General features: G+C 32.5%; 10 protein-coding genes and 2 long non-coding RNA genes across 19 annotated transcripts; 5 read left to right on the top strand and 7 right to left on the bottom strand.

The window, feature by feature from the left end:
- Positions 1-8,948: 8,948 nt before the first annotated feature.
- On the bottom strand, positions 8,949-9,425 carry LOC25491472 (cysteine proteinase inhibitor 5). The gene has a single exon (XM_013599412.3). It carries the CDS (start codon positions 9,375-9,377, stop codon positions 9,027-9,029), a length of 351 nt encoding a protein of 116 aa, XP_013454866.1. The 5' UTR covers positions 9,378-9,425; the 3' UTR covers positions 8,949-9,026.
- Positions 9,426-14,607: 5,182 nt separating this feature from the next.
- On the bottom strand, positions 14,608-17,468 carry LOC112421189 (uncharacterized). The gene is made up of 3 exons (XR_003011336.2): positions 17,320-17,468; positions 17,201-17,221; positions 14,608-14,979 (listed from the first exon to the last, which is right to left on the bottom strand). It is a non-coding gene; the product is annotated as an uncharacterized lncRNA (long non-coding RNA).
- A 2,201-nt stretch (positions 17,469-19,669) lies between these two features.
- Positions 19,670-21,719, bottom strand: LOC25491471 (uncharacterized). The gene is made up of 3 exons (XM_013599411.3): positions 21,054-21,719; positions 19,817-20,518; positions 19,670-19,732 (listed from the first exon to the last, which is right to left on the bottom strand). Exons 1-3 carry the CDS (start codon positions 21,717-21,719, stop codon positions 19,670-19,672), a joined length of 1,431 nt encoding a protein of 476 aa, XP_013454865.1.
- Positions 21,720-26,700: 4,981 nt separating this feature from the next.
- Positions 26,701-30,054, bottom strand: LOC11416389 (receptor-like protein 7). The gene has a single exon (XM_003604721.2). It carries the CDS (start codon positions 30,052-30,054, stop codon positions 26,701-26,703), a length of 3,354 nt encoding a protein of 1,117 aa, XP_003604769.2.
- A 10,231-nt stretch (positions 30,055-40,285) lies between these two features.
- LOC11418185 (uncharacterized) lies at positions 40,286-48,281 on the bottom strand. Its single transcript, XM_024780373.1, has 4 exons — positions 48,058-48,281; positions 42,303-42,561; positions 40,443-41,204; positions 40,286-40,366 (listed from the first exon to the last, which is right to left on the bottom strand). The coding sequence occupies exons 1-4, from the start codon at positions 48,279-48,281 to the stop codon at positions 40,286-40,288; spliced, it is 1,326 nt and encodes a 441-aa protein (XP_024636141.1).
- Positions 47,752-53,046, bottom strand: LOC11422483 (uncharacterized). Of its 5 annotated transcripts, XR_003011500.2 has the most exons (10): positions 52,805-53,045; positions 52,275-52,339; positions 51,746-51,840; positions 51,261-51,350; positions 50,304-51,071; positions 49,495-49,685; positions 49,223-49,260; positions 48,987-49,147; positions 48,829-48,880; positions 48,425-48,514 (listed from the first exon to the last, which is right to left on the bottom strand). XR_003011500.2 is itself a non-coding variant. In XM_039833442.1 (9 exons), exons 4-8 carry the CDS (start codon positions 49,544-49,546, stop codon positions 48,410-48,412), a joined length of 408 nt encoding a protein of 135 aa, XP_039689376.1. In that variant the 5' UTR covers positions 49,547-49,685; positions 50,304-51,071; positions 51,261-51,350; positions 52,805-53,039; the 3' UTR covers positions 47,752-48,274; positions 48,394-48,409. The 5 variants fall into 5 exon arrangements, 2 of the variants coding, with proteins under 2 accessions (XP_039689376.1, XP_024638024.1); XM_039833442.1 differs by lacking the exons at positions 51,746-51,840; positions 52,275-52,339 and adding an exon at positions 47,752-48,274 and having other exon boundaries at positions 48,394-48,514; positions 52,805-53,039; XM_024782256.1 differs by lacking the exons at positions 52,275-52,339; positions 52,805-53,045 and adding an exon at positions 47,752-48,274 and having other exon boundaries at positions 48,394-48,514; positions 51,746-51,823.
- A 7,436-nt stretch (positions 53,047-60,482) lies between these two features.
- Positions 60,483-62,783, top strand: LOC11414563 (receptor-like protein 35). The gene has a single exon (XM_024780372.1). It carries the CDS (start codon positions 60,483-60,485, stop codon positions 62,781-62,783), a length of 2,301 nt encoding a protein of 766 aa, XP_024636140.1.
- A 1,935-nt stretch (positions 62,784-64,718) lies between these two features.
- Positions 64,719-68,390, top strand: LOC112421013 (protein ALP1-like). 3 transcript variants are annotated; one of them, XM_039833962.1, is made up of 5 exons: positions 64,982-65,568; positions 65,663-67,428; positions 67,512-67,584; positions 67,657-67,743; positions 67,822-68,390. In XM_039833962.1, the coding sequence occupies exons 2-5, from the start codon at positions 66,904-66,906 to the stop codon at positions 68,289-68,291; spliced, it is 1,155 nt and encodes a 384-aa protein (XP_039689896.1). In that variant the 5' UTR covers positions 64,982-65,568; positions 65,663-66,903; the 3' UTR covers positions 68,292-68,390. The 3 variants fall into 3 exon arrangements, with proteins under 3 accessions (XP_024636687.1, XP_039689896.1, XP_039689895.1); XM_024780919.2 differs by lacking the exon at positions 64,982-65,568 and adding an exon at positions 64,719-64,805 and having other exon boundaries at positions 66,880-67,428; positions 67,512-67,743; XM_039833961.1 differs by having other exon boundaries at positions 64,985-65,568; positions 67,512-67,743.
- Positions 68,391-70,894: 2,504 nt separating this feature from the next.
- Positions 70,895-73,952, bottom strand: LOC120580041 (uncharacterized). Its single transcript, XR_005645677.1, has 2 exons — positions 73,271-73,952; positions 70,895-72,237 (listed from the first exon to the last, which is right to left on the bottom strand). It is a non-coding gene; the product is annotated as an uncharacterized lncRNA (long non-coding RNA).
- A 312-nt stretch (positions 73,953-74,264) lies between these two features.
- LOC11422751 (uncharacterized) lies at positions 74,265-84,251 on the top strand. 2 transcript variants are annotated; one of them, XM_024781017.2, is made up of 7 exons: positions 74,310-74,385; positions 74,484-74,504; positions 79,795-79,974; positions 80,092-80,257; positions 82,061-82,772; positions 83,086-83,847; positions 83,931-84,251. In XM_024781017.2, exons 5-7 carry the CDS (start codon positions 82,098-82,100, stop codon positions 84,018-84,020), a joined length of 1,527 nt encoding a protein of 508 aa, XP_024636785.1. In that variant the 5' UTR covers positions 74,310-74,385; positions 74,484-74,504; positions 79,795-79,974; positions 80,092-80,257; positions 82,061-82,097; the 3' UTR covers positions 84,021-84,251. The 2 variants fall into 2 exon arrangements, with proteins under 2 accessions (XP_003604756.1, XP_024636785.1); XM_003604708.3 differs by lacking the exons at positions 79,795-79,974; positions 80,092-80,257 and having other exon boundaries at positions 74,265-74,385.
- Positions 84,252-92,345: 8,094 nt separating this feature from the next.
- LOC11413069 (uncharacterized) lies at positions 92,346-101,896 on the top strand. Its single transcript, XM_024780371.1, has 5 exons — positions 92,346-93,017; positions 93,707-94,003; positions 94,097-94,486; positions 94,568-94,701; positions 101,641-101,896. The coding sequence occupies exons 1-5, from the start codon at positions 92,346-92,348 to the stop codon at positions 101,894-101,896; spliced, it is 1,749 nt and encodes a 582-aa protein (XP_024636139.1).
- Positions 101,897-103,723: 1,827 nt separating this feature from the next.
- LOC11418183 (receptor-like protein 7) lies at positions 103,724-107,077 on the top strand. The gene has a single exon (XM_003604703.1). It carries the CDS (start codon positions 103,724-103,726, stop codon positions 107,075-107,077), a length of 3,354 nt encoding a protein of 1,117 aa, XP_003604751.1.
- The last annotated feature ends 2,786 nt before the right edge of the window (positions 107,078-109,863 follow it).

Raw genomic sequence — 109,863 nt, 5'->3', positions numbered from 1 at the left:
CATTGCATTTACTCATAATCAAGTGAACAATATTTTTTTTTTTTTTGTTTTAACAAGTCGGTTCTTAAGAGAAAACGACTTTTATAATATAGAGTTTAGTTGTAAATTAGGTGAAGTCTGATCAAGAATTGTCTCATCTAAAAATTAAATTTATGTTCTTCTTGTTATTTGGTGGAGCTCATTAACCACTTGAATCTAATTATTTAGTTAACAATATATTTTAATATATGAATATAAATTGTGGAGTTAGCTAAGGATGTGGCTACCCTTTGTTAAAGCATGAGGGACCGCATTGACTTGTTTTCAATAAAACTCAATCAATGTTTTTCAAAGTAAGAAATAGGGTTGTGTTTACATTCGTAAACATGGCCTAGGCTCCCCGAGAGTGCCTTTTCTGCACTCTCATGCGTCTCGAGCATTGGATAGGCGCCCCATTTGCGGGCCAAAACTGCTTTTTGCTACTTTTAAATGGGACAAGTCCGATTTTTTGGCCCAACTTCAGGTGGAAACTCTCCCTATAAATACCAAGCATTTCATTCATAATTTCTCATTCATAACGAAACGGTTCAGGAGGAAGGCAAGCACTAGGAGCTTCCAAGGAGGAGTTTCTCTCTCCACACTCCAAGTTTCTCTAGGGTATGTTTTATTTCTTTTTTAATTTGTCTTTAGTTACCATGAGTAACTAAATCTTTTTAGGTTAGGGTTCTAAGATGAAACTCTATTTTTTTTGTTGGATAATTTTTTAATTTGAAGTCTTTTATTCAGTAAGTAATTAATTGGTAACCAGTGAAACAAACCGAAAGCGATGGTACCCTGAAAGTAAGTTCTTAAGGAGATGACATACCTAATATTGATGCATATATGCTGAGATTAGGAAGTAACTAGTTAGCAATTAAGTAAACAGGCGACTTCATGACTTAAATCAATCCAGTAATTCCATTCTTCTTTCACCTTGGTAAGGTAAACGCTAATAGGGCTACCCGTTTGTTGAACTAGCGAGAGGGATAGTGCCAATAGTTTATGTTAAACTTATGTTATGTATCATGACATTTATTATTAAATATAATATGACATTTTTTATTATAATTGTTGTAAGATTAATAAAATCCCTAGAATAGATAGTGCATGTGATGGAATATTCAGTGCGACTTAATCACGAGATTACATTAACACAAAGAACTATATTCTTAAAAGTGTTCATAGTCAAGCTTTAAATTAAATCATGATAATAATAAAGCGTATAGACTATTATGTTTGTAGAATTATGACCACATCTCACGGGTCATGAATACGAGATATTATGTATATACATAGGTATAAATATTAGGAGTGATATTTATATTGTATTAACCCAACGTGAGAATACCACGTAGTATATTATGAAAATGCCATAAGATATTCTCATAATGATAATGGTGTATAACACTCTTATACCTGAAACTGCTATGATCCCTAGATGTGGACTCAAGTGCTTTATTTCCATTCAAACGTTATCTGTAACAGGATAACCATAATGTTGGTTAATGGGCATTTGATGAATCATGTTGAGGGACATGAGAGTTCTAGATGAGATTTGCCCCTCCTTCATAACAGGAGATATATCTTTAGGTTTCTTGGTGAAATATGACTGTAAAACTACATGACCATGCCGAATTAAGTCAATATGAGATAGTGAGCTTATTTGTTATTCAATAGTAGTGGAAATACGGGCACTATCGTGCCCATCTGTCCGCTCTTTCTACTGTGCTAACGCATGTGATTATTTTATTATGTTTGTTTGTATAGTTTTGATTAAAAAAATTAAATTTTTAAATATTATGAAAATTATTGATATATTGATTTATAAACAAAATATTGTCAAGGCATATAACAAAATTATTTTTGAACTCAACATATTTTAGTTTGCCTGCATATAAAATTAAGGTAAAATAATGATCATTTATTGTTTATTCTAATAGTAGTTAGTAACATCATAACATAAGTGTATTGTGTAAAAGAAACATCATAAATAAATGTATAAATGACATGTTATGTAAAAGAAACATTGTTATGATTGCGATAAAAGAATATCTTTAAAAAATACATTTTTCGTAAAGTCTCCATCTTCCCCTTCTATTTTCCCTTCTTTAATGAGAACTTTTGTTGAATTTTGAGAAACTCCTCATGAAAAGGCTACATATAATTGACCATGGCTGAAAAAGATGCCGTGGAAAATAGATTCCGACATTAAAAATGGTCTGCCCTTGTGACTTATTTATGGTAATAGAAAAACTTAGTTTAACAGGAAACTGTTTTCTACTAAGCACAAAGGGAAGTCATGAACTCACATTTGTTTTTCATTTAATTTTGGGCAAAAATGCTCTTTTTTCAGCATTGCTTCCTGTTAGGATTTCCACATTCAACATATTCTTAAATAAACCACGACATAACAATCATGTTTAATTACACATGCCATATCTAGGGTCTATGTTTCGCAACAACATCAAAGGTGCACCTTTTTTTACCTTTAAAATATGTGATGGGATTCTTCCTTGAGCAGTTGAGTTTAAAAATTCATGTTGATATAAGTTATGAGTATTCCCTTCAACATCGTTAAATGACAACAAATTATGTTATTCTCATGAAAACTAATTGATAATTATGTCATTCCATTTTTGAACATCATCATTTGTAGGTGTAATTATGGCTCTTTCAACCATATATTAATTATGATATTACTCCTCACCTATGATCACATGCATTCCTCATATTAGATGTGTATGAACACGTGTTGCATCCATATCCACTAATATAATTACCCTAAATTATGTGATTCTCTCAAATTATCAACGTTATTGGCGTGTCAGTATCTGTGTTGTAACTAAAAACAAAAGATGGTGGTTTGAAGCTTTCTAGTGTTTCTGTTTTTAGTTGCTGGTAACATGAGTGTGATTATCGTTTAACAATTTTGAACTGTTTAAATGATTTTAATACTTTGATTTCACTATATTTTGTTGGATATTGGACTGGGGGCATTGGAGCAGTTTATCAATTGTATACATGCAGAACGTTTGGAATCACAAAGAAAAAAACAATGCTTTTATTCCTTTAAACGACAATGGAAGGAGCTTAACGGCAAGTGATGTTATTACTTATTTTCCCTTTATTTAATAATTAAAAAAAAACCCACAGTTCTCTTTATATATAAAAAAAAAAAGTCACGCTATCATAGTTTTTATAAGCAATTATAAACCAGCAAAGTCAAATAATTCTTAAAATTAATCGTAAACAATTTGAATCATAATCGCTTATAAACCAGCAAAGTCAATTATATAATCCATAAAATTAATCGACTTTGATTAGTTGTAACACGAAAGAAAATGAAAAAAAAAAAAAAAACTAAACAGGTTAATTCTGAATTCTGATGCAGAGGGGTTGAGAAAAACTAAACAATATAGGAACGGACTAATAACTGTGAGAACCCTACTTATTAATATTTATTATTTTTACATTATTTTTTGCTCACGTTTGTTACTAATATTTTTTTAGAGGATTTAAAATCTAATCTCTAACATTATATTTTGTTCACGTTTGTTACTAATTTTTTAATCAGAAGATTTAAAGTCCAATGTTTAACATTATTTTTTGCTCACGTTTGTTACTAATCTTTTTTTAGAGGATTTAAAGTCTGATTTTTAACATTATATTTTGTTCACGTTTGTTACTAATTTTTTTTTTTAGAGGATTTAAAGTCCAATCTTTAACAATATTTTTTGCTCACGTTTGTTACTAATATTTTTTTAGAGGATTTAAAGTAGGCTAAAGTGCACTTTTCCCCTCTAACTTTCAAAAACTTGCAATTTTGGCCCCCTAAGTAACAAAACCACAATTTAGCCCCCCTAAGATTTAGCCCCATTGCAATTTTGGTCCTTTTGACCAATTTTGACCTAGTCAACGCTGATATGGCATGCCACATGTGTATTTTTTTTTTTTTTAAAAGCCACATAATCATTTATTAAATTAAAAAAAAGAAATTGAAAAATTAAAAAAAAATCAGAAATTGAAGAATTTTTTTTTTAATTTTCTTTTCTACTTTTTTTTAATTTCTGATTTTTTAAAAGCCACATAATCATTTATTAAATTAAAAAAATGAAAAAAGAAATTGAAAAATTAAAAAAAAAAATCAGAAATTGAAGAATCTTTTTTAATTTTCTTTTCTATTTTTTTAATTTCTGATAATTAGATAAATGAAAAATTAAAAAAAAATAGAAAAGAAAATTAAAAAAATTCTTCAATTTCTGATTTTTTTTTTATTTTTCAATTTCTTTTTTCATTTTTCTAATTTAATAAATGATTGTGTCGCTTTAAAAAAAAGAAAATTAAAAAATCAGAAATTTAAAAAAATAGAAAAGAAAATTAAAAAAAATTCTTCAATTTCTGATTTTTTTTTATTTTTCAATTTTTTTAATTTAATAAATGATTATGTGGCTTTTAAAAAAAAAAAGAAAATTAAAAAATACACATGTGGCATGCCAAATCAGCGTTGACTTGGTCAAAATTGGTCAAAAGGACCAAAGTTGCAATGGGGCTAAATCTTAGGGGGGCTAAATTGTGGTTTTGGTACTTAGGGGGTCAAAATTGCAAGTTTTTGAAAGTTAGGGGGGAAAAATGTACTTTAGCCTTTAAAGTATAATCTTCAACATTATTTTTTGCTCACGTTTGTTACAATTGATCAAAGGCTAAGGAAGAGTAACTTATATTAATAAAATAATAAAATAATATGGAAATACTGTTTTGTGGAAGGGATATGAAAATACTTGGCAATCTTTGTGGGTTGTATTGAGGCGAACAACAACACAGATGTACAACATAAAATCGGCTGATAAAAAAGTAACATGAGTTTTTGTTTTGTGCTAGTTTTTTGTGAGTTTGATTTGTGGTTAACGGAGGTAAAAGAGAGTTAACGGGGACGAAGTGACATGGATTAGTAATCTACTTGTTATTTTATAATTGGGTTAACAGTAAGAACAGCTCATAAGGAATTGTGTGTAAGTTTTCTCCTTAAATTAAATTTATTCTTATATATTTGTTACATGTGTTATTTGTATTTAAAATTAAAATAAAAAATTAAGGGTATTTTTGGAAAGAAAAGTACAACCCAAAAGTGTGCTGAAAGGGGTAGTTTTCTTTATATATAATATAGATATTTAGGGATAGAAATATAAATATAGCTATACAAGGGTGGCACCATTTATGCATTGTGTTCAATATAGATATGAGGACAAATGAGTAATTATACACATGAACATTGTCATGGAAAAGGTTTCGTCAGATCACTTGAAATTCCTGTCACTTGGATAAGAGTGATGTGTTACTAGATACCGCTCACTATTTATAATATTAAATACAAGATTTAATATTATTGCCAACATTACAAGAACCTATAAGGACACACACAATAGAACTGTCAAAAGGGGGTCAAGATCCTCTCCATTTATAAATTTTTCCATTTGTTGCAATTTGGAGAGAGATAGACATAAAAAATAAGTGGTGGGTCCTATCAGTAAGTGGGTCCCACCATCATTAATTATTTTTTACTTTTTATGTGTCTTTATCTCTCTAAATGGAACAAATGGAAAAATTTATAAATGGAGAGGATATTGACCCGTCAAAAGGAGAAATATAAGTAAGACTTATAAGATGGGCTGCATTTAGCAAATGTTGCTAATTAGTTAGCGAAACCTGATGGGTTAATGGGATTACAAAAGCCCAGTAATGATTACTTGACTTGCAGCAGAGCGCACAAGTAGTTCTATAAATAGAACTTTTGTGTTGAAGTCAGAGTTACACATTTTGAGAAACCCTAAAGGCGAAAATCAAACCCTATAGTTTTCTCTTAACCACTGATTGTTTGGCTAGCCTAGGAACCAAAGGAGAACCTTTCGTGTGGACGAGTAGAGACTTTACTATGTTGCTTTGCTGTGATCAAAATTCTTTTCTGTACTTCAAGAGGTAACAATTCTATCACTGATCATGTCAAATTCGTAATGATCCAAGAAAAGGAAATCGAAAATTTTAATTTGCGCGGCCTATAATGATATCGGTTTCCTTCATGATTAGTCTTTTTAACTTTCTTTATGTTAAGAAAACACCCAATATAAACATAACCAATTCTATCGCATAAATAAAATTACCTTTTTAATTTGGAAAATCCTACTCAGATCTTCTGAGTATGTTCAAATTTAGTAACTACTGTTTTTCTCATCTGAGTTCTTTTTCTAAGAAACCAAATATTTTCAATATGTCCATATTTGTTGCAATATGTTTATTTTGATTTGTCATTGACTTTTCTTACTTTCTGGTACAAAAAAGTTTTCATACAACTTTGGCTTTTTAGATAAGTTAAAACCAGTAACAGTTTTACCAATCATTCCTTATTGAGATAACAATATTTTGAAAAGTGATTGTTGACTCAACAAAACTTTTAAGGTCAATTTTTAGATTATTAACTTCATTTTTTTAAATAGTATTATCTCTTTGGTAATGAGAGGTTTTTGAATGTTTCATTTTGGGTTAAATTTTATAAAGTTCTTTTTGATTTTCAGTTAGGTTGAGCAAGGAATCTTGCAAACATTGAACAAATTTCTTGGAAATGTCATGAAAAGAAGGAAGTCTTTCTATTTCTTTATTTAAATCATCATTCTCCTTTTGCAAAGATAAACACTTGTTGGTTAAGAATCACTCATCATTTATGAGATTTTCAAAATCATTTTCAAGTTGTTCATAAAGTAGGCACAATTTAGCTTATTTACATCTAAAGCTTTCTCATAATCTGATTAAGCATTAAGGCACCCGTTTGCTTATAATTCTTGATCTTATTTTGGTTCCTCTGGATCATCACATGTAGCTAGCATTAACTTCTTCTTGAAGACATACTTCTTCTGCTTATTCAGAAGGTATTCATTCTTGTAATGCCCTAGCTTATTTCATATATAACACATCACTTGAGTCTTATCAATCTCAGCTCTAGATCCATATTTTCTGAAGGGAAGTTTCTTCTTGAGTTGATATTTCATTTTCTACGTTCTTTGAATTTTCCTATAAGTGTTAGCTCATCTCTAGCTTATTCTTCGCAAAGTTATTGATCTTTCGGATTCTCCACGAGTTCAAAATTATCGACCACATCAAGGTGACTCTCAAAAGCTTTAAAGGAAATCATTTTTCCTTTCCTAATTGGTTTGTCTTCACTGAGTAGAACTTCATGAGTTGTAATCCTATGAACATTTTCTATTACAAGGTTTCAATTTTTAGCATGGTGATTGAAATCATACCTTTCTCCATCATTGGTTTCTCCTGAGTTTCACTGAGTACTTTTAATGGAAGATCTTCATCTTTCTCCGGTTGTTTCTTTCTATGATCTTCATCTTTCTCAATCTTTGAAAGGGGGCTTGTAGGCCATGGTGCTTTGCCATTTTTTGGAACGGGCTCGCTTGCCATATGACTGAAATGAAACAAAAACAACATAGAAGTAAAGAATAGTAGATATAATTTTAATTTAAAATAAATATGATTATAACTTTAAATAAATTATTCTTTCAAACAAAAAAAACTTTAAATAAATTATTTTATCTATACGTGGACTTGTGCCAAATGGATCACATGCGAAAACCTTATTTATGTGATCGGTCATGTGTGGAAACCATTTTTTTATCGGATAGTTTAGTGGTTAAATTCAACACATTATATGTGGAGAAGTGGAGAACTCATGATTCAAACCCCAGCTCCTACACGTAATGTCTTTGGTTACCAAGTTGAGCTACACTTACATGACATGGAATATAATTTAATGCTTATTAAAAAGGAGAAATGCCAAGTGCACTTTAGAAATCTTACAAGTCTTTTGTTTATTATAAAGATAAAGATGGATTTTTTTTAAGGTTTTTGAGAGGTGTTGTTATTTAATTTAGTATTACTAGCATTGAGATAGGTACTTCGTGTGATGCTCTTTTTATTATGCTAATGCGTATAAATTATAAATAATAGATTTAATGTATTTAATTTAAATTTAAATTATTTTGATTTTAATTAAAATTGTAAATGTAGGTATTTTATACATTAATATTGCAACAATTAAGTTAATTTTTTTTTTTTCAATAACATCAACAATATAATATAGCAAATATAATATCCTTCAATAAGAAAATTGACCTATCCTTTCTTAAAAAAAATAAAGCTATCCATTTTATGACGACGAACGCAATTGACTGGTGCATTAACACATTGTAAATTTAAATCTGTTCTTTGACAAAACAAAACACAAGTCTATGGTTCAGCCAATAAAAAACATTGTGAATCTAGATCTTTTATTTCTCGTTCTATTAAATAAAATTTTTCCAATTTCCAAAACATTAATAATTTTTTTTTCCGGTTACAAAACATTAATAATTTGTGTTAAATAAGTTTTTCGTCCCTATAAATATAGCGAATTTTGATTTTAGTCCTTAAAAAATAAAATATACAGAATGTTTTCATCCTCACAAATTTTTTATATTTTGTTTTTGATCCTTAATGGTTAATTTATGTTCATATAAATGCCAAGATTATAACTCTTTTATGGTCAAGATGTATCCATGTTATATCTATTTATTATGTTCAACATTTATATATTTATATTATGTTATAAAAATGTCATAAAAAGTTCAATTATATCCATTAGAGACAAAAAATAAAACAAAAAAAAAAAAATCTGAGGATGAAAACATCTCATTTGATTTTTTAGAGACTTAAATCAAAATTCGCTACATTTATATAAATGAAAAACTATTTAACCATAATAATTTTCCCTTTCAAAGGCTAAAACTAAGGTAAAAAAAACCATTTGAATTTTCCAAAAAATCATAACAAGGAAGTACGCTCATAGTTAAATAGACGATCATATCATATAATTCGATCCATAATCAATTATGATATACACAATATAAAATTTTATTGGTATGATAATAAGACATACATGAGAATGAGAATGATGCTATAAAATCATAAAATATTTAAGCATTAACAGGTATAAAGGAAATGAGTTTCTTGAGATGCTCTGATGATGGCTTCTCATACACAATGGCTTCATAAGAGTTAGACTTAGAATCAGATCCATGGATGGCAGAAATAGTGAGACGGTAGTTAGTCCCTGCAACAACTTGTGATTCACCCTTGACGACCTTCTCGAACTTCAGGTCTGTCCCTTTTTGCTTGTCGTACTCGGTCACAGCAAACTTGGCGATTTCAATCACGTGTGGATCATTGAGGTCCTTGATGGGGCTATAACCACCTGGTAAAGCTTGATTCATGGCCGCAGAGGCCAACAAAACAACGAGGATAACAATAAGGGATTGAAATCTCATGTTGTTTGTTGTTATCTTTTCAAACTTCAGAAATCGCAATGGTGTGAGTTTGCGTTAATCTGTTGGCTGCTTGGTTATATATATTACATAAAAGTTATGCTAAGGGGGTAATATATCTTTTTACTAATGAAAATAAATCATATTAATAAAAAAGTTTAAACTTGGTCAAAAAAATATTAAAACTTTAATTCTATTTTTTTATTTTATGAAAATAGGTCAATTCACTTTTATTATCAAATACATTTTTTTGAAAGATTTTATTACCAAATACATTGAATCTCTTTATAGTATTTAACATTTAATATTTATATCCTCTTAAAAAATATTTAATATTTATTTATACCTCCTCTAAATAATGGATATACACCCAATCCACAATATTATACACGTAAAAACAAATGTTATCTATGGAAAATATTGTATTTTGATGTAATTTTATATTTGGGGTGGTGCACGGGTTTCGAACCTTGCATATATTATGCATTGTCCTTGCAACTGAGTTAAACTCACGAGAACTAATATTTTTTCTTCTAATATTACTGTTCATGTAATCAACTTTTATCATTTTATCGTTCCTTATCAATAAAAATGGAATGACAAAAGATGGGCACTAACGTACTCGTTTTGACGCTGGTATTGCATAAAAGTTATGTCTAGTTAGGAATATATTTTTTTACTAGTGAAAATAAATCAAATTAAGTCAAAACTTTAAAATTGATCAAGAGAAAGTCAAAGGTTTAATTCTATTTTATTTTATGCAAATAAATCAAATCACTTTTTATGATATATATCGTGTAATATTTAATATATACACATTCAATATTTAATAACCTTTTAAAAAAATTCAATATTTAATAAAGGGTTAAATATGTTTTTGGTCCCTATAAATATGTCAACTTTTCGTTTTAGTCCCTCTAAAATTTTCCTTCGACTTTTAGTCCCTATAAAATTTTCAATCACTACTTTTGGTCCCTATTTTTAATTTAATTTTTGTATTTTTTAATAAAATTGTGCAGAAATGTGTCAAATATTCTAAAAACAATTCCTAAAAAAAAATAGATTTTTTTAACAAAACACAAATTAAATATGAATTTTTAACCATAAACAATATAAAAATTCATATTAAATTCATATTTTGTTAAAAAAATTCTGAATTTTTTTTGGAGTGATTCTTATAATATTTTGAATTTTTTTGGAAAATTTTATTAAATAATATGAATTCTACATATGAGTTTACTTTAAAAGAGGGACCAAAAGTGAAGATTGAAAACTTTATAGGGACTAAAAGTTGAAGGAAAATTTTAGAGGGACTAAAACGAAAAGTTGACATATTTATAGGGACCAAAAACATATTTAACCCTTTAATAAATATAGCAATTAATAGTCTAGTAAAAAAAAAGCAATTAATAGTCATGGGTATTACATTGAATATAATATGAGAAATGCTAACACGTGCCCCAATCAATTAGAAAAGAAGAATATAGGCACTAAGAGGACTTGTAGGACAGCAGCCGAAGACTTTGTTTAAGAAGCAGACATGTACCTAACATATTCCTACCGGAGTACTAAGGTGAATGTTATTGTACCGCCTTCTACGTTCATTGTTAAGTATACTAAAAAGGAAAATTATAAACTAGTTGTTGTATTAAAAATTGTGTAATTAATCCACAAAAAGTCAAAAATATTTTCTTTTATGGTAATAATTTTCTTTTTGGCATCCTTAACCTGTGCCCCGGGGGCACTGGTTAGCATGACCCATATATTATTAAGGTAAACACAAATATTTCAAAAAAGAAAAAAAATATATTAAAGTAAATGTTCTAGACCGGTCACAAGACCACTCAAACGGTTACACGTGTACAATAATACGCCGCCTTAAGGCTACACACTCAAGGGAGCACGACAATTTGCATGCGCTACACGTGTCCTTCCCTGCTCCTAATCATACGCCTTATAACCCGGAGACGGTTATGCCCAACACGCGCCTATATAAGGGTGAACTTGCTTCACCCTCAAGGTACGCATCACTTTCCACAACACTTCTTACACATTCTCTCTCAGTTCAATTACTGACTTGAGCGTTGAAGTGCTAACGTGTCTGCACTCACCTTTCGTTCCATTGCGAAGACTTATCGCCATTGCACCGAAAGCTGTTACTGATTCACCGAAAGATTCTCTACCACCGCTGCGACTCAACCGTTCTTACCAGATAAATAGTAAAAATTGTGTATCCTTTCTATGCAATTGTATACATTAATTCCTAGAGCTAAATATGAGATGAGTACAATGGATGAAAAACTCATCTTCGAGAGTTTTAACAATTATTGCATATCATCCGATAAGTCTGGAATGATATATATCATGTTCTCGGTTAGATGGTTAATGTTGAGTAACTTGTTAGTTAATAGGATCCAATACCTTTCTTTATAAGTGGTTCTTTGCTAAACACCTTGGCCACAATTGTTCTCTTTATGGGTGGGTGGTATTACTAATTCTATGTAGGTGTCGATGGTGTTTATTGTTTTTGGTAGGGATGGATCTGATATGTGTTTGAGGGTTTTGGTTCTTTCATAGCCTTATGAGTTTATCCTACTAGTTGGGTGGGGTGGGTGGTGGAGGGGTTTATAGCTCTATTGTCCTCTTATTAGTACCACCAACCCAGAGAGGACAAGTTTGTCAAAAGCATGAGGAGGGAAGTCGTGAACGGTAATTACGACAATCTCTCTCCCTCCTTCCCTCTCTCTTTGGGTTTATTGTTTTGTTAGTCTAAGCCATTTATTTATATTTAAAAAATGTCCATTAAAAACTCCTTTTTAAACAATTTTTGATAGACTATTATTTTTCACATCGTATATGTTTCTCGCACGTCCTGTTTTTTTTTTTCAAAAATACCCATGTCGTTTTAACTCTGTTCCAAAATATGTGACAATCACATAACTTTTCAAAAATTAATCAAACATCAATTGAGCTGAGTGGTTCGCCAATTAATCGGTAACACCCTAGCTTATTAGCATTATATTCAATTGAGAGGCTGAGTTACACGTATTGTTGCTCTATGTTCAAACGAGAGCTTAGTTTTTAACCTTGTTATCAGGGGCGGTTTCACCGCCCGGCGACCCCGGGCGGTCGCCTGGGCTCGATCGATAATTAATGGTGGATCTTCCTTAGAACCCATGGTACCACAATGTTTCTATATATATTATATTAGGCATTTTATTTACATATTTTCCAGCTAGCGCAGTGGAAAAGCAGTTGCTATTTTTCTCAGACATCGCCGCGGGTTTGATTCTTCCTTCTTCTCCCTTTTTTATATTTCTGTATATATTTACTTTTTTGTCAAAAAAGTTCCATGGAGGGAATCGAACACACACCTCTGGGCCATACTCATGCAAATTAAACCACTACAGTAGTTAACATTTTTTATTTATCTTTCAAACAGCTTAATATATATTTCATAGAATTTTGGTACCCCCGAGAAAATAACTCAAGATCCGCCAGTGCCGATAAATCCTTCAAACCACTTAATATGACGATCCTTTTTTATTTTTATATATGACTATTTATCTATATATATATATATATATATATATATATATATATATTTTATTTTTTTTTGAAGGAAGGAATTTATATATATATATTATGTCACATGTGAATTTGCGATAAATTTTTCGCCCAGGCTCTATGTAGTTCCTGGCTCCGCCACTGCTTGTTATAAATGTCATTCTTCTAGCAGGTCCTATATATGGTGTTTAGGGTCCAATTTAGTTCTATGGGATTGATAATGTGATTTGTTGAAATTGATTTAAAATTTGATGAATGGAGAATATTGTTGCTAAAAATATAAATGAATTGTTTCAAATATATTTTATGTTTTTGGAAGATCGTTGCTAAAAATATATTTATAGATAATAAATATATTTTTTTATCGTATGAAGGAATATGCAAATATATTTTTAAAAGGGAATATTTGATGCAAATATATTTTTTGCTGAAGGAGGACAAAAAGGAAACGTATCTTCAGCGTGATATCTTTTCTAAATTTACGATTTATATTTCTCTATGAATAAAGATCATGTATCATATAGATAAGATGAGAGAGTAGAGAAAAAACAAAGCTTAGAATCCAACAACAAAAATAGGGTTTGTAGAGATTTCTTTTGGCAACAAACACTAGGGTTGGGATTGAATCATCATTGATTCATCTTGGAGAAACACCATTAGGTTTGGGTCTCTTGCTCACGGGAAGAGATTCGAGACTTTGCGTAGAATTAAGTTTGAAGACTAACTCTTGTAACTCTTTTTTTTATACATCTCTTTGTAAAGTTACCCATCATTATTGTGGAACAGAGAACTGCTCTCTCTCCCTAGACTAGATCAGTATTGGACCGAACTGGGAAATAAACAAATTTGCTTGTGTTCTTTCTCTTCGCTCTCGTTGTTTTAACTTTTGCTTCTGTTTATAACTGTCACCAACGTTGTTTTAGTTGCTTGATTAATTTACTCCACACATCAAGTATTTTATTGGTGTGATTTTTAACGGATTCACAATATGATTTATGGTTGAGAAGTGGAGCAATGACTCTATTGATAAGAAAAACTGCATGAAGAACAACATAAGACCAAAAAAGACTTGGCAATTTAGATTGAAACAAAACAGTCCTCCCTAGCTACATTCAAAATGTGTCAATACTTTCCTCTCAACTCTTCCATTTTCTTGAGGTGTTTCAACATTGACCTTTGGTAAGTGAATTTTGTACGTAGATTCAGGATCATTATCTGGTTTGACAATCTTAGGGGGTGACATTATGCTGATTCAATCATGTGATACATTTTTTTGACATGAAGATAAACTTCAGACAAATCCAAGTTTAACATAAACAGGCGAGTCCATGACATTGAATGAAAGAATGATCTTTATTTGATTAAACATGAGTGTTTAGTACATACTTATAGTAGTGAAGCACCACATCGATAACTTGTTATGCAAGTTTTTTTTTTTGAAGGAAACTTGTTATGCAAGTTATCTCTGTACACTAAACTATAAGTACATTTTCCTCATGATGCAATATTAATAGACACTTAACTTCCATTTTTAGACTAAAAAAATGTTCACAAAAATTTGCTTTTAATAATTTTAATTTTCCTCTTCTCATTGTTTCTTTAAAAACTGATTAATGTTTATATAGATCAACAATGTTATGCTAAATTTAGAAGTAGAAAAAATAAATACACAAACATATTGCTTTTATTTATTGAAATACATCATTGTTATTATAAAGGGACATTGTTATTTTTTATATCATCTACGATGAATGAAGCACTACTACAACATTCTGAATGAAACTGAGTGCAACATTATGATAAGATACATGAATTATATATGGTAAAAGTACATGCAATATAGAACAATACACTTTTGGCTAGCTTCGAGAAAAATAAATCAAAGTGTGAAGGAAAATATAAGAGCAGAACCATTTTGATGTCTAAATAAAATGTTATGCTTACACGCAATTACAATATTGTTCAATGCACCTCGGTTTTCGAGGAGGCCAACACGTATTTTCTGGACAGTCAGATGTATACTTGCAAGGTATAAAAGCTGGTATATACCAAATAACAACAAAAGAAATCTTATTAAAATAATAAAGTATTGGGTATAAAATAAAATAGTCCTTTTGTCTTAAATAAATAGTTAATCCAAATGAAATATGAAGACTAAATGCAAAATTGTGGTAAACCCCTTAAATATTCAGGTCTTGTTGATCAAGATTAAAGGTATGGTGCTGAAAGATTTTTTTTAATGCAAGACTAGTGGGAAATTATGAGCCTTGTAATCATTGGGTAATACACGAATTCAATGCTGCCTAGGCCATAAATAGCAATAGTTTGCCTTGGTTTTGTACCACTCTTCACAATAAAAACTCTTGTAATTTTTCATTGGGTTGATAGTGTTTTACTTTCTGTAATTTTTTTTTTTGGATTTCGTCTTTGTAATTTGAAGATTTTTGGTTTTGGACCTTTATGAATTTTGACTGCACAAAATCGAAGAAATGGCAGGGGGGTAAACCGAAATTTTCTCAAATTAACAGGGGATAAACAAAAATTTGCTCAAATTACAAGGGGATAAACCTAAATTTGCTCAAATTACAAGGGGTGAAATTTTCCATGAAGGTCCAAAACCAAAAAATCTTCAAATTAAAAGGATGAAATTCAAAAAAAATATTTTACAGGGGAAAAACCGAAAATGACCTATATTATAGGGAGTAAAATACTATTAACCCTTTTTCTTTTCATTCAATAATGTTTCTTTTTAATATAATTTTATTTATTTATGAGAATTCAAAGCCTAATATATCCTTAATGTGAAGGTAGTTGGAGGAAATATGAGGCTATATAAAAAGTTTAATCATGAGAATGACATAGTTTTTTTTTTTTTTTTTGGATGAAATGGGTGATAAGGCTTAATTGATCGAGCCAACATAGAAATGATGAATCATTAATTAGTGTTTTTTATATATTATTTGAGTCTGTTTTATTTAGATTTTATGTGATTTTTTATTTTTTATTTTAGAACTATTTTACTTTAATTGCAACTTATTTAATTTCAGGAACAAATATTTGAAAGATTGAGTCTTGGAGCAAAAGAAATGAGATTTAGAGCTGATTCGGGCCAAAAATAAGAAAATTTGATGCAAAAATATGAAGCCAACCAACCAGAAGGCTTGGCACGGCCCGTGTCTCCACGGGCCGTGCCACCACCACAGACTTTCTTTTGCTGCTTTTGCTTCTTCGACAAGCTGTCTGTTTAGTTTATTTCTGACCTAAAGCCCATGGTTTCTTATGGAACATTCTATTGATGTAATTCTTGGGGCTTAAGTAGTTTTAGACTATAAATAAAGCAGCTAGAAAACATATTCAATCATCTTTTGTTCTTGTAAATTAATAAGTGACAATTGTTTCTTTGAATAAAAGTTCTCATTTTTTTATTTATTCTCTTTAATGTTCTTCTTCTTCTTATCTTCTATGTTTACAATTAACATGTGTGAGTAGACTTCTTTGTCTTGGGATTGTTATATGAGTCTAATGAGCTAATCCCTATCAAACCAAGTCTCGAACCCTAATTTTATGTAAATATATTTTCTGATCTATTTCATCGTTTTTATAATGAATCAACAAGTATTAATCGACAAAAAACAGGTGCATTTTTGAAAGTGTAAGTTTTTGGTGTCGCTGTTGGGAAAAATGTGGGGACATATGTCATGGATTTTGATATGAACTCTGCCAAGAGCAACAAAAAATTTGGGAAATTAAAGGATAGGAAGAATATCAAAAAGAAGAGATATCCTCCCCTTAAAACTCCTCCTTAAAACCTAGGGAGGCAACCCACACCTTTTATTGACCTTAAACAAGGGCTTTCGTGGGAGACAACCCACACCTTTTATCGACGTATAAAACCCACATATTTTAATTAAAGTATAATCACCGATCTTTCGAAAACCCAAAATATTTTTAGTTGTGTTTTAGGAGAAATAGATAGCTTTGAGATTCACAGATATATGTGGATACAATATTGAATATTCTCTTTCTTACGACGACAAACTCATGCACTTGCAGGAGTATTAATAAACAAATTTGGAATTTGAGCAATATTTGTCCTTCTTTGCATGTAACAATTAAACAATTGTTTGATCAATATCAAACTAAATTTTCATGCTTTGTTTACTTTAGTTATAGCACGAAAAAAATGTTATTAAAATTTGATGTAAAATTATGTATACGATAAAAAAATAGAATTTAAAATGGTGTGAAAAATCGCTTACTTGGCACAGGTTCATTCATTCCTGGGATGTGAACAAAGAACAAAAGAAATGTTATTAATTAAGAGGCCTTATGTATAAGATAAAGAAAAAAAAATTAAATGGTGCAAATAATTACTTACTTGTTATTCCTCTAGCTGCAACAATAAATAGGGACAGTAATATGAACAAGGTGTAAAAACAGTTGGAAATTTGAGTCATATTTTTCCTCTTTTACATGTAACAAATAAAAAACTTGTTTGATCGTTTTCAAACTAAAAGTTTCATGTGGTTTTAACTTTATTTATATAGCTTTCAGCACATTAGAGTTGCATGACGCCATTCATAGAAAATAAAATTATTGTTAAATGTCTTTTTTTCAAAAAAAAAAATTATTGTTAAATGTCTTAAAAGTATGTCAATGTGTCGTGTCTATCTCTTTGACTAATTCTATTTGTTTTTAAACTTGCAATATATTTCTGTATTTTTTTTTGTCCTTTCATAATAGACAAGGATAGCCAATCCAATCCCTAAATAAAAATAATATTCTTTTTGTTTGTTCGACCTTTAATACTATTTTTATTTTTATTTTATCCTTTCATGATAGCCAAGAGAAAAAGTACCTAAACAGAAATCATAATAATAATAATAGGGTTAAATATGTTTTTGGTCCCTATAAATATGTCAACTTTTCTTTTTAGTCCCTCTAAAATTTTCCTTCAACTTTTAGTCCCTATAAAGTTTTCAATCTTCATTTTTGGTCCCTCTTTTAAAGTAAACTCATATTTAGAATTCATATTTTTTAATAAAATTTTCCAGAAAAATTCAAAATATTATAAGAATCACTCCAAAAAAAAAATTGAATTTTTTAACAATACATGAATTTAATATGAATTTTTATATTTTTTACGGTTAAAAATTCATATTTAATTTGTGTTTTGTTAAAAAAATCTAATTTTTTTTAGGAATTATTTTTAGAATATTTTACACATTTCTGCACAATTTCATTAAAAAATACAAAAATTAAATTAAAAATAGGGACCAAAAGTAGTGATTGAAAATTTTATAGGGACTAAAAGTTGAAGGAAAATTTTAGAGGGACTAAAACGAAAAGTTGACATATTTACAGGGACCAAAAACATATTTAACCCATAATAATAATAATAACAATAATAATAATAATAATAATAATAATAATCTATTCTACAAGCAGGCAAACCTTCTGGAACAAATATCGAAAAATAATTCTCATAAGCAGTTTTATTCCGCTTGACTCACTTCGCAAGCGCACAAAGAAAATCCTTCGTCAAAACAACCAAAGCACATGTCCATTTCCAGTCACAACCCTATCAGGCTGAACAATACAAGTTTTTCTTTCTTCAAAAGTGAGTATCCAACAGAACTGTAATCATTGAAAGTTGGTCCAGCAAATAAGCAAGCGTCCACAAATTCGACGATCTTGGCGCAGAAAGCATAGCTCGCTGCACACCAAAATGTTTCAATGATTGTTTAGTGATTCTAAGTAGCTAGTCCTTTAGAAGATGGCGTGACTGGACATTGATAAGCACTTTTATCAGCTAAATCAATAAAAGCTTCACATGCTTTTGCCACTCTTCTACTGGTTTTACTGCTTTATTTTGAAACTCTTCTACTACTGATATATGGTCGTTATCTTCTTTCTTTTAAATAAATTGCAGGCATATAAATGGTATACCAAATACTAAAATCAAATCAAAGAACTACAAATGACACATAATGGTTCAGAAAGAGACAATAAACTTGATTGATGCAGTTAATATTATTAGTTTATCACTGCCTTTTCTATTTGCATAACTACTTCCTGGTTATGCTTCAATTAATCCTTCAACAAAACAACCTCGAGAAGTCGTATGAAACTGATAATGCAAGTCTTCCTAACAAAAAAAAAAAAATCAGTTTCTGGCAAATATATATTATCTATAACAACAAATAAATTGCATTTGAACCAAATTGTGTAAAATGCTAGATTCATTTCCTCTTTTTTCTTTTATTTTCTAGGGTATAGGAATAAAAGGCGATGTGTAATTGAAATAAAGTAAAAGAGTAGGTGCTTGACTAAACCTAGTTTGTGTTTGAGAAGTAGAAGTGAAAATTGTTACTCCAAGCCTACTAAGAAATGGATATCTATCTATGTAGTAGGGGAAGATTAAGTTGGCAGTAAATAATATAGAGCAAGATACAATTTCATTACTAGACTATAAAGTAAATGAACAAAAATTCATGGAACAGAAAAACTAAATAGAAAAACCAGAATCCAATTAAGTAACAGAAAGGAAAACCACAATTTAGTGATATTACAAACCAAGGTCCAGGATTTCTAGATATTATTCAAAACACAAGCCGAAACTACAACTGCTTGGTAATTCTGGCTCATTTGAAAGATCATTAAATCAACCAACTAGTTTGTTTTTGCTTTGATGTCAAAACCAGTAAAAAGGGTCTGATAAAAAACGTCTAATTAAGTACACTAGTCAGGGTAAATTTTGATGTGAATAATGCTTGAAGGAAGCTCTTAGCCTACACCACAAGTAAAGGGAATACAAGAGGTTAAAAAAACAGAAAAAAGTAATAAATTCAGTAATTAAATAATAGCCACCTTACCTCTTCTTCACCAACGGTAATCACGGCCACTTCAAGGTCATCAAGAGGAAGGCTTAATTCTTTCAGATATGAAAGAAAAGAATTAGCAGCAAGTGGTTTTACTTCTAGATCATCTCCTAACACATAAAATGCTGCTCTCTTCACAAATCCTACAGCACCTTCTCTTGGGTCAAGTTCAGTCACGCTTCTTCGATTAACAATTGATACATGTGAATTAGAAATCACTTCCTCTATTGTATTATAATCATCATCATCATCATTGTGATGAATACCATAATAATAATGATCAGGGAATTTTAAAGGAAAAATGTTGAGGGGTTGGTTTGGACAACCATAGTGTGGTGCAATACAAGGATGGAGCAACTCAGACATGGGATTCAAGTTCTTCACACTCTTGTACAAATTACCAACACATCTAGGAAAATTGTTGGGTATTAAAATCTTTAAAATGGACCCTAATGGAATGGTAAGGAAGCCAAGAATGAAGTCAATAAAATCTCCATCAGCTTCTGCACTGACGAGCTTTTTCTTAGATCTGCTTTGCAATACTTTAATATCCATTTTATTTCTCTTATAATTGCTCGTTACTATTCCATTAACATATTGGTTACGTGGTTCATCATTGTTCTTTGAGCTACTTTGCAAAATTGTATTAGTGAGAGGCTCATGAGAGGTTAAGGTATACTTCAGGAGGTTCAATATCTGTATAAAATGTTAAAACACAAATGGTAAGAATGAAGGTTCGAGTCTAGAAATTATACCTGAGAGTCCTGAATAAAGAGAAATGGAACTTTGGTAGGGTGGAACAATGGAACACAACAAGAGTAAACTGTATGTTTACTAGTCTCCTCTAACTAGTTACATTTCCTAATGACACCTCTAATTCTAACATTTTGATTTTGATATTGAATAATTAGGTTTTCTATCACTAACAGATAACATTATACTATGTCAAATCCCAGTACTAACTATATATCCTAACAAATATCGTAATTGCAGCCACAATGTAATGGTTTTAGATATCTCGACAACGACATTAATGGCAACTGCAAATACAGCCGCATTTTACAGTAATATAGATTCACAACAAAACTGCACCTAAATCATAGGTGAAGGATCTTGTTTCTACAATGGCCTAAGGTCATATGCAAGTGAAAAAAAAAATCAATGTAATAGGGGGTATAGTGGCCTAAAATGGAAACACAACAAACAAAAACAACACAACACCCTTAATTACCTCCTTCTTGCCAATGTTTTGTGTGACTTCCTCTAGTTGAGTTGAGTCTGAAATCCCTGACTTCAGCAACATCTGCATGGAGTTCAGCAAGGAACTTGGCAAAATCTTCAAATCATCAGACACTAGAAACATTTGTTCACTTTTTGTATCAAAGAATCCATTAGAGGCATGATTCCCCTGACCCTCAGAGTCCAAATTCTTAGGTTGTCTATTAGGAGGTTTTCCACAGGTGCAGTCGAGGTTTCGAAAAGTAGTAAACTTGTTACAAGAATCACACACATAAAACTTACTTGATGGTTCAGAATCATCAATATTCAAGTACAACTTCATGCACAGTGATTCACATGAATTCCTCGGATGCAGCAACATTTGCTTACATAAGGGGTTGTTCCAAACCTCGTCCGAGTTGAGGTTTTGGACGGTTTGGTAAAGGTTTTTGATGTTTTCAAAGAATGGTGATGATTTTGAGAGTTGTTGTCGATCATTCTTGTCGGTGGTTGCTAAAAGGCGGACGATGGTACCAAGTGGCAAAGATAGGAAGCTGAAAAGAGTCTCAACAAAGTCTTTTGTTGCTTCCACAAAAACAACTTTGTTGCTTTGTTTGTCTACCGTGATTTTGAGGGGAAACGTTTTTGACTCTTCTTGTTGTTCTTGTTGAGAAGTCATGGCAGCAAGTTGTAGAACTCTTGTTGTTTTTAGCTCTTCAATGCCACTTAAGTGGAACCCTTGTTCAATGCCCTAAACCCCTAATTGGAATAAAAACAAACAATGGATATAAATATGTATGCATAAGCAAATATTAATTAATATTATTGTTGAAAATTTCTGGGACAAATGTTGAATACAATAAAAATATAATCTACCGTGATTTGGATATTACTTTTTTAACATAATCTATGTTTCGGATATTACTTTTCTTGAAAATATAATCGGTAATTAATTTTGTTTCCATTATTTTGGTGTTATATTTCCACAACACAAGAAAAAGTGTATTTCAAAAGATCCAACAAAAATACATGTTATTGTTAAATGAGTGTCCAGCTATAAAAGAAAAGAAAATGCATTAGGTTACCTGATGAAGCTAAAAAATGGATTTGGTCACCGAAGAAGAACGAAGAAGATTTCGTTAGAGCAGCATTTCCCAAAATCACACTGAGTAAATACGTGTCTTATTTTTTACTTCCTCAGTCCCTTTTTATTGAGGAAAAGTTGTTTTTTTGGGCACATACGGAGGAAAAGTTGTTGAGATATGTATATTTTACCAAAAGGTCCTTTGTATATTCATGAAAGTTGGGTAATAAATCAAATGTCAAGACTACAAATATACATGTTGGAACTCTTCAATCTATATACATTCCAAATTATAAAGACAATATTTAGCTAAATGAATGGCATCTTGGTTGGCTCACGCTTAAGATAAAAAAAAAAATTAAACTATGAAAACATACATTAAAATGAAAACAATCCACAATAATAGATCTGACATCGTTGATGAGCGTTCAACATCAAGACCAATTTAGAAGCATAAGATTCCACAGTTAAAGGTGCTGCAACCTCTAAATATAATAAAAATGAAAGTTGTTTCTATCCTATTACTTTTGATTACTTTTGATTGAGTATAGTATTTTTTGTTTTGAGTGATGCCATTAGTTTTTGTAAAGCACCCTCTCAGTTTAGATCACATACTCAGCACGAGTGTATTGTTAGAAAGGTTGGGATGGTTGGAGTAAGTTTTGTGTTCAATGTGTTCAAAATTTATTTTTAGTTATTTGATTCGATTCATATAATGCATTCAAGCTCTTGGATGTTTGGTTCATAAAAAATTGTTAAACGATTCGAATCGACTCATGTATATGTTGAACGATTCATTGAATGTTTGGCTCATGAATATTGCATTTGAATTGATTCAAATTTGTCTTGGAAAGTTTTGATTAGATTCAGAGTTTTTTTGAATCTATTAATTTGAATCGATTTAAAATATTTTGAATAGATTCAAAGTGGAAGTTTTGATTCAATCCAAAGGTTCTTTGAATCGAATCATCTGGAAATCTTTGAATCGATTCAAAGATTATCCGAATCTATTTAATCTTCATGATTACCCGAATTTCATATTTTTAACATTGATTCAAGACTTTATGATTCGATTCAAACTCAAATTTTCAGTGTTATTTTGGGTCAAACTTACTCCTATCTCACTCACCTATATATAATCTTACACACAGACACACACACACACACACACACACACACTTTTCTACTCGTTGAATTAACTTGCAAATAAACTCTAAATCTTCAAACATTCTCTCTCTCTCTCTCTCTCTCTCTACATTTTTCTTCAGATTAATCACTTTTTCTAAGATCCTTGTAGAGTGTGAGTTTTAGGATGTTAGCATGCTATAGGAGTTGTAAGGTTTGTTTCTTTCAAGGGTTGGACTTAGTTGTGGATCAAGGACCTAAAGAAAAGAACGCATTTTTCACCTCCAAAGAGCTTTTTGGGGGTTGTTTCTTATCTACATAGAGATTCAAGGGGATCGATGCTTCAAACATAGAAAAGACGAATTCTTGTAGAAGATTGTGTATTGTGTGATTGCTTAGCATAGATTAATTATTAGGGAATCGAATGAATCTTTAATCATACTTTGTAAACATTTTTTTATCATAGTGGAAGACCTGGATAGAGACTTTTTCTATCACGAAGAGATGATGTGATGTGAAGCGAGGACGAAAGGGAAACCTCTATAAATCTCAATGTTCTTATCTTCCCTATACTTTTAAGTTCTGCATTATAATCGTGCATATGATTCGATTGTATGAATTGTTCATTATTTGATTGTGAGTTAACTAATTTCAAAAACCTAATCTCAATTTCCTCAATTGATATTTTCTCAATTCAATTTAATCACAATCCAAGTTGAAAGTGAACTTCAAGCAATTGTTTCATATACCTTATGTTTATTAGTTGTTAGTGTGCTTTGTTGTTAATAAGTTTGGTTTGAGATTGTTTAGTTTTGCAATTTGATTGTGTGTATTGATTATTGCATTGCTTCATATGATTCAACATTCAATTCACATTTGAATCTTAGTTTAATTCATTGTCTTACTTTTAATCATCATCATCAAACACGATTCAATGGTCATAAAACCTTTTTTAATTCACGCTTTCGCAAAATCTCTTGAAAATCTTTCGTCTCTTTATTTTATATTTGATGTTATGATTATGCATTTGATTCAAAAATTGCTAAAGTAAGAGTTTAAATTATAAGATTAAATAAGTTTTTGGATCTCTATCAATATAGTCAATTTTGTTTTTAATTAATCCTCATAAAAAAGTAACATGTTTTGGTGCTATAAAAATTTTCAACACATACTTGTAAAATTAAAATTTGTATAATTATGCTTAAACTCTTTAATTTTTAAATGAGTTTTTATATGCTTATTTATAACATTGTACAAAGTTCATCCGCAAAAATTATCTCAAAATTTGATTTTTAGGTGTAGATTTTCATTACTTTAAGTCTTGAAATTTTAATGTTTAGAAAAATTCATATTTACTCATTACACGTTAAAAAATTATAATTTTTTATAAGAATTTCTTATAATGTTCTTAAAATTTCTCTAAAAATCATTCAAATTTTTTTAGTGGTTTAAGTGTAATTAAACAAGCTTTAATTGAAGAGAGGGACTAAAATTGTGTTCTGAAAATTTTTATAAAGACAAAAACATATCACTTATTTTTATGAGGATTAAAATCAAAATTCGTTATATTTATAAAGACCAAAAACTTATTTAACCTAGATTATATAATATTTTTTTCCGTCTCTAGCATTTAGAACCTTCACCTACAACAATTTATCTTCCTACGCAACTAAGGTGTAAATCAATTATTATACTAGGGTTTGAAGCATTGCTGTTTAGCTTTCTACCTTTCAATTTACTAGTCAATGAAGACAGCGTTTGTTTGTTATATTACCATTTGTTCTTGGTTACTTGCACGTTTATGTTGAATATGACTTCACTAAAATAAAGTTTTTGTTGACAAAGAGTTTATGGTGTAGTCCTCTTGTTCGTGCTTTTTTTGTTGGCGAAGAAGTTATAGAAAATGTACAGCATCCATCTAGCCTTGGCATATCACTCTAAAATTTATTTTAAACGTGTTCCCAGCTACGTGTTATGAAATTATTAAGTTATGTAATAGCATCGGTTCTGAATTTATTTCATCATATTTGGATAATGAACTTGATATAAACTCGAGCCAGAGTTCTATTCAATCCAGCGAGTATGATACAGATTAAGATAGCATCTCCATTTTCCGCCACCCTGTCATGCTAGTTTTCCAGTCCCCCACCCTATTGCTGACTTTATGTCAATCAAGCCATTATGTTTGATAATTGTTTTTCTATTCATGCTATTAATTATTACTAATATTTCCACTGTAAATTGGCATCTAGGATTAGTATAAAAAGGCAAATACTTTCATATATTCTCATCATTGGATTATATAAAATTGTGAGTTTCTCATTCGAGAGTTAGAGAGTGGATTCTCGAGCCATCATGTACTCTGTTTAGAAGTTTTTTTAAATCTTGAAAATTCAAAATAAGATGTTACAAACGCAAATAGTAATGTACCTTAATGCAGCAAAGCAAGGAATCAGGAATGTTAATGTAAAAGAAGATTATTACTGTTAATCCACTAATAGAATATAGAGTAACAGAACCTGTTTATAAAAACCCTTGCAATAGTCATTACATGGTATTGCTGAGTGTTTAATGCAACTGTATTTTCTGGATCTTTCAAATGAAAATTTTCGAGCTTTATTGTATTAGAAAAACTATATAGTGCTCAGTATAAAAATATTTTGACCCTTGCGCATCTTAGAGAAACACAGTTTCTTTTCTTGCTGGTTTTTGAAGAATGCATTTAATGTTTGTGCACAATTGCACTCTTCTAGAGTGTATATTCTTCTTATCCGTATGGTTTGTAATTTATTTGGTTGAAGCAAGCAGGTTCTTGTGTTCTTTCGTTTGACTGGTACGTACAAATAAAAAGAGAGAATGGTAGATGCTATTTGTGATATATTTCTGCTTATTGATTATGGATTGTAGATTTGATCAGGGTTGCATAACTCTAATTTGTGTATTCATAATTTTTTTTATTGATATTGTTTTCTGTGTTCATAAGTAAGCAATGGTCTTCAATGAATCTGAATATCTTAGTGATAGTTGTGTTGAAGCCATGCTGAGACAAAACCTATGAAGGACGCTAGTTGGTAGTAGTTATATGTTTTTGTTCTTTTTATGCATCTTGATATTTTTTCATAGATTAGTGACATTTTATTTTTCACATTGTACTGTAGCTAGGGATATTCACTTTAGTATCGTCACAGTTTGCTTTAGTGGCAACCCCCTTGGGCCGGCCCGATGTTTTAAATATCGTCACAGATTGTTTTATCACAATTTGAAAGAAGAATAAAAAACTGCACAACTATATTGAACAATATTTTACTAGAACAAGTTCTCCAGAATTCAAACATTTCTTGATTAAAGAACATAGTCCTTTGCTCTACATTAAAAAGATGAAGTGCAAAACCCAAAAAGTATAAGAGCACAAATTATTGGAGGTATAACATTAAACTTAAGAGTTCAACAATCAGTAACTCCACCTCAAAATTTTGTACCTCTTCCCTTCATGTTGTTCAAACACAAAATCAAGTTGAGGGATGATCCTGTAAAGCATCCCATCTACATGTTTAGAATACCACAGCCTCCATTTCTTCCAGCAAATAAGGGGGAGAATGAAAATTCCAAAACCAAAAATAAAACCCAACTCCACACTTAAGAAATCCCAATCAATTAAACTGTCATTACGAGAATGAGATGATTCAGATGCTGGCGGTGGCAGCCCCTGCCTTCCCTCGTCGCTACAATTGTTGGTCATGGGAGGACCACACAACCCTTCATTTCCTTCAAAAGAATCTGCATCAAAGGTTTGGATTTGAGTGCCTAATGGAATTCGCCCCACTAGGTGGTTGAACGAGAGATTCAGATACCCCATGAAAGATAAACTTGAAAGCTCTTGAGGAATCTCTCCTTTGAAGAAATTGTTTGAAAAGTCCATAGACTCGAGATTCTTCAAATTCCCCACAGATGATGGTATAGGACCCGTAAATGCGTTATGTGATAAGTTCAGAGCATTCAGTGCCTTGAATTCCATTAGCTCATCAGGTATTGGCCCTTCCAAGTAATTGTTTGACATATCCACATAAGTGAAGGCCATTTGGATTTTGACATACTTCATTTGTTGACCTTTGTTGACAATAATAATTGAATCCTGATAACGAGTGATATCTATCTCAACCAAAATATTATCAACTAATTCTTGTTTAAGGTTAGAAGTAGACATGCTTGCAAGTAGTTTAAGCAATGTCATTTTGAGAAATTTGTTAAAACATGATAATAAAGCCTTCAAAGTCAAAGGACGATAGTTAGCATAGATTTTCAAAAACAAATGGCCAAATTCTGGCCCAAGCATGCCTTCATCACGCTTCATTGCCTTCCAACTGTTTAACAATGTTCCTGGTATCATGCCACTAAAGCTATTTGATGCTAGATCGACAATATGAAGCATATCCCAATCACCCGTGTTATGTGGGCACCCAATAGAACCGTGGAGCTTATTAGACCTCAAAACCATGATCCTAATGGTGGAAATGTTTCTCAAGAAACATGGAAATCTGTCAACTAAAGCATTGTTCCCAAGGTTTAGGACTTGTAGTTTCTTGCAATTGACCAAAGATTTTGGTATACTACCATCCAAGAGATTGTCATTTAGATCCAAATATCTTAGTGCACATGAATTTGGGGATATTGTATCAGGGATATGCCCTCGAAGCTTGTTTCCACCAAGATTCAACATCCTGAGACTACTACTCAATGTTGCAAAACACTTGGGAATTGTCCCGTCAAAGTTGTTGTAGGAAAGATCTAGCAATAGAAGACTTGAAGCATTGCAAAAGGATTCATGAATTTCTCCCTTAAAACTATTGTTTGAAAGAAACAATACACGTATGAAAGGGAGATAATTTCCAATATCTGGTGGTAAGATTGAGCTCAACATGTTGCTGGAGTAGTCCAAGTAACTTGCATACTTCGGGATGAATGAAATTGGCCCTTGGAGTTTATTAGAACTAAGATCAACCTGAAAAAGATTAGAACTCAAGTTCCAAACACTTTCTTCGAAGTTAGTTAGAGAGTTCTTGGAAAGATTCAATGTAAGGAGAGATTCAAGTTGCCAAATCCAATTAGGTATTGGTCCTTCAATCTCATTGCTTGATAGGTCAAGAGATAGTAAACTTGACTGATTTCTCAAGAAACTTGGGATTCTCCTTAGGTTGCAGGAAGCCAACTTAAGAGCTTTTATCTCTGGAAAGGGTGACAAATCATGGTCATCTCTAAAGTTGACATCCATTGACAAATTGTTGTGTGAGAGGCCTAGTATAGTTAAATTACTTAGCCTTCGAATGATGTCCAACTGTATTGCGCCGTTAAACTTGTTGGAAGAAAGTTGAATGACACGGAGTGTTCTAAGGTTAAAGATAGACACAGGAATATGTCCTTCTAAGTTATTGTTGCACAAATCGAGCATCTCTAGTACATGAGAAGATGCATTGTCAAACTCACCTAAGAGGCCACTTAGTTTATTATAGGGAAGCTTTAATTCTCGCAAATATGGGAGCTTAAGTAGAGCTGATGGTATGGTCCCATTTAGGGAATTTAACCCTAAATCAATGCTGACAAGATTTTGAAGGCCCTCGAAATGCATGGATGATAAATCTCCATTCAAATGATTGTGAAATAAGGATAGATATGTGAGGTCCTTAGACATATTGAAAGAAGGAAGGGAACCTGTGATGTTATTTGAGGATAAGTCTAGAAAAACAAGTTTAGTGAGTTCTGACATTGAACTGGGAAGTGTTCCATTGAATTGGCAGTAAGAGAGATCAATGGTTGATAACTGCTTCAGATTGGATATAGTATTTGGAAGTGGTCCAGAAAAATTTGTATTGGCAAGATTCAAGTAGTGTAAATATGAAAGTGGTGGAAATTCTGGCAAAGCACCATTAAGTTTTTTATTGTCTGATAAGTCAAGGACCTTTAATGTTTGTATTTGGAAGATATCTCTTTGGAAAGAACCATGCAAGCCACAACTACTGAGTTGTAGGATGGTCAAATTGGAGAAATATGCAAAGGAGTCTGGCACTATGCTCGACAATTTGTTGTGGCTCAATTTTAGAACAAAGAGGGACTGAAGCTTACCTAATGAAGAATCAATGGGTCCAGAGAGATTGCATGATGACATGCTCAGAACACGAAGACCTTCTAACGAAGATAAAGCACGACCCCATTCCTCTCCGCTGGCAGATATTGCTACACCATCTAAATATAATTCTGTGATATCGGTGAAGTTTTGCACAAGCATTGTAATATTTGGCTTCCTAAGTTTTAGGCTGTGATCTGAAGTAATTGAAGAAGACATATCAAGAATAACTAACCTTGTTAGGTGAGAAATTTCTTCTGGGACCTGCCCCTCAAAGCCAGCATCAGACAAGTTCAGATACCTCAAATTCTGCAGTTTATACATCTCATGAGGAATCACAGAATTGAACTTATTCAAAGCCAAATTCAGGCTCTGCAAGTCTTGCAAGCTGAATAGAGCACTTGAATCATTAAGTCCTCCTGAGATAGACTCTTGACTAAGATCAAGGGCTGTCACATGTCCATCTTTGCATGTTACCCCATGCCATTGGCAACAATCATAATTACTTTGGTTCCAATGAACTAACTTTGAGGATTTTGTGGGGTTGAATATTAGGTTGTTTTTCAATTGGAGCAACAAGGAACGTTCATGGCCAAGACAGTAGCCATTCACCACAAAATTGTTAGTGCTTGAATTTATTAAGCAGAATGGTATCAAGAACAGCCAAAATATTATGAATGCTCTCATAGTGAATTATGAGAATGATAAAGTAGTAATAATATATCTATAACGAATATTTATTCTTCTCCTTTTATAGACAGCATGCAACAAGAAGTTTAACTGTTGATTACTTGATTTGATCATTCAACCCAATTTAACACGAACTTAAGTCTTCTTGGGACCACAGCTTTAAAGCCAAATTTTTTTAAAGTCTTGATCTCATAGTGCTATGTATTGTCATTATTCATTGTACTAAGTATATAAGTCTTAAAGTCTTCCAGTTCCCCTATAACATTTTTATAGACGGGCCACTCAAAACTGTAACTCCTGTTGTCTATTCAACCCTATTATCATATTTGTCCCGTAATAATCGAGTCATTTGCAGGAAAACATTATTCCAAAAAAATTGACGAATTTCACTTTTCAATACAATAATAATTACTTTTTTTTCAATTATGACTCTAATTAATATTACTTTCATCACTCCTAATTCAATATATTCTATTTTGCATCTATGATAAGAAGGAATGCATCAATATTTGACACACTCAAAACTATTTTTCTTTCTCTTTCACTTATACACTTTTTCTTAATATGTGTCAAATGAACAAAAGGCTCGGTTAAAATGGGACGGAGGGAGTAATAGTTTGGGTCATATTAACTTGTGCCCTTAGGGCAGATGATTTCATTAATAGCAAATATTTATCATGAAAACTAGCGAAAAGACGGGCACTCATGTGCCCATCTCTCCACTCTTTTTATTGCTCTAACGTTTGAAAATTATGAACGGTGTTTTTTTTATCAAATTTTGATTTTGATTAAAGCTAAAAAAAAAATGGGTTAATGGTACTTTACTCCCCTGTAATATAGGTCATTTTTGTTTTCCCCCCTGTAAAATATTTTTTTTGATTTACCCCCCTGTAATTTTATTTTTTTTGGAATACCCCCTAATATGTCATAAAAAAACGAAAAAATTCTAAAAAAAATAAAAAATAAAGTCGTTTTTTTATGACTTATTAGGGGGGTATTCCAAAAGAAAAAATTACAGGGGGTAAATCAAAAAAAATATTTTACAGGGGGTAAAGCATCATTAACCCAAAAAAATTAAATGTTTGTTGCTTTCAAGTTATAAAAAAATCAAATTAACCATGATTATTTATTTCAACGACACAAACAATAATACAATATAACAAAAAAAATATAATCAAATTTTTTTTTTTAATGACAGCAACAACAATTTTATTATAGAAAAAAATTGTTTAAGGGTATAATTGGGGTAATGAAAAAGTAAGTATAAATATACTTATCTAATTTGTTACACTTTTTAAATGATAAATAAAAAAACGGACATGTATATATTCATATTGTGTTTGTTATATTTTTTTAATATTTAAATTTATTCTTATCTATTTGTTACATGTTTTATTTTCTTTATATATTATATATATTTAATTTCTAACTTTTATAGAAATAAACATACACAATTTTCAATGCATAATTTCTATTACTGATATCCTTAATATATACCCTAATAGCACAAATTAAAATTTTCCAAAATATGAAATGAGTAGTTTTAAAACAAAGAAGGAATCCATAAAAACATGGCCCTCCCAGAAGAGTAAAGCTAATTATCCTTAGCAAGATCCTCTATCTTTTCATTCAAGAGTTTGTATATCCTATGCAATATTGCATTGTTAAAACAAGTATTGTACGATGAAATTGATTATTTGATATTATTATCTCATAATGCAAAAATATAATGAAAATAGGTTACACAACTTTAAAAATTAAATAAAAAAGTTGAGTATTTTTTGAGAACTCATCGTTTATTTAATATTAACAATAAAATAGAAAAATAATTTAGATAAACCACTACCCAATCCAACCAAAACTAAAAATTAATAGATTTGCTTAAACTAACCCAATAGTATAACAAATAGTTATTTTAGCTTACCCTAATCAAAATACATTATATGATGTATGGTTTAGCCAAATCCAACTCAAACCCGACGCGCGTACATTCCTAATTTGGAGTAACTTGTAAAAATGATATTTTCTTCATTCGGGATTGGATCAATCTTACAACCATGATATGTTTATGGGTCTTGTTAACAAGTGTCCCAACGGCTCGTTAAGGATTCAGAAAATGGAAACAGTTGATAACTTTTATGTAGAAAAAGTTACTTTTTGATGTTTCATTGTATTAAATACATAAATTTTAAGATAAAATTTCCATTTTAAATTTGTTATCAAATTTTCTAAAGACATTAGTTAGCGTTTCCTAATATTTATTTATTTAATTTAATTTACCTGTGTGGTAAATGATTCCATTGTCACGCCATGGAATGCATTGCTAACCACCGCACTTGGTCAATAAGTCAATATTGAAAACCTCCCATTAGGACTTGGAAGAGTGAATATGGGTTTGAGTACATGGTGGGAAGTCTTCTCTCGCTTAGAAATTAAGGCAAGACTTTTAGAGGTCAACAAATGTTACTACCATAAAACGTTCTACTATTTGTTATAGAATATAGAAAAGCACTCTTTACTTAGGTCCACCTGGTGGGAGGTCTTTTCCCTCGCCTGGAAAGTAAGGCACGACTTTTAGAGGATAGACCATAAATTCAAATTCCAAATTCCGTGAGTTTAGCTCTGTTCGTGTGGATATTGCATATTATATGTAAGGGATAGGGTGTGAATTCTGGACATCCCACTTTTTCACATTTAATTGTGTGAGCTCTAACCACTAAGTTACTTGACAAAAAAAATAGGACAGACCATGAAACATTCTACTTGTATTATAAACAAAAATTCACTATTTTTATTCATTTAATAAAGGGTTAAATATGTTTTTGATCCCTATAAATATATCAACTTTTCATTTTAGTCCCTTTAAAATTTTCCTGCAACTTATAGTCCCTATAAAGTAGTGATTGAAAATTTTATAGGGACTAAAAGTTGAAGGAAAATTTTAGAAGGACTAAAACAAAAAGTTGACATATTTATAGGGACCAAAAACATATTTAACCCTTTAATAAATCATATACTTCTTCCGTCTTAATATATTAATGTATTTGGTTCAAAATTTGTACCAAATAAATCAACTTATATTGACTCATTTTTGTTTACATTTTCAAAGGAAGGAAGTATATATATAGACCACATATATCATTTTTACTATAATAATTACCAGAGGGCACATAATAAAACTAGAATCACTATCTTCCGAACACTCTCTAATATTCTCTCTTTTATTAATTTAAATAAGTGTGAGTCTACACTTTAGAAATAAAACATGCACAATATGGTGGAATGTACATTGATTTGATTGAGTTTAGGTATGATTCTTTTACATCATGCTCAATATAGTCCATTTAAGGTATTCAATGAAGGGTTAATGGTGTTTTACCCCCTATAATATAAGTTATTTTTGGTTTTTCCCCTGTAAAATATTTTTTTTGATTATCCCTGTAAATATTTTTTTTTTTTTTGGAATACCCCCCTAATAGGTCATAAAAAGACGAAAAAAATCTGAAAAAAAGAATAAAGTAGTTTTATTAGGGATAAAGACATGTAGCAAACTAAACTGAGGTTTAAAACTGAAAAAAGAAAACAAGTATTTTTATTTAATAAATAAATGCAATTTCTCTTCTCTCATTCACCTTGCCTCTACGGCCCGTCCACTACATTTCAATCTTCTTCTTCACCCTCCTCTCATCGCTATTAGGGGTAGCAATATGATCCATGAGATCCATATTCATCCACTACAAAATCCATCCAATTCATCCATCAAACAAAAAAAATTGTTAATGGATTGGATTTGATCCATCCATTAAAAACTATGGATGAATTTGATCCATCCACCTTATTTTAAAAATCAAATGGATCACCTCTTTAAATTAAAAAAAAAAAAGTCCAATGGATATCTTCAAAAAATATTAATCTTTTTTATTTAAATAATTATATTTTTGATTATCATCTTATTTTTTTTAACTAAACTATTTAAATAAAAAAGATAATTTATGCAAAACAGCTTAGTATATCTCATTTTCAAAAACAACTTATTTATGCAAAACAGCTTATTACGATCTCATTTTCAAAACAACTTATTTATGAAAAACAGCTTATTATGATCTCATTTTCAAAAACAGTTTATTCATGCAAAACAGCTTATTTATGCAAAACAGCTTATTATGATCTCATTTTCAAAAACAAATTATTCGAAACAACTTATTTATGCAAAACAGCTTATTAATATCTCATTTTCAAAAACAACTAATTTATGCAAAACAGCTTATTACGATCTCATTTTCAAAAACAGCTTACTCAAAACAACTTAATTATGCAAAACAGCTTATTATGATCTCATATTCAAAAACAGCCTATTCAAAACAACTTATTTATGCAAAACAACTTATTACGATCTCATTTTCAAAAACAGATTATTTATGCAAAACAGCTTATTAATATCTCATTTTCAAAAAACAACTTATTCAAAATAGCTTATTTATGCAAAACAGCTTATTACGATCTCATTATCAAAAACAGCTTATTCAAAACAACTTATTTATGCCAAACAGCTTATTATAATCTCATTTTCAAAAACAGCTTATTCATGCAAACCAGCTTATTTATGTAAAACAGCTTATTATGATCTCATTTTCATAAACAACTTATTTATGCCAAATAGCTTATTACGATCTCATTTTCAAAAACAACTTATTCAAAACAACTTAATTATGCAAAACAACTTATTATGATCTCATTTTCAAAAACAGCTTATTCATGCAAAACAGCTTATTAATATCTCATTTTCAAAACCAGCTTATTCAAAACAGCTTATTTATGCAAAACAGCTTATTACGATCTCATTTTCAAAAACAGCTTATTCGAAACAACTTATTTATGTCAAACAGTTTATTATGATCTCATTTTCAAAAACAACTTATTCATGCAAAACAGCTTATTATGATCTCATTTTCATAAACAGCTTATTCGAAACAGCTTACTTATGCAAAACAGCTTATTAATATCTCATTTTCAAAAACAACTTATTTATGCAAAACAGCTTATTACGAACTCATTTTCAAAACAACTTATTTATGAAAAACAGCTTATTACGATCTCATTTTCAAAAACAGCTTATTCGAACCAGCTTCGTGGACATGTCGACACCCTCTCATTCAATCACAACATTGTCACTTTTCCTTATTCCTCTCATCACCGTCTCACCGCCGCCGTTACAAACAAATCCACCGCTGCTGCTACTGTTATGGGTCAATATATTATTGGTTAATATTTGATTGAGGAAATTTTTGTAAACAGCCAGAAAACAAGAAACAAAAAGGCCCAAAGATGTATCATCCACCAGTAGCAAAGAAATTGCAAGATTAAAAACAAACAAATTTCAAGTTCACAATGTTTCATATATAAAATAGGCACTCTTGTAGCTTCATCGTGCACTTGACAATTACATTGTGATTGTTTAAGAGGTTGGCGACGGCCAGTAGCGGGGGTGATGGTGGGCAGCGATGAAAGCTAAGGGGAGAAGAAGAAGAAATTGTGAATGAGAAATCATCAATGTTATCGAACCGCTAATTGGGAAAAATCCCAGTTTGATGAACTCAAGAGATTAGTAGATAAAGAGTACTTACTACTCTAGATTTTTCTAGTTTGAGACTTGTGTAAATTGCATTAAGGGTAACAAATCTAACAAGTTCAATAAGGGTGCACAAAGCAGCTAAAACCTATTAAAAATTATACATCCAAATTGTTATCATGGTTTTTGGGTGCCAAGCCATTAATTGGACTTGAACCTTTTGACCGTTGATATCTCTCTTTTTTCTTGGGGAAGGGTAAAAGGAGAAAAACCCTTAAAAAGTTCTAGATTCGGGGGTCGTTTTCACTACGGGAAGGTGTTAAGCACCCGGAGCGATTATGGTATTCCATAAGAACCGTTCTCCAAAGTTTATTTCTACGCTTCATTTTTATTGCCTACTTATTGAAAGAAAAGGAGTTTTACTTGAGTGAAGAATGGAGGTGAGAAGAAGTAGAATTTAATTTTATTTCGGCTTGGAGGGGTTAAAGTCCCTTGCCTGCGTACCGTTTTACGGGATCAAAACCGGCGTAGTTCTTGCTAAAAAAAGACTTGTTGTTTTTTTGTTTTAATTGCTTGATTTTAAATTTTGAAAATGATTTTGAAGAAAGGGATTGAGAGGCTTCATGAGCATTAGAGTATGAAAAAGTGAGGGTTTGTTTAGTGATTTTGCAAAAAAGTCTTAATGATTAGGTTTATTTGAGAATTTGATTAAGAAAATAAAAGGGAAAAATTGTTGGAGTTTTGACTCCATTTTTTATGAAAAATATTTGAAGTGAATTTGTTTGCATATTTTTGGAAAAAATTGGATTTTCTCTAAGTGTTTAAACCTAAGCATTCATCTAATCATGCAATCCTAGCCATACATCTACACATGCAATCCTAGGCATACATCTAGGGTGAGTGTGTGCGTGCCGGTGCGCCATAGTGTCCATAGTCCATATTACAAAAATTGCCTAAATACATTCTATGGCCTCTTTGCCAAGCTACAAACCAAGGATAACAAATTACATCACCAAATGAATTAAAATTTGCAAAAATAAATGCTAAGCTAAAGAAAGTGGAGGAGATAGTGAAATGCTTTCCGCTGTGCTTTGCGATTCTGGCTTGTGGTTCTGGCTTGTGGTTCTGGCTTTGCGGTTCTGGTTTCACGGTTCTGGTTTTAGATCCTTCGCGTTCTTCTTCTTCTTTCTTCTCTGTGTTTTGCGATTCGGTTCTGGCTTTGTGGTTCTTCACGTTTTTTCTCTTCTCTGTGATCGGTGCTGGAGTTCCTCACCTCCGGTGAGGAATTCGTACCTTGAATTGCAGGGGAATCAATTCAATGATGAAGATTTCATCAATGAATCTCTGAGAATTGATGAATTTGTTGATGAATCTGGTTCTGGAAACAGTTAGGGTTTTTTGGTTGTTCTTGCTTGTTCTTGGAGAACTTTCTGTTTTGATCTGTAACTGAATGGAGAGAGAAAAAAAATCTGTTTGTGATGATTTCAATGATTGTGTATCTGATCCTGAAAATCTGACACTGTGTTGTTTTTATAGCTGACATGTGTGAGTGATTGGACCATTAGAAAGCTGACATGTGGCATTGGACTGAAAAAGGGGGCGCTGCCCTGTAATTTTGATTTGAAGGACCTGTTTGCAATTTTGAAAAATATATGGACTGGACTGAAAAATGAAAGTAAGGACTGAAATGAAATTAAAAACTGTTTGGACAAAAAATGCAATTTTGGGACCTCAAATGAGGGACCAAAATGCAATTAAAATAAAATTGAATAAAAAACGCAATTTGACCAAACGTAAAGCGAAATAAAAAATAAAATTGACAAAACGGACTAAAACGAACCAATGGCTTAAATGAGGTACTTCAAAGTAACCTCTCTATGCCGAAATTTTGTGTGAAATGACCAAAATGCCCCTAGGGCTAAAGATGACATAAACAGATTCAAATTGACTTGACACTGACTCAGATGCAAGTTTGAAATGAATTTAACAAGGTTTACTGATGAAATGTTAAAAAACAATCTGAAAAGACTCAGAGACAGTCACAAGGATGAAAATGGGTCCCACTGCAGGAAATGACCAAAATACCCTTCCGTACGACCTTTTGCAAATTTTGAAATAAACTGTAGAAAAAAGCAATGTAATGATTCAGAGACACTTTTGAATGACTTACAAGACAAGTAAAGACATTTCGAAAGGTTTTATGCCAGAAAAACATAAGTAAAATTGTGATTGAAAATACTGCGAGGCAGAGACAATTTGAACTGTGCAGTTGAATTTTGATAATTGACAAAGTTTGAAATGAAATTGGACCCAGTATTTTTAGGTCCAAAAACATGGTATAACACAAATATTTGTTGTCCAAACATGGACGCAAGTAGACCGAAATACTTCATCACTTTTATAGACTGTTATTCACGATATATGTGCCTTTAAAGTTTTCAAGACTGAAATAGAGAAAAAATGTGAAAAACAAATCAAAATCGTGATATATATAATATAGGTTGAGAGTACTATGTTAAGTACATAGAGAGTGGACAAGCGAGTGGTCCATATGCAAAGTTTTTTCAAGAGTATGTGATTGCTAACCTATATACTACGCTTTGTTCTCCTGGCTAGAATGGTGAGGTAGAAAGAAGAAACCGAACATTAATGGACATGGTAAGAAGTATGAGGAGTAATGCTAATATTCCTCATTTTTTGTGGATTGAATCACTAAAGACGGTTGCATATATATTTGAACAAGTTCCATTCAACAATGTCGCAAAGACACCTTTGGAGTTATTCAGAGGTTAGAAATCGAGTTTGCAGCATATATGCATTTAGGGTTGCCCGTCTAAAGTGATGATTTATAACCCCCAAGAAAATAAACTAGACCAAAGGATTATTGGCGGGCATTACCTTGAATATGGTGAAAAGTCCAAAGGCTATATAGAAATGCCAAATTTCTTGAGAATGAGTTTCATAGTGGGAGTGATTAGTTCGAAGATATAACTTCCAAGAAATATTACTATGAGGCTGAATCATCTTGATCAAGTAAGAGTCTGATTGTCGTTCACACCCCTCAAATACAAAAAGGTATTAGACAAACAACAAATGAAATTCCACAAGTTGTTGAAAACGATCATTTAGATCAAGTTGTTGATCATGAACATCAAGATAATGTTGAACAACTTGTTTCTTTCTTGAGATAATCTTAAAAAGATCTATTATAGTCAGAGAGTTAGCATTTCCTAGTGAATTTGTAGTGTATCTGCATGAATCATACTACAACATAAGAGCCGAAAATGATCCTGTAGCATTTTCATAAGCCAGGAATTTTAAGGACTCAAATTTGTAGCACAATGTCATGAAAGAAGAGATGATTTCAATGGAATCGAATAAAGTAATGGATCTTGTTAAGTTCCTTAGTGGTGGAAAAGTCATTGGATGCAAATGAGTCTTTAAAACTAAACGAGACTCACAAGGAAACATTGAGAGATATAAAGAGTGATATGAATTAAGCCGATCCCCACCATTAATTTTAATATGAAAGATTATTCATCAAGTGTGGCTCCCATCATGAAGGCTGATGGATTTGAATTAAGTCAATGTCCACCAAATTATTTTGAACGGAAACACATGAAGAACATCCCATATAATCTAGTTGTAGTACGAATAGGACTTGGTTCCACGATGTAATTTTCATGTTATAAACTTTTGTTATTTTGATGAAACACTTCATTTTATTTTTCTCATTATGTGCACATATTTATTTAGGGGAAATTGCACTCAACTCCCTTAAGGTTTCATTGAATATCACGTAAACTCCCTCTAGTTTTAAACTCAACATTTTTTAAAGTGTTTTGAGAAAATTTATTTCATTTAGACATGAAATAAACATGTTGTAATACATGGAATATACTACTCGTTGTTAGATGGAATATGGCCAAGATTTTATGTTTAGTTTCTGGTTATGATTAATTAATCATGGGTTACATGGACCAAGTGGGATAATAGCTTTTCACTATTTTTCCTCTTCCACGTAAGCTATTTTTTTGGTTTACAAGTGGATTTTTCTGGATTGCTATTCTTTAGGAAAGAAACTTACACCTTTGAAAGACCTTGTGATGCGCAAGACTCGATAAATTGAGAGCTTATTCGCTCTGGTAAAAATACACCATCGAGTTTGGGATAGCGTAAAGGTTTGGAATAGCTAAACAGAAATGTTGCAGCAGCAAGAAGGTCAAATATCTGATGTTGCAATGGCTGGCGGATAGTGCTCATTTAACTTGCTTTCGCATGCTGGTTCAAATATGTTGTTTATGATGCATAACATGTTTAAATGGATTAAGAAAATTTAACATGTACTTGTTATGGAATTTGTCTTCTGAAGTGTAAATTTGTGTTTTTATCAGGAATCTTTTATACTAAAAGTATTAAATAGAAAACCACAATTTAAAAGTATTCCAAGTAATTGCAAAATAAATCCAAAATCTAATCATATTACAAACCAAGGTTCAAGATCTTCTATCTTTTTTTCAGTTCAAAGCACAATCCTTCAAACGATCTCCAAATTAACCAACAAGTTTGTTTTACTTTGATGTCAATGTAGATTCTTTTTTAGGAACTTTCAAAAAAGTTGATTCTGGTTTAGGCGCATTCAAAAGAGTTGATTCTTGTTTAGGCACACTCAAAAGGTCTTTTAAGTCCACTAGTCAAGGTAAATCTTGATGTCAAGAATGCTCCAAGGAAGCTCAAAGCCTACACCACAATTAAAGGGAATCAAAGAGGCTAAAATAACAAAAATATATTTAATGATAAATGATAGCCACATTACCTCAGCTTCACCAATGCTCACCTTCACTTCAAGATCATCAAGAGGAAGGCTTAATACTTTCAAATATGAAAGCAAAGAATTAGCAGAAAGTGGTTTTACATTTAGATCATCTCCTATACCATATAATGTTGCTCTCTTCACAAATCCAATAACATCTTCTGATCCGTTGACAGATCTTGGGTACAGTTGATACAAAGATTTTGGTCTATAAATTGATCCCCGTGACTTAGAAATCACTCCTCCCTCTATCATTCCTTCTCTTGTTTCATAATTCCCAAAATGCGTACATGAATACTCTTTATTTGGTATCCCAGTACCATAGTAATATCTAGTGTGTGGTGGTTGTCCTTCAGAAATGTTGAGGGGCTGGTTTAGACAGCCAAACTGGTGTGCTACACCAGGATTGAGTAATACAGAAGTAGGGTCCAAGTTCTCCACACTCTTGTACAAATTACCAACACATCCAGCAAAAGAGTTCGGTCCCAAAAGCTTTACAATGGATCCTAATGGCATGGTAAGAAAGCTAAAGATGAAGTCAACAAAATCTTCATTGGCTTCTGCAATGATTGTCTTTTTCTGTGATTTAGTTTGTAATACTTTAATATCCATTTTACTTCTGTTACTGGGGCAGGGCAATGCTCTAACTGCTGACGCAAATTGGCTAGGTGGGTTGTCTTTTTTATTGGATTTGGAGCTAGTTGCCAAAATTGTATTTGTCAAAGGCTCACGAGAGGTTAAGGCATACTTGAGAAGGTTCAATATCTGTACAAAATGTTAAAACACAAAAGGTAAGAATAACATGAACCTAGGAAAAAAAAAAATTTAAAATTAATTGAAAATTTTATATTGAATGAAAGATTGAAAATGGGAGATATGACTCCAAGGATTTCACCTTTACGGAAGTTTTTAATTTCACACATGAGCTAGTAAAATATGTATGCATGGATTGACAAGTCTTTACACAAATCTAAAAAACATAAAAGGAACCACCGCAGCTAAAACTCCACATCCTAGCATTTGTCTGCATTATACGGCAATTAAGAGTGCGTGAATAGGTTTAGGCGGCCCTAGAACTCGACAAGCTCTGATATCATGTTGAAATTTGAGGCCTAACTCATCCTTACAAAACCGGCTTGTAAGGTGAGGATTGCCTCCTCTTTATAAACTCTTCTCAAGAGTCTTATTTATCCGATGTGGGACTTGGGTTTTTCCCAATAGATACTATGCTGGTAAAAATCTATGTAATGGCGGCATAATGGTCTAAGATGGAAAGAGAGCTTGTTTTATAGCAATTATGATTAATCTATTAAACGATAACGCTACTTCTCGCGACAACTTTACAGTGAAATCATCACGATAGCTTTGGCAGTTTTTATTGTAACATGTTGCACACACTCTTTTTTTATCTAAACATCCATGTTTTCCACCGATTTAGATCCAACGTTTGCAACCATTTCGTGAGTGCTTCGTGAATTTTTACGTCGCTATGAATATCAGTGCTGATTTATTAAATCATCTAGATAATATTTTTTCCATGTAGGTTAATGAATCTATAAAGTAAATTCATGTTTTCATAATCAATTTGATCCCCCGATTGGATCGGGGACAAACTCCTACGAAAAGATTGTTTAGATTTAATAGTAGCTTAGATTTATCCATGGTTTGTTTATTCCTATACCAAAAATCATGTTTCTTAATCCCATCGATCTCATAAGGATTATACCAAATCCCATCAATCGAATTGCATTTTTGAGAAATGAGACATTTAAGTTATGCAAGTAAGTCGATCTATATCTTGATAAGAAAAAGAAAAAACGGGAATAGTGACATCAAACAAAAGACAACACACACAGCAATTACCTCATTCTTGCCAATGTTGTGTGTGACTTCCTCTAGTTGAGTCAAGTCTGGATACCAGGATTCAATCAACATCTGCACGGAGGACAGCAAGGAGTCTGTCACAATCTTCAAATCATCAGACACCAGAAACAATGATCCATTTTCTCTTACAAAGACCCCATTTTGGGCATTATTCCCTTGACCATCAGAGTCCAAATTCTTAGGCTGTTTATTAATGGGTTTTCCACAGGTACAATGAAGGTTTTGGAAAGTAGTAAACCTGTTACAAGAATCACACACAAAAACTTTACTTGATGGCTCAACATTCAAGAACAACTTCGCGCACAATGCTTCACAGGGATTCCTGGGATGCAGCAGCATTTGTTTGCATACATTGTTGTTCCAAACATCGTCTGAGTTTAGGTTTTGGACGGTTTGGTAGAGGTGTTTGATGTTTTCAAGGAACGGTGATGATTCAGATTGTTGTTGTTTCTCATTGCTGTTGGTGGCCAAAAGGCGAACGATGGTGCCGAGTGGAAGAGATAGGAAACTGAAGAGAGTGTCAACAAAATCTTTTGTTGCTTCCACGAAAACAACTTTGTTTCTTTGTTTGTCCACTAACACTTTGAGGTAGGGATGTCAATGGGTACCCATGGACACGGATAGTATGATACCCGTGCCCGCCCCGTTGGATAAACATGATACCCATGCCCGCCCCGTACCCACATGGGTATCCATTATGTGGGTACCCGTGGGTATTGAAGTATCCATGGGTATTCGTGGGTACCTATGGATTTTTGAATTTATTTAGTTTTTGGAATAAAGAATAACTTTTTTTAATTAACAAAAAACTTCAACTACTTTTAAACATCCATACATAATCTATTCAAAATTTCATAAATCATAATCCATAGAAAATTCATAATTCTTACATAATTCATACAAATTCATGAAGTAAAATAAAAACATCAAAATATCCAAATAAACATCTAAATTTTGCATGCATTCCAAACTTCAATAACTTCATTTGACTTCCCAACTTAATAATATAAATTAAAAAAAATTAAAAATAGGTTAATAATAAGATATATAAGGATATTTTAGTAATTAAGTTAATTTATTATTGGGTATGGGTACCCGTGGGTATGGGTACCATCAAATCCGTGTCCGTATTCATATAATAATGGGTAGTCAAATACCCGTTAATTATACCCATGGATACCCGTTTAGCTACCCGTCCGTGCCCGTGATGGATTTTACCCGCGGGTACCCATGGGCATGGATATTTTTGCCACCCCTACTTTGAGGGGAATCGTTTCAGACTCTTGCTGATAGGCCATGGCAGCAAGTTGTAGAGTTGTAGAATATTGAAATGCATTGGAATCTTGGATGAATTTGTGTGATTTATATTTGATTTTTACTCCTATTTCAGAAATCCAAGCATCAACCGTTTTACACCAAAAAATAATATGAAGAGTCGGTCTTTGGTAAATCTCTCAATTTTCGAAGTCTTGCTCCTACATGTCCCTAAGCCATTATGATTAATTACAATTTTTTAACTTCTCAATTCCACATTCCTACTACTTTATTTTAGAGTGAACCATCAATTTCGTCCCTGAATTTTTAGGGGTCGGCCAAATTCATCCCTAAATTTAACGAAATATCAAAATAGTCCCTGAATTTGTTAAATGTCAATCAAGTTAGTCCTTCAGTTCAAACGGAGCGTTAACGGGGCTGACGTGACCGTTAACCTCTCACATGTCAGATGTCACGTAGGCAGGGACTAATTTGGCCGATAATGACCTAAATTTTCAAGGACTAAGTTGATTGAATTTCAGGAAATTGCTCTTCTTCCCCAACGGTTCTCTTCCTTCTCCAACGACTATTTCTTCCCCAAATATATAAAATTGGAACCCTAATTTTACCATGTGTAATCTACACTCCAAAATCTCCAAATTTTCTTCCAATAATTAAGGGTCACGTTCTTCCCCAAATCAAAAAATTACAAACCCTAATTTTTTTTAATTGAATCTGAAAACCAAAATCTGCAAAATTCATTCAAGCAAAAATGTTGAAATTGAATCTAAAATGATGGGAGGCGGTCATATGGGCAAAAAGAGCTATCAAAGTCAAGCTTCGTCTTCATCCTCCATGTTTAATGGTGATGTGAGAGTGCTTGAATGTTGTGTGGGTTGATGAAGCTGATGAACTAGGTTACTTTAAAAACAATGGAATTTGTGCTGCTCATGGAAGAAAGACAAGAATGATGGAGAAGGTTCGGTCCATGCTTAAGGCTAAGGAAAGTGGCAATGACGAGGTTTGGAGGGCAAGGTTGATGGAAAGTGAGCTTAGGGTGATTAAGTTTATGATAGTTATAATCTGCTTGTTTGAGTTTTGCAACATGCTAATGTATATTTCTAAGGTTGTGTAGAGTTGTAATGATTTTACCATGAAAAGAGGTTGAAGATGAATGAAATGTTGCATATCTGTTATAATTTTACCATCAGATTAGTCCCTGAATTATTTGTGTTACTATCAAATCGATCTCTGAATTATTTTAAAAACCATAAAAAAAGTCCCTAAATTATATTAACAGAAATCAAGTTGATCCTTGAGGCATAAATTTGCAGAACAACATAAAAAAGGCAGTAGATACCAATCAAAATAGTAATAAGTCATAACTAAATGATAAAAACATGAAAACGAAAATCATAAAAACGGAAAAAATATGGGCAAAACGAACAGAGAAAAAGGAGAAGAAGATGAACGAAGTTACCTTCAAAACATACGAAATCTTCCTTCAAAAATGCAATCTTGATCGCCGAAGAGGAAGATGATCTTGGAGAAGTGAAAATGGAGGGAAGAAGAACAGACATGGACTTAGTTGATGTGTTCTGTATGAAATATGAGGATGTATGGTAATGGCAAACATAGGGGTAAAAAAGGAATTGCAGAAAAATGAAGTTAAAAACGTGAAAATTGAAATTTTCGTATTTTCCATCAATTTAGTCCCTGTACACGTGGCTTTCTTTTTCCCACGTGTACAAGCCAACACAGCACACTAACGGACCTTTTGGACGGAGGGACGAAATTGATGGACGTCAAACAAATTCAGGGACTATTTTGATATTTCGTTAAATTTGGGGACGAATTTGGCCGACCCCTAAAAATTCATGGACGAAATTGATGGTTCACTCCTTTATTTTATCCTACTAGCAGAGCAGCAAACAAAAAATAATAAGCTAATTATAAGACAATTACAATAAAATAATTTTTTTTTTTGAGAAAATATAAAATATTTTTTTTGAAAGGTTACAATAAAATGTTTGTACCTATATACAGGTCTCATATATTAATTATTCAATAAACCTAAAAAAAAATACTTTTAAATATCATTGGAGAAAGTAGTTGAAAAGCTAGCTCATAACTTATAACTTATAGTTAACAGTTTATGGATATGATTAATAATTGATAAATTAATTAAAGTAATTGATAAAATTAATGGTTCAATTAACCGATGAATATAAAAGGACATTCTCAATTCATAATAAAGTTTATATAAATAGAGAATATAAATAGAGAATTTGAAGTTCAAACCCCAATCTCTTTGTGCCACAATGTCCTTGCAAAAATTGAGTTATGGTCGCAGGGTTGATATCATTTAATATTTTAGTATTTAAATATTATATGACGTTTTGGATATTTCAGACATATTAAGAAGCATAATTAATTTTGTATGGAAAATAGATATTACGAGTTGTTTTACAAAATTGTTGTTAATAAATTCTATAAGAATGTTAAATTAAAGAATTATAATAAGAGAGTAATAAATAGTTAAATGTACGATATCAAGAGTTTGTGCCTTCAGGGCACATGTTAAGGTTTCTACAAAAAGGAAGTATTTATTGAGAAACATTAAATTTCAATCCTATAAAAAATAAACAGTACAATTTACGACGCATAATTTCCATATTTAAAACCTTAATATGTGCCATAGCATTTCCATGATATAAAAGGTACTATTAATGTTTCATTAATTTTACAAAGAAACCAATAATTTAAGACAAAAAAAAAATCCAAAACAATTTATAATATCGGTCGGAGGGAATTTTCCTAAATATTGATTAATTTACTTTATCTTTTACATATTATTATTGAATAACATCTTACTCCCTCGTCTCAAAATGTAAGCAAAAATAATTCATTTTCTTTTGTCTCAAAATGTAAGTAAAAAAGACAAATTTTTATCATATTTATTCTTTTTAAAAAAAAAATCATCTATTCCAAGAAAAACTTTTGTTTATTCTCATGAAATTAAATGCATATTACATTCAATTTTCTCTCTCTTCCATTTTCTCCATAACCAGTAGCCAATGAAAATTGTTTTTACATCTTCCTATTAAACTTATTTTAAAGAAAACACAAAAAATTATACTTCAAATTTTTATGTTTTAGTTTTCTTAACAAGTGTGATTTTTTACCATGACGGAGTATTAGCTAAATTGTTATTTGGACAACTTGGTTACATCATAGGTATTGTTTATTTTGAAGTTCTGCTTTCTCGAGTAACACATCCCTTCCGAAGACGATGGAAGTACCTCTTCGTTATTGTGGCCCAAGTACTTCTCTGGTACAGGCGGAAGTTTAAATTGTTATGTGTCACTAGTTACAAACCCGTGCTTCGCACGGGTTGAATTACGTATTTTTTTAAAAATTTGCTCTAAAGGAAAGATGTTCAAATTACGGAATATTGTCGTTCTTCATAAATTTGAGAACGAAGGTCACATGCTTCGCACGGGTTGAATAATGTATTTTTCAAAAATTTAGTTGTGAAGGAGAAATGTGCAAATTTTAGTAAATTGTTGTCCTTCATAAATACACGTATTGTGAGAATTATGTGACTGTAATCAGCCCAGCAGAAGCACCCAAGTAACACCAGCCCAGCAGAAGCAAAAAAACGCTGCAGGCCTTACTGATGCAGCGCATCAGCCAAAACAAAACACCCAGTAGCAGAAAACAGGTGCTGCAATTACAGACCAGCAGCAGCCCTCAACCAAATGACCCAACCTTTATCTATTTTCAATCTCTTTTCCACTGTTACTGGGTAATGATGTAGTTGTGGATGACAATTTATGTTGGTGTAATACCAAGGAAGTTAAAATTATTCTATAATGAATAAGTATTTTGAAATCAAATGCTTCAAATTTTCCAGAATCATGGCTATGAGTTTGGAATTATTGTTTATAAGATGTGGAGTTTTCATAAGTTAGACAAATATGTGTTTTGGAATACCTGTCCTTGGATCAAATCAAAGTGTATTTAAGTAGGGATGTGATTGGGTTTCTTTGAGAATGAGGGAGAGTATGTGGATCGTCATGTTTGAATCCAATAAGAGTTGATTATGCTGATCATCTCACCATTATAACTCATTTGAGTTCTATAACTTCAAAAAAAAATATAAGTGGGGCAATGAATTTTAAATATGAGCCAAATCCATTTATTAACTTCGTTACAATGGTTCCCATCCTTTAAACAATTTTCTTGCCTGTCATGCAAGGTATCTTTATCTGCTATAGGTACCTATACAGACATAATAAGAGGCTATGATTTTCAAAAAATAAGTCTTGGATATATTCGTTAGATGGTATTATACACGATGTAATAGCAACATGATAGAAAGAATATTAGCTGCCGAGCTTAACTTTATTTCCATTCTCAATCATGTTTTTGTTACTATCTTATTCCTATACTCCTCCCTTTCTTTCTTCTTAAAAACAGCTTCCTCAGAAAATCAAAGGCTCCTTGTTTTCTCGTCGGTACAATTGCTAGATATCCTGTGGCATTGCTCCTATCATTTTGCTTTGAAGTCCTATCTCTTTGCAAAACACTTTCATTTTCAGATTGAAGAAGGGGCGGTTGTTGTGCATCTTCAGCAGTTTTGTTTTCTTCTTTTTCGACAGACTTATGCATCTCTTCTTTAGCACCATCCTCGGCTTGCATGTGGTTCCGTTAAAATTTAATTAGAAATAAGAAACACCATAAAAAATAGATGAGAACAATAAGATGCCTTTGGAACTACAACAAAGTAAGTACAGTTTTCGCTGGGCCTCACCATGAATGTCAAAATTCTAAAGGAAAATTGCTCTTAGTTCATCTAGATCCATCGGTGATACCATTTTTGGCCGCCAGAGAATTCTTTTACTAATGTGCTCATGTTCTTCTTCCATGATGTGCTGAAAAAAATAAAATAAGCTGAGATGGTGGAAACACAGAGCATAGACAGATGAGTGTGTAATGTGAAAATATACAAAAATTGGATATTCTGCACACAACAATAAAAGAATACTATTTTTATGGAACAAAACAATGAATCTTGTGCTTGACTCTAAACAAAAGAACCAACATATTGTAAACAGAATGAGCTGGTAAAATGAAGTTATATAGTATTGTAAAAAAACACCATTAAAATCATTAAAGAGGCACACATAAGATCATCTACAAAGAAACAAAATGCAACGAAATAAACCAAAAAATAATAGAAGCTGACCTGGATATGTAAGTAGCCCTCATAACACAACCCGCTCATATAATCTCGCAGCCTGCAAAAATGATGTAAGGAAATCAGGAAAATGAAGGATGAGATAGCCAAAGCAAGACATTTTACAACCACATTTAAACTCATAAATATCACCTTTGCAGTTTTACCATGGTTTCAACTTCTTCAGGTCATAAGGTAGAGTCCACATCACCAAAGATTCAACACTCTGTACACATGAACAATCAGACCTATCTGACTTGACAGTAATTTCGTGATTATTTTCACTCATAGCCTTTAAATGAGATTTGTTTCCCTTGATTCTTGATCCCTGAAAATTTGCAAGAGATCACTATTATAATAGACATTATAATTATTATATAAAGGATCACCCTTCGATACAAACCTGGGTTTTTTTCTTGGTGTAAGGCACTGCACTGTTACCTGCAAAATACATAACCACTGAATTTCAAACTCTGTTCAATGGCATTTTTCTGCAATAGCATTCCTACCTAAATATATACGTGTATATCTATCTACCTACTGTACACACAATACTATATATTTTTAAGCATGAAGTCTTTTATTTTTCAGATTTTCAGTGTTAAATTTTCCCTCAAATTTGACAGAAAATGCCTTTTATGCACATAATATATAGCTTTCAGCAGCCTAACTCACATTGAAAATTGTCCCATGGTTGCAAGTGGAACAGCTGCATCTGAACTCGCATAGCTGGTCATACTAACTGTGGCCTCTCTTTATAATGCTTTGGTTTCAGTTACTTCTTGCGCTTCAACGACATTGTGAATTTCGCCATAATCAGCTCCAAGGCAATTTCAATATCATAAAAATCACAGTCATGAAAAGTCCTTCAAAATGAAAAAGGTAAAAGTCACATAGATATAAAAAAAAAATGTAACATAGGAAACAAAGTTTTCATAAAATAATAATATGATTATGTAGGAAAAAACACGAGCCATAAAAGAAATTTCAACAAACCATGCATCATCATCATTATTTCCCTGTAATCAATTCATAGGCACCATAATGAATATACATTGAAAAGAATATACAATAAGATGATATGAATTATAGCAATAATCACTTAGTCTTACATTTTTTGGTGTTGTTAGTATCTTCATTTAAAAACCATAAGAAATCTGGAAAAGTTAATTCACAACAGAGCCAAGTCGTTTATAGCTATCAATAAGGGCATGGTTTGAAATCACATACATTATTAATATTCTGCATAAATGTAAAAGCCAAGCTACAGGTACATTTACATTGTGTAGATTGTAATACTGAAGTAAAATTTCGGGTGCAGTTGGTACATTTACATTTTAATATCAAATCTAAATGTATCTTTTTTTTTTCTCATTGAATATTGAAATCAGATGTAACAGAAACATGCAAAAACCCTAAAATCACGAAATTAAAACATCAAAATCACCAACCAACAACAAAAAACGAAAGAGCTATGAACTCACCATGACTTACTCTAAACACTCTCAATAGATTATGCTCCAATTCAAAGCTGTTGCCATTGCTATCCCTTCAGCCCTCTTCTCCTCTCTTGCTCTTAAAACCATAGCTTCAGACATATGCTTCAGTCCTTGTAATTTCAATCCAGGCGGTGAACCGAATATTTTAACATGAACATTCCAACCACATTAGAGCAGATTTTTTATTCAACAACTGAAACTTGTAACTCAGTTTTCTCCATCATAACATAATTGAATTAAGCAATTCCAAAGCCTATTTCAAGTTAATTTCTGTCTTCTTTCTAATGGTATAAGTCACATTTCAAACTGGTGCATGAACAGAGAGATATGACAGAACATTCCAACAACAACAGTTCAGATTTTTACTTCGGCAGTTCAAACTTCTAACTCAATTTTCTCAGTCATAGAATAACAAAATTAAGTTCTTCCAGAGCCTATTTCGTGTTAAATTTTGTCTATTTTCCAATGGTTCAATTTTCACTCAAAAATGATGCCAGCACAAGTATTTATGACCGTTTTTCTGACAGTAGGTCTATACAAATTTTAACCAACATTTCTTAAAATTACACCATAACCAACTAACAAATCCTTCTCTATCTAATCAAATTCAAGTTTAATAGAGAACTTACTATAACCTTCTGAATCAGATTAAGCTTATCTCCAGCTCATAGTTTCTGCCTTCTGCAAAACTTCAATTTCTCTACTCAACTCTCCAAAATATAGCTTTGACCCAAACTTTCAGTAATCCTTTTTCTGCAATAGATGGTAACGTATTCAATGGACACGACAGATTCAATAAACAACATCAATGGACACTTTTTTTCATTAATAATCCTTTCCAAACCTGAAAATGAAATTATGAAATATCATTTGCATAACGGCCTTAAAAGAAGGGGATACCCAACAATTTGAAACTAATTTTGCAATATAAAACACTCCTACCTCAACAACATCAGGTCTTGAGCTAACTTGTTCTAGTTCAGCAATTTTCATTCTTCGTTGTCTAATTTTGCGAATTGGCAGTCTCACAACCTGTAAAAAAAGATGCAAAGAAATCAGGAAAATAATAGATGAGATATCCTAATGCAAACTTCAGAATATGACACTAATGACTACACAACATAATAATTATTTATGATCACAAGGCAAAAACTCAAACACATAATCAAAGGCTTTGTGCGGATAAAAACTTAAACTTGCCATATCAAGTTGCATAAATTAATCTCAAATTGTGATCTGCAGCTATAAACTTAAAAATCAGGAGGGATATCCGCAAGCTTGTTGCTGATAGCAGGCACCTTAATGGATCTATTCACTCTATGCTTCCTGTCAAGAACACGTCAAGTTATAAATATCATATTATAACGGTTTCTTAAACCTTTAAAATAACAGAAAATAACTATTAATGCAGCAACCATAAGAATTACCTCTTCAAATTTCTCCTTCTCATTTTGCACATGATTTGAGGTTCCACTCCCCTCCCTCAAATTCTGAAAAAGAAATACCTACCAAAAAAAGATAACTATAGAAACCATAGTCACAAACCAAGAAATGAAATCCACCAAATCAAAGGACATAATTGAATTCACACAAGGGAGACATAGAAAGGTAATAGCATAGAAAGACTTTCTTTATTGGCCATGTGTTGGAGATAATACTGGGATTTTTTTTTAAGGCGAGCAATTGGTTAAATTTCTGGAAAATATTAGACATTTAAGAACCTCAATTCTGCTATCAATTGCTAATTCTTCAAAAACCGTTTTAAAAAATGATACATCATAAAAGCTAAAATATAGGAAAGAATAAACCAAATATGAAATTAACATATTTGTTGTCAAGCCTATTTTTGTTACGGCAATATGAGTAGTAGACATGTAGATGACAAATATGTTTTCACAGAATGTAGAACCCTATAAATTTTGCTAGTTGCATAATCATAACCTTTATAGAAAATACCTATTTGATGTAGAGCATGAACTTCGGCAACAGACCTGAGGAGTTCCCGTGTAAAGTTTCATATCCTACCATCAAGTTTTTATTTTTACAATTGAATAAAAACTCATTTGTGTAAAATAAATCACAATTTCAACTTAATGAATTTAGTGGCACACATCATATTCATTGCTTTAGGTCTCTAAAACTGCAACATAGTAGCTTAAAAAATCTTAATGTACATCATATTCCAACTTAAGCTTCTGCAAAACAACTTAATTGACAGCTTATTGCTTCTAAAGACTTCAATTTTAGATTCATGAAAAACTAAAGAAATCACCTTGAAAATTCATCATAAGCCAATTATACATTCCCACTATATAGCAAGAATTGATACTGTAGATACAATTGAATGAATAACAAAAAAAAAAACTTCACTATTCTTATTACTCAATTTCATAAAACCTTAAAATTCCCTTTTCCCCCAAATGAAAACCTAACTCTAAATTCATCAAATTTCTACATGCATGAGGGAAAGGAAAAGGGAAACCCACCTTAAAATTGGAAATTGAAGTTGAAGATGATGATAATGATGTGAGGAGAGATTTGTGGTAGTGGATGAATGAACTCTCTCAAGCTTGCCTTCTTCTCCAATTTTCCTTATTCCTCTTGGTTACCCACTGTTTCCTCTTCTTTCCTTTCTCCATCGGCTTCCCTTCTTTTCCTTCTTCTCCTCTCCCTCGACCCTCTCTGTCTGGTTCTGTTTTTTTTTCTTTTTTCTTTTCTCTATCAACAACACATATATGCGCAAAAGCAGCTCCAATAAGTAATTTACCATAATACCCCTAATAAGGGCAAAATTGTCAAAAATACAAACATTAATTTTTCTATATAGTATAGTAGATAAGCATCCTGCTCTGCATGTTTTGAGTTTCATCACCGGCATGATTAAGTTTCCAGTAGGTGCTATATAGAACTAGGCATAGCTTTAATAACAGACTATAAAGTACCAAGACCAGGGGCGGTTCCCTTCATTAGCATGAGGTAGTCATGGCTACCCAAAAAAAGTATTATTCTTGAATAGGTTAGTATGTTTATATTTAGCTATCTCAAATAAAAAATATTTAGCTACCCCAAATAAATTTATTTGTTAAAAATTAACATAAATAAGAAATTAATACGGGATATTGATAGATTTATTTGTATTAGTTCAACACTTTCGATCTCAATAATAAATTTGGAGAAAACTTTTGGAAGAATAAAAATTGTCAAAACAACAGTGAAACAAATTAAACATACAATGAGTTTTTTTTTTTTTTTTTGCAAATAACTTATTTGTTTACATTGAAAAAGACATTATTAGTGTATTTAGTATGCAATCAATTCTGAAGAAAATTAACTTTTTAAAACGTGTTGAGCCCAACTTTTTTAAATAGTTATTGTCAATTTTTATTTTCTTTGTTATTGCTTTTATTTACATTTCATGTAAGTAAAAATTATTGTGTTTTTTTTTAACATATTAGTTAAGTTTAGGGTTAAATTTGGTTTTAGTCTATAGAACATTCTCGATTTTTAAGTTAAGTTCCTAATAGTTTATTTAATTTTAGTCCTTAATTTGCTCTTATCAAGATTAAATGATAAAAAACACTCATTGTTTAGGCAAGGATTGAATAATTTTTTTGTAGTAACGAAACTTAAAAAGTTATAATTTATTAGACTATAATTAAATTTTTCTTTAAATTTAATATGTTGATTTTAAATATTTTTTATTTTTATTTTTAAATTTGGTCACTGCATAAAATTTATGCTAACTTCGCTGCTGACCAAGACTAATATATAAGAATTCATATCACTGAAAACTAAATAGAAAAACCACAATCAAATTAAGTATTTCACGTCTTGACTTCATAAAATAAATAGAAAACCACAAATCCAATTAAGTAGTTGTAGCAGGAAAGACAACCAAATAAATAGAAAACGACAATAGATCTTCTAGCTATTGTTTGAAACATAAGCTTAAACTCTACCACAAGTAAAAGTTTATTCTTGTTTAGGCAAACCCAAAAGGTTTCCCAGCCCACTTGTCAAGGTAAACTTTGTGGTCAAGAATGCGCTAAGGAAGCTCATAGCCCAAAAGTAAAGTCACTTTCCGCTAATTCTTTCTTTATAGGTGGGTTGGTATTTCTTTCATATCCCCTCCTTCGGTGGCTGATCATTTCCATCAATTTGGTAGTTTGGCGGGTCTCCCGCGATATGTTCACTCTTACCTCCAAGTGATTTGACATACTACTATTTGGGTCATTTGAAAGGAAAGAAATAACAGGTTTTTTAAGAGCAGAGCTCAGGATTTGTCTAAGTTGTTAGATGATGTAAAGTTTTTGTCGTTTACTTGGTTAAAAGCTAAGATGCTCACTTCCGCTTTCGGTTACAATGGCGGGTGGCGGAACCCTTTAGTATGTTTGGGTGTTAGGGAGTAGTTTTCCTCTGTTTGTTTCTTCGTTGTGCTTTATGGCAACAGACATATAACTTTGTATTCTTTTCGGGTGGTTCTTTCTGACACATCTTCTGCTAGCTGAACCATCTCTTTTTAGTGATATTTCATTTTGGCTTCTTAATAAAAAAAAAAATCAATTTTTTCTCCCAATTTAACATTTTTTTTCTTCAGAATTTTCGTCGTCTCAATTTTATAATGTGACATAGTCACTTGCAAGTTGCAATGTAACAATGTTTATCTAAATAATAAAAAAATATATAAAAATTAAATAAGGGACCAAAAAATATGTTTTAAAATGGTGGACAAAAACTCCATTTTTTTAAGGGAAAATTATAAGAACCTCCCTAAGGTATGTCAAAATGACACTAACAACCCCTCTTATTTTAAAACTTACACCAACCTCCCTTAAGTTATCTTCTACTCTAATACACAAACACCTTTCTTTTTTATTAACACCGTTAACTTTCCGTAATTATATTTTTTGAGGGAACTTTCTGGCAAAAACAAATCTCCATGAATCCACCATTGATGGTCAATTCATTAATATCATCAACAAAATTTAAATATGAGTACCTCCCCAATGGACTAAAAATTAGTTTTTGTTTCATCATTTACTTGGATTGTGTAGAGACTAGAGTTACTTTTAGTATGCCAATTTGTTGAATTGCAAACTTAATCTTGATGTCAATTAAAAATGATAAATCATCATTTTTATGAACGACTTTCATTTCAAATGAAAATTGTGTTGATGTTTGGCTTCCGCGCCTACAGAAATCTGCTGGTGTGCGCTTTGTTTCTATATGAAATGGCCACAAATAATGTTGATGCCAGGTTGTGTTTGATTGCGTTTTATACGGGGCAAATTTTATGGTACATCCAACATTTTGAGTATACCGGTACATCAAACATTAAATTAATAATTAAATTGATTGTTTTTTGAAAAAATAATAATTATTTTCGATCATTGACAATTATAATAATTAAATCTTATTTACCAAAAGCGTCGATGAAATAAAATTTACTTTTTTTGAATTTTTATTGCTCATAATGAAGAATATTAATTATTTTTTATGAGAAAATGTTAAAAATTTAATATAATTCATATAAACAATGAAATGATGTTTTTTTCTTCTTCTCATGAGATGGTGTTTTCTAAAATATAAATAATGACAAATAACAACTTATTTCATAAAATGATCATTAATTTATAAATTTATGAAGCAGAGTATCGGTACACATCAATTTGTGAGGTGTACTGTAGAAACTCCCTTTATACGGTGCTTTTAGCACTACTAGAAAAAGCAAAATTAGCGAGGGAAATTAGTGACGGGAAAAATGAAATTCCTCACCAATTCCTTGGTCGCAAAATTTAGTGACGGAATTAAAGAGGGATTTTACGTTTTCCCTCACTAAATTTTCCTCACTAAATTTAGTTTTTTTAGTAGTGTAGTTTTAGTGGTTGATGACACCAATGGATGGTTATCAACCGTCGATTCAACAATTAAGGGTTTCATTTTGCCATATTTTTCATCTTGCTAGTAATTCAAGAATCCCCTTTAAATATTAATGGAGAATTCTCCATAAAAAAATAAGAAAAATGCTAAACGGTACGGAACCATGGTAACGAAAATTCACGGATGCCTTATAAAAAACTGCGACACTTTTTATTTTTTATTTTTAAAAGTAAGTGATTTAAATAATAAAATAAATTTTAAAGGTTAGCATTCTTTTTTTTTTTTTTTTTTGGGTTGTGAAAGGTTAGCACTCTTTAATCTTAACACTGATTTTTATTTTTGTTTGAGGGAATTAATCTTATCACTAATAAAATGAATTCTTAATTAATCAAACGGTGCAGCAAATTAATTGAAACGGTGGGTGTTGACCACCTTTTTCTTTGGCTGAATTGCATAACAATAGACACATAGTGCACTGCATAACAATAGAAACCGTGATCAGGTTGCTAAGCGTTCGTAAATTTCCCGTGAAAATAATTCCCGTACTATATAGCACTTTTCAAAAAATAATTAACAGAAACTTAGTGTTAATAGAGAAGGGAAGAGTTTGTGTATTTGACAATAATTTAAGGGAGTTTGTGTAAGTTTTAAAACTAAAGAGGGTGTCATTGTTATTTTAGTAAATCTTAGGAGAGGTGTGTGTAAAGTGCATTTAAATCAAAACAAAGTTTTCAAGTGTGTTAGGATAAAGAAATTTTTTTTTTTTTTGAGATGATGTAATTTCAAAGGAAAATAATTCAATTTTAAACTAAGTTGTTTGGGCTCCAGTGGCAAGGAGCTCATTTCAAGGACGTATCCGGGGAATACCAGGTTTGATTCTCAGGGGAAACAACGCTTGGCCAGTGCGCATGCCTCTACGCACGAGCCGGATTAGTCGCCCACCTTTGGTGGGTCGAAAACTGGTGCGAAAGCAACAAAAAATAAAAAATTCAATTTTGTCGTTTAAGCTCTATTATTTAGAGGAGAAATAAGGTTAGTTTGATGGGACTTGAATCCTCTCCATTGAAAATTTTCTCAAGTTTTCTTCATTTTCAATCTCCACCATTAAAACACAACAACGACTCTACCAAAAAAAGAAAAAAAAACACAACAACGACTTTTCATTATAATTTAATTCTCACTTTCTCTCTCATGTTTGATGATTGAGATTTCACTTGAGAAAACTTGAGAGAATTTTCAATGGAGAGAATCCTAATTCAGTTTGATGCCTAAGGTGGCACAATCAAAGGTTGGTGTGATAAATTGTTTGCAGGTTCGATCTCTACTCTCATCATAATGGTAAGAATTATTTACAATGTTAACATTGACGGTTTCAAAAAGTAATAATAAAAAATCATCATTTTGATGATAAATTTATATAATTTTTTCTCTTTAGGGTCGAACTACTAAACTTTGTTCAACCCTTAGTTTCAAAAATTAAAGCATAAGTTCATATATTTTTTTTCAAAATTTTGCAGATTGGTTGGGCTGCCCGTACAGGCTAAGCTACAACACATGGCCTTGATAATTTGAGTGTTCAATTCAGAGAGTCCAATGTTCAGTATTACTTCCTTTGTTCTAAAATATATGCTGCATATTTGCAATATGTATTATTCACATAATTTAATTTGACCACACTTTTTAATCAATATATAAATACAAATGTTAGTATGTATGATTTTGTTCGATTTGTTTTGATAAATATTTGGGTCATTGGGGGTATTTAGGTCATTTTGAGGTGTAGGAGAACAATTCTATAAGAGTAAAAAGCAATCTTCATATATATTAAAATCACATCTATAATATTTCAAGGCCCAAGCCCATAGTCCAAAACCCTAAAATTGAACCCTCTCTCTTATTACTCAAAATATAAGGACGTTTGCAGATGCATTTTTTCTCATCCATTCACTTATCTTTGTTTTTCTTGTTTAGATCTATTTTTTTTTATTTGCTCTTCATATCTAAGCCTTCTTCACGTTCCTTTAAAAAAAATCTCTTCTTCATGTTATTTGATTTTTATTTCTTGTGTTACTAGGTATTCTTCATTTTATCAGAATCATATCACGATCTCTACTTACAAATGCAATTTTGTCAACAAGTTTTATTAACAAACTAAATATTCGATTTGTATCATTTGAACTCATTTTATACCCGATTTAATGATGTCAACATTGGTTTCAACAATATTTGAAATCTGTTAACTTAACAAGGGTGGCTATGTGTTCAATTTTGGGTCAAGTCAGTGTCTGTCTAAATTTCCTAACACATGATGACGATGAAGGTGAAGATGACATTGAAGATGAAGATCTTACAATTCAATTAATCATGAATCATACAAATCGAATTGATAAAGTACCAAAGGTATATCATTAATATTATATCTTTATTTAAATTTTAATTCATTATAAATTGAATTTGAGCTTTCAATTTAATAAACCATATAAATTATTTAGATAATTGATCATATTTATCTCCTTTAAATTTATATTTTAATATTTTTTTAATTTATGAATATTTTTTTGTTGATAATTTATGAACACATTTTATTTGAATAGCCGAATTTTCTGTTTTTTTTTGTTGGTAATTTCAGATCAGATTAGGCTTGCCTAATTTCATGATTCTGTGTTTCTGAAAAGAATGTTGTTACTTTAAATAAGAATTGCAAAATCTGCTAAATGTTATTGCTTTAGATGATGATGACATGTTTTAGAAGGAATTTTTGCATTGTGTGATAGGATTTGTAGTGTACGTAATGGTTTATCAGAGGATACAATTACAGCTCCATTGGAGACAAAAGTTTACAACCCTAATAAGATTAATTTGGAAGAGTTTCCTTATGACGTCCAAGAAATGGATGCTTTATGCCATACCGAAATTTAAGATCAAAAGAAGATTGAAATTCCTCTATGTAAGCATGTATACCATGTCGATTGCATAAAAAATTGGTTGGTGATAAAAAGTGAATTCCTTATTGGAAATCAAAAGTCTTGACTTTCTACAAAGAATGATACATATAAATCTATTAATATTTTATAAAGAATACATAGATTTCTATGTATCATTCTTTGTAGAAGTATAGGCTTCTGTTTTGAAAATATGGCATTCATTTTTTATTACCAACCAATTTTTTATGCAATCAACATGATATTCATGCTTACATTGAGGAATTTCAATCTTCTTTTGATCTTTAAATTCAATCTTGCATATTATGCAAGCATCAATTTCTTGGACGTCATACGAGAACTCTTCCAAATTAATAGTATTAGGGTTTGTGTGTAAAATTTTGTCTCTAGATGAGATGTAATTGTTTCCTCTGATAAACTAGTACTTACACAACATATCCTCTCACCCAATGCAATAAATTCCTCATAAGACATATCTTCAATTTCCAAGAGCATTTATGTATGGGTATTCTCGTTCTTTTTTTTAAAAGGAGGGTATTCTCGTTCTACTTTTTCCTTCCTTTTGCGGAATATTAAGCCATGGTACACTTTGGTGCAATAGAATTTAGGCTTAATTGAACTGCCGATCCCTTAACTTAATTCATTTATTCAAGTTGGTCCCAAAACTATTAAAATTTTCAATGTGGTCCTTTATATATGTTTTCATCCGTCAATTTAGTCTTATTTAGTTAATTTTAACCATCTCAAAAAGAAGACCGTTGGATAGAAAAGGTCTACCAGATCTTATAGTATATCACACACACCTAATTTATTTTATTTTCTTAATTTCCTTCCTTCATCTTCGAGTCCATCTTTGCTCCATTTAAGTTTGCTCAATTTATCCCATTTACCATTATGGATGTGTGACATGTGGAAATGGAGCAAAGATGGATTCATATAATACATTGTCCTTACCAACTGTGCTAAGCTCACAAGGAGAATGGTGAGAGTAGCTAACAACACATTGAACAATAAAAAATAAAATGTTATGAATATATTAGAAAATTGCTCTTTAGGCAACCATAATTTACTCCAGGTAACTAATATTCGTCATAAAGGCTATTATTATGATTTGGTTGGTTGTAACTAATATTCGACTTTTCTTTTAGCGGTCCTTGACATATCAAACAATCAATATCTTCATGGTCCGTTAGCAGACTTCCCAGCACTTGCATCTCTTCGATATTTGAAACTCGCGAATTCAAATTTTTCAGGAGCACTTCCAAATACTATCTCCAATCTAAAGCAGTTATCAACCATTGATCTATCTTATTGCCAGTTCAATGGAACACTTCCCAATTCAATGTCAGAACTCACCCAACTTGTTTATCTAGACGTGTCTTCCAATAACCTCACAGGTACACTCCCTTCTTTCAATATGTCCAAGAACCTCACATATCTATCCTTATTTCTCAATCACTTGAGCGGGGATTTACCATCCAGCCATTATGAGGGCCTTAAAAATCTTGTCAGTATTGATTTAGGGTTCAATTCTTTCAAAGGAAACGTGCCTTCCTCTCTACTTAAGCTCCCATACTTACGAGAACTTAAGCTTCCCTTTAATCAACTCAGTGGTCTCTTGAGTGAATTTGATAATTTATCGCTTCCTAAATTGGAGATGCTTGATTTGGGAAACAATAACTTACAAGGACATGTTCCTTTCTCTATCTTTAAACTTAGAACACTTCGTGTCATTCAACTTTCTTTCAACAAGTTTAACGGCACAATACAATGGAATGTCATTCAAAGGCTACATAAATTATATGTACTAGGCTTATCACATAACAATCTTACAATTGATGTCAGCTTTAGAAAAGATCATGTTGATTTGTCACCCTTTCCAGAGATAAGAAATGTTATGTTGGCTTCCTGCAAGTTAAGGGGAATCCCAAGTTTCTTCAGAAACCAGTCCACATTACTATTTCTTGACTTATCTGGCAACAAGATTGAAGGGTCGATACCAAACTGGATTTGGAAACATGAATCTCTTCTTTACTTGAATCTTTCCAAGAATTCTCTGACTAGCTTTGAAGAAAGTAATTGGAACTTGAGTTCTAACATTTATTTGGTTGATCTTAGTTTTAACAAGTTGCAAGGGCCTATTTCTTTCATTCCAAAGTATGCTTTTTATTTGGGCTACTCCAGCAACAAGTTGAGCTCTATCGTACCACCAGACATCGGAAACTATCTCCCTTCCATAAATATATTGTTTCTTTCAAACAATAGTTTTAAGGGAGAAATTGATGGATCCTTTTGCAATTCTTCAAGCCTACGCTTGTTAGACCTCTCCTACAACAACTTTGATGGGAACATTCCCAAGTGTTTTGCAACCCTGAGTAGCAAACTGGGGATGTTGAACTTTGGAGGAAACAAGCTTCGTGGTCATATCCCTGATACTATTTCCCCAAATTCATGTGCACGAAGATATTTGAATCTGAATGACAATTTGTTGAACGGTACCATACCGAAATCTTTAGTCAATTGCAATAAACTGCAAGTCCTAAACCTTGGAGATAATTTTTTCAGTGATAGATTTCCATGTTTCTTGAGAAATATTTCCACCCTGAGAATCATGATTTTAAGGTCAAATAAGCTCCATGGGTCTATTGAATGTCCAAATAGCACTGGTGATTGGGAGATGCTTCATATTGTTGATCTAGCCTCCAATAACTTGAGCGGAACAATACCGGTTTCTCTATTAAATAGTTGGAAGGCAACGATGCGTGATGAAGGTGTTCTTGGCCCAGAATTTGGCCATATGTTTTTCGATCTCGATGATAACTTTCATCCTGTGAGTTTTAAGAGTGTGTTACCAACTTTGGGCAAATCTGTGTCAATGAACTTGATTAAACTCCTTGGAAAAATGTCTCGCTCTATTATTGACCAGGTGTATTCTGACTTTAAAATTCTTGCTCGTTATCAAGATTCAATTATTATTGTCAACAAAGGTCATCAGATGAAGCTTGTCAAAATTCAAAGTGCCTTCACTTATGTTGATATGTCAAGCAACTATTTAGAGGGGCCAATACCGAATGAGTTAATGCAATTCAAGGCATTGAATGCTCTAAATTTGTCGCATAATGCATTAACAGGCCATATACCATCATCAGTGGGGAATTTGAAGAATCTTGAATCTATGGACTTGTCAAACAACTCCTTGAATGGAGAGATTCCTCAAGGGCTTTCAAGTATAAGTTTCCTTGAATATATGAATCTATCATTCAGTCACCTGGTTGGGCGAATTCCTTTGGGAACTCAAATTCAATCATTTGATATAGATTCCTTTGAAGGGAATAAAGGGTTATGTGGATCTCCACTAACAAACAAATGTGGCGACGATGGAAATCAAGGGTTGCCACCACCAGCATCTGAAACACCTCATACCAATTATGAGAGTTCAATTGATTGGAGTTTCTTAAGTATGGAGTTGGGATGTATTTTTGGCCTTGGAATTTTCATCCTTCCTCTTATTTTCTTGATGAAATGGAGGTTGTGGTATTTCAAACTTGTCGATGACATACTTTACAAGTTCATCCCCCAGCTTGATTTTGTGTATGAACAACATAAAGGGAAGAGGTATAGAACTCTGAGGCGGAGGTACTGATTGTATCCATTGATCAGATTATGAAAAAAATAATAATGGTTTTCAGTTGTACTACATGTTTGTGTGTATTTATTTATTTTTTGAATAACATGTTTGTGTGTATTTAGTATTATTAAGTGTTTATGATGTACAATGATGTATTTTCTTTTGGGTGTTCCATCTATATACGGCGCCATTTTTTATGTAGTTGTTTTGCTGGTCTCCGTTCGTCTTGTGCAAGAGTTTGGTTATTAATAAATTTTATCCTTTAGAATATACATATAGGTTTCTTTCCTTGTATTGAATTTGATAATTATCTCTCCATCAAATGATGTATGTATACTCTATGGTTGGTTTAATCTAGTAGAATTAGAATAATGTTCAGTGTAGTTATGTTATAATAATTTGTTTAAATTGTGGAAAAAAATAAAATGACAGAATTGGAAAGATAATGGGCCTCAAGTGAATATCAACATGGCTACAAAGTGGGAAATCAACAATATCTTCAAAGAGATTCAAGATAATGATGGTTAACAAAAGACATGACTTAAAATTCTTTAAATGAGTGGAATATATATTGTAGGGAAATTAGAATTCCTCTCAAAGTGGCATTTTCCTCTACTAATCCAACTTTGTTGAAAATTAGCTAGTTTTCGTATGCATTGGTCTTGTGCTTCTATAAAATAAAGAGAAATATATATGTACAATTATTTTGCAATAATTTTTGGACAACTTTCTCTCTCATATTCACATTATGTTTTTATTTTCTCTATTCCTTTTTCTCTCTCTATTATTTTTAACCAATAGAAATAGAAGAAAATAAAGTTGTCTTGAAAGTTGTTAATAATAGTTGTTCATATATCATTGCCGTAAAATAAAATAACAAATTGAATTGTAAATGTTAGTTGTTATTTTTGTTATCACTTCAACCCGACAACCCCTACTCCCTCCCTAAATCACCTTCTCTTGGTACTTCTCAAAATAGTTATAATTAACGATACTAAATAACAACAAAACCATCTTTCAAAAAAAAAAAAACACACAATACCAAACATTGCAAATTGAAAAACAAAAGCCTTATTTATAGGACTATTTTGCCTCTAATATTACTATTTTTGGAGTTCGGGTATGCTCTATTTACTCTATTTAGGGTTTGGATGTAAGACATGTGGCACAAAAATATCTAACGGTTGGGATAATTAAAAAACAATAAAAGATTGTTGCGATATGAGAAAAGAAGGGAACATGATTTATTTGTTATTATTATGTATTATTATTAAATAAATATTTGTTTTTTAATTTAAAATCTCAACCGTTAGATATTTTTTTGCCACATGTCTTACATCTAAACCCTAAATGAAGTAAATGAAACTTAGCCTAAATGGAGCATACCCGAACACCTATTTTTGAAGCCAAAGGAATCTTCCGAGCCATTTTTTATTCTTTTTTAATGTTAAAAAGTACCAAGCCGAGGAGTGTCCACATGAGTCTTGATTAATGGGATACCGGGTTCCCTTTGAGTGTAGAAAAGCTACTGCCCAACTTAAATTGAGGCTTCCAATCTCCTAGCCTAGCCCAAGACCTAGGCAAGAAGGCTGGCTGCCCAAGCGTCTTTTCCGTGTTTGACTCTCAATGACTCAATCCAAACCAAAAACCATTTAGGCTCTGTTTGGTAAGGTTCCTAAATGAGCTTATAGTTTATAGCTTTTAGCTATAAGCTCGTTTGATAAAAAAAAGCTCTGTTTGGTAATACTTTTTTACCATGAGCTTATAGCTTATTTCACGAGCTTATAAGCTATTTTTCAGAAGCTATTCCAAGTAGCGTTTGAGCTTATAGCTTATAGCTTATTGTTTTTCTTCCACTTTTACCCTTACTATTTTTTGTAAAATCCTTTTTTACCCTTTATAATTTATTATAAAATTAAATAATGATGCATTTATATTGATTAAGTGCACTCGTACTCTTCCTTTCTCTTTGATTCCTGATTCCGCTCGTACTCGTTCGCCTCGTCCGCCATTCCACTGATTCGTTTCCACACCCAGGTTTACATTTCTCTTGAACTGTTACATTTTTCTTTTTAATTATACTTCAATCGTTTGTTGGGTTTTAGTAGTTTATGATTTTTTATTTTTTTTTATGGAAATCGTTGTGAAAAAAGGCTCTTTGAATCATAGAAAAACCCCAAGTATCTTTCTCATTTCTGATTTGATTGTGTTTCGATTTTATTGGTGGAAGTGGATTATTAGGTATTCAAATGTTCTTCATTAGATTTATTTGGAATTTAAAATCGTTGTGTGCCTTCAAATGATTGCAATTTGACACTTTTGATTAATGAAAATTTTTACATGGTAGATTTCATTTAAGAGCTCTATATACTATGTTAAATCTATCTTTGATATATTTTCACCATGTGTCCTTTTTTATTTCAATAATTCAAAAGTGATAATCCTCATTACTGTATATTGTCAAATTTATAAGATGGCCTCAAGTAAAGATAAAATGGATGGACTCAGTTTTAAATGGTCAGATGATCCTGAGTATGAAATGAAATTTTGTGAGCTTTGTATAAAGTTCATTAGAATAAATGGACGTGGATCATCATTTAAATGGAAGGAGATTGACCAAGAGTTTGAAGAGGCCATCAACCGAAAAGTTCCCCCAAAAACTTTAAAGAATAAGTTTGATAAAATGAGGAAAGATTGGCGACTTTGGAAGTTTCTGAAGTATGGTTAAACTGGATTAGGATGGGATCCTGTTACAGGAAAGCTTAGTTGTTCAGATGAGTGGTGGGATAGAAAAATTAAGGTTAGTTTGTTTGATAAATAGTTTTAGTTAATTTACATTGAAAATAATTTATATAAGATCTGAAGGTTAATAATCAACTTATCATTGTCTGTAGGAGAAACCTGAGGCTAAAATATATCGTAATAAGTCGGTAGATCCCTCGATTGAGGAATACTGGAGACAACTGTTTGATGACAATTATGCAACTGGGGAAGAGTTTGTTGCACCCTCTATGGATCCTGAATTGGTACAACCTGTGGAACATGTTAATGTTGAGGGGGAGGGTAAAGAAAGTGGTGGGGAAGACAATCATCATTATGAGATTGATGGAGAACATGTTTATGCAGAATACAGACGACATGCTTCTCAAGTGGAAAATCTATATCCCGAAGAAAATGATTTTTTGCCTGATTTTATGAATGAGGTGGGTGGTACCCATGTGCCTACCCAAGGTCTTGGAGTCACACAAATACCTGGTGAATATATTGAAGGTGCACAAGTGACTGGTCAAGGTGGAGGCACAATTAGAGATGCACACACCCAAAACATGACTAACCAACCTATTAAGGGGAATCGTAAAAGAAAGCGTTCAGGAGGGGCAGCAAAGCTAGGTGGTCAAATAGAAACTTTGATATCTCAATCGAATAAGGCATTGGAAATAATGCAATCTGGTGGTTTCATAAGTAAACAAGTTGATGGTAGTTCTAACATTGCTACAGCAATGACTGTTATAAATCGGATGGTTACCAAAGGTGTTTTGGAAAAGGGTGGTGAATTGTGGTGCTTTGCGACTTGTTTGATTGAGAATGAAACAAGGCGGGAGATTTTTCTAAACATGGGGGATGATGATGATTCTAGGAAATCTTGGATAACATATTTACATTCCAAAAAAAATGAATGTTGACATTAGTTAGGAGTGCTTGAGCCATTGATTTTGATTTGTTATAACATTAGCTTGAATGACTTATGCCTCTGATTTTGATTTGTAATTAGTTCCAGCTTTGTCATAAGTCATAACATTAGCTTGAATGGCTTATGCCTCTGATTTTGATTTGTAATTAGTTCTAGCTTTGTCATAAGTCATAACATTAGCTTGAATGGCTTATGCCTCTGATTTTGATTAGTATGGCTTATGCCTCTGATTTTGATTTGTAATTAGTTTCTGATTTGTGAATGTTAACATTAGTTTGAATGGCTTATGCCTCTGATTTTGATTTGTATGGCTTATGCCTCTGATTTTGATTTATATGGCATAATTCCAATGATTGTTTTGATATGTGCTCAACATCACACTGAAGGTGAAGTTCATATTTGAAACTTCTCATTTTGCAGCTTAAAGTTGGTGCTAATGTTATTATGGATAATAAAAGAGAAAATAAGAGAAGAAAGTATGCATTTTATTGGAATATAAGATCAAGTGCAATAGGTGCAATTGCTACATATTACTATAAATATATCTATAAAGAACCATGTATGACTTCACTTCAAAGGGGGCAAGATTGGATGAATGAGATATTGAATGGCCACCCTGTTCGATGTATGAATGCCTTTAGAATGGACCCAACTTTATTTAAACAGTTGTGTGAAGATTTGCAATCAAAATATGGACTGCAACCAAGTAAGAGAATGACAGTTGAAGAGAAGGTGGGCATATTTGTGTATACACTTGCTATGGGTGCTTCTAATAGGGATGTTAGAGAGCGCTTTCAACATTCTGGAGAGACTATTAGCAGAGCATTTCATGAAGTTTTAGAAGCAATTAGTGGTAGAAGTAGGGGCTACAGGGGTCTAGCACGTGATATCATAAGACCAAAGGATCCAACTTTTCAATTTATACCGCTGCATATTTCTAATGATGAGCGGTACATGACTTATTTCAAGGTAAAATATATATAGATATGTAAATATAATCTTATACTTTATCATGATGGTCACGCTGTTGTCTAACTAACCTTTTTTAATAGGATTGTATTGGATGTATTGATGGTACTCATATAGCTGCATGTATTCCTGAGGCGGATCAAATGCGTTATAGAGGTAGAAAAGGAATCCCCACCTTCAATGTCATGGCATGTTGTGATTTTGATATGTGTTTCACATTTATATCAGTTGGATGGGAGGGATCAGCGCATGACACACGTGTTTTTCTTCATGCAATTAACACACCAGCGTTAAACTTTCCAAAGCCACCAGATGGTATTGTTATTTGTATATATTTCTACAAGTTTTTACTGAGGAAGTTTGTTTTATAATTTTGTTTTTTCTCTTAAACAGGTAGATATTATTTGGTTGATAAAGGATATCCTGATAAAGAAGGATATATGGTGCCTTATCCTAGGATAAGGTATCATCAGTCTCAGTTCGAACATGAACCCCCAACTAATGCTCAAGAAGCCTTTAACCAAGCACATTCATCTCTTAGAAGTTGCATAGAAAGATCATTTGGAGTGCTGAAGAAAAGATGGAAGATACTAAACAAAATGCCGCAATTTAGCGTTAAGACCCAAATTGATGTTATTATAGCTGCATTTGCGTTGCATAACTATATTCGCATCAACTCACAAGATGATGCAATGTTTACTATTCTTGAGCGACATCCAAATTACATACCTAATGATGAACTTCCGGATATTGTTGATGGTTATCAAGGTAGTGAAAGACAAGAGGGAAGATCAGGGAGATCAACCAAGACGAAGGAAATGCGTAACAATGTTGCTGCTTTATTATGGAATATTAGGCGATAGACTTATTTTGATTATTACTTTGTATTAACATAATTGTTGTTAAGCTTGTTAAAATAACATGATTGTTGTTAAGATTATCTTAATTTTGGATTAATATAATTGTTGTTAAGTCTGTGTTTGGGAATCGAGTGGAGCATATCAAGTTCTCACATATTCTCAATTTTAATCTACGTTTGGTATTTGCTTGTGAGTTTCTTCTTTAATTGAGTTTTAGGGTTCATTCTGTGATGAAGAAATTCATTGATTGGTGGATTGAATTTCTCATCTCAAGTATCAAAACCTCACTGATATCACTTTGGTTCTGATTTTGATTTTGAATTTGAGATGGAAAAATCCATTGATTGTTTGTTGGAACTCTGATGTGTTTCATGGTAGAGAGACATGGAGGATTAAGTCCCAAAATCAGTTCAAATTCTGTTCAAATTTTGCTGTTCAAATTCTGTTCAAATTTTGCTGATTGATGAGAAAGGTAGTTACTTTCATTTTGTTATTCATACTTTGTAGTGATTTTCCTCTTTGAATTATGTAATTGTGAATCGTACCCTCTTTTATTGTTATAGGGTGCCACAATTAGGAAACAATTGTTGTATGTATACTAATCTGAATCCTGGAGCTACTGTATTGCATGTAAGTTTCTTGCCATCAGAGAAGGTGGGTTTAGGAATTGGGTTTGTTCAAGTCATTATCATTTTTTGTATTTGATTTTATGCTCATAACATGTTTGTGAAATTGTCTCAGGATAAGAAACTGATGTTGAATCTGCACATAATTTTTTCAAATTTTTCATCTCTCTATATTATCATGTAAATACCGATCTTCTTATAATGGACTGTCATTTGCATTGCTGAATTCTTTGTTTTTCTTTGGTTAGTATTTTCAAGCTTCTCAAACTTTGCATATGACAGGTGGAGCAGTTCCTAAAAGCATTCAAGTTGAAGAATTTTTATTTTGGTGTTGTTTTGTCAACTTACGAATTTATAGGTACATATGAAAAATGGAGAAGAATTTATGCAATTTGAGAAGGCATGTTTGAGTTGTTGTTATGCCATAGAACCTCTTATTATTTGTATAAGTCATGGTTTTGAAAATAAAAAGTTGTCTCAATGTTTCATTGTTTATTTAAGTTAGTAGAACTTTGACTTTTTACTTATACCAGTTTTGTTTGACACAATCAAATAATGTAAATGACACGAGAAATAAGAAAGAAACAATTGTTGATCTTAATAGAGGAACAAGCGTAAGTTCACCTTTCTTCCTTTTTTCTTCTTCTTTTTAGTATAAGAAGCTTCTCAGCATTTTTTTTAACAAAAATTTCAATGATATCGTAAACTTTTTAACAAAATTCTATGGCTTAATAGTAACATAAATTTAGTAGAGAAAAAAATAAAAAAAATTTGGCTTAATAGTAGCGTAAATTTTATGGCCTAAAAATGATAATTGTTCTTGTCTTCATAGAAATTAGAATAATAAAAAAAAAAAAGCCGTTTTTATTCTAAAAAAAATGTCCTTTTATGTCATTTTAAATTTATCAACTATTGAAACGTTAATTTTCCCAAACACTTCAATTAGCTTATCAGCTATAAGCTATCAGCTATAAGCTATCAGCTAGCTTATAAGCTATCCGCTATTTTTACCAAACAGAGCCTTAGTTTTTTTCCCTCCCTTTTTCCTTCTTGCACGTCCTATTTTTATATTCTAGAATCAATAAAATAAAGAGTTTTGGAGAGTTTTTGTGCGTGTTTTACAATGTTTAAATTCTATAATCCAAAATTCAGTAGGACAAAGGAAACTTGAGGAGGGTTGAATAAGATACTCTTAGAACAATTCATTGATTTGGATGTTGAGTTTGGTGAAATTCCACCCTACCCACAAGGCCACAAACACTAGTGAAATTGAATGGATAATTAAAAATTATACGAAAAACACATAAAAAAATGTACCAAAATTTTGTCCCTTCGAATAAGTTTAGAGACAAAAAATAATCTAAAAAAAAAAAATTAAATGTTTATATATAGTTCGATTTGTATGGCTTCTAACAAAGTTACCAATACAATTTGGATATCCAAAATACAATTTTGTAAATAAAAAATCTATTTAAGTTAATACTCCCTCTGATCCTTTATACAAGAATTGTTCAGCCACAAAACATCAAGATGATACATTTAACGCATATAATATCACTCATCCCTCTCTATCAAAAAAAATAAAAATATGACTCATCCCTCTTATTACATTTATAAGCGAAAAAAATATTTGTTTAGTTCATAGAATAACTAATATATTCAGTCACATTTATAGATAAAATATATTAATTATTCAGTAAATATAAAACATTGTTTTTTTCTAATGGGTTGTGTTAACCGATGCCCCCGGGCACATGCTAAGGTACCTAAAAAAGAAAAGAATAAATTAAAAAAAACACTTTTTTAACTTTTAAGAAATTAATTACACAATTTTTTCGATGCAAAAACTACTATATTTACTTCCTTAACTATAAATGTGATAAATGAACCGCCGTGGAATAAAGAAAAGAGCAGTAAGAATCTGAACCGCCGTTGGAATAAAGAAAAGGGAAATGAATGGTAATTAGTCACAATGGCATATAGGGAAGTGTAGTAGCAATTTTGAAAATTGAGAAATTCACCAAAAAATGAAACGGTTGATATTTGGACTTCTGATAGTAAAAATCAAATATACATAAATCACAGGTTAATCCAATGACTTTTGAGTTATACAATAACGTGTTGCCATGGCTTCTGAACAACCACAAGAAGATACAAGAACAATTCCCCTGAAAATCTTAGTGGACAAACAAAGAAACAAAGTTGTTTTTGTGGAAGCAACAAAGGACTTTGTTGACACTATCTTCAGCTTCCTATCTCTTCCACTTGGCACCATCGTTCGCCTTTTATCAAACAACAACGACAACAACAATGATCAACAACAACGACGATCACAATCATCATCATTCCTTGGCAATATAAAAAACCTATACAAAACAGTCCAAAACATCTCGAACGATGTTTGGAACAACCCTTTCTGCAGACACATGTTGCTGAATCCCAGGAATCCATGTGAATCTCTTTGCATGAACCTGTTCTTGAATGTTGATAACAGTGAGCCATCAAGTAAGTTTTTTGTGTGTGAGATTCTTGTAACACGTTTACTACTTTTCAAAACCTTCATAAGAATTTGGATTCTGAGGGTCAAGGGAATAATGCACAAAATGGGGTCTTTGTAAAAGAAAATGGATCATTGTTTCTGGTGTCCGATGATTTAAAGATTGTGCCAAGTTCCTCTGTGACTTCCATGCAGCTATTGATGGAATTGGGTTATTCAGACTTGACTCAAATAGAGGAAGTCACACACAACATTGGCAAACAGGAGGTAATGGTGTTACCGTGTATTTACTTCTGAAATACATCTATTTCCAATCAATTTTATAATTTCTTCTTTCTAAATTCGAGTTCGTATCAGTTTATTTAATTGTTATGCTTGCCATTTATGTTTTAACATTTTGTATAGATATTGAACCTCCTCAAGTATACCTTAACCTCTCATGAGCCTCTCACAAATACGATTTTGGGAAGTAGCTCAAAGAACAAGGAAATCCCACCTAACCAATTCGCATCGACAGTTAAAGTAACGCCTTGCACCAGTGACACCAAGAAAATTGATGTTAAAGTAATTCAAAGTAAATCTAAAAAAAATATAGTCTTTGCAGAAACTAATGGAGATTTTGTTGACTTCATTTTTAGCTTCCTTGCGGTGCCATTAGGGTCAGTTGTAAATCTTTTAGGGGCTAATAATTTTGCTGGATGTGTTGGTAATTTGTACAAGAGTGTGGAGAACTTGGACTCTTCTTGGTGTACTGACTCACGCACTGTCTTACTCAATCCTGGTGTAGCACACCAGTTTGGTTGTCGAAACCAGCCCCTCAACATTCCTGAAGTACAACCACCACCTATTACATATTATTATGGTACAGGTACACCAAAGCAAGTGTTTACGCATAGAGTTCTTTGGCGTAATTATTATGACACGGTAAAAGCAATGATAGAGGGAGGAGTGATTTCTAAGTCACATGAATCAATTTATCATGCAAAATCCTTGATTGCACTGGACCCAAGATCACTCAACGGATCAAAAGAAGTCGATATGGGATTTGTAAAGAGAGCAGCATTATATTGTGTAGAAAATGATCTAAAAGTAAAACCACATTCTGCTAATTCTTTCCTTTTATGTTTGAAAGAATTAAGCCTTTCTCTTGACGATCTTGAAGCGAATGTGATAAGCATTGGTGAAGCTGAGGTAATGCGCTATTATTTATCTCTAAATATTTTCTTTTTTTGTTATTTTAGCCTCTTTGATTCCCTTTAATTGCGGTGTAGGCTTTGAGCTTCCTTGGAGCATTCTTGACATCAAGATTTACCTTAACTAGTGGGCTTAAAGACCTTTTGAGTGTGCCTAAACAAGAATCAACTCTTTTGGATGTGCCTAAACCAGAATCAACTTTTTTTATGTTAATTTAAAGATTTTCAAAAGGAGCCTGATTTATCAACCAGTTGCAGTTTCAACTTGTGTTTTGAACAATAGCTAGAAGATCTTGGACCTTAGTATGTCATATCAGTACTTTTTGGTATACCTTTCTGTTACAACTACTCAATTAGATTGTAGTTTTTCTATTTAGTTTGTGATATGGATTCTTATATATATATTGGTCAGATTATTTTATAGTCTGGTCTTAAAGTTGTTTCTTGTTCTATATAATATCTACTGTAAACTTAAATCTTTCCTTGATTTATTGATGGATGTTGGGTCCTGTAGAAAAATGTTCTCTAAAGCTTTGAGGAGTAACAACTATATCTTTTATATTATTATCCCTTGCTTTTCTGTTGAGAAGCGCTTTTTAATTTCCTAGATCAAAGAAAACTTCATAATAGAACACTTTAATAAAAGATGAGGAAGCAAATATTTACCTCTAGGAGAAATGCAGGGAACATGGAATTCCTCTCATTGATTAGAATCTCCCTAGTATGCAAAGAAAGCATGTCGACACATCATTTGTATGCCTCTTTTGTTTCATATAATTTCCGTGGCTATATAATCATTGAAAAAAGAACACTTGTTAGTTGTTAATTCTTAGAGAGGGAAAAACACATACGTTTCCTCATATCTATCATCTTTTCCTTCCAAATTTCTTCACATTTTTCCGAATTCTCTCAAACAAAGGTAGACAATCCATATCCCTATAAACTTTGCCGGAGCAGCACATTCGTAGATTTATAGCTCCTGAAACACCCAAGTCAACAGAAAAACAATGAATAAAAATAAGTTGTTATCCAGTAGAGATCACAAAATTAAACTGAAGCTTGATAGAACTTCATTGTTTCAATTCAACACATTAATCTGCATAAAACTGGTTCATAATTCAATTTGGGCTCGATCAGAGTCTGACAAAATAATTGTGCTTGAAGTATCACAAAATTCACATGTCTAAGAAATCCCGTTTAGGCCTTTTATGATAATTAAAACATATGTATCCCAAGATAGCACCCAGACACATTGCATCCGATTACAATATGAATGAAATTTTGAGTATCTTTTGTATATTAATGGACTCTGCTGGAGGATCCAATTCCCTCAATATTACTAAGTTTTCTCTTGGCTATCATGAAAGGATAAAATAAAAATAAAAATAGTATTAAAGGTCGAACAAACAAAAAGAATATTATTTCTATTTAGGGATTGGTTATCCTTGTCTACTATGAAAGGACAAAAAATAAATAAAGAAATATATTGCAAGTTTAAAAACAAATAGAATTAGTCAAAGAGATAGACACGACACATTGACATACTTTTAAGACATTTAACAATATTTTATTTTCTATGAATGGCGTCATGCAATTCTATGTGCTGAAAGCTATATAAATAAATAAAGTTAACACCACATGAAACTTTTAGTTTGAAAACGATCAAACAAGTTTTTATTTGTTACATGTAAAAGAGGAAAAATATGACTCAAATTTCCAACTGTTTTTACACCTTGTTCATATTACTGTCCCTATTTATTGTTGCAGCTAGAGGATAACAAGTAAGTAATTATTTGCACCATTTAATTTATTTTTCTTTATCTTATACATAAGGCCTCTTAATTAATAACATTACTTTTGTTCTTTGTTCACATCCCAGGAATGAATGAACCTGTGCCAAGTAAGCGATTTTTCACACCATTTTAAATTCTATTTTTTATCGTATACATATATAATTTTACATCAAATTTTAATAACATTTTTTTCGTGCTATAACTAAAGTAAACAAAGCATGAAAATTTAGTTTGATATTGATCAAACAATTGTTTAATTGTTACATGCAAAGAAGGACAAATATTGCTCAAATTCCAAATTTGTTTATTAATACTCCTGCAAGTGCATGAGTTTGTCGTCGTAAGAAAGAGAGTAAATATTGTATCCACATAGACCTGTGAATCTCAAGGCTACCTATTTCTCCTAAAACGCAACTAAAAATATTTTGGGTTTTAGAAAGATCGGTGATTATACTTTGATTGAAATATGTGGGTTTTATACGTCGATAAAAGGTGTGGGTTGCCTCCCACGAAAGCCCTTGTTTAAGGTCTTTAGCTTGATCTTTTTCCCTAGGTTTTAAGGAGGAGTTTTAAGGGGAGGATATCTCTTCTTTTTGATATTCTTCCTATCCTTTAATTTCCCAAATTTTTTGTTGCTCTTGGCAGAATTCATATCAAAATCCATGACTTATGTCCCCAACATTTTTCTTTATTCCCTCACTGTTTCCAATTCAAATGTGTGAACACTTCAACACTTTTGGTGTTGATGATTCTATAAAATTTCTTTAGTATTTTCATTGGAGAAATTTTTGGATAGATAACCATTCTAAGGGTTAGTACTTTCCATAGGCCAAATATTAATATTGAGAATGTTCACATTTTATAAACTAGACCTTTCATCCGTGCTGCCGCCCGGGTCATAATACATTATAGATGCAATATATTGATATTATAGATGCAAATAATATATGGAAAGTGATACTCCAAAGTGAGTGTGTAGAATCACAGTTCAATTAATTTATTTGACCTGTTTTAAGCTTAAATCAGCCAATGCTTAACCATACGACATAAGCTAACAAACTCCCTGTATTTATGTTTAACCATCCATTATGATGGACCAACGCTAACATCAACCATTGAAACTGATATCAACAGAAAAGCAAGGAAATCACGATAAAGAGTTGGTGTGCACATAACTAAACATAATTGAAAATACATGAGAAAGTATGATTACTTCAATGCTAAGCTATTGTAAACTAAGTGAATCTGAAATGAAACAGAACAGATAAATAAACAGAGTGAAATTAACTAAACGTTACGAAAAATCTCGTTGAAAACAACATTATTGGTACTATCAATGCAGCAACCGTGTTCATCCAACAACAAAATTTTAAGTCCTTTCCTTGATGTAACCCTTGATATGGCTACATAGAGTTGACCATGAGAGAATACTGGTTGTGGAAGGTAAATGCCAACCTGTTTGAGTGACTGCCCCTGACTTTTGTTGATGGTCATTGCAAAACAAACAGATATAGGGAACTGTCGGCGTTGAAATTTAAAAGGAATTCTTGTATCAGACGGTTCCAACGAAAGTCTAGGAATAAAGACCTTTTCTCCAATATTGCTTCCTGTTATAACTTTTCCTTCAAGCACATATCTTCCCATCTTTGTAATAATCAATCTAGTTCCATTACAAAGGCCTGTAGTTGGGTCCAAATTCCTCATTAGCATCACGGGTACTCCAACTTTTAATCGTATTTTGTGAAGTGGAAGTCCAAAAGCATTAATTGTGTTCAAGAACTCTGGTGTATGAATGTCGTCCGGCCTATTCATCATAGATGGCTTTGTGAGCCTGACTCACAACTTAAATAAATTTTCTCTTCGCCAGGTATGAGATCCAACATATAATCATTAATTTCATCCACAGAGACATTTTTAGGTGTAAGTATTGCTCTATCTTGGAAGAATTCGTTTTCATGCATGTTATCCAACAACGACGGATCATATTGATGGAGCTTATGGACCAATTGTTTTTTCTTCCTTGTCTGATTCCAATATGTCCCCAAAAGGCATGAAATCAAAATGGTTTACAGGGATCTTGGTACCAGCAATTTTGGTAAATTCTGTTTTGTCAATCAAGCTTAGCTTGAACTTATGTTCAGTGCACTTATACTTGGGTTCATTGCGGGCCACCAGAACATTCTCAATTTCAGAAGCAGAACCGACCTCCACCAGTGATTTCACCTTTGGTATCAAATGTTTTTTTTGCAGATGCCTGAATCTTCCCTTTTTGTTTAAGAAACACGCTGACAAAGTTATACAATTGAACCAAATAAATGTAAAGCTATAACATGTGAAAAAAACAACTTATGCTGGTAGGAAACTAACTAATGTACCTTTTCATCAAGTAGCAACATGTGCATGCAACCGTCTTCATTCGGATTGTTGTAATCAGGAACTGTCCACATGTGGATGACGCGACAGTGGATCTTAATGTTAATCTTCCCTGCTAAAATGGCGGCAATAGGTGTGGTTATAGGGGCCATTTTGATTTGAGTAGATTGTATTGTGTTAAGAAGGCTGGTTCTAATTATTTTTCGGTAGTGATGAACCAAATAGCTAAATGTATCACCATTTATATAAGGAGCATCAGGAACAAATGGCACAATGGGTGAGTTAATTTTACTCAACTACTCCTTAACATTGGAAAACAACAAATGTAACTTTGGGTGGAGAACTACGTGCATGAGTAATTTGGAAATACTACATCCAACAAAGAGTAAGATATGGCTGCATACATTAAACCCAATGTGGCAGAGGCAATTCAGCTAAGGGGACAAAATGTGACTTAGACAGTTATCTTGCCCAATGGCGTTCCCCCTTGAGCCAATCAATTGACAGAGCTTCACTAAGTTAACTTGAGCTAATTGTAGCTATTCTTGAAACTATAACATAACTTCCCTAACAAAGCTAGGGGACAAAACGTGAAGCTGGCAATAAATTTTGTCTGTATAAATGACCCATGATATTCATTTGGAGCATATGACAAATTAGGTGGCCAGATACATAAAGGAAGCTTACTGTATTTGCTCTTAAAACAGTATTATACTTGAAGACCCCACAACCACATTAGATTTTAGAGCTGAATATTTAACCTTATTGCACAATTAACACTAACTTAAAAATAGCCATTAACTAAATTATAGTTAGTATATATATTAACGGCGGACTTTGGGTATACATTACTCATAAAAAGTTATAAAGGATCAAATAAATCAATTTATATTATATATCCAAGGATTTTAAACATGAGCTTGCAATTAGAACGAAATTAAATGTGGTTAGGTGAAGCAAAAAGTTGTTTAGCGCCAAATAATTTAGGGTTTAGGGTTATGTATGTATTGTTTGCAAATGTACCTTTGAATTAAATATAAAGATATTTTGAAATAACAAACTATTTTATCAATAATATTGTTCATAGAATTGTTATCATACCTTCCTCCTTCATCTGAGGGTGTCACTTGATTGCTTGTTGATTTTTGATTTTTGTTTAATACATTGCCCATCAAATTTTCCCAAAGGATTATCACTTGTCATCATGATTAACAAAACAAAACAAAGAAAATATAACATAAAAAATTAATAATTATAAACTAATAGAGTTAAGGAAGGAAAAATTCCACCTTCATTTTTAACTAATACGCGGGAAATGGAAATTCAACTAGGTTATGGAAGTATCCGTGGAGGGGGCAACGTCTTTTTGTGTCAAATAATAAGGAGGCAAAAGTTGTTGAGTGTCGAGGATCTTTGGAAGATGGGGGTGATTGGGTATTCTCTTGGCGTATGAATCTTTTTGTTTGGGAGCTTTTCATTAGTTTGATGGAGGATTTGGACGGGCATAGGTGAGACAATTTTGAGGATGATTGGTGTTGGAAAGTCGAGGAAGGGGGGGATTTTTTTCTTCAGTTAAGTCATGTTATAAGAAGCTCGAGAGTTTGTTGGTGTGGGAGGAAAAGTGGAGTCGAGAAGAGAAAGAGTATTTGAGTACATTTGTAAGAGTCCAGCTCAATAAAAAAATTCCTTTCTCTTGAAAACTTCTTGATAGAATTCTAACGAGAAGAAATCTTGCTAGATGAAATATTTTTACCACCGAAAGGATCAATGTTGTGTGTGCTGTGTGAAAGAGAAGAAGAATCATCAAACCATTTAATCTTTCGTTATAATGTGTAAATAAAATTTGGACAACAATGATGAGGTGGTTGGAATTCTCCTTTATCCCTCCATCCAACTTGGTTGTGCATAGGAAATGTTGGAGTAAGGAAGGAAAAATAAGAGGATGCGAAGAGGTCTTTGGATTATTTGGCATACAACAATTTAAGTTATTTAGCAAGTTAGGAATCATGTTATTGTCCGAAATGAGGTGATAGATGTTGAGGCAATAATGGATTATATTAAGGTGCTATCGAGGCGGTGTAGTTTGAGTACGTTAGAAATTTCGACATGTGTGCTATCAAGGCAATAATGGACCTGGAGAGGCAACCACCTTTTCTCGCTAAGCACAACTCTTGTGCTTAACGAATCGACTTTATCTCCAATCTTCTAGAACTCTCTTTTCAGGCTTGCTTTCACTTTGCCATGTCTGCTTAGTGAGCATGTGGATGTCTCCAAACATCTTTATGGTGTTCTATCATAGCTTTGGCGTGTGCGCTTGCCTTCGATTATTCCGCATCGGTGCAACCATCGTCTAAAACCTATAAAAGTGTATAAGACTGAACGTAATAGTTGTCTCATAAACTATACTAATATAAACGATATTTGTATCAAACTGATGAGGTATTTTTATAAATGATTTCTCGCAAAACACTTCGATAACTGCTATGGAAAATAACAATATTTTGGCACTTATCAACGCTCCCCAACTTATAACTCTGTTTGTCCTCAAACAAATGCCTAAAAAAGATACATTCGATTGAATGCAAGAAAATAAATCACAAGAATTTTCGGTGAATCAAACATTTTGAATTTTAAGATGCTTGATTCAGATTGGATTCTGCTGGCAAGTCTTATGCCTACCATTAAACCTGAAATAAAGTCACGAACATAGAGTTTATTCAAAACACACAATTTAAATCATATATCACAGGCCAATAACACAATAGATCATGAATCACACTAACACACTTCTTTATAAGTAGATGAACATTGAAACAATTTATGTGGACAGACTTCCGACAATATTGCTAACATCTTGATCAAATTATGCATTCATCCAAGCATACCATTTCAAAAATATTCAAGCATATATCACTAAGATATTTTAAGGGTAGTAACGTGGCTATGCTACAAGAATAATGCTCTCTAGTCTTTGAAGAGTCACAATCATAATTCTTTTATAACTATTTTTTGTTTTGAATAAAGAAAATACTTTTATTTGAAGAAGTTAAACCAACCCCTTCAAATTGGCAAAAAGAATCGAATCTGAAACCTTGAGGAGGAGCACACTCCCAGATTCCAAGCCAATAATACCACTAGTCCAACCTAAATGGATTTGAATAAGAAAATACTATTACGGTAAGATACGCGTGGCAGCTGAAAAAGGTAGAATACACTTGACAAATTATTATCCCTTTTTTTTTTTTTTATAATTATTATCCTTTTTTTTTGACAAATTATCCCTTGATTTTTGTGTTGGGATACATTTTTCGAATTTCCTAGGTAGAAGAAAATTTCAAAATAGAGCACTTAAGCTAGGATTTGAATCTCTCAATTAAGCCACTCATCTCAATTGTTTCTTCGGCTTAGAGGCACGTATTAATCTAGAAAGACCTTCATGGAGCAAAACATTATACAAAGCTCTATGAACCAACTTAAGTTGACAACAGTAAGTAACTGCTAATGATACCAAACCATAAAATAAAGGATGACGATTACATTACCCATCAATAAAAAGTGGTCAACTCTTATGTTGAGTTGACACCAATCAAAATCATTCATTTATTATTTACTATAGTAAATAATAATTGAATGATTTTGATTGGTGCCAACTAAACACGAGTAAAATTTGATTGAAAAAATAATATAAATTCTTTAAATTTGATATATATTATAATATGCAGTAGTGGGGTTCCAACCCTAACTGATTTGAGCTAAGGGATGAACAAAGTTGAGTAGTTCGACCCTAAAGAAAAATATTCTATAAATTTTCCATGAAATGTTGATTTTTTATTTATTTATTACTTTTTTTTTGAAAGAATTTATTTATTACTTTTTGAAACCGTCAATGTTAACATTGTAAATAGTTGTTACCATTATGATGAGAGTAGAGATCAAACTTGCAAACAATTTATCACACCAACCTTTGATTGTCCCACCTTAGTCATCAAACCAACCTTATTATAATGAGTTTACATGAAAAATTTGAATTATTATCCTTTGAAGTTACACCATCTCAAAAACAACCTCATCCTAGCACTTCGAAACTTTGTTTTGATTTAAATGCATTATAGACCCTCCCATTTTAAAAGAGTGAAGTTTTTGTCCACCATTTTAAAACAGATTTTAGTCCCTTATTTAATTTTAATATTTTTTATTAAATTTTGATAAACATTGTTACGTTGCAAGTGACTATGTCACATTATAAAAATGAGATGAACGACCGATATTCATAAGAAAAAAAATGTTAAAATGGGGACAAATATTTACTTTCTTTTTTGTCAAGAAAAATTTGACTTTTACTCCCTCCGTCCCTATATCTAAGCCCCGTTTGATTTTATTTTTGTCCCTAAATGTAAACCCCCTTCTAAATTATTAGATGTATTTATTTTTTTTCCAAACATACCCATAATTAATACTACTAACATATCTTGAAATATGAAAAGTCAAATTTAATACACATACAAACAAAGGATAATTTCGTAATATTAACACACAAAACAGACACATTAATTATATTGATAACATTTCTTAAGAAATGTGAAAAAGGCAATGGATGCCTACATTAAGGGACGGAGCGAGTAAAACAAATGATCTAAATTTAACTTTTTTTTAATAGAGCACCAAAAATGAATTTGAGTTTTTTTTCATATGAAATTGTTTTTTTGAAATTGTTATTTTCAGTTATGTTAGAAAAAAATAAATGATTTATATAATTATATTTAAGGGAATTAGTCACTTTACTCCGTGAATCGAAAAAGAATAGTCACTTTAGTCCCTGAATGCAGAGAAATTGCAAAACAGTCCCTGAATGTAAACTCTGTTGGTCAATTTCAGGAACTAAAGTGACTAATGAAGTCTATATTCAGGGACTAAATTGACCAACGGAGTCTGCATCCAGGGACTAAATTGACTAACAGAGTTTACATTCAGGGGCTATTTTACAATTTATCTGCATTCAGGGACTAAAATGATGACTCCTTTCCTATTCAGGGAATAAAGGGACTAATCAACACATTTTTTTCTCAACGGATACTCTTATCACGAGGAATTTGGGTCGTTTGAATGAAAAATATGGAAATGAATACTAATTAATCACAATGGCATAGGTAGGTGTAGTGTAGTAGGACTTTGAAAATACAGAAATTTGCCAAAGAACACAAAAATGAAACAGTTGATATTTCCGATAGTATATACCAAAAATCAAATTATAAATCACATAAATTAACCCAATGCATTTCAACTTTAATAGCACTACTTGACTATTGAGTTATACACCTACTTCTGCCATGGCTCCTGAGCAAGAAGATTCCCAAGAAGAGTCAAGAACAATTCACGTCAAAATCTTGGTGCATAAACAAAGCAACAAAGTTGTATTTGTGGAAGCAAAAAAGGACTTTGTTGACACTCTTTTCAGCTTCCTATCTCTTCCACTTGGCACAATTGTTCGCCTTTTAGCCACCAACAACAATAACAATGACCAACAACAGCATCAACAACTCTTGGAATCATCACCATTCCTTGACAACATCAAATACATCTACCAAACTGTCCAAGACATAACTTCAAATGATGTTTGGAACAACCCTTTATGTAAGCAAATGTTGCTGCATCCGAGGAATCCATGTGAATCACAGTGCATGAAGTTGTTCTTGAATATTGATGACACTGAACCATCAAGTAAGTTTTATGTGTGCGATTCTTGTTTCAAGTTCACTACTTTTCAGAACCTTGATTGCACTTGTGGAAAACCAACAAACAGACAACCTCGTAATTTGGATTCTAAGCGTGTGGATGCTCAAAATCAGGCCTTTCTTAGAGAAAATGGTTCAACTTTTTTAGTGTTCGACGATTTGAAGATTGTGCAAAGTTCGGCTATGACTACCTTAAGCCTGTTGAAGGAATTGGGTTATTCAGATTTGACTCAACTAGAGGAAATCACACACAACATTGACAAGCAAGAGGTAATTGTGTCGTATATCTGTATCTATCTCACAATTCCCTTGCCCTCCATTACCTTGTTAATTTTATTTGTATATGATCTTAGACACATCTAAATTCAAATATTACTGCTTCGAAGACGTAATTGTGTCGTATATGCTGTGAACCTTTGTTGTTGTAAAATATAGAGAATTATGACCACAATTGTGATTATGATGTTGCAGTATGCTTCACTTCTTATGATACATCAGTTAGTGTAATGAACCATTCCATATATTCCAACAATTTTGGCTAGTTCTTAATGTTATGAATGATTATTTTCATTTTGATGCGTAGATATTGAACCTACTCAAATATAGCTTAACCTCTCACGAGCCTATGACAAATACAATTTTGAAAAGTAGCTCCAAGTACAAAGGCAACCTGCCTAACCAATCTTCATCAGCCGAAGGAGTAAAACCTTGCGCAAGTGGTGGCACTAAAATGGATGTTAAGGTAGTTCGAAGTATATCTCAGAAAAAGATAATCTTTGTAGAAGCCAACGGTGATTTTGTTGGCTTCATTTTTAGCTTCCTTACCATGCCATTAGGATCCATTGTAAAGCTTTTGGATGGTAATTCTATTGCTGGATGTGTTGGTAATTTGTACAAGAGTGTGGAGAAAATGGACTCTTCATTGTGTACTAACTCACGCACTGTGTTACTCAATCCTGGTGTAGCACCATATTTCGGATGTCCAAACCAGCCCCTCAACATTCCTGATTTACAACCGCCCACTACATATTATTATGGTACAGGGACCCCATATGAAACATATAATTATAGCTTGAAAAGAGAAGTAAAGGTGGAGGGAGGAGTGATTTCTAAGACAAAGGAATCCATTTTTAATGCAAGACTCTTGACTGCACTAGACCCTAAATCCCCAAACATGTCAAGGGAAGGTGTTGTGGGATTTGTGCAAAGACTAGCATTATATGGTGTAGGAGATGATCTAAAAGTAAAATCACTTTCTGCTAATTCTTTCCTTTTATATTTGAAAGAATTAAGCCTCCCCATTGAAGATCTTCAAGTGGAGGTGATAAGCATTGGTGAAGCCGAGGTAAGTTGGATATTATTTTATTAGTGAATTTATAATTTTTTTCGTTTTTATAACCTCTTTGATTCCTTTTACTTGTTGTGTAGGCTTTGAGCTTCCTTAAAGCATTCTTGACAGCAAAGTTTACCTTGACTAGTGGACTGGGAAACCTTTTGGATGTGCCTAAACTAGAATGAACTTTTTTGAAAGGGCCTAAACAAGTATCAACTTTTGTTATGCTAATTTGAAAATCAGTTGCAATTTCAGCTTGTGTTTCGAACTATAGCTAGAAGATCTTCGACCTTAGTCGTAATATCAGTACTTTTTGGTTGTCTTTTCTGTTGCAACTACTTAATTGGATTTGTGAGTTTCTATTTATTTTATGAACTCAAGACGTGGAATACTTAATTGGATTGAGGTTTTTTCTATTTAGTTTTATATTAGTCTTGCTACTTTATAGTCTGTTATTAAAATTATGTCTCGTTTCATATGTTATCTACTGGAAACTTAATCATGCCGTGGACGAAACTCAATGCATGATGCTTCCGCCTATACCAGAAAAGTACTTGGGCCACTTTAACAAAGAGGTTGCCACCTTTGGAGTATACATCAAAAATCACAAATAACAACGGAACAACATACAAAAAGAATATCACCCTAGCCAATTTATCCACAACAAACATACTTCCTCCGTCCCTCGTAAGTCAAAGACGTGCATTACAAAGAGAGGCTACTAAGCTGTCTCAACGTCTCCAGATTTGCGTCAACTTGCACCGTCAAAAAACAGATCTTCAAAACAAACAATACCTATAATGTTACCAAGTTGTCCAAAATTCCTCATTTTTGGAAGAGGAAAGATTAATTCGAGAATCTGTTACACTATGCCAGAGTAGTACACATGCATGACACGCCAATATTTCAACAGCAGCTTGTAGAAGATCAAAGAATAATTATTCGTGAACAAATATGTACAAGTAAAAACATGACCAATGCTGAATGAGAAAGTTTGTTATACTTCCGCCAATACTTGCATAGAAAAATAGAGAAATCATGGATGCATAAATATGCAAATCTAAATTCTGATCACCAAAATAAGCACAGCAAAATTAAGATGTGACCAATAATAAAGAAAGAAAAGTAGCATTGTTCTCCAAACCAAGTTGCTTATCAGAATATCAGTTATAATGACCTAAATGTAAGAAAAGAAATCACTATCAAAGAAGAAGGTAAACAAAAATACACGTGATTGTTTGATACTACCCAGAACATTATTGTTTCAAAACACGCTACAATAAAATAAACATGAACATCATAATTCAACCAGCAGTGACTGTTAGGAAACATGGCATCTATGGAAAGAAGGAGGGAAAAACTAACAAACTCTTTGTATTGATTGAAATGGAATATTACAAATGATAAGAGATACCTTCTAATGAGGTGGTTACAACTATATATACTACTACTTAACTAATACTAACTAATCTCTAACATATATCTCTAATAGTCCCCCTCAAGTTGGAAGGTGTTCAAAACACTTCCAACTTGAAATGAGAAAATACAAGGAAAGACATCAAGCAAATGAAAATACAAGTAAAGATGCCGGAAATACATCGGCCAAGAGCATAGCAACAACCAAATGCTTATCCAACAAGAGGAAACCACAACTCAAGGTGGAATCATTTGGAGGAAGAAGCAACAAAGCAACGCTTAACCACCATCCGGTAGAAGCCAACATCAACAAAGCCATAAAAGGCACAACGCTTAACCATCAAGAGTGTTCAATCACTCAAGATAGAAGCACAATAACGCTTAACCATTCATGACGGAAGCGTATCAACATGGCTGATCCATCATGAACAGAAGCAGAAGACAAGAAAACAAGGATATCCAAAATCAATGATGATATCCAAAAGAAAAAGAAGTGCAAGGAAGGGCCAAAATCTTCAATGGAAGGAGATCATATGTTGAACAAACTTCACACCAAAGGCACCATGAAGCAACAAGACCAAGGTTCCAAGAGATATAAAAAGAGATGCCCTCCAATGCCGAGTCGAGACAAAATAACCAAATGCAACTTGTATACTACAGGGCATGTCAACAGCAAACAAAAAAACAAGGAGCCAATGCATGGCCATGTGATGTGTCTTCAAACCATAGAAAACAAATCCATGTTGATGCATTCAAACCATAGGCCAATGATAAGAAAGTGCAGCAGTATTGCTGCCCAAAAAGAATGCAGACATGCAGCCCAGAGACATCAAAATGAATCCAAGAAGATGCTTAAAATGTCTGCCCAAAATTCATCAACGATCCAGGAATATGAACAAGATGAAAGGTATCAATCAAAGAACTCCAAACCATCCAAAACTGAGATAGTCCTCTGAGTTGTATTTGTCTTCAGCCCATGTACACAAAACAAATAACAGGTATAGATTGGATTGGCTTCAAAAACAGAGGTCAATAATCCAATCAACCAAAAAGAACCATATCATGGATCCAAATGAGGATCAAAACAGACCAAAGCAATAAACCAGTGACCCAAGAATCATAAGCCAGAATGTGATAAACCAGAAGCAGACAAACTGTCTACAAGGATGTAAAGGCACCAGTGACATATCACATAACTCAAAACTGTCTACAATTTCACCAGTTGCAGACAAACAACATGAGGTATAAGCCAAACAGCAACTCCAAATAATGTTGGTATACCTTAGTAGCCAAAGTGTGAATAGGATCCAAATACCAAAGTAACTCAAACTTATCATTTGTGAAAATAGTTGATGGCAGCGAGTAATACTAACCAAAAGAAGGCAGTGCTTTATCCAATAGCTAGGAAATTGCAGGATCAGATGTGAGACTCCAAAACTCATCATAGAACCATCTCAACAACTTGTGAGTTTCCAAAACAATTTACCTCAACAAAGCTTGGCTGCATAAACAGAACCAATACTCCCAAGATACCAAAAGTGACCTCATCAAAACATTGTAAGCAATCCATTATTGAATCCATACTTGAACAAATGCAATATTAATGTTACAATTTGCTCATGAACCACAAAGCATATCGATACCTCTGGCAATGATAACATATCTCAAAAGTATCTTCAATCATCATATAAGAGTACCATGAGGAATTGTAGAAATCATCACGGTGAACGAACGAAGCATGAAAATGTGTGCAGAAATCAGCAGCATCATGTAGCAGTTCAACAACAACATCTCAAACCAAAACCAATGTAAAGCTGAAGCAGAACAAACTGCAGTGTTAGCAGCACAGCAATATGAACACAACATCAATATGTTTTCCATTGAGGACTTTCAACAAACAGCTTGGGATCAATATTCAAATGTTGCAAGAACTAAATCACAGCCTGAACTGAACACAGTGCAACCAAAAAAAAAATCGAGCAATGAATTAGCAAAAATGACGTAAACAAAGATTCAGAAAGGCGAAGACGAATTCAATCAATCAAGAATTCGAATGAGAAAACTGAATCGATCATGAAAGTGAACTCGAAATCGAAAAGATAGGAGATGAATCGGTGTTCAATCAGAGAACATAAGATCGAATTATCTTTCTCGGATGAAAAAAAAAAAACAGAAACTTTGAAATCGAATTGAAATTGCAAAACCCTAAAAATTGGGGAAAATTGCGATAACAAGGGATTTCTAACAAGAGACGCGAATTGAATATGACATTAAGGGGGGTGTATTGGATTAGGATTTTAAAAGACTATTTTAATAAAAAAAGTCTTTAAGATTTTAAAAGACTGTGAGATTGTATTGATTTTGTGAGATTTTAAAAGACTTTTTATGTAAAAGACTTTATAAACTCAAGATTTTAAAGGATTTATCACACAGACTTTTAAGGATTTCAAAGGATTTCATGGGATTTTAAAATTTCAAAAGATTCAATAAATTTTAGGGAAAAAGAGCAAACTTACAAGCGTGAATGATAAAAATAATGAACAAATAAATTCTAGCGTTTGAATAAAGAAAAATAAAACCAATAAAAAATTCTTTTACTATTGATTTTCAAATTTTATGGAATTTATAAGATTTTAAGGGACTAAAAAACACTCTAACACATTATTCTCAATACACATTTTTTCTTTGTTAAAAATGTTATTCCCATAAAATTCAATTGTACATATTTAAAATTATGCCAGCACTTACAAATCTTTCAAAAAAAAATATTGTGTCAGCCATTACAAATCGGTCGAGTTACACGAGTTTACCGAGTGTTAACTCAGTCAAACTCGTTAAACCTTCCAATTTTACCAGAAACCGATTTTACCTCAGAGTTAACACGATTTTTGTACCTAAAAATGTAAACTCGATAATCTCGGAGATTTAACATTCGATTTACGGAACATTGATTACGACATACTCTCTATCATAATATTCTCAATACAATTTTTTATTTTTTATGAGATAGAGAGAGGGAGAGAGGGGGGATGAGATGAGAGAGAGAGAGAGAGAGAGAGTGGAGAGATAGAGAAACGAAGAGAGAATAGGGAGGGGGAGGGGGAGAGAGAGAGAGATGAGAAGAAAAAGATAGTAACTTTTAAAATAAAAACAATCTCAAGAAATCTCATCTTTTCATGAAAGACTTTTTCTTGTTAAAATTACACTACAAAATCCCACAAAATCCATCAAAATCCAATTTATTAAACAATCCTTCGAAATTTGAATGATTTTGAATACCACAAGACTTTTTTTAAATGATGAAAAGTCTTGATTGAATACCTCAAGACTTTTTTAAAATGACAAAGAGTCTTGATTGAATACCACAAGACTTTTTTTAAATTGCAAAAAGTCTTGATTGAATACCACAAGACTTTTTCATAATTAAAAAGTCTTTTAAAATCCCATAGAATCCTAATCCAATACATCCCCCTAAATCAGAGAAGGAGAAAAAGTGCTCGAAGAGGAGACAAACGAACATGAAATTGCGAAAGAATCACGAACTACACAACATTGATCGAACAAGGAAAAAGGATTTGAAATATTCAGATGATAGATGTAAGGGGTAACCGATGAACAAATCAAGAAAAGGAACAAAATCCAAACACACAAAAATTGAATTTGAGATTTTCTCTTTGTATAAGGAAAAAAGAGGATGAATGAGAGAAGAATCAAGAGAGATGAGAAAATTGGATTTTCTCGAGAAAATGCAGGGGAAAATATCCTTCAAAATGGATACCAGGTTAGCTCTGATACCATGTTAGGAAACATGGCATCTATAAAAAGAAGGAGAAAAAAACTAACAAACTCTTTGTATTGATTGAAATGAAATATTAGAAATCATAAGAAATACCTTCTAACGAGGTGGTTACAACTATATATACTACTACTTAACTAATACCAACTAATCTCTAACCTATATCTCTAATAGTGACCAAGTTTAACAAAACAGTACATAATAAATGAAAATAAAAATAAAATAACATTTTAGCAAATAAAATGTTATTCAATAATAATATATTAATACCCCTGTTACAAATTATAAATTGTTTTGAAATTTAATTTTTGTCTTAAATCATATCCCTAAACTATCGACTCTAAGTTTCTGTCACCTAAACTCAATTGGTAGGGACATGAATAATATATGCAGGGGATGAGGTTCGAACCCCAAACACCCCACATTTCTACATTTAACATGTGTGAGCTACATATTCACTAAACTACTTGACCAAGTTATAAGCTTATCAACTACTATATGTTAATTTTAGCAAATAGAGCTTAACAAAGACTATGTAATATCATCATTCTCTCCTTTTTTTTTTCTCTGCATCTCTATTCTTATTCTTATTGAAGACTTTCACATTACACTATTTTACTTACACCATCGGTCCCTTTTTGCAAGAACATGTAACAAAAATCATGCACGGGCTTTAAAAAAATCGTGGAAATAATAAAATTGCCTCAAATGTGTATCAATATTACCAAGTTATCTTTTGTATATTAATGGACTCTGCTGAGGATCCAATTCCCTCAATGCTGTACTTGAAAAAAGAGTAGTAAAAAATTAACGGAAACGCTCTTTATTACGAAAATATTGAGCAACTAAACGCAAGAATTATCATGGCCGTATATTTACACAATATCTGCCTATGATTTCCACTATGAACAAACATAACCGGTTTTAGTTCTTTTAAAAATGAGACATGTAATATATATTCTTGCTTTCCTTATACAAATCCTTCCTAAAGTATAGTATTGCTCAAAAATTAGCTTAAAAATTTGATTTTATTGTAAATTTTCTTATAGTACTTAGGACATTAACGACTGAGGGAGTATTTATTTTCTGTCCTCTTAACTTTTCTAGTAGCATAAATAAAAGTAGTAGGAATTTGGATCGCTGTTTGAATAAGGAATTGAGAAGTTAACGGAATGGTTATATTATGGCGCCTTATTTATGGCGGTTCAGATTACCATTAATTATTTTCTGACTAATACCTCAAAATAGTCCTTGAATTTTGAAAAATCGGCCAATTTCGTCCCTGAATTATTCGAAATATCAAAATAGTCCCTGAATTTACAAAATGTCAATCAAATTAGTCCCTCCGTTAAATTGGTCTGTTAACGGAGGTGACGTGTCACGTTAACCTCTGACAAAGCGTACCACGTCAGATGCCACGCAAGCAGGGACCAAATTGATGGATTTACACAAAATTTCGAAGGACTAAATTGATGGATTTACACAAAATTTCCAAGGATCAAATTGATGGATTTTCAGAAAATTCGCAACGGCTCTTTTCCTTCTTTGTGAGTAACGGCTCTTTCTCCACTTCCTCATTTAAGGCTATTTCTTCCCCAAATATATAAATTTGGAACTCTACTGTTATAATTCCTTACATAGAGTTCAAAATCCCCAAAATTTCTTCCCCAATTCAAAAAACTTAGAACCCTAATTTTTTTGATTAAATTCGAAATTCATAAATCAAGGGCTCTGCCTTGTAGATTCAGTGTTTAGAATTGATGGGTGGTGCGCGAATGGGCAAAAACAACTACAACAACCGGTATTCATCTTCAAGCTCTATGTACAATGATGATGTGAGAGAGCTTCAATGTTGGTGTCCTAGAATTTGTGTTGTAAGAAGAGCAAACACTGTCAATAACCCAGGAAGGCTTTTCTATGCTTGCCCTCTGCATAAGGTTTGTTTAACAATGGTTATTTGATGTATAAATATTTTGTTTAAATTATACTGATTTTGTCTTTTGATGATTGTATAGGATGATTGTGAAAACTGTAATTTTTTTGTGTGGGTTGATGAAGCTGAAGAATTAGGCTATTTTAAAAACAATGATGCTGGTCATGGAATTAAGTTATTGATAGGAGTATTTTGTTTGATTGAGTTGTTTAAAATGCTATTGTATTGTGCCAAGTCCATGTAATGTTGTAATGAAAAAAGGTTGTCAATGAATGAATCAAACCTTTCTGTCAAAAATATTCAATCACATTGGTCCTTGAATTATATTCATATCCATCATTTCGATCCTTAAATTAGTAAAAAAAACATCAAATCCTTGAATTATCATAACAGAAATCAATTTGATCCTTTGGACATACATTTGCTGAACAAAGAAAAAATAAAAGACAAACACTTTGAATATAAAAAGACAAACATTTTCATTATATCATAAGTCAATATTCGAGTTAATAAGTCATTACATAGCCAAAAAAACAACAGTACATAGCCAAAAAAACAACAGTACATAGCCAAAAAAACATTAATTAAACTAGTCCAAAAGCATAATTAAAACATACATCATTGTTTTTGAAATCCTGGAGTTGGGATAAACTCCATGTACTGCGGTTGAGTAGAAGCGGATGGCCCGTAAATTGGATTTGGCATTATTTTTCAACTTTTAACTTCATATCATGTTTGGTTTCTGTTTGTTTGTGATTGTTGTGTGTTTGATTGCGTTTTTTAGATTCGTAATTTTAGGGTTTTTGAACTCTATGTAAGGAATTATAACATTAGGGTTCCAAATTTATATATTTGGGGAAGAAATAGCCTTAAATGAGGAAGTGGAGAAAGAGCCGTTACTCACAAAGAAGGGAAAGAGCTGTTGCGAATTTTCTGAAAATCCATCAATTTGGTCCTTGGAAATTTTGTGTAAATCCATCAATTTAGTCCTTCGAAATTTTGTGTAAATCCATCAATTTGGTCCCTGCTTGCGTGGCATCTGACGTGTTACGCTTTGTCAGAGGTTAACGTGACACGTCACCTCCGTTAACAGACCAATTTAACGGAGGGACTAATTTGATTGACATTTTGTAAATTCAGGGACTATTTTGATATTTCGAATAATTCAGGGACGAAATTTGCCGATTTTTCAAAATTCAAGGACTATTTTGAGGTATTAGTCATTATTTTCTATTTAATAAGATGGTTGATATTTGGATTTCTGAAAAAAGAGTAAAAATCAGATGTATAAATCACAGACTTATCCAATACTCCAATGCATTACAATGTTCTAAGTTTTTATTTTGAGCTCTACAACTTGCTTCCATGGCTTCTCAACAAGAGTCAAAATCGATTCCCCTCAAAATATTAGTGGACAAACAAAGAAGCAAAGTTGTTTTTGTGGAAGCAACAAAAGATTTTGTTGACACTCTATTCAGCTTCCTATCTCTTCCACTTGGCACCATTGTTCGCCTTTTAGCCACCATCAACAGCAAAAATGATCAACAAAAACAACTCCCAGAATCATCACCATTCCTTGAAAACATCAAAAACCTCTACCGTACCATCCAAAATCTCGATTCAAATGATGTATGGAACAATACTGTCTGCAAACAAATGCTGTTGCATCCCAGGAATCCCTGTGAAGCATTGTGCATGAAGCTGTTCTTGAATGTTGATGACACTGAGCCATCAAGTAAGTTTTTTGTGTGTGATTCTTGTAACACGTTTACTACTTTCCAAAACCTTCATTGTACCTGTGGAAAACCTACTAATAGACAGCCTAAGAATCTGGATTCAGAGGGTCATGGGAATAGTACTAGTGTGGATACTATAAATGGGGTCTTTGTTAGAGAAAATGGATCAATGTTTCTGGTGTCTGATGATTTAAAGATTGTGCCAAGTTCTTCTGTGACATACTTGCAGCTGTTGATGGAATTGGGGTATTCAGATTTGACTCAATTAGAGGAAGTCACACACAACATTGGCAAACAAGAGGTAATGCTTTGTGTTGTTTGATCTGTATCTATTTCACAATTACCAACTCCCATTATATTGAATTAATTAATTAATATTCACAGTCATTTCGATGTCGTTTTTTACAAGCAAAAGAGAATATATTAAATCTCGGTGGGCATAACTTAGTTGATAGAAACAATGCATAACAACATGTTAGGGTTGGGGTTTGAACTTCGAATTTACCACTTATTCACCTTAAAGGGTGAGACTCTAGCCACTTGGCTAATCGACAAAAATAAAGAGAATATTTTCAATAGATAAGCACTAGTACTTCAATCCAATAGAAGAAAAAGCAATACTAAGGGCATGTTTTGATTAGCTTTTAGTTGAACTATCTAAAGGCATAAGCACCTATAAGGATGTTTGGTAAATGTTATGAAAGCAGCTTATGACAAATCTATAAGAATGTTTTCCATACAACTATTACTTTGATATGTTCTAATGGATTAATTTGAGAGAGTATACAAAGTATGAGAGAGTATAAGCATGTTTGAGTCAATTAAAAAAAATCTCATCTAAGTTCAAGGTGTGTTACACCACCACCATGTCAGAGTAAAGTCACTACGATGGATTCCTTCTTTAATAGATCTATTTTCAATCAATAATATAATTTATTCTTCTTTGTTGTATTGTTATGCTTACTATTTGTGTTTTAACATATTCTATAGATATTGAACCTCCTCAAGCATACCTTAACCTCTCATGAGCCTTTGACAAATACATTTTTTGCAAGTAGCTCCAAGAACAAAGACAACCGACCTAACCAACTTGCATCAGCAGTTAGAGCAATGCCTTGCACCAGTGACATCAGGAAAATCGATGTTAAAGTAATTCAAAGTAAATCTCAGAAAAATATAATCTTTGCAGAAACCAATGGAGATTTTGTTGACTTCATTTTAAGCTTCCTTACGGTGCCATTAGGCTCCATTGTAAAACTTTTAGGAGCTAACTCTTTTGCTGGATGTGTTGGTAATTTGTACAAGAGTGTGGTGAACTTGGACTCTTCATGATGTACCGACTCACGCATTATTTTACTCAATCCTGGTATCGCACACCAGTTTGGTTTTCAAAACCAGCCCCTCAACATTCCTGTTGTACTAACACCATCTATTGCATATTATTATGGTACCGGGACACCAAAGATAGGATCTGTGCATGGTATTTCTCATGGCATTTATTATAATACAGAAGAATTAAAGATAGAGGGAGGAGTGATATCTAAGTCAGAAAGATCAATTTATAATGCAAAATCCTTAACTGCACTGGACCCAAGATCCCTCAACGGATCAAAAGTTATGGGATTTGTGAAGAGAGCAAGATTATTTGGTATAGATAACGATCTACGAGTAAAACCACTTTCTACTAATTCTTTCCTTTTATATTTGAAAGAATTAAGTCTTCCTCTTGATGATCTTGAAGTGAAGGTGATAAGCATTGGTGAAGCTGAGGTAATGTGGCTGTTAGTTGTGACTAAATCAATTTTTTTCCTGTTATTTAGCATCTTTGATTCCGTATAAATTGTGGTGTAGGCTTTGGGCATCCTTGGGACATTCTTGACATCAAGATTTACCTTGACTAGTGGACTTAAAGACCTTTTGAGTGTGCCTAAACCAGAATCAACTGTATTGAAAGTTCCTAAAAAAGAATCAACATTGACATCAAAGTAAAACAAACTAGTTGGTTAATTTGGAGATTGTTTGAAGGAACCGGAATTATCAATCAGTTGCAACTTCCGATTGTGCTTCGAACTGAAAAATAGATAGCGGATCTTGAACCTTGGTTTGTAATATCATTATATTTTGGATTTCCTTTGTAATTACTTGGAATACTTGTTTGGTTTGTGGTTTTTCTATTTAATTTTCTGTTATGAGTTTTTATATACATTTTCTGTTACTACTTTATTGTCTGTTGCAGCAAACTTAATTATTCCTGGCTTCATTGGTTGATTTTTACTTCTTAATTGTGGAACAATGCTCTCTTAAGTTTTTATATACAATTTATGTTACATATCTTTTTATAATTATTATCCTTTGCTATTTTGTGTTAGGATATACTTTTTGTATTTACAAGGTTTGAAGAAAACTTCAAAATTAGAGCACTTAAGCTAGGATTTGGATCAACTTAAGAAGACAACAGTAAGAAACTGCAAATGATGGCAAACCATAAAATAAAGGTGGGTAATTCTACTCATGCCACCTTTTATTGATGGATAGATAAGAACTTACCTTTTATACATCGAAGAAATTTGAAAAGAAAGTGTTGAAAGTACACGGACTAGCTTTAGAAATAGGCCATCCGTATTGTGCACAAGGCTAGAAGACTTGCTATGTTTCTCTGTTTTTTTTTTTATTTGAAGGAAGAAGACTTGCTATGTTTCTCTTATTGTTATAGAGACACATGAACAAAAACAAGCACGTAACTTGTGTGATTATGAATGATAGTTTCACAACACTCCCATTTCCAAGAAATCCTTATTGTGCCTTCTACGATATTTTGAACAAACGCCTCATAGGACAGTATCCATATCGACATTGCTACCGAGTACAAGCTTTGTGAAAATTTCAGATTAATAATATGTCACCTCATTTGGCATGCACAGTCATCAACATATCTTAATTATTCCCTAGAAGATTTATGGTTTGGGCTTTTCCATAACTAGACTGCATTCAACTAATGAGAGAGAACTAGAAAGAATCACACATTCATATATGGGAAACGTTAACTAGACTCTCTAAAAACCGCAGCCCTTCCAAGGGAAAATAGTGCTACCTTACCCTACTACTTTTATTAAAATAATAATAAAGAAAGTTTACAACAATTCATGGCGGGGTATGTCACAATTCTTTTGAAAACAAGAAACGAACGAAATTAAAGAAATACATGGCAATGATTAACTGTAAGAGTGATGAAGATTGACGAAGTTCCATGTTCGGGGGACAGGGTTCCCACTCAGTTCCTCCAATTTGTACGTGCATGTGACAACTTCCCTTTTATTTGGTACGGTCCCTCCTAGTTGGGTAGCATCTTTCCAATCCTTGCAGACGCCACCACTTGCCAGAGTACTAAGTTGCCCTCTTTCATTTCTCTAGGCACTATCTTGGAGTGGTAATGTCACACCGCTCACTGTTTTGCTGCAAATTCCTAGATATGGGCGACTTCTCGTATCTCATCCAGAATGTCCAGATTGCATCTTAGACATGTCTCATTCACTTTTGACACAACACAAGTTATCGTGAGTAACATAATGGTGCAACCGGGTGCTTTTTTATTTGCAAGAAACAAAATGTTATTAAACATAAATAACTTACCTTCTTCCTAGAAATTCTCTCTGCACCGTGTGGGCATGTCAATTTCTACAGGGAGCATCACGTCGGCGCCATATAACATAGCAAACAGAGTCTCTTTGGTTGATGAATGGGGTGTCGTATGATACAACCATAGTACCACCGCTAAATTCTAGGTTTAATTGTCTTTAACTTATTTCTTTTATTCAATTTGGTCCTATAAGTTTTAACTTTCTCAAACATGTGCCTTAACTTATTTATTTTATTCAATTTACTCCAATTTTGATAATTTTAATACCCTAAAAATTGAGACTGTTGTATTACGGAGGTCTATCAGATTTTATAATGTATCACAAACACCTAATTTATTTAATTTCTTCTTCTTCCCTCATCTTCATCTTCGTACAACCTTCTTCCTTCATCTTCATAAATAAATAAAAAAATAGCCATTTTTTTAGTCTTTCAAAAATTCATCATTTCAACTTAATCAAAAACAACATAATCAAACCTTATCTAATTAACACCATCACCACCATCATCTATTTAGAATCAAAACTAACACTCATTTATCAAAGTCATCACTTTAAACCATAAATTTAGTTCATCTTCAACCACAAACCAAACTCAATTGAAAACTAAAACCCATTTTTTCACCTTCAATCCTCATCAATGACATCACGTCTCCGCCACTGTTCCACATCTCCGCGGCTGCCCCACCATCCTCTCCCCAAACTACACCACTCCTCTCACCTCAAAGCAAACACTCCAATCCGTCTTTCGCTTCGCAAATCTGAAACCCATTCCACGTTGCCATTCCACCATCTTCATCATCATCCTCTCATCACTACAACACTACCATCAACAACAACAAGACCTAATAACATCATATATGTAAATCTTCAAACAACACCAACACCTAATTAGAATTAGGAGTAGATCTGGGTTTGTTTGCAAACGATTGCTTGCGAGTTACTGTAGCAAGCAAAGACGGAATGCGAGTTATTGTAGAACGTTTGTTTGCGAGTTACTGTAGCATGCAGTTTGGAATTGGAATTAGAATTAGGAGTATATGAGTTTTGTGTTTCTTCTCAACATCCTTCATTTTTTTTCTTCATGGAATTCTTTTTTCCTTTGTTTTATATTTTGACATTCGAATCTGGAATTGATGAATGGAAGAGGAAGAAGAGTTTGGATAATAGAATTTGAATGATACCATGTTGTTGGACTACGATTTTGATGAATGAAAAGGGGTTTTGGTGGATTATGATTTTGGATAATAGAGTTTGTTGTTTTTGAAAGAAAAAAGGGTTTTTTTATTTATTTATTTATGAAGATGAAGGATGAAGATTGTATGAAGATGAAACATAGGTATAGTTAAAGCCTACAAATAACTCAAGTTTACTTTATATATAGCAGATAGATAGTTAGATACCAATTTTTTTTAGAAAGCTAATTTAGAAATATAGAGATCGTAGTTAATGGTTTTAATTTATTTTGGTTGAATCATTTTTCTTAATGAATTGTCTTAAGGACTTGCAACAAATTTTATGTTATATTACATAAATTTATTTAGTGTTTTTCGTAAGCAAACTATATTTTTTTTTTAGGATCCTAAGCAAACTATTATGTGTAACTTGGATAATTTCCTTTACCCTTCTCTATATCATATTATATTTTAGGAACATTATTCTCTATATCTCTCAATTCTCTCTATCTTACCAATGGCCTGTAGAATTTCATAGTTGAATTAATAGAAATATAATAAAGGGTGAGAATAAACAATAGTTAAGAATTGTGTCAAAAACCACTAATTTGTGACTACCACATGAGTCAAAGAGAAGTGAAGAGTGAGAGAACAATTGGACACTCTGGTTTTCATTACATGCCACTTTCTATGATTTAGAACACCTTTTCACTTCACATAATCTAAGCTTGCATTGTTCTCATGGAAGTATTGTACTAATGTAGCTCTGTAAAGATTTCTCTCACTATTTTTAATTTAAACCAATTTAATGTCTAATTATATAACTTCTACAACAAAAAATCTGATGCTTTAAATTAAATATATGTAAATGTATATATAATTAAAAAGGACGGGAAATTGCTATTCGATTCAAAACCAAATGTTGAATAGATGTGTACTTCTACAATTAGTTACCTAGGATACTTGATCTTATAAGAAACTATTCAATTAATTAAAAACATAATAAGAGTATTTTTCTCTTATTACAAAGACACGGATACTTGATCAAATTAAACCAACACCTATGGATAAAGATTCTTAGTTTCTCTTGTTCGACCCTTTAGGATTTTTGATGTTGAGAGTTTTGAGTTTCTTGTAAGCTCCATCAAAATCCTCCTCCATCTTATGGCAATTAGTTGAGAAGGAAAAATATCTAATAGTTATAGTAACAACCACATGTTGGCTTGAAATAAAAATGAATAACAAAAATATTCATTGTTTATGCTTTTTTAATATGTTTCGTTCCACATGTTTAGTGAACTCTTGATCTCATAACAATGTTAAATAAAAAATGATAATGAAAAAATATTTTAATTTCAATAAAAAATACAACCACCATTTCATATATGAAGTGTCCTTTCAACAAAACTCTCCCTTTTTCCAAATCCTGTGTATGTGAAATGAAAGAAAAAATATCCATTAGAGAATACGAAAAATTATAGATAGAAACACACACTCACGAAGCTTGAAGAGAGAATCAAAACTATAAAAAAAATGAAATGGAAGAAGAAATGAGAAGAATAACATAAGCAACATATATATGAGCTTAGAAAAAATGAGGAGTTTTATAGTAAACTTGTGTGTGTAAGATGATTGACTAAGAATATGAATAATTTTAAAATGTAACCCCTCACTATTATTAATAAAATGGATTATAATACATTCATTGTGTAACTTCCATGAAGTGAAGTAAATGGAGAGTTTTTCCAATTGATGGGAAATGAAAGATTAGATAGTAAGGAATGGCTAGTAAAGAATCAAGAACAAAAGAGAGCCACATGGCATAAGTATGAAAAATTAGTTACAAAAAGAAAATATTAGTGAAGTGACACATAAGCAAAATGTAGTTTATAATAATAATAATAATAATAATAATAATAATAATAATAATAATAATAATAATAATAATAATAATAATAATAATAATAATAATAATAATAATAATAATAATAATAATAATAATATAGAGAGATAGAGTCCCGTGAGCATAGCTCAGTTGGTAGGACAATGTATTATTATATGCAGGGACCAGGGTTCGAACCCCGGACACCCCACTTTATTCACCTTATAAGATGAATTCTAGCCACTAGGCTACATGACAAAAAAAAAAGATAGAGATTATAACTCCATTGATTGTTTTGTGTATATGGGAAAATTGCACCATTATTTATCCACCCAAATAAAAAAGTAACGGCACCAAGATAAATTGCACCATTATTTCGCATATTGTCAAATAAATTAGATGAATAATGCAATTCAAGTATAATCCTTATTAGTGGTTACTTTAGAGTCCTATAATTTTAGCAGTAAATTGTTCGTCAAGTTATTTTTTCCTTGTGAAACTTAATTCAAGTTTGAGAGTCATTTAAATTGGACATAGTTATGTAATTCATTTCATATAGCCTCATTTATATATATTCTGCAAATTACATGAACTTTATTGTTTTATTGAAAAGTAGTAATCAATATCAAAGTGAACACAAACAATAATCAACAATAACAGCACCTAGATCTAATCTAGGAATCAAAGTGAAAAGCTCAAAACCACAAGTAAAAGATAAAGGGAGAGAAGAGAGGAACAAACACATCAAAGATTGTTGACCCAGTTCGGTCCAACTTAACCTAATCTGGGGGAGAGATTGATCTCTCCAATCCACTATCAATGAGTTCTTACAAATAGATACAAATGGGTTACAAGAAATTAGCTTCAACAAGCTCACGAAGAATAACCCTAATTTCTACTCATTTTCCCAATCTCACCAATGAACAAGACACTCAATGATTTTCACTCACCCAAGGTGTTTACAATGTTTCCCAACCCAAGAGAACTCTAATCAAAGACCCTCAACCCTAAAGTTACTTCCTTTGATTTCCCAAGTTTCTCTCTCTTCAAGCTCTCCTTCAAGGTCTGCAAAGAACACTTATATAGCAGTTTTCAGCGTCAAAATCGTGTCATGTTTTCCCACATCGTGACACGATTGGTGCGTACGACCCAAGGTACGACCAATCTTAACCTGAAAACTTGTCCAACAAGCTGAAAATCGTATCACGTTTTCCCAAAATCGTGTCACGATTAGACACCCTGCAAAACATGCTCTCAACATTGCAAAATCGTGACACGCTTACCAAATCGTGTCATGATTCCAAGTTTCTCCAAATCAAAAATTTGAAGGCATAAACAACAAGCATCGTAGTTTTCATTGTGGGATCTCATTTTCCACACCTATAAGGTTCAAATTATGGCTTTTCTACGGTCATTATAATTGGAAGGTCTAAAAGGATGCAAAAGTTACTCCAAGAGAAGTAAATCCTACACCCAATTCAAGTTATTGTGATTTTTATGATATTATAACTACTATATGAATCAATCAAATTATTTTACAAAATCTCACCATGCGCGGGTCTCAATCTAGTAGGTTTAATATATCACCAACAACCTCACCATGCCGAGCAACCTCGTATATTTGTGTTCTAACATACACTTTAAATTAAAATCGTGGTTAATGACATTCAAAGTTATGGTTAATTGTGCACAATTGATGATTAATTAGTCACAACCCCTTAATGATTTCATTAACCATTAATAGAACCGCATTAACCATATGCTTCCTCTGTTTCAAAATACATGTAACAGTCAACCACTTCACACATGTCAATGTACAATTTTGACTATTAACATCTTTAATTATCAAAAGTAAAAAATTATAAAAATTTAATATTTTGTAAACATTTATCGAAACAAATGGAACAACATCTTACATGATAGCATTTATATTTATGTTAGTTAAAAAGTATGGTCAACGTAAGTCATGTGAATAGTGCACATTGCCAAAATGCGACATGTATTTTGAAACGGATAGAGTATTTAAATTGTGTTAACCATCTAATTAATTATCGAATCTAATAGATACATGCTCTTGCTTGGTGTGGTGTAGTGTGTTTTTGTTGAACTAGGTTAGAAAACTCCATTCTGTAGAATGGGCATATCAAACCACACCCTCCACTAGACCACTGGTGAATCTCGTTTCCATTTAACTTTGTGAACCGAAGTTGTTATTTGAGTTGAACTATGCAGACTCATTTGGAGAGCAACAACTCCCATTGACATCCAAACCAATGGCAAAAGCCTTCTCCAAGAGCTAAAATTTGTTGAAGAAATCAGAAGCAAAGTAGCACTAAAAGACGCAGCAATCAAGCAAAAGATAGTTGTTCGATATGACAAGAAAGCGAATAAGCAGGAATTCGAGGTAGGCGATCTAGTCCTCATGAGAAACCAGAAGGATCCCAAACAAGGAAAGCTCTCTCTAACTAGGAAGGACCTTATAGAATAAACTTGAAAACGAGGATGGTAGCATACTGCCTCGAAACAATCATGAAGGTGCCCATTCCAAGAACTTGGAATGCCGAAAAACTCAAGAGGTGCTATAGTTTACCGAGCAACACGTTCCTTGTAAATTCCTCTAAACACTTTCGATAAAAAAAGATGTTGGATGATTGTAACATCTATTACTGCGATTATGTTAGTACAATTAAACATTTGTCGGGCATACATATCTAGCGAACAAACTATATTAGCAATTAGCAACTAACAATTATGCAATCCCAAACTCTACTTGCTGAGTCAAACCATATATTCGAGAAATCATATACGTCCTATAAATTTGCTCTAAACCTACGAGAACGAATAACAGATTTGGATCCTCATGCTAATCCATTTACTTGATCCTTGGCATGCTAGTTACCAACTTCTGCATCATTGACAAGCATGTAAGGTAGAACCCTAACTCGCCATATGATCTTCACAAGTTGCACAAAGTCGTTCCTATTCACTATATGAATGATAAATTGGAGGGAAACTAATCTAGACTACCCAAATGGCCTTGATTGTCAATCTAGGACCCAAGAACTAGGCACAATTCACTAAAGTTCAAGCGAAGTTATTCACACCCCCACTCAACTAGGAGGTGTGCTTGCGAGGATTCTGAAATGCTTCCTTCTCACTTCAATATGTAATGTTCGATGATGATTACAAAACACTCCTTATGCTTCCTTCTCCTCTCAATAATCTTATCTATCCAATAAAAGGACTAAATCCCATCGAGTGTATGCCGCTAACACTCCCGCTCATGCTTTGGCCCCGCCCAATGGGCCTGAAGCGTGGACGATGAAAAAAGCCCACGATTGACACTGATACAATGTAACAAATTATGAGGCTTAACTTATCCTTACAAAACCAGCTTGCATGGTGAGGAGTGTCTCCTCTTTATAAACTCTTCTCAAAAATCTTATCTATCCAATGTGGGGCTAAACCCCACCAAGTGTTGGCCGCTAACACAAGGTAGGATATTTCAACCATTACATTCTTATAATATATTGTCACATATTGACTTGAGCATCAGAGTTTCTTCTCTAGACAACCTCGCATTCTAACCACAAGTTGTTCATCAGACGTTATTCTCACATTTATAAAAAAAATAACACGATCTTATTTTTTTGGTTGCCACATGTATTGTTTAACACGGAGCAACCATGTTCGAGGCACAATCAACCAATAAATGTGACCATCTTTTTGAATGGGATGCCGACTTTTATTGAGATAAGAACAGTCTAGTCTCGTTGGATAGGAATGCATGTAGTTTTTTTTTTATTCAATCTTTTTGTAAATGAAAAATTGTTGATAATCCATAGATATGAAAGTTAAAAAAAAAAAAAAAGAAAAAAAAAAAAAGACAAACAATAAGGTTGCCCAATGCACGAGGCAAGAGGGCAGATGTATGTACCTTTCCCTCATAACTGGAAAGATTGGTTCCATGATTTGAACTTGTGTGGCCTGTAAATCACAAGATAATAACCACAACATTGAGCTAAGGCTTGCCTTCTCTGATAATCGAAAAAGTATAGGTAAAAATAATTATTAGTGCTTAATTTGAGAAGTTAGAATAGACTAACTAGATGAAAGCTCGTTATTTACTCTGAAGAAAAAAAACAAAATAGACCAAATCAAATGACTTATTTAAATGACCATATTTAGTTGGAAATTTAAAATAATAACACAAATATAGAATTACGAAGTCCAAATTGTTTTATTCTATAAAGGGACTAATGTATACATTATTATTATTGACAAGCCATTAGACACAAGCTACTCATAATTCACGATGAGAGCACACTTAACCTTTTTGCTTTTCTTGATACCATTCAGCTTAATCAATTCCAGCTCAAATATTTTTTTGGTCAATGGCTACTGTCAAGGCCATGAACGTTCTTTGTTGCTCCATTTGAAAAACAGCCTGATATTCAACCCCGCAAAATCTTCAAAGCTAGTTAATTGGAACCAAAATGATGATGATTGTTGCCAATGGAATGGGGTAACTTGCATAGAGGGGCATGTTACAGCCCTTGATCTTAGTCATGAGTCTATTTCCGGAGGACTTAATGCTTCAAGTTCTCTTTTCAGCCTGCAATATCTGCAGAGTTTGAATTTAGCTTTAAATGACTTTCATTCTATGATGCCTCAAGAGCTGCATCAACTTCAGAATTTGAGGTATTTGAACTTCTCCAACGCTGGCTTTCAAGGACAGATCCCTACGGAAATTTTTCACCTCAAAAGGTTGGTCACTCTTGATTTGTCTTCTTCATTTACTTCACATCACGTCCTCAAACTTGAGAATCCAAATATAGGGATGTTTATGAAAAACTTCACAGATATCACAAAATTGTATCTAGATGGTGTAGCAATATCAGCCAGTGGAGAAGAATGGGGTCGTTCTTTATATCCATTGGGGGGCCTTCGTGTTCTAAGCATGTCATCATGCAATCTCTCTGGACCTATTGATTCTTCGCTAGCAAGGCTTCAGTCACTCTCTGTTCTAAAATTGAGTCACAATAATTTGTCTAGCATAGTGCCAGACTCCTTTGCAAATTTCTCCAATTTAACAACCCTACAAATCAGTAGTTGTGGCTTGAATGGTTTTTTCCCAAAAGATATCTTCCAAATCCACACATTAAAGGTCCTTGACATATCATACAATCAAAATCTTAATGGTTCTTTGCCAGATTTCTCAACACTTGCATCTCTTAAGTACTTAAATCTTGCCGATACAAATTTCTCAGGACCACTTCCAAATACTATCTCCAATCTGAAGCACCTGTCGACTATTGATCTATCTCACTGCCAATTCAATGGAACACTTCCCAGTTCAATGTCTAAGCTCACCCAACTTGTTTATCTAGACTTGTCATTTAATAACTTCACAGGCTTACTCCCTTCTTTAAGCATGTCCAAGAACCTCAGATATATATCCCTCCTTCGAAATTATTTAAGTGGAAATTTACCATCAAATCATTTTGAGGGCCTCATAAATCTTGTTAGCATCAATTTAGGGTTCAATTCTTTCAACGGGAGTGTGCCATCATCTGTTCTTAAGCTCCCATGTTTGAGAGAACTGAAGCTTCCCTATAATAAGCTTAGTGGTATCTTGGGTGAATTTCACAATGCTTCTTCACCTCTATTGGAGATGATAGATTTGTCCAATAATTATTTACAAGGCCCTATTCCATTATCTATCTTTAACCTTCAAACACTTCGTTTCATTCAACTTTCTTCCAACAAGTTTAATGGTACAGTAAAGTTGGACGTCATTAGAAAGTTAAGTAATTTAACTGTATTAGGGCTATCATATAACAATCTTTTGGTTGATGTCAACTTCAAATATGATCATAACATGTCATCCTTTCCAAAGATGAGAATTCTAGATTTGGAATCTTGTAAGCTGTTACAAATTCCTAGTTTCTTGAAAAACCAATCCACAATATTATCTATTCACATGGCTGACAATAACATTGAAGGACCAATACCTAAGTGGATTTGGCAACTTGAATCTCTTGTTAGCTTGAATCTTTCCCATAATTATTTTACAGGTTTGGAAGAAAGTTTTTCGAACTTCAGTTCTAACCTTAACACTGTTGATCTAAGTTATAACAACCTCCAAGGGCCAATTCCTTTAGTTCCAAAGTACGCCGCTTATTTGGACTATTCAAGCAACAACTTCAGCTCTATCATTCCACCAGACATTGGGAACCACCTCCCTTACATGACTTTTATGTTTCTTTCAAACAACAAATTTCAAGGACAAATCCATGATTCTTTTTGTAATGCAACTAGTCTAAGGTTGCTAGATCTTTCCCATAATAACTTTCTCGGGAAAATTCCCAAGTGTTTTGAAGCACTGAGTAGCAATCTAAGAGTGTTGAATTTCGGTGGAAACAAGCTCCGAGGTCAAATTCCTAGTAGTATGTTTCCAAATTTATGCGCACTAAGGTTTGTTGATCTAAATGACAATCTTTTAGGAGGTCCTATACCAAAATCCTTGATCAATTGTAAGGAACTACAAGTCTTAAACCTTGGAAAGAATGCATTAACAGGCAGATTTCCATGTTTTCTAAGTAAAATTCCAACATTGAGAATCATGGTTTTAAGGTCAAATAAGCTGCATGGGTCTATCAGATGCCCAAATAGCACTGGTTATTGGAAGATGCTTCATATCGTTGATCTAGCACGCAATAACTTCAGTGGCATGATATCATCTGCACTCTTAAATAGTTGGCAAGCAATGATGCGTGACGAAGACGTGCTTGGACCAGAATTCGGCAGTTTGTTTTTTGAAGTTTATGATAACTATCACCAAATGGGTTTTAAGGATGTAGTACGGATGATGGAAAAATTTTGTGCTAAGCAAGTGGCCCAACTTCTTTTAAATATGTCCCATTCTGATCTGTATCAAGTATTCTCTGACAGGACCGCAGAACATGTGGATCTTGGTCGTTATCAGGAGTCAATTATTATTGTCAACAAAGGTCATCAGATGAAGCTTGTCAAAGTTCAAACGGCTTTCACTTATGTGGATATGTCAAGCAATTACTTAGAGGGACAAATACCTGATGAGTTAATGCAATTCAAGGCATTGATGGCTCTAAACTTGTCACATAATGCATTAACGGGACATATACCATCATCAGTGGAGAATTTAAAGCATCTTGAGTGTATGGACTTGTCAAACAACTCCTTGAATGGAGAGATTCCTCAAGGGCTTTCAAGTCTATCTTTCCTAGCATATATGAACCTCTCGTTCAATCACCTCGTGGGGCGAATTCCTTTGGGTACTCAAATTCAATCATTTGATGTAGACTCCTTCAAAGGGAATGAAGGGTTATGTGGACCTCCACTGACCACCAATTGCGACGATGGCGGAGTGCAAGGGCTGCCACCACCAGCATCCGAGTTATCTCCTTGTCATAATGACAGTTCAATTGATTGGAATTTCTTAAGTGTGGAGTTGGGATTTATTTTTGGCCTTGGAATTTTCATCCTCCCCCTTGTTTGCTTGATGAAATGGAGGTTGTGGTATTCCAATCATGCAGATGAAATGCTTCACAGGTTCATCCCCCAGCTAGATTTTGTGTATGAACAGCATGAAGGGAAGAGGTGTAGATCTCTAAGGTGGAGGTACTAGTCGCTTAACTCTTGGTTTCGAAGCTATATGTCCATAAATTGGACTCACATCAATGGTGCAAGCAAAACATGACTCAGGTGTGGATCCATTATTCGTATTCCTCCCTTGTTCACTAGGACTCTTTTTCTTCTCATGTTAGTATTGTTGAAGCAGAAGGAATCTGATAGCTATCTGATAGCTTAAAATTGCAGTTAGTTTGTTAGCTATTTTTAGAAATAATCACTATGTATTAAAGTGTATGCGAGTTTCTCTGCTACCATTTCAGTTCTATATATACCAGTTATATATCTACTTCAAAAGTTAGTTTAGTTTCATCATTCTCTCTGCATTTTGTCCTTATGAATGAACTTTGGCCACATTATCATTGCATATTATTTCTCATTAATTGTGAAGCAATGTCAACACAAAGTTAGAAAATGAAATGTGGATTAAAGTTCACTCATAAGGCCTTAAAAAGAACTGCAAACATAATGTTGTCATGCTTTGCAATCTCATTGATTAATATTTAGTGGTTAGTAGAAGAACTGTAGTCTGAGGTTTTCAGAAAGCAAGAGGAAATGAACCTTCATTGAAACAATCTACAACCAAATGAACTTAGTTGTTTTATATTTATGATAAATTTTACTTCCAAGATCATTATTATATAAGCAATGACCAAATCTATAAAACCAGTTTTCCTAGTTTAAAAGATTACTGGTATATATCTATCTATCGGAGTGCGGCGTAAGAAGAGAACACAGATCAGTGTGCGGTGTGTGCTGTTACAAATCGGAGTGCGTACTCTCTCCTTGTATAGGAACAACCATACTCGTTTACACATTTCCCATTTATATTTATGACAACTTTACCCAGTTTATACCGTCATTTGATGCAAAAAGCTTCTGATCATAACACTGAAAGGTACATTTTTTCATGAACTTTTTTGTTTCATCAGCTACATTTTAAATAATATAAATAAATAATGCCAAACCAATCCTTTCTTTTATGACTGATTTATTGATCTTACAATTGTTAAGAAAGTCAGCATGGAGAAAATTCAGAAAACCGTTGCTATTAACCAAAACATAGTTATCTTTCATTATCATTTTTGTTTTAGTGTTAATTTGGTCCTTGTGTTCTTACTTACATGGCATGTTTTCGATCGTGGCCCTATAAGCAGCTAATGAGAGGCAGCAAGTGTAAGAAAATTACTTACTCTTTTCATTATAAAGTTTTAGTGTCTGAATAGAAAAGTGTTCCAAGTGAAATGATGGTTAGCATATACATACGTGTAACTTCAGGGAAACATGGAAGTTCATTAATAAGAATCTCACCAGGGCTGCAAGCAAATAATATCTCGAGTCTCGATGCATCATTTTTATTCTTCCCTTGTTCACATTGCCTCTTTAATCCGACTATTTTGCTTGTCATATTGTTATCCTTGAAGCCTAAGAAACCTGTAGATTCAGCAATGAATAATCACTGTCTGAAATCGAGTGTGTGCTTATATCTCTACTTAATTTAAGTTAAATAAATAGTAGTTGTTTGTATACTTCATCTGTCTCTCTGCAATTTGTTCTAATGAATCAAACAACGATGACAACAAAACGTTGTTAGAAACTTAAACACGGATTCAGATATTTTAAATTCACTCCATTTCTTGGTTACCCCTAAATTAGGGGGATTTTGTATTACGAATAAAAACAAACTCCACATTCAAGTTAGAAGACTATCCTTCTTTTGCATTTGGAAGATTAAAGAAAACTTCTAAATAGCATTGTGTCCCTTATATTTCTTTGCCAAGTTTTGCTCGTCCTCCTCCGTCAACAGTTTACTAAAACACACACAGGTCTAATATATCACCAACAACCTCACCAGGCCAACCAACCTCATTGTATATTTATGTTCTAATGTACACTGTCGGTCAAAAAAAAATATTCTAATGTACACTTGCAAATCATGGTTAATGGCATTTAAGTAATGGTCAATTGTGTGCAGTTGATGGTTAATGAGTCACGAGTCATGACCCCTTAATGATTTCATTAACCATTAATTGAACTTCATTAACCATATATTTAAATTGTCAAAGTTTATAGATATGTGTTTGTTGCTTGATTTGGGTTTTCGAGACAAGTGTTTTGCATCTAGTGTGTTATTCAACATCCACGCATCTCTTTGCTCTAATTAGTCTCACGACCTATTTGTGGTTGGCTTTGTGTTTTTGATGATGCAATGGAAAACTAGGTCAAAGAATTCCATTCAGTAGTATGGACATATCAAACCACACCCTCCACTCGACCACTGAAGAATCTCCATTCCATTTAACTTACTGAACCGAATCTGTTATTTCCATTGAACTAAACATACTCAATTGGAGAGCAACAGCTCCTATAGACATCAAAACAAATGACGAAAGCCTTTGCAAAGACCTAGATTTTGTTGAAGAAATCAGATGCAATGTAGGACTAAAGAAGCAGAAATCAAGAAAGTGAATAAGCAAGAATTCGAGGCAGACAACCTAGTCTTGAAGAGAAACTGTTGGATATTTGTATATTGACTTCATTTGAACACGATGTGCCAACGTCGGTTTAGTTAACACCTGATTTTTAATATAATTTTATTAATATACTTATTAGATAATATTAGGGTAATGATGCTTTACCCCCTGTAATATAGGTCATTTTTTGTTTTCCCCCTGTAAAATATTTTTTTTGATTTACCCCCCTATAAAATATATATTTTTTGGAATACCCCCCTAATAGGTCATAAAAAAACGAAAAAATTCTGCAAAAAAAAAAAATAAAGTC

Source organism: Medicago truncatula, chromosome 4 (genome assembly GCF_003473485.1).
Source record: "Medicago truncatula cultivar Jemalong A17 chromosome 4, MtrunA17r5.0-ANR, whole genome shotgun sequence".
Classification (NCBI taxonomy): Eukaryota; Viridiplantae; Streptophyta; class Magnoliopsida; order Fabales; family Fabaceae; genus Medicago; species Medicago truncatula.
The sequence above is the reverse complement of the archived record's forward strand: the minus strand, read 5'-3'. Positions and strand labels throughout refer to the sequence as shown.

What these genes read in the sequence shown, in the direction of transcription:
- LOC25491472 (XM_013599412.3), bottom strand. Translation starts at nt 9,377, where the DNA reads ATGAGATTTCAATCCCTTATTGTTATCCTCGTTGTTTTGTTGGCCTCT.
- LOC25491471 (XM_013599411.3), bottom strand. Translation starts at nt 21,719, where the DNA reads ATGACTTCTCAACAAGAACAACAAGAAGAGTCAAAAACGTTTCCCCTC. An exon ending in AAAACATTGGCAAGAAGGAG is followed by an intron (nt 20,519 to 21,053) that starts GTAATTAAGGGT and finishes CATTTTATACAG; the next exon opens with ATATTGAACCTCCTGAAGTA. An exon ending in TTACCGTTGGTGAAGAAGAG is followed by an intron (nt 19,733 to 19,816) that starts GTAAGGTGGCTA and finishes CTTGTGGTGTAG; the next exon opens with GCTAAGAGCTTCCTTCAAGC.
- LOC11416389 (XM_003604721.2), bottom strand. Translation starts at nt 30,054, where the DNA reads ATGAGAGCATTCATAATATTTTGGCTGTTCTTGATACCATTCTGCTTA.
- LOC11418185 (XM_024780373.1), bottom strand. Translation starts at nt 48,281, where the DNA reads ATGCAAGCCGAGGATGGTGCTAAAGAAGAGATGCATAAGTCTGTCGAA. An exon ending in TTTGATTTTCTGAGGAAGCT is followed by an intron (nt 42,562 to 48,057) that starts GTTTTTAAGAAG and finishes TTCTTGTAACAG; the next exon opens with GTTTACTACTTTCCAAAACC. An exon ending in ACAACATTGGCAAGAATGAG is followed by an intron (nt 41,205 to 42,302) that starts GTAATTGCTGTG and finishes CATTTTGTACAG; the next exon opens with ATATTGAACCTTCTCAAGTA.
- LOC11422483 (XM_039833442.1), bottom strand. Translation starts at nt 49,546, where the DNA reads ATGCGAGTTCAGATGCAGCTGTTCCACTTGCAACCATGGGACAATTTT. An exon ending in ACACCAAGAAAAAAACCCAG is followed by an intron (nt 49,148 to 49,222) that starts GTTTGTATCGAA and finishes GCAAATTTTCAG; the next exon opens with GGATCAAGAATCAAGGGAAA. An exon ending in CTGAAGAAGTTGAAACCATG is followed by an intron (nt 48,881 to 48,986) that starts GTAAAACTGCAA and finishes TCATTTTTGCAG; the next exon opens with GCTGCGAGATTATATGAGCG.
- LOC11414563 (XM_024780372.1), top strand. Translation starts at nt 60,483, where the DNA reads ATGTCAGAACTCACCCAACTTGTTTATCTAGACGTGTCTTCCAATAAC.
- LOC112421013 (XM_024780919.2), top strand. Translation starts at nt 66,904, where the DNA reads ATGGATAATAAAAGAGAAAATAAGAGAAGAAAGTATGCATTTTATTGG. An exon ending in GGTACATGACTTATTTCAAG is followed by an intron (nt 67,429 to 67,511) that starts GTAAAATATATA and finishes CTTTTTTAATAG; the next exon opens with GATTGTATTGGATGTATTGA. An exon ending in CTTTCCAAAGCCACCAGATG is followed by an intron (nt 67,744 to 67,821) that starts GTATTGTTATTT and finishes TCTCTTAAACAG; the next exon opens with GTAGATATTATTTGGTTGAT.
- LOC11422751 (XM_003604708.3), top strand. Translation starts at nt 82,098, where the DNA reads ATGGCTCCTGAGCAAGAAGATTCCCAAGAAGAGTCAAGAACAATTCAC. An exon ending in ACAACATTGACAAGCAAGAG is followed by an intron (nt 82,773 to 83,085) that starts GTAATTGTGTCG and finishes TTTGATGCGTAG; the next exon opens with ATATTGAACCTACTCAAATA. An exon ending in TAAGCATTGGTGAAGCCGAG is followed by an intron (nt 83,848 to 83,930) that starts GTAAGTTGGATA and finishes CTTGTTGTGTAG; the next exon opens with GCTTTGAGCTTCCTTAAAGC.
- LOC11413069 (XM_024780371.1), top strand. Translation starts at nt 92,346, where the DNA reads ATGGCTTCTCAACAAGAGTCAAAATCGATTCCCCTCAAAATATTAGTG. An exon ending in CTAACTCTTTTGCTGGATGT is followed by an intron (nt 94,004 to 94,096) that starts GTTGGTAATTTG and finishes ATCGCACACCAG; the next exon opens with TTTGGTTTTCAAAACCAGCC. An exon ending in GAATCAACATTGACATCAAA is followed by an intron (nt 94,702 to 101,640) that starts GTAAAACAAACT and finishes TGAACTATGCAG; the next exon opens with ACTCATTTGGAGAGCAACAA.
- LOC11418183 (XM_003604703.1), top strand. Translation starts at nt 103,724, where the DNA reads ATGAGAGCACACTTAACCTTTTTGCTTTTCTTGATACCATTCAGCTTA.